Source organism: Heterodontus francisci, chromosome 6 (genome assembly GCF_036365525.1).
Source record: "Heterodontus francisci isolate sHetFra1 chromosome 6, sHetFra1.hap1, whole genome shotgun sequence".
Taxonomy (NCBI): Eukaryota; Metazoa; Chordata; class Chondrichthyes; order Heterodontiformes; family Heterodontidae; genus Heterodontus; species Heterodontus francisci.
Window position 1 is genome coordinate 19,427,708 of NC_090376.1, and position 122,180 is coordinate 19,549,887.

Below are 122,180 nucleotides of genomic sequence, written 5' to 3' on the forward strand. Positions count from 1 at the left end.
CAGTTTCTCTCCATCTACTCTGTCCGGACCCCTCATGATTTTGAATACCTCAAAATCAAATCACCGCTCAGCCTTCTCTTCTCCAAGGAAAACAGTCCTAACATCTCCAATCTATCTTCATAACTGAAGTTCCTCATCCCTGGAACCATTTTCATGAATCTTTTCTGCACTGTCACCAATGCCCCCATGTCTTTCCTATAGACTGGCACCCAGAACTGGACGCAGTACTCCAACTGAGGCTGAACTAGTGTCTTGTACAAGTTCAACACAACTTCCTTGCTCTTGTACTTTATGCCCCTATTAATAAAGCCCATGATACTGTATGCTTTATTACCCGCTCTCACAACCTGTCCTGCCATCTTCAATGACTTATGCACATCTCTGCTCCTTTAGAATTGTATTCTTTATTCTATATTGTCTCTCCATGTTTTCCTACCAAAATGAATCACTTCACATTTCTCTGCATTGAACTTCATCTGCCACCTATCTACCCATTTCACCAACTTGTCTATATCCTTTTGCAGTTCTACACTATCCTCCTCACAGTTCACAATGCTTCCAAGTTTTGTACCACCTGCAAACTTTGAAACTTGGAAGCATTTGAAGCAAAATGGTCCACAATTTCCAGGATTTCACCCTGGATCTTGATTGACCGGGGGCGGTGTTGTGCTGTGGGAGTCGGTTGGAAGAGGACCTTCAATCTCCAAGTGTTTAGTGAAAGACCCATTTTCTCATATGCTTCGGAGAAGGAGTCGACAATGAGCTGAGCTCAGTTTCAGAGTGAGCGCACACACAAGTGGCATCTGCATACTAAGCTCAACAACTGAGCTTGGTTTGATTTTGGTTTTGGATTGAAGGCGGCGTAGGTTGAACAGTTTCCCACCTGTTCTTTAGATTATCTCCACGCCCACAGGCAGTTTGCTGGAGGTGAGGTGTAGCAATGCAGTGAGGAAAATGGAGGAGGGTTGGTGCAATGACACATTTCTTGTGTTCATGTGTTCACACCCCCCCTGACTGAGATACAGTCTGTGATGGTTCCATTGTGAGGATTACAGCTTGCGTGTTATCGTGGAGTAGGTGGAGGATGGTGACAAATTTCTGAGGGCAGTAAATTAGAGCAGGATGTTCCATAAGCCTTCATGGTTGACAGAGTCAGAGGCTTTTGTGAGCTCAAAAAAGGCCATGTACAGCCTATGGCGATGTTCCTTGCAATTTCCTTGGATTTGCCGCACAGTGAAGATCATGTCTGTGATGCCTCTCGATGGGCTGAAGGAGCTCTTCAGCCAATGGGAGGAGGCCATTGAGGAGGATCCTTGCAATGACCTTCCCTGTGGCAGACTGCAGGGAGATTCCTCTGTAGTTTCTGCAATCGGTCTTGTCCCCCTTCTTGAATACAATCATGATCACAGAGTCCCTGAGGTCCCCTGGCTAGCACTCCTCATCCCTGATGAGGGATATGACGTTGTGAAGTTATGCCAGGAGTGTATCACTGCCATGCTTCACAATTTTGGCAGGGATTCCGTCTGGTCCAGAGGCCTTGGCCGGACTTTTACGACACCCCAACGAGCGGGATGGTGGCAGGGGGTGGCATAAAATGGAGCAGCAGGCAGCGGGAGACATTCCCAGCCCGCTCCTGCCTTCGTTGCCACTTTACGCAAGGCGGCGGCGACGAAAAATGGCCCACCCGGCCCAGGCCAATCAAGACCCTTAAGTGGCCACTTAATGGCAAGGCAACCAAAACATGCCTTCCCTCCCGGCTCCCAGGCATCTTGTCTTCATGCTGGACTGCAGTCCCAGCAGTGGCCACCGCTCCCGGTGGCCACTGCTGGGACTAAGAGCTGCCGGCCCGCTGATTGGCCGGCAGCTCTAGTAGGCGGGGCTTCCTACCTCAAGTAGGTGGAAGTCCCGCCTCACACCAATTGAAGCCCAGGGACCCGCAATATACGGGTCGGATCCCCAGGTGAGGCAGAAGCGGGTTCGCCACCGGCTCCCGTCCGCCTACTGTAAAATTCCGGCCCTTGTTGTTCTTCAGCTTTAATGGCTAATGGTTTACTAAGAAGAGTAAAGCAGCATTAAGTTTGACAGCAAGGTGCATTGGCACTCTGGGAGCAACTTTGAATCACCACATTTTCCAGCTTCCCTGGTCAGTTGAGTCAATGCATCCATAGTGGTGTGGGTACCTGCCATTGAAGTACCAAGTCCAGTGAGCTGAGTGCAGAGACTCCCAGTTGGCGCATCCCAAATATGCCCAGATGTCATATCTGTGAATTTTTGGCCCCTCGCATATATTCACTTTTCATCGACTCATGGAGTCATTAGCTGGACTTTCCTTCCTGGGGTAAGAAACAGAAGTCAGGACTGCTTCTGGGTCCTGAACCCACCCTCAGAGGGAAACAGTCACTCTTTGGGTTTTTCACAGAGGCACCCCTTAATCGACATAGAACTAGATTTCCTGTCCAATTATTTACAAAACAGATGCATCAGCCAAGCCACCACTGGTGAAAATCCCTCTACATGGCGGTCTTTGGCTGCACCCACACCCAGACAGGCAGGGAGGGCCTCTAGGCCTGCATGGAGCAATGGCCACCTAGCTTGTGGCAGGGTGCCCACCTCAAGGTAGTTAAACTGCCCGCCACCCCCCACTGATTCAGGAAACTCAAGGCAGTCTGGAAAATTCCAGTCATTCCTCAATTGCTGTTAACAAATCTCTTAACGAGCCTGATAGGCTACCCACCTCATGGAGGCGAATAGCCCTGGCAGCCCCAAACCGATGCCAGAAACGGCATCAGGAAACAGGCATGCCGGCCAGCACCGGTATTTTCCGGCCCCATCTGTCTCCATTCCCCTCCCCTGTGGGAACCCGTAAATTCAACCCATCGAGTCATTATGGCATAGAAGGAGGCCATTCAGCCCATCAAGTCCATGCTGGCTCTCTGTTGAGAAATCTAGTCAGTCCCATTCCCCTGCTCTATCCCCATAGCCCTGCAAGTTTATTTTCCTCAAAAGCCTATCTAATCTTCTTTCCCAAGTAATCAAATAAAAAATGCACATAAAGCAGTTTGTTAAATCCTTGAAATTTTTATTTTGCAATATAATGGATTGAAATCACACCTGCAATATATTAGGAACAAATGTGTTCCTATATTAGCTTTATTTAAATAAAGGTTTAAATTAGTCCAGGTTTTATGTTAATCAGTTTAATGCTTTTGTTAAGTTGGTGGACAGATACAAACACATCACCACTATATTCATTACTAATAGCCTTCCGTGCTTTTTGAGCACATGAAGTTCTAAAGCCTCCATTTCTGCTTAAGTGTTTGCAAATTCAAAAAATAATTGTCCCACATTCTGCTACACATGCCACAACATCTTGTAAATAGTTTATTAAAATTAAAAGGTTGTTGGACTACCTCCCCATCAAAAGCAGACAATTTATGTTTGAAACTGGTATCAATTTTAACCCACTTGTATGTATTTTAATGCCGGTATTAACTCACTTACTTGAAACAGGATGACACCTCCACTAAAACAAGGGAATGAGGAATGCTGTCTGAACATAGTCAGCAGTTGTCAGTTTGCTTCAGTGCGTAGCACTCTCACTTCTAAGGCAGAAAGTTGTGTTCAAACCCCATTCTAGGACTTGAGCAATTTGATATATTACTGAAGAACTACATTGTCAGAGCTGTGAACCGGCAGACAAAACATTAAACCAAGGCCCTGTCTACCTGGTCAAGTGGATGTAAAGGATCCCACCGCTTGACTGTATCAAGAGCGAAGGAGGTCTGCTGATGCTCCAGCCAGCATTGGTCCCTTTACCAACTGCAACAAAAATGGATTATCTGGTCATTTCTCTCACTGCTGTCTGTGGGATCTTGCTGTGCATAGATTGGCTGCCACCTTCATCTGCATCATGACACTGATTACACTTTGAAAATAACTATTTGGCTGCGAAGCGCTTGGACATATCCTGAGGCTGAGAAAGGTAGTATATAAATGCAAATTTCTTCCTGCTTCCTTCCTTCTTTGTTATTTAACATCACCAACATTGCAAGAATCTATAGTCAACATATAGGAGGGAAAACCCCCAATAAGATTATGGATCAACTATTTCTTCCACCTTTGCCATGACATATTTTTGTAGCTCTCTGATTTTTGAGAATTGCCCTAAATCCCTATTTGCAGAGTCCTGTAAACCTAGTATTTTTTTGTCTTTGCCAAGATCCAGCCACTCCTGGTCCTGCCACAGGTTAATATCAAGGTTTTCCTTGTCCTTTTTACAACCCTCAAGCGTCTTTCCCAATCTTACCTGAAAGGCTTTCTCCAACCTTGTGTTCTTCCATCTTTGGATTACTGCTCATCTGCCACCAGGTAAGGCTGGTCATTCAGCAACTGGTCTCCAGTTCTATGGAACTCTCTAGTCCCCCTTTCCTTTAATCTTTCCCAAGTCCAGTTGGGAAACCTCCTTGTCCCCCACTTGTACAATATTCCAGCACGTGAGGAGTGCTTTATAAATGTAAGTTGCTGTCTTTTTAGATTGTTCTTTCTGAAATGATCCCTCACTTGAATATTTTCTACACCATAAACTGTCAAAATCTATGAAATCTGGTAATTACACTGCAGAAACCACCCAATAAATAATGGAAGCCACAATCTTAGCAAATTCATACCTGCAAGGAAGTGATTGTCGAGTGAGGAAGAAAACTCTGGCACTGTGATCAACATTGCAAGATTCCGCTGCAACTCAGGAACTTAGTAACTTTATGGTTATTGGTGAGCAAGAAAGGTCAATTATGGCTTGATTACACTCGACTGATGGGCATGGAAAGGCATGATGATGCTTGTAGTTTTGTGCAAACTTATTTGCCATGTCAGTCATAGTGAAGAACTCATTCAGAGAGACTCAGAGCATTCCTTGTTCTGAGGCTGGTGATGGTATTTTTTTCACAGATTCAGAGGATAAGAAGAGACACATACAGTAATATCTGCAGCAGCGATATATGTGATCCAGACCCTGACTGATAAGGTTGGTGGAAGGGGCAGGTGGAGGAGTGCAGGTGAAAACTTCAAATTGCTATTTGCTCCTGACTTGAATCTTTTGAATCATTACTGCAAAGAATGTCTTTAAACCCTAATTTATACGCAGACAAGAATAATACAACCATTCTGAATCTGACTGAAGCATTTCAGGTCACAAGTGTTTTCTTTTGGGCCTCCTTATCTCGAGAGACAATGGATACGCGCCTGGAGGTGGTCAGTGGTTTGTGAAGCAGCGCCTGGAGTGGCTATAAAGGCCAATTCTGGAGTGACAGGTCACAAGTGTAGTGCTAGTATAACAAAAGAATGGTGTTAATATGTAGATAGCGTCTCCATCTAGTGGTCACTGATGTCTAGCCAGTATAATGCGAGCAGTAAATGTGTTTGTACAATGCTGTTTGCTTTGTTGCGAGATACATTTCATTGCCTTGTGTTGAAAGGCATGCTGTGAGGGGAAGTGTTATTATCTTTTTAATCAGTTTGTCATTTTCATTTTCATGTTTAGTTTTATGGCCTTGGTGTGTAAGACAATTATTTCAGTCATCTTTTAACCTACCAAGTGGTTACAGAGAAGACTGTGACATTGACATGGCTTTCTCTTTTTTTGTCACGTTGACTGTCCCAGTTACTCTGTACATATGAAGTCATTATGAGGTGTCAAATGCAGTCTTTAAAGGCTCATTGACTGTTTCTAACAACTCTGAAATTCTTTGAGGTCCCCTCCCTTGCTGGAAGTATGTTGGCATGGAATCACCGCCCATTCTAACCCCAGTTTGTTGACCCACCCACGATATGGGATGCCAGCACCTAAAGGGGCACATCAGCTTCACTTTATCCTTTAAGGCAGTGCAGCCAACAGCTATTCCAGTTGAAAGTCCCAAGAACGATGGGGGCTGGTAAAGATGTCTTCAGCTTCACAAGGAACTGTTGCACCTCTGGATAAAGTAATCTAAAGTAATCTGGGATTGGTTACCCAAGTCAGGCCAATTGTCAGCCTTTCAAAGGCGTAAGGACCAGAATTCCTGGGATAATACAGGCACTACCCCTATTGTAGCATCGTGGTATCAGGAGTGACAAATGGAAGATCCACCCACAGCCCAGTTGACTAGAATTTAAAGGGCTACAGGAAGTGGGCAAAATCCTAGCAGGATTGGGTTCCACCTACATTCTGGACCATAGGAATTTCACTTTCCGCTCTCTCTAGTCCTGGGAATTGTCAGGTTTTAGAGCTTATTTGTGCATGACATTGGTGGCACCATTTAATTTGTTTTGGTGTTATTATTGCACAGTTTGAGGAATTCAGTGCAACAATTTCTGTGTGGTGTTAGCAAGGGGCCCTCATGGTAACAATTTCTCCTGATGAAGGAGCTTCTTACGTGCCTGCAAAAATGAATACGAACATATTGGGCAAGACTTTCAAGTTGCTTCCTTTTCTCTTGAGCTTCACACTGTCAAATGTGATGCTGATTCATTACATGTCTTAAAGAGGGAGCTAGACCGGTTCTTGACTGGGGCAGAGGCCACATCAGATAAAAGTTGAGTAGTGACACAGGGGGTTGAATTTTGAGGACTGCGGGAACGGCAACCCTTCATTTATGGGTTGGGAATCTGAGTGGTGAGGAGTGGGCTTTGCCGAGGATCTTTCCCTGAGCCACAGCATTATCATCCTGCTTTCAGGTTCCCCAACCAATTAGGGAGGGAGGGAGGGATGGCACATCCATTCTGTCAAAGGAAGGATTTCTAATTAAAGGGACCATGGCATATTTCAGAGAAGCTCACCAGCATTTGGATTTTTTAGTCTGCAGCAACCACAGGAACGGAGAGGAGAACTGGAAGATTCTCACTGTTACCTGGAGGTCCTGCAGAATGACTTGGGGGACTGCAGTGAGTTGAGCTCTCCCAAGGATGGGAGGAAGAGGACAGCCTCTCCAATTAAGCAGGTGTAGATGGAAGTGACCTCAGAAGTCAGCAGCGGGAGTATGTTCTCTCCGACCTGGAAACTGTACCAAGAGGATCCTGGACCTAAAGAGATGTTAGGCGAGTGGCATTAACACTTTCAGTCTGACTTCCCCAGCATTCTCCTGCACAGCACTCCTCAGGACAATATACCTTGCAGCTTCATTCATTCCTCTCTCCCCAGACACCTCGCATACCAATCTGAGCAGCCAACACTCACATTCACCATCAGCCGATTGTCCTCTCACACCCATGCCTCACAGTGACCTCCACAAATGGCATCCTTCCCTCCTCACTGAATAAGTCATTACATACACACAGACCTTCCTGCTTTCTCTCCTTGCAAAAGAGAGCACACAACTGGGCGAGAGATAGAGACCCAGTTCGGGGAGGTGAAGCTAGTGGGGGGCTGGTGGCCTTTCAGTGGCAGGCACCTTATTGGACACTGACAATGAGTGTCCACCTACCTGCTCAACTGGGAAGGAGGTCTTGTTCCAGAAGGCTGCAGATGTCAGCAGCAACCTGATGTGAGAGGCTGATCCTCCTGAGGCACTGGTGTTCAGACAGCTGACCCTCTGCCTGTTGACCCTCTGTTGGGGGGGTCTTGCTTCCTTCCAGATGGATTGGTGTCCATCCCCTCTGCCCTGTGGAGGGGTATGCTGCTGAGGAGAAGGCAGCTGGTGCTGGTATTGCTCCTGCTGGTGCTGATGCTGTTGGTATTGGTGTTGCTTCTGCTCTTGCCCCTTATCACAGGAGGAAGGTAGTGCTGCATAAGCTGCTCCTGTGCCATGGTGAAGGCTGGCAGCAGGAAAGTGCAACAGAAAATGAGTGAAGTGCTAAACAGGTGAAATGTGTTCTATTCCAGAAAGCCAGGCTGTGAAGGATAGAACTGGAGCCAATCTTTACTCACCTATAAGCTTTTATTTACAGAGGTACACATTACAAACATGTACCTCCTCACCCAACAACCATGGTTTCTCTCTGTTCCTATTTATAGAAGCATGTGAATCACCAGTCGATGTCCATTAACTGCATACAATTTAATATAATAAATACACAATTAACAAAGTGCCTTCCAAGAAATTGGCAACCACTTGTCAAGCAGTGAAAACACTCTCTGAGAAGAAAAATTGCTTTGAACAGCAAGGTCTCAATAGCCATGGCTGGAGCTCTTCAGTTTCACTGATCAAAGCCTCCCCAGCTTGTCAGTTTCACTGAAGAAGCTCTTCCTGCTGTGCATTCGCCTCAGTGACGCTAGAGTGTTGTTGATAGATCGGGAAACAGGTGACCTGGCTGTTAAATCCAAAACTGAGGGTTAAAACATTTCTTAATTGGCTTTTTAAGTACCTTAATTACTTATTCGACAGATCCAAGGGGAGGGGTCCCAGCTCACCTTCAATCCCGTCCCAGTGAAAGCCGGAAGAGGGTAGGATTATGACGGGATCCCGATCCAATGTCACTTTTAGAAGATTTAGCTCCCCGCAGGCAAGTAAATCTGCCTTCCCTTGTCCAGGAAAATTTCCCACATGGTCCATATAATATCCTGGACTGGTTTTGAATACCAGAAGGGGGTCAAAGAGGAATTTTCCAGATCATTTTTTCCTTTACTGTTCCTTGAGATTTCCTCTGGATATTGACCTGTTTCAAGAAATTACATGGCTGCGGGGACGACAATGCAAAGTGTCTGTTCATAATGCTCCAGCAGTCGTGAACGTGGGGCAGGCTTGATGGACCAGCTGGCCTTTTCTTGCCTGTAATTTCTGTATGTTCGTATGAGAGAGGCTGCTGTAGTGCAACCTGGGGATGGAGTGACAATTCCATTATAGCGTACAGGCTGTGGTATGGGTCCCTCAGTCAAGCACAATCTAATGGTCACTCCAGAAAAGGAAGAGCAGGCCGAAGAATGATAAAGGGCATTGGGGATCTGCACCTTGTCTGTCATCCCTGGGTTCTGCTGAAGTGCTGCACCAAATAAGAAGAAAAATGGCCTGTATAAAAACCTGCAGGAAAAAAAAGTGAAGGACCCACTTAAATAAGCAGAGAAGCATTCAGAAAGATGCTAAAGGGGCAGTATAATGGAGAAAGGAGGAATCTGAATGAAAACAAAGCGCTGAAAATCCAAAAAATCTTTTTTGCAGATCTGGGGCACTACCAGGAGGGTTGGGGTAGATCTTGGATTGGAACCTGGTTGCATCAGGTCTCCACACCACTTGACAAATGACAAGACCCCTGGGGAAGGTTTCCACTTAGCTCATGGACTCCTGGAGTCTGGAAGGATCACCAAGCTTGGGTTCACAGTCTGCACAAGTCAGTTGAAAGTTTCACATGACAGCCTTCCACATAAAAGGGAGATAAATTGTTACTAATTTTGTGTCTGCTTTCCATATTCTCTCATGTCCAGTGGCTCCTGTATGTGGTCCCCATGTTCACATGTTCAGGAGTACGCCCAATATTACACCTTATTTCAATATTTCATCCTAGGCATAACCGGGGTAGAGGGAGGTGGCTAACAATATGATATGGAAAGGGAGCTTTAATATGTGCCTTCAATCTTTAATGAAAGATTACCTGAAAGTAGCTTTTGGAATTGGACCGGCAACCCAAAAGACATGAGTTCAAATCCCACCATGACAAATTGAGATGTGAGGATTCTTTAGGGCTGAGGTAAAGATGTGAATGAAGGAGTTAGAAAGGGCATCTGTGTGCCTCATGGACGCTAATGTGTTTTCAGTCAGTGTGAAGGGTTGAAAATTGTAAGTGCCAGGCTTGTGTGTACATTGTGTTAATTAAAGGAAATGGCTTCATACACCTTGGCTGGCTTTGTTGGGTCATCAAATCTTTTCTGGTACTGCTTCCATGTGTTGTTTTCTTGTGGGATTGCATTACTCTGAAGACGCCTTTATCCTCTGCTTCATTTTTTTAGGGAGGATTTCAAGACCTAATTCAAAAGCCAGGACCTGCTTTTATTGATAAATTTTAACGACAGATTTGTCTTCCAATCATTTCCCCACTGGGTTGAAAAATGTTTCATCTCTCTATAACGGTAAATGCTTCATGTTTCTGAGTTCACTTGTTGGCACATCACCACTTTGAACTCAACAAATGAATTTTTCCTGAATTCCTACTTAGCTCCAGTCAAAGCTCCCAACTTTGTTAACTCTACACCCTCCATGTCCTGCCTTTCCCGGCAGCAAGGAATTTAGAATGACAGTGTGATCCTTTACAAATTGAAATCTATAATTATTGTCTGTCCTACTATTAATATTCTAGCAATTTCTGAATATTGATTGTATTTTGGGCTTATCCGATAGTTCTTGAGACAACCCCTGTAATCTTTCACCAATTTCGCCCTGGTTCCTGACACAGATTTTAGCTTCCTGTTGGGTTGAGCAAACGTGAGTGTTTATTTTCAGTGCAACCTTGTTGACTTTTTCATGAAAAAGATAGCCCTTCATAACTGGCTTCCAAATAGCAGAGAGATACTTAATGAAGAGCAGCCTGGAAAGTTGGTTCAATATATAGAACTCTTCCCACTGAGTCAGAAGGCTTATGAGTTCAAATTATTATATAAACCAGGCTTACACTCCAGTTTCGTACTGAGGATGAGCTGTAGTTTGGATGAGTCATGAAATTGAGGTCCTGTCTACCTATTCTAGTGGATATTACAGATTTATATTTGATGCAGAATACTGAAGTATTGCCCTAATCAACATTGCTGCTTCAACCCACGCTTCTGATAGCCGAATGGGAGTTTGCTGTGTGCATAAAATAGTCACGCTTTCTCATATATTAGTCACTGCACTTCAAAGTAACTCAGTGTATGCATAGAGCTTTGATAATTGCTACATGGGAAATTTGTACATATTTTAATGAGCATTTAAACCTTACTGTTACTATGATGTTCTGTCTTCTCTAATTTCACATCCAACAGCTTTGTTACATTGTTACTTATAAGGTATTAATTCTAACATTCTTCTTTTGGGCCTCCTTATCTCGAGAGACAATGGATACGCGCCTGGAGGTGGTCAGTGGTTTGTGAAGCAGCGCCTGGAGTGGCTATAAAGGCCAATTCTGGAGTAACAGGCTCTTCCACAGGTGCTGCAGAGAAATTTGTTTGTTGGGGCTGTTGCACAGTTGGCTCTCCCCTTGCGCCTCTGTCTTTTTTCCTGCCAACTACTAAGTCTCTTCGACTCGCCACAATTTAGCCCTGTCTTTATGGCTGCCCGCCAGCTCTGGCGAATGCTGGCAACTGACTCCCACGACTTGTGATCAATGTCACACGATTTCATGTCGCGTTTGCAGACGTCTTTATAACGGAGACATGGACGGCCGGTGGGTCTGATACCAGTGGCGAGCTCGCTGTACAATGTGTCTTTGGGGATCCTGCCATCTTCCATGCGGCTCACATGGCCAAGCCATCTCAAGCGCCGCTGACTCAGTAGTGTGTATAAGCTGGGGATGTTGGCCGCTTCAAGGACTTCTGTGTTGGAGATATAGTCCTGCCACCTGATGCCAAGTATTCTCCGAAGGCAGCGAAGATGGAATGAATTGAGACGTCGCTCTTGGCTGGCATACGTTGTCCAGGCCTCGCTGCCGTAGAGCAAGGTGCTGAGGACACAGGCCTGATACACTCGGACTTTTGTGTTCCGTGTCAGTGCGCCATTTTCCCACACTCTCTTGGCCAGTCTGAACATAGCAGTGGAAGCCTTGCCCATGCGCTTGTTGATTTCTGCATCTAGAGACAGGTTACTTGTGATAGTTGAGCCTAGGTAGGTGAACTCTTGAACCACTTCCAGAGCGTGGTCGCCAATATTGATGGATGGAGCATTTCTGACATCCTGCCCCATGATGTTCGTTTTCTTGAGGCTGATGGTTAGGCCAAATTCATTGCAGGCAGACGCAAACCTGTCGATGAGACTCTGCAGGCATTCTTCAGTGTGAGATGTTAAAGCAGCATCGTCAGCAAAGAGGAGTTCTCTGATGAGGACTTTCCGTACTTTGGACTTCGCTCTTAGACGGGCAAGGTTGAACAACCTGCCCCCTGATCTTGTGTGGAGGAAAATTCCTTCTTCAGAGGATTTGAACGCATGTGAAAGCAGCAGGGAGAAGAAAATCCCAAAAAGTGTGGGTGCGAGAACACAGCCCTGTTTCACACCACTCAGGATAGGAAAGGGCTCTGATGAGGAGCCACCATGTTGAATTGTGCCTTTCATATTGTCATGGAATGAGGTGATGATACTTAGTAGCTTTGGTGGACATCCGATCTTTTCTAGTAGTCTGAAGAGACCACGTCTGCTGACGAGGTCAAAGGCTTTGGTGAGATCAATGAAAGCAATGTAGAGGGGCATCTGTTGTTCACGGCATTTCTCCTGTATCTGACGAAGGGAGAACAGCATGTCAATAGTCGATCTCTCTGCACGAAAGCCACACTGTGCCTCAGGGTAGACGCGCTCGGCCAGCTTCTGGAGCCTGTTCAGAGCGACTCGAGCAAAGACTTTCCCCACTATGCTGAGCAGGGAGATTCCACGGTAGTTGTTGCAGTCACCGCGGTCACCTTTGTTTTTATAGAGGGTGATGATGTTGGCATCGCGCATGTCCTGGGGTACTGCTCCCTCGTCCCAGCACAGGCATAGCAGTTCATGTAGTGCTGAGAGTATAGCAGGCTTGGCACTCTTGATTATTTCAGGGGTAATGCTGTCCTTCCCAGGGGCTTTTCCGCTGGCTAGGGAATCAATGGCATCACTGAGTTCCGATTTGGTTGGCTGTATGTCCAGCTCATCCATGACTGGTAGAGGCTGGGCTGCATTGAGGGCAGTCTCAGTGACAGCATTCTCCCTGGAGTACAGTTCTAGGTAGTGCTCAACCCAGCGGTCCATCTGTTTGCGTTGGTCAGTGATTATGTCCCCCGATTTAGATTTGAGGGGGGTGATCTTCTTGATGGTTGGCCCAAGAGCTCTCTTCATGCCATCATACATTCCTCTGATGTTTCCGGTGTCTGAGGCCAGCTGAATATGACTGCATAGGTGTTGCCAGTAGTCGTTTGCGCAACGCCTAGCTGTTCTTTGTGCAGTACTTCTGGCTGCTTTAAGTGCTGCGGATGTTAAATCGCTGGGGGCTTTCTTGTAGTTCAAAAGTGCAATGCGCTTAGCGGCTATGACAGGTTCCAGCTCTTCATTATGAGATTGAAACCAGTCTGCATTTCTCTTCGCACTTTTGCCGTAGGTGGTCAAAGCTGACTCATAGATGGCGTCTCTGATGTGGGCCCACTTGGTCTCAGCATCCCCTGTGGGAGTGTTTTGAAGGGCTGTTACAAGTGAATTTAGAAATTTTTGTAACAGCTGTGGGTGAGAAATTCTGTTCGTGTTGATGCGTGGGTGGCCCTTCTGCTTGGAATGATGCAACTTCTTTGTTCTGAGTCTAACCTTGCTGCACACCAGGGAGTGGTCGGTGTCGCAGTCCGCACTGTGGAAGCTGCGTGTGATTTGAACACTGTTTAAGGCGGCTCGCCTTGTGACAATGAGGTCTAGCTGGTGCCAACGACGTGATCTTGGGTGCCTCCATGAAACCTGGTGACAGGGTTTAGTGTGAAAGAACGAGTTGGTGATGCAGAGGTTATGATAGGTACACAACTCAAGCAGTCTCTGCCCGTTCTCATTCATCCTTCCAACGCCGTAGCGCCCAAGGCAGGAGGGCCATGAGTCATGGTCGGCCCCAACCCTGGCATTAAAGTCCCCCAGCAGGAATAGGTGTTCGGTGTTGGGGATGCTGCTAATGATGTTATGGAGTTGTTCATAGAACTGGTCTTTAGCTTCAGGTGCGGAACAGAGTGTTGGAGCATAGATGCTGAGTAGGTGTACTGGACCAGAGGTGGTGAGCAGTCGGATGGACAGTATGCGTTCCGAGCCATTTGAGGGAGGCTCTATCATGCTGAGCAAGGAGTTTCTGATGGCGAAGCCCACTCCATGCTGTCTTGGTTCTTCAGGATCCCTGCCCTGCCAGAAGAAGGTGTAGTCTTGCTCTGCTAGAGAGCCACTCGCGGGGAGGCGAGTCTCCTGAAGTGCTGCAATGTCCACATTGAGTCTACTGAGCTCGTTGTTAATGATGGCGGTCTTCCGAGAATCGTTGATTTGTGTAAGGTCTTCCGACAGGCCAGGACACATAGTTCTGACGTTCCAGCTTGCAAAGCGAAGGGCTGGTACCTTCTTTCCTTTTTTCATGTTGTTTGGTGCGGTGTATCAGTCCACCTTTCGGGCAATGACCCTGAGCTCCAAGCACCCATTGAAGCAGGCAGACTGTGGCGGGACAGAACCTTATTGACCGGGGGCTGCCCGGTTTGAGGCGGGCGGTAGCTGTCCAGTGAGGTGCAATGACCTCTCCCACCGACAAAGGCAACCCGTGGCGCCCAGTTTCTACGCCAATTTATCTGGACTTATAACCCGTAACTGCTGCCTTCCGTGTTGTTTCAGTCGCTGTGAGGCAACTATGGAGTGACCTCTCCATGGCGCATGCCTGGGCAAATTTATGGAGGTTGAGAGTTGCCCAGTCGTCAAAACCCCCCTCTCGGCCTTTCTGGTGGGGTCCAAAGGAGTGCAGGACACGACGTTTGGCACCAGTATGGCTGCAGGAACTGCCGGAAACATGCCAAAGGTGACACATGACCGCCTACGGGGTTCCGCTCCGGATTTTCTGTTAGGGTTTACTCCCTTAGCCTTGGTCTCTCCCGAGACGCCCACAAGGCAGTGGGGTTGTTGGGGCCCCTACACAGGTGTAGGATGGTGCCGGTGGGAGGAGGGGATGCAAGGGGGAGGGGTAGAGGGAGGGGGTGGGGTGCGGGGTGAAGATGGTGCGAGGGGGGGGCGGGCTGGGACGGGGTTGTGAGGGGGTGAGCTGAGAGGGTGGAGCAGGGAAGGGGACGGGGGTGGGGGGGGGGGGGTAAAGGGGGGGGGGAGGGGGGGTGGAATCTGGTGCAGGTAATAAGCCATTTCCTCAGTGCCCACCATCGACGTCCGGAAAGCTCATCCACGTCCTTCGGGAGGTGAAGCATCATTTGGCAGACTTAGAGGTGATTACATTTGCTAAGGGTTTTTTTTTTTGCAGTGGTTTAAATAAAGGCATGCAGCATTGCCGACAGTGCGCTGCAGATGCTCTCCGAGCCATCTCCCGCGGGCGCTTTGAAGTTGCGGCCGGGGGGGCCGTTCGTGGATGTTTTGGGTGTTCGGGGCACCTTTTCACAGGACTTCTCTCGGGTCCCGCAGCTCCTTCTTCACCTCAATGGACTTACCGCATGCCGTGGCTGCAGACACTCTGGGCAGTGAAGACAGCAGGATCGGAGATTAAAGTATCGGCAGCTGTTCTCGTCAGTTTCATCCGGATCAATTTCATTGAGAAAACAAAGAGCAGGTGTGGCTGGGGGAGGGCAGTGGGCCCAGGTAACATACACTAAACTAACTGTTAACTTTTAGATAGGGCTAAAATGAACTGATTTAAAGAGCCAGGGGAATTTAAACAGTTTAAGAGGGCAGATTGGGGGAGAAAACGTTAGGGATGGGAGCAGATGGCCATGGATAGAGTTGAACAGCAAGGGAGCTTCCTAGGGAGCTTCCAGCCCAGGAGCCATCTTGAAAGCATTCTAACATTAATTTATCTTTATCCTTTCAAAATATTTACAATACCAGTGAGTCACAGAGTTGGAGCTTTAATCTAGTCCCATGACCAGTTATGAAAATCCAAAGTGTTTAGAACAGTGGATACTGAAGAAGTGTCAGATGGAAAAGTAGTTCTACACACTGATTCTGAATAATTAATGTGAATTATTTCCATACTTTCAATACTCTACTGGACCCTAACAGGATAATTAACATGGCAGAATACAACAATAACAACAACTTGCATTTATATAGCATCTGTGATGTAGTAAAACATCCCAAATACTGCACAGGAGCGTTATTAGAAAAAAAGTGAAATAGAGCCAAAGAATGAGATATTAAGACAAGTGACCAAAAGCTTGGTCCAAGAGGTAGGTTTTAATGAGTGCCATTAAGGAGAGGAGCGAGGTAGAAAGGCAGACAGGTTTCGGAAGAGAATTCCAGAGCTTATGGCCTGGACAGTTGAAGGAACGGCCACCAATGGTGGGGTGAAGGAGTGGGCGATGGCTAGATTCGGAGGAATGCAGAGTTCTCAGGTTGGAGATGGTTACAAAACAGGGAGGGGTGAGACCATGAAGAAATTTTTGAACATTTAAATGAGAGTACTACAATGGAGACATTTTGGGACAGGGACACAGTGTAGATCAACGAGCACAGGGGTGATAGGTGAATGGGTCTGGATGCAAGTTAGGCTACAGACAGCAGAATTCTGCACAAGCTTAAGTATATGGAAGGTGGAAGATGAGAGGCCGGCCAGGAGAGTAAAAAAAAATGTGCTCCTTGAAAAAGATTAACCCTGTATATAGTTCTCATTTCATTCATAATTAATGATAAAGTGTTTCTCAATGAAACAACATATTATTTCTCTGCCCCCCTCACTCACTCTAACCTGCCCCCCTCTGAACTGGCTGCACTCTGTTCTCTCAGGTCTAACCCCAACATTGTCATCAAACCTGCAGATAAGGGTGGTGCTGTTGTTGTCTGGCGTACCGACCTCTACCATGCAGAGGCTCAGCGCCAACTCTCAGACACTTCTTCCTACTTCCCCCGGACTATGACCCCACCACCGAACATCAAGCAACTGTCCACAGGACTGTCACTGACCTCATCTCCTCTGGGGAGATCTTCCCTCTACAGCTTCCAACCTCATAGTCCCGCAACCCCAGACAGCCCACTTCTACCTCCTTCCCAAAATCCACAAACAGGACAGACCTAGCAGACCCATTGTTTCAGCCTGTTCCTGCTCCACTGAACTTACTTCTTCCTATCTTGACTGTCTTTTCTCCCCTGGTCCAGTCTCTTCCCATCTACATCCGTGACTCTTCTGACGCCCTACGTCATTTTGACAATTTCCAGTTTCCTGGCCCTAACCGCCTCCTCTTCACTATGGACTAATTTCTCTACACCTCCATCCAGGACTGTTTGAGGGCTCTCCGCTTCTTCCTTGAACAAAGGCCCAACCAGTCCCCATCCACCACCACTCTCCTCCGCCTGGCTGAACTGTTCTCACATTGAACAACTTCTCCTTCAACTCAAAGAACAAAGAACAAAGAAAATTACAGCACAGGAACAGGCCCTTCGGCCCTCCAAGCCTACGCCGATCCAAATCCTCTATCTAAACCTGTCGCCTATTTTCTAAGGGTCTGTATCTCTTTACTTCCTGCCCATTCATGTATCTGTCTAGATACATCTTAAAAGAAGCTATCGTGCCCGTGTCTACCACCTCCGCTGGCAACGCGTTCCATGCACCCACCACCCTCTGCGTAACTCCATTCACTTTTTTCAAGTAAAAGGTGTTGCTATGGGTACCCGCATGGGTCCTAGTTATGCTTGTCTTTTTGTGGGAAATGTCAAACATTCCTTATTCCACTCCTACTCAGGCCCCCTCCCCCAACTCTTTTTCCGGTACATTGCTGACTGTATCGGTGCCGTTTCCTGCTCCCGCCCCGAACTGGAAAAAGTTATCAACTTTGCTTCTAATTTCCACTCTTCTCTCACCTTTACATGGTCCATCTCCGACATTTCCCTTCCCTTCCTCGACTTCGCGGGCTCCATCTCTGGGGATAGGCTGTCTACTAATATCCATTATAAGCCCACCGACTCCCACAGCTACCTCGACAACACTTCTTCACACCCTGCCTCCTGTAAGGACTCCATTCCATTCTCCCAGTTTCTCCGTCTCCGATGCATCGGCTCTGATGTTGCAACCTTCCATGACAGCGCTTCTGATATGTCTTCTTTTTTCCTCAACCGAGGATTACCCCCCACTAAAGGCCTGCTACCCGACCTGAATCTGACGGGACCAGCCGACATGTGTCGGGTTCAGGTCGGGTTGGGCCACTCTTACTGGTCCGGCCTTCGGGCTCGTGTCGGGTCGGGCTGGGTCTGAGTCGGAGTCGGGCCAGGTCTGGGTCGGACACACATAGTAAGAATTGCAGGTAAGTGTTAAAAGTTAAAAACTTACCTGAGCTGCGAGTCCGGGACGTCAAGCAGGGAAACTCTGTGTCTGCGCAGTGAGCGTGTGAGCATCTCTATGATGTCATCACGCTCATGCTGCAGCTTCCTGAATATTGGGAGTCGGAAGGTAAGTAAAGGGGGCATTTCGGTGGTCGGGTCGGGCTCGGATCAGGTCAGGACGGGTCGAGCTTGGGACGGAAATGGAGGGACTCGGGCTGGGTCGGGCTCGGGTCCGATGTTCCATCGGGTTCAGGTCGGGGATTTTTTTGTGGCTTCAACAGGTCTTTACTTGTGATTGACAGGGCCCTCAACCGTGACCGGCCCATTTCCCGCACCTCTACCCTCACCCCTTACCCTCCCACCCAGAACCACGACAGGGTTCCCCTTGTCCTCACTTTCCATCCCACCAGCCTCCACATCCAAAGGATCATCCTCCATCACCTCCAGCGTGATGCCACTACCAAACGCATCTTCCCCTCCGCTCCCCTGTCAGCATTCCGAAGGGATCATTCCCTCCGCGACACCCTGGTCCACTCCTCCATTACCCCCACCACCTCATCCCCTTCCCAAGACACCTTCCCCTGCAATCGCAGGAGGTGTAATACCTGCCCATTTACCTCCTCTCGCCTCACTATCCAAGGCCCCAAACACTCCTTTCAGGTGAAGCAGCGATTTACTTGTACTTCTTTCAATTTAGCATACAGTATTCGCTGCTCACAATGTGGTGTCCTCGACGTTGGAGAGACCAAACGCAGACTGGGTGACCACTTTGCAGAACACCTCCGCTCAGTCTGAAAGCATGACCTCTAACTTCTGGTTGCTTGCCATTTCAATACTCCCCCCTGCTCTCATGCCCACATCTCTGTCCTGGGATTGCGGCAGTGTTCCAGTGAATATCAACGCAAGCTCAAGGATCAGCACCTCATTTACCGATTAGGCAGGCTACAGCCTGCCGGACTGAACATTGAATTCAATAATTTCAGTGCATGACGGGGCCCCCTTTTTATTTTTAGTTATTTTTTTATTTTTACTTTGTATGTGTTTATTTTATTTTAGTTTGTTTCTACTGTGCCTACCCACAGTTTTTTTCATGTTTGTGTTTGGGGCCAGGCTGTTCAGTTTTCTGTCAATTAACACCCTCTCTGTACAAGCGCTCTGTCTTTCAGCACACCATTAACATACCATTTGCCTTTGCTCCATGACCTTCTGGTCAGTTATTCTCTGTGACCTTGTCCTATCAACACCTTCTCTTTTGTTATCTCTTGCCCCACACCCACTTTACTTGCTTAAAACCTTTTACATTTCAGCTGACTGGTGAGTAAGTCCTGGTGGGTAATTTTCAAACTGGATTGAATTGTAAGTCATTGTTTTAGCAAGACTTAGTTGTTTTTTTTTTAATTATAATAGTCTTCTAAAGTTTTAAATTTAAAGTGTTTAGTCATGGCAGGAGAGCTCAAAGCCGTGGTTTGCTCCTCTTGCTGCATGTGGGAATCCGGGAACATTTCCAGTCCCCAGGACCAGCATGTGTGCAGGAAGTGTGTCAAGCTGCAGCTCCTGGAAGCTCGGGTTTCAGAGCTGGAACGGCGGCTGGAAACACTGTGGAGCATCCGCGAGTCTGAGAGCATCATGGATAGCACGTATAGAGAGGTGGTCATACCGCAGCTGAAGGGACTTGAGGAAGGAAGGGAATGGGTGACCACCAGGCAGTCCAAGAGAAACAGGCAGGTAGTTCAGGAGTCCCCTGGAGTCCCGCTTGCAAATCGGTATTCCATTTTGGATGATGAGGCTAGTTCCTCCAGGGAGTGCGGACAGAGCCAAGCTTCTGGCACCACAAGCAGCCTGTCTGTACAGGAAGGGGGAAAGAGAGGAAGAGCAATAGTAATAGGGGATTCTATAGTCAGGGGAACAGATAGGCGCTACTGTGGCCATCAACGTGACTCCAGGGTGGTGTGTTGCCTCCCTGGTGTCAGGGTCCGGGATGTCACTGAACGGCTGCAGGGCATCCTGAATGGGGAGGGTGATGAGTCAGAGGTCATGGTGTATGTTGGTACCAATGACATAGATAGAAAGAGGGATGAAGTCTTGCATCAAGAATTCAGGAAGTTAGGCAGTAGACTAAAAAGCAGGACCTCGCGGGTTGTAATCTCTGGATTACTCCCAGTGCCATGTGCTAACGAGTATAGAAATAGGAGAATAGCACAGATGAATGCGTGGCTTAAGAGTTGGTTCAGGAGGGATGGTTTCAATTCCTGGACCACTGAGACCGTTTCTGGGGAAGGTGGGACCTGTACAAGCAGGATGGTCTACATTTGAACCAGAACGAGACTAACATCCTTGCTGGCAGGTTTGCTAGTGCTGTTGGGAGGAGTTTAAACTAATCTGGCAGGGGGAGGGGATGCAGACTCCTAGCAGAATAGGGACACAGCTAAACACAGGAAAGCAAACAAGTCAGCGGAAGTAAGTTTCAAGGGAGTAAGACCAGGATGGAAGACCTCTACTTTAATGCCAGGAATATTGCAGGTAAAACAGATGAGTTAAGGGCAAGGATTGACATGTGGAATTGTGATATAGTAGCCATCACGGAGACATGGTTGAGGGAAGGGCAGGATTAGCAGCTCAATATCCCGGGATATAGAATCTTCAGGCGAGACAGAGGAGGGGGTAAAAGAGGAGGGGGCATTGCAATATTAGTTAAGGAGTCAGTTACTGCAGTAAGGAGAGATGATATCTTGGAGGAGACATCAAATGAAGCTTTATGGGTGGAGTTTAGGAATACGAAAGGGACAGCCACATTGCTAGGTGTTTGTTATAGACCTGCAGATAGTCAGTGGGAAATTGAGGAGCAAATATGTGCGCAATTTGCAGAGGTGTGTAAAAATAATAGGGTAATTATATTAGGTGATTTCAACTTTCCCAACATTAATCGTGTTAAGGGCTTAGATGGAGTGGAGTTCTTAAAATGTATACAGGAGAACTTTTTAGCTCAATATGTAGAGGATCCAACAAGGGAGGGTGCAGTGCTGGACCTAATTCTGGGCAATGAGGCTGGACAGGTGGTTGATGTGTTGGTGGGGGTGCTTTTTGGTGATAGCGACCACAACATGGTACAATTTAAGCTTGTTATGGAGAAAGAAATAGACAAGTTGCAAAAAAAGGTTTTGGATTGGGGGAGAGCGAATTTTAGTAAAATAAGGCAGGATCTGGCCAAGGTAGACTGGAAAGAGTTACTTGTCGGGAAATCTACAGAAGAGCAGTGGAGGGCATTCAAAAAGGAAATGGGGAGGGTACAGGCTCAACATGTTCCCTCTAGGGTAATAAGTAGGAACAACAAGCCCAGAGAACCATGGATGACCAGAAACATTCAGGGTACGATGAGAAGGAAAAAAGAGGCTTTTAGCAAATACAAGGAGAGCAAATCAATGGAAGCATTAGTGGAGTACAGAAAGTGTTGGATGGAGCTTAAGAAAGCAATTAGGAGAGCAAAGAAGGGATATGAGAAAACTCTGGCTGGTAAAAGTAGGGAAAATCCCAAGATATTCTATAAGTATATCAACGGGAAGAGGATGACCAGGGAAAGAGTAGGACCCATTTGGGACCAAGGGGGAAATTTGTGTGTGGAGCCAGAGGACATTGGTAGGGTGTTGAACGAATACTTCACATCTGTCTTCACCCAAGAGAATTTGGATGTAGATATGGAACTTAGAGAGAGAGACTGTGAGGTGCTTCAGCAAATTGTCATAGGGAGTGAAGGTATTGGAGGTTTTGGAAGGCTTAAAAAAGTAGACAGATCTCCAGGTCTGGATGATTTTTATCCCAGGATTCTTTGGGAGGCGAGGGTGGAGATTGCAGGGGCTCTGACCCTAATTTTTAACTCCTCTCTGGCCACGAGGGAGGTGCCAGAGGACTGGAGGACAGCTAATGTGGTCCCACTATTTAAGAAAGGTTGTAGAGATAAGCCAGGGCACTACAGACCAGTGAGTCTCGTGTCAGTGGTAGGGAAACTATTGGAGAAAATTCTGAAGGAGAGAATCTACCTCCACTTGGAGAGGCAAAATTTGATTAGGAATAGTCAGCATGGCTTTGTCAGAGGGAGGTCATGCCTAACAAATTTGAATGAATTTTTTGAGCATGTGACCAGGTGTGTAGATGAGGGTAGTGCAGTTGATGTAGTTTACATGGATTTCAGCAAAGCCTTTGACAAGGTCCCACATGGGAGACTTATCAAGAAAGCAAATGCACATGGGATACAGGGTAACTTGATAAGGTGGATTCAAAATTGGCTTAGTTGTAGGAGACAGAGAGTGATGACAGACGGCTGTTTTAGTGACTGGAAACCAGTGTCCAGTGGCGTACCACAGGGATCTGTGCTGGGTCCCCTATTGTTTGTCATTTATATAAACGACATAGATGACTATGTGGGGGGTAGGATCAGTAAGTTCGTGGATGACACAAAGATTGGCCGAGTGGTTAACAGTGAGGTGGAGTGTCTTAGGTTACAGGAAGATATAGACGGGATGGTCAAATGGGCAGAAAAGTGGCAGATGGAATTTAACTCTGAAAAGTGTGAGCTGATACACTTTGGAAGGAGTAATGTGACACGGAAGTATTCAAGGAATGGCCTGACACTGGGAAGTTCCAAGGACCAAAGGGACCTTGGCGTGTTTGTCCATCGATCTCTGAAGGCAGAAGGGCAGGTTAATAGGGTGGTGTAAAAGGCATATGGAACACTTACCTTTATCAATCGAGGTATAGATTACAAAAGCAGGGAGGTCCTGTTGGAGTTGTATAGAACTTTGGTAAGGCCACAGCTGGGGTACTGTGTGCAATTCTGGTCGCCACATTATAGGAAGGATGTGATTGCATTGGAAGGGGTGCACAGGTGATTCACCAGGATGTTGCCTGGGATGGAACATTTAAGCTATGAAGAGAGGTTAGATAGGCTTAGGTTGTTTTCGCTGGATCAGAGAAGCCTGAGGGGTGACCTGATCGAGGTGTACAAGATTCTGAGGGGCATGGACAGGGTGGATAGGGAGCAGCTGTTCCCCTTAGTTGAAGGGTCAGTTACGAGGGGTCACAAGTTTAAGGTGAGGGGCGAAAGGTTTAAGGGGGATTTGAGGAAGAACTTTTTTATCCAGAGGGTGGTGATGGTCTGGAATGCACTGCCTGGGAGGGTGGTAGAGACGGGTTGCCTCACATCCTTTAAAAAGTACCTGGATGAGCACTTGGCGCGTCATAACATTCAAGGCTATGAGCCAAGTGCTGGCAAATGGGATTAGGTAGACAGGTCAGGTGTCTTTACTGCATCGGTGCAGACTCGATGGGCCAAAGGGCCTCTTCTGCACTGTATTATTCTGTGATTCTGTGATTTCTAGCCTCTGCCAGTTCTGATGAAGGGTCACTGACCTGAAACGTTAACTCTACTTCTCTCTCCACAGATGCTGCCAGACCTGCTGAGTATTTCCAGCATTTCTTGTTTTTGTAACATATTATTTTGTTTGATTTGACAATCTGAAGTTTAAGAAATTCCACTTGGGCTTATGCTGCTGGCTCTTCACCCCTTCTTTTCACCCAGAAACATGCATTAATGGCACTTTTCAGCTTCCCAATATTTGCTGACTAAAGTTCATCTCCCACTCAAAGCTGTTCCTTTGAGAGTCCAGCTGCGAATGGAAGTGATCCCAGCTGCTGCATACTGTACACCAGAACTCTCATGAGAACCAAAGTTCCTGCCTGCAGTTTGCAGTGGCCAGAATCCTTTCCTTTAGCAGCGAGATTCAGAGAGCAGAAGTACTTAGAATGGGGGGGAAGGGCATGGGTAAGGGGGATGATGAATACTCAAAGCAGGAAAAAAGGAAGGATCAAATGGATGACAATGAAGAGAGTGAATGACAATGAAGAGGAGAGGAAATTGGATGGCAATGAAGAGATAGGAAAATGAGAAAAATGGATGGCCAGAAAGGGAAGGAGGGGTAGAAGATAATGAATGGAGAAGGAAATGCAGACAGTAATGAAGGGGTCAGGGAAGGGGCAATAAAGGGGACAGAAGCTGGAAGTGGTGCATTTAGGGGATGGGGGCAGTACTTTGGACTAGAAGAAGTGAATAAGAGGGAGACAGTGCCAGAGTGACTGAGAGAGTGGGGAGCGGGAGTTGGGGGTGATGGGGTGGTGGAGAGTGAAAGATTGAACTCAGCAGAAGAAAGTTGCTAAGTTGAACTGGGGTGTAACAAACGAAGAATGATAACTTGAATGGGGGTAGAATAGTGCCAGGCCTCGAGGGCAAGAAAATGATCTGCTGAATTAAAGCTAAGGGGACATAAAAGAGTCAGATTGATATGTAGAAAGATAGGGCGAAGAGAACAGTATGAACTAGGATTGTAAAAGAGAGGAAGAGATCTCTGTGGAAGAGTAGGGTACAATGTACAACTCAGGAATTGCAGGCCAGTCAGCCTAACATTGGTGGTTGGGAAACTTTTAGAGACAATAATCTGGGATAAAATTAATTGGCACTTGGAAAAAATATGGGTTAATAAATGAAAGTCAGCAAATTTGTTGAAGGTAGTCAGCTAATGTTGAGTATATGGACTTTCAAAAGGCATTTGATAAAGCACCACATAATAAAAAGGGTACAGGAACATAGGGACCTGGGCTGTACATGCACAAACCTTTGAAGGTGGCAGGACAAGTTGAGAAGACTGTGAAAAAGACATTCAGGATCCTGGTTTTATAAATAGAGGCATAGACTACAAAAGCAAGAAAGTTAGGCAAATCCTTTGTAAATCACTGGTTAGGACCCAGCTGGAATATTGTGACAATTTTGGGCATTGCACTTTAGGAAGGACGTCAAGCCCTTGGAGAGTGTGTGGAGGAGATTTACTTGAATAGTGCCAGGGATGAGGGATATCAGTTAAGTGAAGAGACTAGAGAAGCTGGGATTGTTCTCCGTAGAGCAGGGAATGTTAAGGGGAGATTTGATAGAGGTGTTCAAAATAGTAAAGGGTTCTGATAGAGTAGAAAAGAAGAAATTGTTTCCACTGGCCGAAGAGTCAGTAGCCAGAGGATCCAAATTTAAGGTAATTAGCAAAAGAACGAGAGATTATATATTTTTTTTTAATGAGTTGTACCTATAGTGCACTGCCTGAAGGGGTGGTGGACGCAGATTCAATACTCACTTTCAAAAGGGAATAGGATATATACTGAAGGAGAACATTTTGCACAGCTGTGTGGAGAGAGCTGAGGAGTCAAATTAATTAGATAGCAGTTTTAAAGAGTCAACAAAGACACAATGGGCTGAATGGCCTCGTTGTGTGTTCTGTAATTCTGTGGGCTGAATTTTCAGACCCCACTTAGGTCGAGAGCAGAGTAGGGGCAGGATGGAGGGGGTAGAAGACACTGGCACCAGCCAGTGTGTCATTTTCAGGATTGTGGATGCTGTTCACAATCTCGTCAATTTTGGCTGATGAGGATTCGGTGCCAAGGAAGGCCACCCACCCCCACAAGACAGGCAGGCAATTGGGCTTGTTAACAGCCTTGTTAAAGGTAAGTTAAGGTGGCCAACTGAGATTTTCCAATCAGCCTCTAGATTTCCAACGCAACAGGGAGCACATCAACTGCCTAGAGGCGGGCACCCAGCAGCAGACTGGGGTGCCAGCACCCCTGGAATGCCTACAGGCCCTTCCTACCTGCCTACATAAGCACATAACAAATAGAAACAGGAGTAGGCCATTTGGCCCCTCAAGCCTGCTCTGTCATTCAATAAGATTCTAGCTGATCTGATAATGGCCTCAACTCCACTTTCCCGCCTGCCCACCATAACCCGTGACTCCCTTGTAGGTGAAAAATCTGTCTAACTCAGCCTTGAATATATTCAATCACCGAGCCTTCACTGCTCTGGGGTAGAGAATTTCAGATTAATAGCCGTCTGAGAGAAGAAATTCCTCCTCATCTAGGAGGAGGAATTAACTAGGAGATCCCTTATTTGGAAACTGTGCCCCCATAGTCCGAGATTCCCCCGCAAACAGAAACACCCTCTCAGCATCTACTCTGTCAAGCCCCCTCAAAATCCTATCTGTCTCAATAAGATCACCTCTCATTCTTCTAAACTCCAATGAATATAAGCCTAGCCCATTCAACCTTCATTTATAAGACAACCCCTTCATCCCAGGAATCAACCTAGTGAACCTTCCCTGAACTGCGTCCAATGCAAGTATATCCCTCCTTAAGTAAGTAAACCAAAACTGGGCGGCACAGTGGCGCAATGGTTAGCACCGCAGCCTCACAGCTCCAGCAACCCGGGTTCAATTCTGGGTACTGCCTGTGTGGAGTTTGCAAGTTTTCCCTGTGTCTGCGTGGGTTTCCTCCGGCTGCTCCGGTTTCCTCCCACAGCCAAAAGACTTGCAGGTTGATAGGTGAATTGGACATTATAAATTGTCACTAGTATAGGTAGGTGGTAGGGGAATATAGGGACAGGTGAGGATATGGTAGGAATATGGGATTAGTGTAGGATTAGTATAAATGGGTGGTTAATGGTCGGCACAGACTCGGTGGGCCGAAGGGCCTGTTTCAGTGCTGTATCTCTAAAATCTACTCTAAGTGTGGTCTCATTAAAGCCCTGTACAGCTGTAGCAAGCCTTCACTACTTCTATACTCCATTCTTCTTGCAATAAATGCTAACGTTTCATTTGTCTTCCCAATTACTTGCTGTACCTGCACACTAACTTTTTTTGGGATTCAAGTACAAGGACACCCAGTTCCCGCTGTACTGCAGCATTCTGTGATCTCTCTCCAATTAAATAATATTCTGCTTTTCTATTCTTCCGACCAAAGTGGATAACCTCACATTTTCTCACTTTATACTCCATCTGCCAAATTTTTGCCCACTCACTTCACCTATCTATCCCTTTGCATAATCTTTGGGCTGAATTTTATGGGCTCCCTCGGGATGGAAACAGAGGTGAGGGACCCATAAAATTGCGTCAGAAGGCAGGAAGCAGAGTGCCTGTCACCTTCCCGACACCTTCCAATTTGGTCTGGGGAGGAGAAGGCCACAGACGGCCCTTAATTGGCCAAATAATGGCCTCTTTCCACCTCCACCTCAATTTAATAAAAGGTGGAGGGGCTCACCACCATGGGAAACAACGCCATGTAAAACCTGGTGGGATCGGGTCGGGGAGGATCCGTCCTTTGGGGACAGTCCAGGGCCCCCTTGGCGGCAGTTGCCATTCCACCTCCCCGAACCACCCCCCAACCCTGGGAATATCCCCGACTCTCACTATCCCCACCATATCACAACTTGCTTTCCCACCTATCTTTGTATCGTCAGCAACTTTAACTACAATACACTCTGTCCCTTCATCCAAGTCATTAATATAGATTGTAAATAGTTGAGACACCAGCAATAATCCCTGTGGCACTCCACTAGTTACAGTTTGTCAACCTGAAAATGACTCTTTTTTCTGCTAGCTAGCCAATCTTCTATCCATGCTAATATATTACTCCCAAAACTATGAACTCTCTTGTGTAGTAACCTTTTATGTGGCACTTTATCGAATGCCTTTTGAAAATCCAAATATTCTACATCTATTGGTTCCCCTTTACCAGCCCTATGTGTAACATCCTCAAAGAACATTAATAAAGGTTAGCACCGTAGCCTCACAGCTCCAGGGACCCGGGTTCGATTCTGGGTACTGCCTGCGCGGAGTTTGCAAGTTCTCCCTGTGACCGCGTGGGTTTTCGCCGGGTGCTCCGGTTTCCTCCCACAGCCAAAGACTTGCAGGTGATAGGTGAATTGGCCATTGTAAATTGCCCCTAGTGTAGGTAGGTGGCAGGGAATATGGGATTACTGTAGGGTTAGTATAAATGGGTGGTTGTTGGTTGGCACAGACTCGGTGGGCTGAAGGGCCTGTTTCAGTGCCATATCTCTAAATTAAAAAAAATAAATAAATTTGTCAAACACGATTTCCCTTTCATAAAACCATGTTGACTCCTCTTGATTTTATTATGATTTTCATTCTTTGCCCCTTAATTTTCTACTATTCTTGGCATGCTTTGTGGGTCTTCTACCATGAAGGCAGATAAAAAATACTTGTTCAAAGTCTCTGCAATTTCCTATTTTCACATTATTAATGCCCCAGTCTCATCTTCTAAGGGACCAATGTTTACTTTAGCTACTTTCTTCCTTTTTATTTTCCTTCAGAAGCTCTTGTTGTTTATTTTTATATTTCTAGCTAGTTTGCTTTCATATTCTAATTTCTCACTTTTTTTAGTCATCCTTTGCTGGTTTCTAAAAGTTTTCCTAATCTTCTGGCCTACCATTAATCTTTACAGCATTATATGCCTTTTCTTTCAATTTGATACCATCCTTAACTTCCTTAGTTAGCCACGGATGGTTCATCCTTCTTGCAAAGTCCTTCTTTCTCAATGAAATATATCTTTGTTGAGTTATGAAATATCTCCTTAAATGTCTGCCACTGCTTATCTATCATCTTACCTTTTCACCTATTTTCCAAGTCTACTTTAGTCAACTCTATCTTCATACCTTTGTAATTGCCTTCATTTAAGTTTAAGATCCTAGTTTCAGACCTAAGTTTTTCATTCTCAAGCTGATGTGAAATTCTATCATGTTATGATCAGTCTTCCCTAGAGGATTATTACTATGAGATCATTAATCAATCCTGTTTCACTCTTTGAACTCGGCCTCAAGGCTACCTTTGCCAATTTCATTTGCCAATCGATATGAAGATTAAAATCACCCACAATTATTACAGTACCTTTCTTACAAGCCCTTATTATTTCTTGATTTATACTCAGTCCTACCATATGGCTACTGTTAGGAGCCTGTAAACTATTTGCACCAGTGACTTCTTTCCTTTGCTATTTCTTATCTCCACCTAAACTGATTCTACATCTTGATCTTCCAAGCAAAGATCACTTCTCGCTACTGTACTGATCTCATACTTTATTAACAGAGCTACCCCACTTCCTTTTCTTTTCTTCCTATCCTTTCAAAATATCAAATAGTCTTGAATATTCAATTGGCAGCCTTGGTCACCTTGCAAACACACATCTCTCCAATGGCTATCATATACGCATTTATTTCTTTTGTGCCATTAATTCATGCATTCATGCTGCATGCATTCGGATAAAGAGCCTTTAAAACATGGCTGAGAGGGCACCTTCTTGTTGAAGCAACCTTCCAGTTACTTACCTTGTACTGCAGTCGGGTGCTGCTCTGAAGCTGGAAGGCCTCTGATTGCCCTGCAGTTTCGGAAGCCCACCCACCACCAATTAAGGGCTCACCCACATAAAAGTCTTAACTTTAATCAGTTTCCCACTGGAGGCGGGTTCCTGATACGAAAACAAACTTGCTCCTGTTTCCCGCCTTCGTGGCGAAAATTCAGCCCGATGGTGTTCTATGTCTCTGTAAACCGAGACAAGAGGGTTTGGATTTGGGAAAGTGAGAGTTATAACATGTGGGGAGCTGTCGATTCAACTCATCTGTCGAAAAATCTATTTGGCACTCTTTTTAGTTAAAAAAATGTATCAATTTTGATGTATAAATTTAACCAAATGGGCCATTTTCTAATGTGAAATTCAACGGGGGAACATGGCCTTGGAAACCCAGTTTTCTGACTTCAAAATTCTCTTCAAGACTTCATGGATTTATTGAAATAAATCTGGGGATATCTTCAGCTTCCATTACAAAGGTCACTTCTTCTCAACATCATTGGCTTTTCATCAAAGGTGTTCTTGAGTTGTTGGAATTTTGAGGGTGTGACAGCTTTTTTGAAGCTGTTGATCAACCTTTGCTAGTCTGCGGGTTGGCATGTGTACAGGCACCCATAGCTAAATTCACTCATTGCAGATAATCCATTTTAGTGATGTTGGTTGAGGGATAAATATTGGCCATTTCATCAGACAGTTGTTCTTTACATGGTGTCATGAGATAGTTTATGTTCACCTAAGGGGGCAGAAGGGGCCACTGGTTTAACTTTGCGTAAGAAAGACAGCTCCTCCAACAGTGCAGCACTCTCTCTGTTCTGCAATGGCATTGTCAGCCTAGAGTATGTCCTCAAGTTTCAGGAGAGGGACTTGAACCGACAACCTCTGACTCAAAAACAAGAGAGCCACCACCGTGCCAAGGCTGGAAACTATGTCAAAGCTGCTAAAAATATTACATGATGATAATTGGATAGTTCTCTTGCCATCCAGACATAAAACAGGCTTTGCAGATCAGCTGTCTTTATAGAAACCACCTGATATTACTTTGAAATCAAATGAAATGAAAATTGGGATGTTTCTTTAATAGGTGGCTAATCCACAATGTCAGTTTCATGCCCAGGTGGCAAGTTGAAAATCCACCCCTGATTATCTGTAGTGTTTTCAGATTTTGGTGATCTATACCAGTGGTTCTCAAATTGAGTTCCAAGGGCACCTGGGGGTCCACAACGCAGGGCCAGCCTCACAGGTGAGCGACCACCTCGGGCGCCATGGTCAAAAGTAAGCAAGAGAGCAGCAATCGCAGGCATGTTCTGTCCCACCTGTGCTTCTGCACTTCTCCTATTCTTTAGTGCTTTCTCTGTGATCTGCTTCCCTCATGCTCCTGCTCTCTCTGGGTTCCTGTTTTCTCTGTGCTCCTGACAAGGATAGACACGTTCTCCAGTGAGAAACAGACACACCCATCTCACTGATATCTCTAAGTAAATGCCTGCTTTCTTAAAACATTATTAAAACAATCCTTACATGCAGCACATCCATATTATGAGTATTATACATTATAATTTTGATGCGGGGGGGTGGGGGGTGCGGTTGGTCTGTGATTATAAATCCATTTGAAAAGGAAAAATGTTTGAGAATCACAGATCTACACAGAGAAATTGATTGCATGGGACATCACAACAGGAAGTACATAACTTTGTTTCCAAGGAAACCTATGGATGCAGAGACAGGTAAAACTAATTGCTGACAGACACATGGATCATAGTGTTTGCACCACCCAATCACAAAAATTGCATATTCCAAAACACACCATCAGTAAGTCAAAACGCCCATCATCATTATATGGCTGCACTTAAAACCTAATCACAAAGGAAATATTCAATCCCTAAGTCAAAGTATTGGAAATCCGATTAAATGGCTCATTGACTGATTGTAAACTTCAAAAGATCATTGTTTCAGATGTGTCATAATGGCATAGTTTCCATTCCTTGTATCACATTGCCTTGAATTGCATGATGTAAAACTGTGCACCTCCATAATTTTGTTTGCCGATGAGAAAGTATAACGTCAAATGGCATTTTTCCTGTATTTTGTCAAACAGAGGAATGTATAGCCCATTGAATGAACTACATAACAGCAATCACTGCATCTCAAAGTCATTCATTGCATGCAACGTGCACTCAGACAGTCCAGTCAAATGTGCTCGGAAGAAGTGAGCGAAGAGTGCTTTGGCTTCAAGAAGGACTGGGAGATCCAATCCATTGCAACTAGAAGGAGTTTGGGACTTTTAGCTGCAAGGATACCTTTTTGATGAGAATATTGAGTAAGGTATAAATACTTTTCTCTGTAATTTAGTTTATTCAATGCCTACTAAGTACTGTTTAGTTAATGTTGATTTTTAGTTTAATTGTTATAATAAATTTTAATACACGAAATCTTGTGTTTCTTTAAATGGTCAGTGGGTAGTTCATATGTCTTTTTTAAGTGAGTTCGTAATAAATTGGGGCTCGTCTGGGATTCAAATCATTCATGATTAGGCTGTAAAACAGGTTTGCTGGATTTTGCTAGATTTTAAACAAACAAGATTTCACAATTACTTTTGCTGTACTCATAAAGAAAAGTCAGCATGTTTACTTTCAATGTTCAAGCCTTTGCAGAGAGGGAAGATTTGACTGTCAGTGACTGAACACAGTTAATAGAGGATGTGTTAAAGCCTGCAGCAGAGCAAATGGGAGTTAGTTTAAAATCAAAAGCTAAAAAGGCAGAAATTGTTGAAGTGTTGGCTCGGCATTTTGACCTTGAGGAAGTAAAGAGTGATCTTGGTAGCTCTCAGAATGAGTTAGCTAGAATTCAACTACAAATAAAGCAACTGGAATATGAAAATGAGAAAGAGGTGAAATTCAAAAGAAAAAATTAAAGAGAAGAAAGGGAAAAAGACAGACAATTACAATTTGAAATGAGAAAACTTGAATTAGGATATCAAAGGGAAGAAAATGAAAAAGGAAATAGACTCAGAAAGAGAAAGAGAATCCAAGAAATTTGTACTAGACAAAGAAAAAAACGGTGTGCAGACTGCAAGCTGAGTGTGGATATTCGGGTTTGGTGAGTGGCGAGTTTAGTGAAGGGGGGAGGAGGTGCTCCATTTTTCTACTTATTTTCATACTTTTTTAACCCTCCAGTATTCACTTCCCGTTTTGGTGCAGTGGAAGGAGCTGTTTGGTGAGTAACTGGTAAGCTATTCTACTTATTATAAATAGTCTGTAAAGTTAAGGTATGGCAGGGCAGCTCTACCGAGTGGAATTTATATCCTGCGGTATGTGGGAAGTCATGGATGCACCATGTGTCCTGGACAAACACATCTGCAGGAAGTGTCACCAGCTGCAGAAGCTTGAGCTCCGGGTTTCAGAAATCAACCAGTAGCTGGAGTCACTGTTGTGCAGCCACGAGGCGGAGGACTATGTGGATAGCACATTTAGGGAGGTGGTCACACCGCAGGTTAGATGTATGCAGGCAGATAGGGAATGGGTGACCGCCAGGCAGTCTAAGAGAACCAGGCAGGTAGTGCAGGAGTCCCCTGACATGATCTCACTTGCTAATTGGTTTTCCATTTTGGATACTGGTGAGGGTGATGGTTCCTCAGAGGAGTGCAGTCGGAGCCAAGTTTGTGGCACCACAGGTGGCTCAGCTGCACAGGAGGGGAGGAAAAGGAGTGGAAGAGCAGGAGTGATGGGGATTTGTTAGTTAGGAGAACAGACAGGCATTCTGCGGCAGTAATTGTGACTCCAGGATGGTGTGTTGCCTCCCTGGTGCCAGGGTCAAGGATGTCATCGATCGGCTGCAGGACATTTTTCTGGGGGAGGATGAACAGCCAGAGGTCATCGTCCACATTGATACCAATGAGAAGGGGGATGAGGTCCTGAAAACAGATTTTCGGGAGCTAGGAAGGAGATTAAAAATCAGGACCTCAAAAACAGTAATCTCAGGATTACTCCCAGTCCCACGTGCAAGTGAGCATAAAAATAGGAGAATTGAGCGATTGAACACATGGCTGGAGAACTGGTGTTGAAGGGAGGCATCAGATTTCTGAGACACTGGGACCGGTTCTGGGGTAGGTGGGACCTGTACAAGATGGACGGGTTGCACCTTAGCAGGACTGGGATGAATATCCTTGCAGGGAGATTTGCAAGTGCTGTTGGGGAGGGTTTTAAATTGTCAGGGGGATGGGAACCTGCGAGGGAGCTCAGATTGCAGGGAAGCAAAACTGGTAACTTGTCAGGGGCAAATATTAGAGAGGAATACCAAGGTGCACAGAATACTGGGGGAGATGGATAGCACTAGAGTGGGGAATAGTATGTTATTAGGTGAGGTCAGAGTAAGGGAGAAAGTAATAAAGTCTGAATCAAGGTTAATGTGCATGTATGTGAATGCACAGAGTGTGGTTAATAAGACTGGTGAGGTACAGGCACCGACTGTCATGTGGAAATATGATGTTGTGGCTATAACAGACACCTGGCTCAAAGAAGGACAGGACTGGGTGTTAAATACTCCTGGATACAAGGTGTTTAGAAAAGGGGAGAAAGGGGGAGGGGTGGCGGTATTGATTAAGGAGAGCATTGCAGTGCTGGAGAAAAGGGATGTCCCAGAGGGGTTGAGGACAGAATCAATTTGGCCAGAGCTAAGGAACAGAAAAGATGCAGTTACATTGTTCGGTGTTGTCTGTAGGTCACCAGCTAGTGGGAAGGACATGGAGGAACAAATTTGCAAGGAAATTACAGACAGGTGCAAAAATTATAGGGTAGTTACAATGGGGGACTTTAATTATCCAAACATAGACTGGGATAATAGTAGTGTAAAAGGCAGTGACGGACAAGTGTTCCTAACGTGTGTTCAATCAGAAAAATTTCTACAACAGTATGTAGCTAGTCCAACGAGAAAGGAGGCACTGCTCGACCTGGTTCTTGGGAATGAGGTGGGCCAAGTGGATCAAGTATCAGTAGGAGACCATTTAGGGGATAGTGATCATTGTATCATAAGGTTTAGGCTGACTATGGAAAATGACAAAGAGCAATCCAGGGTAAGAATGATTAACTGGGGGAAGGCTAACTTCAATGGGGTAAGAATGGAGCTGGGGCAAATAAATTGGAGTCAAAAGCTGGCAGGAAAACCGGTAGATGAACAATGGGCTATCTTCAAAGAAGAGCTAGTTCGGGCACAGTCAAGCTATGTTCCCTCGTTGGGGAAAAGTAGAGCAAACAAATCCAGAGCTCCCTGGATGACAAAAGAAGCAGAGATTATGATAAAGAAGATAAAGTGTGCTTATGACAGATGCCAGGTAGAAAATACTATTGAGAACCAGGCTGAATGTAGAAGGTCCAAGGGGAAGTGAAAAAGCAAATAAGAGAAGCAAAGAGAGAGCATGGAAAGACACTGGCAGCTAGCATTAAAGGAAATGTCAAAGTTTGCAGATGATATGAAACTTGGAACTGTGAGGAGGATAGTGTAGAACTTCAAAAGGACATAGACAAGTTGGTAGAATGAGCAGACAGGTGGCATATGAAGTTCAATGCAGAGAAATGTGAAGTCATTCATTTTGGTAGGAAGAACATGGAGAGACAATATAGAATAAAGGATACAATTCTAAAGGTGCAGGAGCAGAGGGACCTAGGTGTATATGTGCATAAGTCATTGAAGGTGGCAGGACAGGTTGAGAAAGCAGTTAATAAAGCATACAGTATCCTGGGCTTTATTAATAGGGCAATAGGGTACAAGAGCACAGAAGTTGCGTTGAACTTGCATAAGACACTAGTTCGGCCTCAGTTGGAGTATTGCGTCCAATTCTGGGCGCCATACCTGAGGAAAGACATGAGGGCATTGGAGAGTGTACAAAAAAGATTCACGAGAATGGTTCCAGGGATGAGGAATTTCAGCTATGAAGATAGATTGGAGAAGTTAGGACTGTTTTCCTTGAAGAGAAAGCTGAGAGGTGATTTGATAGAGGTATTCAAAATTATGAGGGGTCTGGACAGAGTAGATGTAGAGAGAAACTATTCCCACTTGTGAAAGGATCGAGAATGAGAGGGCACAGATTTAAAGTATTTGGTAAAAGAAGCAAAAGTGACATGAGGAAAAACTTTTTCACGCAGCGAGTGGTTAAGGTCTAGAATGTGCTCTCTGAGAACGTGGTGGAGGCAGGTTCAATTGAAGCATTCAAGAGGGAATTGGACAGTTATATGAAAAGGAAGAATGTGCAGGGTTATGGGCAGAAGGCAGGAGAATGGAACTGAGGGAATTGCTCCTTCAGAGAGCCAGTGCAGACATGATGGGCTGAATGGCCTCCTTCTGCGCTGTAACAATTCTGTGATTCTGTGAAAAGCTTTGAATATGCGAACAGACGGTGGTAGAAAGGCTTGAGGATGACTCAGATGAAACACCTCATAGTTTTGATTTGGCAAGGAATATTCACTTAGTGCCTAAATTCAGTGAGGACAGAGTTGAAATATACTTTGTGTCCTTTGAAAAAAATCACTATGAGGTTGCAATGGCCAAAAGAAAGTTGGACAATTTTGATGTAAAGTGCGTTAGTGGGAAAAGTATTAGACACATATTCAACACTCTCTGAGGAATGGTCAAGTGACCTTGAAATGGCTAAAACCGCAGTTCTCAATGCATATGAATTGGTACCAGAGGCTTACAGACAGAAATTCAAGAATTTTTTTTAAAATAGGGCCAGACATATATGGAATTTGCTAGAGAGGAGGAAATGGTGTTTTATAGGTGGTATATTGAGCAAGACTTTGAGAACCTTAAGGAAGTAGTCCAAATGGAAGAATGTAAAAATAGTGCACATCCTGGAATAAGGTCCCACCTGGAAGACATAACATTGGTAACCTAAGGGATGCCACAGCAATGCCAGATAATCATGAATTGATCCACAAAAGCAGCAGTTACAAGCCCCAGTTTGGAAGCTTTCAGAGAAGTTAGAGACTTAGGGAGGTTGATAAGGAAAACACCTCTTGTTTTGGTGAAAGGTAAACAAGAGACTCCAGGCAATCCTCAGAGTAGGAAGAAAGATAACCAGGAGACTCAGGCTAAGTCAAAAAGACCAGTGTGTTATTTTTGTAATAAAAGAGAGCAAATAAATCAGAATGCAGCAAGTTAAAAGGCAAACCAGTAGTTGTGGTAGGTTACCAAAAGTCTGTCCTGAAAATGATGCCCCGATAAGAGACGCTGCTGACAAGCCAGTGGCCTTGGTGATTTTGAATAATGAGCAGAGATGTTCTTTCCTATGTGCCGATGAATTAAATCAGGTCCCTGAAGGATATAGAAGTTTTGTGTTCAAGGGTAGTGTGATGCCATATCTATCTGGTGAGGCAGACAAGTAGATTGTTCTGCTTAGAGATACGGGAGAAACCCAGTCACTAATGGTGGCAAAGAATATGAATTTTCCTCCAAATAGTTCAATGAATGTGAAAGTCCTAGTGCAGGGCACTGAGGGAGGTAATTTGCCTGTTCCACTGTGTAAGGTTAATCTATAATATAATTTAGTCAGGAGTCCTGTAACAATGGAATTAAAGGGGTGGATTTGTTGCTAGGAAATGGCTTAGCTGGGGATAAGATATTGGTGTTTCCAGTAGTTTCGGAAAAGTCAGTTAAGGTTGTTGAAATTGAAATTTTGCAGGAAGAATTCCCCAAAATATTTCCAGATTGTGTAGTGACTAGGTCCCAGGCTCATCGGGCTGTATAAGATAAGGCAGAGTCAGTGGTTATAAAGGGCAAGCCAGATGTCTGGCTGGCTGAAACCTTTTTAAGGAATTTGAGTGGTGAGGCTGAATTGTTTAGCATATTGTCTTCGATTGAGGCATAACTGGCGGAACCCAATTTAAGGAAAATATTTCAGATAGCGTGTTCTGAGACAGAGAAAATCCTTGAGTGCTATGATATTAAAAATGACATTCTAATGAGAAAGTGGAGACCTCTCCAGAGGCCCGCTGATCTGGTTGTAGCCCATCAAATTGTTGTTCCTCCTTGCTACCACAACGAAATATTAAGAATTGCCTTATTGAAGGTCATGTAGGTATTTGGAAGACACAGGCGAGGATAATAATGCATTTTTACTGGCCTAAGCTGCATGGGATGTGGTCGACTTCTGTAAGACATGAGACATGTATTAGATGATTGAGAAGCCACAGCTTTTGATTAAGCCAGCCCCATTAATACTGATACCGGCTTTTGACAAACCGTTTAGTAGAGTTCTTGTGGATTGTGACCATTACCCACAACTAAGTCAAGTCACAAGTTTCTACTAACCATCATGGATTTGTTCACTCGGTTTCCAAAGGCAACAGCCTTGAAAAAGATTACAGCGAAAGGGGTTGATGCAGTTTTTCACTTGATATGGGTTGCCAAAAGAAGTTCAATCAGACCAGGGGTCAAAATTTCATGTCGGGGTATTTCAAGCGGGCATGTGTAATTTGGGAGCAAAGCAGCTCAAATCGTCCACTGATCACCATTCTGTCTATTTTGCATTGTGCGTGTTGTTGTTTAACCTGTGACTGCTGTAATAACATCACCTTGAACCGAGTGACCATTTTTTATTTAGACAGAGTTCGCAGGTGGGAGGGGTAAGGGCGGTGGTGAAGTTGGGGGTGGGCGGGGGAGGAACATAGCTCAACATGAACCCGACCTTAAAATATATCAACACATAAGACTAGGAGCACAAACTGTGGTTGAGTTTTCACCCTCCCTTGCCTGAGAGGCACTGAAACCAATTGCAGTGAGTCTGTTGTTACTGACATTTATGCAACTTCCTCCAAATACGAACATACATACGTACATATGAATTAGAAGCAGAAGTAGGCCATTCGGCCCCTCGAGCCTGCACCACCATTCAATAAGATCATGGTTAATCTGTTTGTGTCTCGAATTCCACACTCCCATCTACCCCCGATGACCCTTGATTCCCTAAATACCATTACCAGCAATGGTAGCATAGTGTTTATGTTACAGGACTAGTAACTCAAAGGCCTGGACTAATGACCAGAGGTATGTGTTCAAAATCCCACCAAGGCTGCTAGGAAATTTAAATTCAGTTAATTAAATAAAGCCAGAATAAAGAAAACTGGTAACAGTGGCCATGAAACTATTGTATTGTTGTAAAAACTCATCTGGTTCATTAATGTCCTTTAGGGAAAGAAATCTGTCCTTACCTGGTCTGGCCTATATGTAACTCCAGACCCACAGCAATGTGCTTGACCCTGAACTGCCCTGTGTCATGGTCTAGCAAGCCATTCAGTTGTCAGGAAGTTGGTGTACCAGCAAGTGTGGTAAGTGATAAAGACCCATTTAACACTTATACAACTGCTCCTCAAACCTGCTGGATCCCTCTGGGTGCCCATCCTATTCATGCTGAGTGCTTTATCATTCACTCAAGACATTCACCATGAGCTCCACCTGTGATGAGTTTTCTGGGATCTGTTTGCTCCCTCAATTAGTGTTTCAATCAGCCCATACCAACGGGGGTATTTTATGCTCTCCCCCACGGCAGATTTGGAGGCAAGGAGAACATAAAGTCGGGTGGGATGATGGTGGGGCTGGGTTCCCGCAACATTCCTGTGACCGGCCTTCCCACCCCACTGGCAATTGAGGCCCTTATCTGAGCAATTAATCCCCAATTAAGGGCCTCATCCCACCATCACCGCAATTCGCTGTGCGGCGGGCGGCCCTGTTGCCACACAAAAAACCGTGCGAGCCGCTTCCTGGCTCCGGGGAGGGTCCCTCGTTAAAAGGCACTTAGTGCCTGAATAAGGGACCCAGCATTGGGAAGTGGGGGGCCAGCTGAGAGCCATCCTCCTGCCCTTTCTACCGATGCCCCTTCAACCCCCTCACCCACTTCCCCCACTCCAAAGGACCCCTCCTGCCCTGACCTGCCTGTGGCCTGGGTTCAGCGACCCTCCTCTGGCCTGGGTTCAGCGACCCTCCTCGGCCACCATTAGGTGCTTGTCCGGTCACAGCCGCCACCTCCATGGTGGCGATGCTGAGTGGAAGAGCTGCTGGGTTCTGATTGGTCGGCAGCTATCCAAGGGCAGGACTTCCAATGACAGGGTCCTTGATCCTGTGGAAAACCCACCGCTGTCCACTTAAGTGCCTGATTGGCAATAGAGTCAGTAGGCCTTCCATGGAACACGGGGTTCTTGGCGTTACTCTTCCTAGGCACCCCCATCGCCAGGATAAATTCCCGACCAATGTCACAAGAAACTGAATGATTTAATGCAGTTTACCAGGGTTTGTAGAGTTCTTGGAACTGTTTCATTTAAATTGTCATTTAAGATTTAAAAGGTTATGAAGCAAAGTTCTTGTTTGTAGGTGGATGGGGTGTTCAGGGTTAATTAGGTGACGCCAAGTGGTTGCAAAATTCAGTTATGTTTGGAGACAGGACTTATTAAGTTCTTGGAAAGATCTTTTAGCTGCACCCCTGCCATCCACTCCCTCCCACAGAGTGGAAGTGTGAAATTGTCTCCAAGCCACCCAAGCCAACAAAGAAGCAGAAAGTGATATTTATTTTGCATATCTATTTCGAGTAACATGGCTCATAATGCCCAGGAGTGATTATTGACCAGGTATGGTGTGGCCTTTCTGAAGGTTCTTAATGAACATGAAGAGAGGGCCAGGCAATGTATGTTAATTATTGACAGTTATATTTATAAATTACTATGAGTGCTCTGTTTGAGTCTCTTGTTGCATTCACACATCAGCCTGTAGTCATTCTAAAGTATTCAAAACAATTTTATTAATATGAACCATTTTAACATTTCAGCTCTTTACAAAGTTGGAAAATAGCTAATTAGCACAATTGGTATTCAAAGTCTTGCACTAACAACCTAAAGTTTACATTTTTCAGCAATAACTACCTCAAAGGTCTTGTAACGAGTCTTTGCTGCTAAAATAAAGTGTCACTTGTTTCACTTCCCATGTACACTGTTCTTTTGTCTAATGTCCTGGAGGAGGGAGAGGAATTTTGTCACTGTCAGTGTCCAAATGCATCAGCCACCAGCTGTTCCCTAGCACCCTGGCAGCTGCAGCCAATGCTTCCTCAGGTGGTCCACAATATGGCTCCAGTGACATCCATGTTGCGATCCTCCATTTCTGGCACAATCTTGTCTGCAGGGATCGGCAACGTGTCCGTACACGAACAACAGTGTCCCAGGTAAAGGATTTTGTGTTCCGTAACTGGCAATTTCAGGGATGAGAAATTTCCTGTTGACTTTTTCTTTCCAAAACAGTCTGACTTGAAAAATATTCACAGCTGACAGTTTCACAGCTGACAGGTGCTGGGAGCAGGAACAGCAGCTTCTGAACTCAGAAAAAGTTCGGGTTTTTCCAGCAGGTTCCGATTTTAGTTTTAAAAGCCCGTTGGGTGGGAGAGAGAGAGGGGGGAGAGAGACGGGGGGAGAGAGAGAAGGGGGGGAAGAGAGTGAAGGGGGGAGAGAGTGAAGGGGGGAGAGAGAGAGGGGGGAGAGAGAGAGGGGGAGAGAGAGGGGGGGAGAGAGAGAGAGGGGGGAAGAAAGAGAGGGGGAAGAAAGAGAGGGGGGAGAGAGAGAGGGGGAAGATAGAGGGGGGGAAGATAGAGGGGGAAGAGAGAGGTGGGGAAGAGGGGGGGGAAGAGAGAGGGGGAAGAGAGAGGGAAGGGGGTAAGAGAGGGGGGAAGAGAGAGGGGGGAAGAGAGGGCGGGTAAGAGAGGGGGAGAGAGGTGGGGGGGAAGAGAGAGGTGGGGGGGAAGAGAGAGGCGGGGGAAGAGAGAGAGGGGGTGGGGGAGAGAGAGAGGGGGTGGGGGAGAGAGAGGGGGGGAAGAGAGAGAGAGGGGGGAAGAGAGAGAGGGGGAGAGAGAGAGAGGGGGAAGAGAGAGGGGGGAAGAGAGGGGTGGGAAGTGAGAGCGAGGGGGGAAGAGGGAGAGGGGGGAAGAGAGGGGGGGAAGGGGGGGAAGAGATGGGAGAGGCAGAGAGAGAGGGAGAGAGAGAAGGACAGAGAGAGAGTGGGGCACAGAGAGAGAACGGGGAGCAGAGAGAGAGAAAGAAAGAGATGGGACAACACAGAGACGGGGTACACAGAGAGAGGGAACATAGATAGGGGGACACAGAGTGGGAGGAGGAGAGAGAGCAACAGAGAGAGAGACAGACAGACAGAGAGAGAAGTGGGAGAGAGAGAATGATCGAGATCATTCCTGACACTGGACATCTATCCAGAATATTCCGCATCACTACAAGAAGTGTGCAGGCAACCATTGACTATTTGTGCAAGCAGAAAACATGCCAGGTGTCTCACTAAATCAGTGTCCAATATAGTGACCAGAAAGTAAGTCAATAAATTAGTGCTCTCATTTAAAGCTTCTTGACAAAAATGCACCTTTGTTGTTTTAATAGCAAGATAAATTTTTAATGCCTTTATATTTTTGAAATTGTCTCATGTAAGATAAAAATTGTAATGTGTCCCCCCCCCCCATGTGAAAATGTTGGACACCCCTGCTCCAAGCCCTTAACCTTGTGTTTTAAAATAGCCTAGCAGTAAAAGTAATTGCAAAAGTAATTCCCATTGGCATTGCATACTATGTTGCTTGCTAGCTAGCTAATACAGTTGTGCTGCTCTCCATTGATGCTTAGCTATTTTATTTATGGGGAGAAATGTGTTTCAAAATGGATTGTGTTTCAGTAGCATTAGATTGGCTATAAACTTTATATACAGATTAATCACCCCCATGTCTGTGGCTGAGTCAACAAGTTTGTCAAATGTCCATGGTACAGCACGTCTGTGCCTATCCCTGCTTGTCTGCGAGGTGGAGGGTCAGTCCTTCCTGCAGTGCAAAGTTGTGCAATAGTGCCTCCTGATCAGCCTATGGGCATGGCCTGGCTCATTGTTCATCCCTGTATTGGGCTGTCATATAACAAAACTGGCTCACAGCGGAGGAAATGGTTTCTCCCTCACAGGCGTAATCTTTAAAGTATTGCAGTACCTTTAGAAAGATAGTCTCAGTTATATTAAAGTCATCTTATAATGTTATATGCATGTAAACAGGATTTTAAAACATCAGATAATTTTTTTGAAAGTCCCTTTAATCTTGTTAAAGAGTCTTTTATATTGAAACTTCAAGTAAGTCAAATAAATGTTGATAAAAAGTAATACACATTTAAAAATCTTTTAATAGTCACTTCAATCTTGTTAAAGAGACTTTTATATTGGAATATCAAAGTCAAATAAATGTTATTAAAAAGTTATATACATTTAAAGATCTTTTAAAAGTCACTTCAATCTTGTTTAAAAAAAACAGATGAATGAAATCAATTTAAGATGACTGACGAGCCATGCTAAAAAGTTATATTAACAATTAAATAAAATTCAACATTTAAAATGTCTGTACTTAGCTCTGAAAGTTCACATGTGTTGCTGCCAGTGCCTTCCTGTACAGAATTAACCCATCTGAGCAGGCTGTGCGCCTGATAATAGCAGTTCTAAACAAAACGATGTAAAAGAAACGCTGGCTGTGGGCAATTTGTTCAAATTGATCAACCTTGGGTCCCTGCCACTTTACAAAGCAGGTGTGCGAGACCATCAGCAGAGGCTTCCCCAGAATGTGTTCGTGCAAACCGCAACTTCTGGTTTTCGACGCATGTGTGCGCATGCTGGAAGTTGCAGTGTCGTTGCGACCCTCAATAGCACCAAACATCTCATTGTATTCAGACCACAAAATCCTGCCCATTATCTTTTGATATGGAAACACCGCGATGGCTTGATTGCTGATAATGATGAATGGGACGGCTTTTCAAATTGACATCACAACTTGGCACATCAGGCTTCCTGAACCTATGGGATGAATTTTAACTCCTAAAAACAGGTGGACTGGTGTCGTGTCATAGGTTTAAAAAGCCAGACATTTGAAACAGGAGCCCAGTTTTCTTTGCACTCACCCATTTTGGTTTTAACGGAGATGGGAGGAGAGGATGGAGACCAATCCATTCATAGATTAGAGAGATACAGCACTGAAACAGGTCCTTCGGCCTACCGAGTCTGTGCCGACCAACAACCACCCATTTATACTCATCCTACTTTAATCCCATATTCCCTACCACATCCCCACCATCTACCTACACTAGGGGCAGTTTATAATGGCCAATTTACCTATCAACCTGCAAGTCTTTGGCTGTGGGAGGAAACCGGAGCACCTGGCGGAAACCCACGTGATCACAGGGAGAACTTGCAAACTCCACACAGGTAGTACCCAGAACTGAACCCAGGTTGCTGGAGCTGTGAGGCTGCGGTGCTAACTACTGCACCATTGTGCTGCCCTTTAAAATATTATAATGAAGCCACATGCCTTCATTTTTAACGGTCTTTTTATTGTTAATCATGGTCAGCCGGCTTTCCCAGGCCTCAGGAAACTTGGCAGCTTAAAGAAGGCAGCTCACCATCACCTTCTCAAGTGCAGTAGGAATGGGCAATAAATGCTGACCTTGCCAGTGACACCCACATCACTTTACAGCACAGCTTGTGGGCCAGGAGGAACTGAGTGTTTCATCCAGGTCCAATAAACCACATATTAAACACCCACGTCATCCCGCACTTGCTGGCCATGATCTCCTCCACCCAACCATCATCACCACCCCCACCATTTCCTTTCCCTGACTACTAACGGACCCTCAACCCCCAACAGCTCCCCGCAAGACCACCAACTGCTCCCCATCCCAATCACCCCGGCACCCAGCTCCCAACCTGCCAGCGACTGGGACCATCCAGCCCACCATGGACCACCCCCACAATCAAGACTCCAGACCACCATGTGACCCCCACCCCTCCATAATTAAGACCCCCTAGGACCACCATCTGACTTCACCCCTGCAATCTAAAAACTTGCCCATTGCAATCTGGACACCCCCATGCTCCCAACTACCCTCCACCCCCCAACCCACAATCAGGACTCCCCCCGATCCCTCTCACCTACGATTGTGGGCTTCGGGCCTGTGTAGACTTTGCCTGTCAACCAGCCTGTTGGTGAGGTATCTCCACTTAAAGGAGCCCTTCAGCTAAATTTGGGAAATCCATTCTTCCAAGTTGCCCGACCTCACAACAGCCACTTACCCCCATGCCCCCACCCCACATCCCCTCATAGAACTCACTTCCAGGTTAAAATCCAGGTCAATGATTCCTTTCCCCCAAATAGAGAGCAAGGCAGTAAAAAATTAGTTCTTTATTCAAAGCTTACACAAACACAAGTTCCTCATTTACAGTTTCAAACTTCTGGGGGTAAAAAGTGCACTTTGGCTTCTATTTTAAGACGAAAACATGATGAATTATGTAGCCAGGGCCAGCCTGCTTTCCTAGAATAATTAGACAGCTCTTTAAAAGAGTTGGCACAGGCACAATGGGCCAAATGGCCTCCTTATGAGCTCTATCAATCTATAATTCTATGATCAGATGAGATGAGATTACATGAGATTGTTTCAAAATTAGAAATTTAAATTCTACAGCTTGGAAAGAACAAAGCATCCAAAATATTAAATGGGGTCAATCAGGCAATTTTCACAATTTTAGGGATGCAGAACATTTAAAGCAACAAAACACTGACTAAAAAACAATCAAATAAGATAAAAAAAAGCAACATTTAAGCAGATGAACATATTTCATTCCGAGATAATCCGTTCATGATCCAATAGTTGGAGACTCCTCTGTTATACTCTTGTTCCAGTCATATGCCAAGCATTTCCATATACTTACACTCATCTTGTGAATCTAGAGAAAAGGAAACCATTAGAATTGTACAATGGAATGGTTTAAAGAATTAAGTATAAATAGTTTTTGTAAAGTAAATAGGGAGAAAGTGCCTCCACTGGCAGGACAGTTGGTAGCCAGAGGACACAGATTTAAGACATTTAATTGACAAAATAACCAGAGGCGAGATGAGGCAATTTATTTTTAACGTAATGAGTTGTTGTGATCTGGAATGCACTTCCTGAAAGGGCGGTGGAAGAAGATTCAATAGTAAACTTGCAAAATGGAATTGAATATAAAAGTGCAAAGGAAAAATTTGCAGGGCTATGGGGAAAAAGCAAGGGTATTAAACTAATTGGATAGTGCTTGCAAAGAGCCAACACAAGCACCATGATCCAAATAGCTATTTCCTATGCTATAAGACACTACAGTTCTATGAAATATCACAACTCATTGAAGAAGAGGTGAGGTCTCCTCCTTTCACTACTTCTTGTGAAATTGTAAACCGATTCATTGAAACATTTTGCATCGAACAGTGAACAGAGGAAATCTCCCTGCAATGTTTACGATGCCACAATGATCTGTAGAGGAAGTGTGGTAGCTAAGATAAGATGAGGAGGCCTTAAAGGAGCAGTGAGTTGTCTGTGTCACATAATAATCAGTTGAGGAAAATACTTTAGTTTCATTGCTTCCATAACTTCCTCATTTTATCTTATTTCAGACCGTACGCTGGACAGTGGACAGAATGCAAATAAAAAATAAAACTCGTAAGGGGTGAGCAATTTGCTCCAACAGTTTAGCACCCATATGGTGAAGATGAAAATTATCCCCAATGTCTTTGCCTGAAAATCTATCCTTTGTGTGTAGTACATTTAAATGTGGTTAAGCCACCACTTTCTGAATGGAGGTTGTTAGAGCATGTACTCCAGTATGAGGAAAACTGTCACTGGTCTATTGACATCCCAGCAGAAATCTATTTGTATGCTCATTAATCACAAGGCTCAGTCTTGTGAAATGGCCTTTCTCACTACAATTTTCTCCAGCAGTGCCGTGTTCTGCCACCTTTTGAAGAAGTCTTTGCAGGCGGAATCGCAAAGAGAAAAAAATGCTGGCAATGTGCAACAAAGGATTCCACTAGCACCTTCCTAATCTGTGACCTCCGCCACCTAGAAAGATAAGAGCTATAGATGCAGGGAACACCATCACCTCCAAGATCCTCTCCAAGTCACACGCCATCCTAGTTTAGACATATATTACTATTCCTTCATCATCACTTGGTAAAATTCCTGTACCTCCCTACCTATCAGCACTATGGGAGTACCTAGACTAGGGGTTCAAGAAGGCAGCTCACACCACCTTCCCAAGGGCAACTAGGGATGGACAATAAATGCTGGCCTTGCTAGCAAAGCCCGTATCCGAAGAATGACTTTTTTTAAAACACTAGCCAATTTTCCTCTTTCTCCTCTTGTCTGACCTGCTGTGCATTTCTGTTCCTCTGTCAGCCCTTCCTGCATGAGGAGATAAACTGCAGAAAGCACAAAGAAAAAATAAGTAGGAAGGGGATTAGGAGAAGGAAGAATCACTCAGATCACTGCTCTCGCTACTGCTGGGAGTTCTCATACTGATGTAATTCATAATAGCAAATGAAAATCAATATAATAGAAAAATATTGACAAATTAAATTGATTTGACTGACACTGACTGCTGCAGAGTGTAGGCATCCTAACAGATATAAATGAAATGTAATCAAATTGACTCTCTGGATCAAAACATGAAATTTGTAAGTTACCTGACAATTATAAAAAACAAGGCAAGCAAAAAAGCACAACCACAAAATGTCTTGATATATGAACTTAAATAAAGGCTTAATTGAATGTATTTTTAAAGACCAGACCTTGAATGTTAGTGTAATAAAGAGAGCAGTGTCTGTGCTAAATGAATCAGATAAGTTGATAAGAGAAATTGGTTTGAGAAATGAATTGAAGGATTTTTCTGGAAAAGCCCAGATCAATCAGAAGACCAGTCTGCATCTGTTTGGTACAGACTCCAATGCATTCTGATTTACTGGTGATTTGAAAGAATGGAGCACCACACACCAGTCTATTCACACATCAGCATATGGAATGTAATTGCAATATGAACGAGTAAAATCACCTCACCCAGACAGAATAAAGCTGTGAGATGAAAGGAGCGTGATTTCACCAAGTTTGCACTCTACTAACAGAATTATCTAAGTGAACTTTTCAAGATGTCACCTTGCCTCAATTGGTAGTGCTCTTTTTGAAAATTGGAAAGGTATGTGTTTGAACCTCATGCCTTCACTTGGTGCATGTTGAAGATCCTCGAAAGAGTAGGGAACTCTCCCAGTGTCCTGGCCAACAACCAATACCACCCAAAATAGAACAACTGGCCATCCATCTTATTTCTGATTGTGGGGTTTAGTCCCATAAAGAATAGTCACCACACTAGATCAACAGTCACTGCACCCTGAAAAATAATTCAAGCTTCAATGCAAATTTAAAAATTGTTGCATGATTATGACTAAGACAAATTATTCAATGTGGTAAAGGATTCTAGTGCAACGAGAAACAAGCAAAATATTAGGAAATCTAAGAGAAAGAAGCGATGTCAAGTTGATTTTTTTATAGGGAGAATAATAAAGTTGGAGAATAAGCCATCAGAGAAAGAATTTGAAATTTGAGGGCAAAAATAAGTTCAAGAGTCAACTGGATGGGGAGAGAAAGGATTGAGACATGGTGAGAACACAAATAGATGGGATTTAATCAAAAATAGGTGAAATTGTTAAGTCTAAGTAGTCTTTTACTGTTCCTAAATATTCTGATGTTCTGACAGCTTGATCTTGCTCTTTGCATAGACTTGAGCACAACTAAAACTGAGCCAGCTCCTCCAATGAAACCTTTAGCCATCACCTCAGGTTTACATTTGAATCTTATTTCAACAACCAGTGCAATAAAGTGTATTAGTGAAAGCAAAATACTGCAGATGCTGAAAATCTGAAATAAAAACAGAATACACTGGAAATACTCAGCAATACGAGGTAAGTTCTTTACACAGAGGGTGGTGAGTGCCTGGAACTTGCTGCCAGGGGAGGTGGTGGAAGCAGATACGATAGCGACGTTTAAGAGACATCTTGACAAATACATGAATAGGATGGGAATAGAGGGATATGGGCCCCGGAAGTGCAGAAGGTTTTAGTTTAGGCAGGCATCAAGATCGGCGCAGGCTTGGAGGGCCGAATGGCCTGTTCCTGTGCTGTACTGTTCTTTGTTCTTTGTCTGGCAGCATTATATAAGGAAGAAACATCTAACCTTTCAGGTCGATGACCTTTCCTCAGACCTATCGATACTGTATAATGTTTATTGGTGCCTTTCTTTTAAAAAGATTTATGAATATGATACCAGAGCCAAGAGGATATAACTGTTAAAATAGCCGGAACAGGCTGGGGCTCTTTTCTAGAGAAGTCTGAGGGACGAGCTGATAAATTATGAAGGGGTTCAATAGGGTAGTTGTAGAGAAGGTGAGGGAGAGTCCAAAACTAGGGATTGTAAATATAAGTTAGACACTAATAAATTCAATAAGGTATGAGTAACTTCTTTATCTAGAGATTGGTTAGAATGTGAAAGAAGTTGAATGTGAAGTAGTTGAGGTAAATAGCGTAGATGGATTTAAGGGAAGCTAGATAAGTACATGACGGGAAAAGGAATAGGGTTGGATGAAGTAGGGTTGGAGAGGCTTGTGTAGAGCATTAACAACAGCATGGACCAGTCAGGCTGAATGACTTGTTTCTGTGCTGTAAATTTCATGTAATTTTACCACTGCTCACACAATTTATAGCAAAATCCCTTCAGGGAAAACTGCCTCTTTGTGGGAGCTAAGCAGTCGTGGTTTGGAAAGAAGTGAAAAAGAAAAACAAAGATGTTCTTGTGCCAAGCACATTTAAATTGCATTGCAATCCAAGCTACAGATTATCACCCTGGATATAAATCTTGCTGTGAGGAGCAAGTAGGCATTAAAAGAAAACTAATGAACAGGTACTTGCATAATGTTAAGTGAATTTGCTTCTAAAAGATGTTCAAAGGAATTTATTGATCTACTGCCGTCTTTACATCAGACCAATAGAACTAATAATCTGTTTTAGGGAGTTCTTGCAATTCCCTTCTTTCTCAGCTGCAGCCTAATGAAGTGCAAGAAAAGCCTCACCGCATTATATTCAAGTCCTGGATAAACGTGGGCTTAATAAAGAGTTAGGGGGGAGGTTTTTCAATGCAGACGTGGGAAACGGAAGTCGGGACTGTTTCCGGGTCCCAAACCAGGGGGTAAACAGTCATTGAACTGAGGTTTCACGGAGTGCTCCCTTAAATGGCATGGAGATGGGTTTGGCAGCCAATCAGCAGCCGCAGGGGCAGGAATGGATGCAGAACTGCTCAAGTGTAGGTCTGATTTAAACACTCTAATTTCAGCCAGGAAGAAATTATATTGTGAGGAACTTGGAATGTCTCAGGACAGCCAGAGGCCTAGCTGCCTTCCTTGTGCTCAGGTGGTCCCTCAATTGTTCTTGGCAGCTTTGCCCCATCCTCTTATGCTCTGGCAATGCCAGAAGGGTGATGACTCCCTGCACTGCCCAAGCGTATACTGCCCATTCTTTCTGCCACCAGTGCTCAGCCGCTGACAACTGTTGCCCAGTGGCCAAGTCCTCCTTTGCAGCTTTCATGGGGAACAACTAATTCCCTGAGGCATCCATGACTGGCCTCCCACTGTGAGTCCACCTCCATTGAGCTGGTCTGCTCCAGCCAGCGTGTGCAGCCTGTGTGCCCCCACGAAAATCACATGCTCCTTAATGAGCTCTTTAACTATGTTAATGGGCCTTCTTAATGAATCAGGTGGGAACTCGGGGCCACCCTCTCCGGGTGAAACTCACTGGTGCCAGGAACGGCATCAGGAAATCAGCACACTGGCAGGCACCGGTATTTCCGCACCTCACCCAGCTCCATTTCAGCCCCTGGCGGGACACGAAAATTCAACCCAGAGTTGTTGAAAGGAAAAGCAATGCCCTGTATGGAAAGGGAAATCAAGCTTCCTGAAGGCAGTTTTAGCAATGGAAGTAATGTGGGACTTTCATATCAGGCAGGGGATATAGCGGGTTCAAAAAGAAGTCAACCAAAATAACGAAGGGCAGTGGTAGCATCAAAATTAGTGACAGCCATTGGCAAACTTGGAAGAGATATGAAGAAATGGTGTCCTCTAAAAATTGAAAGAAACCAGATTTTCATTGCATGGAGATAGGGAATTAATGGTGAACCATTGCCATACGAAAAGACTGTGTGCACTGAGGTATGAGTTTGAAAGGAAGTTTATAAATGAAGAGATGTTTCATCAGCAAAGGAATGGTTTGGGTTGGAAGAAGAGTGCGGGAGGTCATTAATGTGGAGAAGGAACAGAGTGGAAGAGTTATGACGAGCTGCTGACTTGATTGTGAGCTACCGCTGCAACACAGAGTGACTTGAGAGGAAATCATAAGCTCAGATGAAGAAGTTTACATAGAGCTGTGCCGCTCCATAACCCCCGCGATAATACGCATGCAGCCGCATGCGAGTTTTTTTTTAGATTAGAGATACAGCACTGAAACAGGCCCTTCGGCCCACCGAGTCTGTGCCGACCATCAACCACCCATTTATACTAACCCTACACTAATCCCATATTCCTACCAAACATCCCCACCTGTCTCTATATTTCCCTACCACCTACCTATACTAGTGACAATTTATAATGGCCAATTTACCTATCAACCTGCAAGTCTTTTGGCTTGTGGGAGGAAACCGGAGCACCCGGAGAAAACCCACGCAGACACAGGGAGAACTTGCAAACTCCACACAGGCAGTACCCGGAATCGAACCCGGGTCGCTAGAGCTGTGAGGCTGCGGTGCTAACCACTGCGCCACTGTGCAGTCAATTGGCCGGAAAATTGGCGTGGGACAGCCGGCGGCAGCAGGTAAGTTGATTTGCATGTTAATTTATCTAATTTCAGTATTTTAATGAAGGGCCCGCTGCTTGGTGGGGGGGGCGGAGGGCCGCACCGAGGCCTCACCACCACCGCTGCTAATATCCGGCCGGGCCTTCTTGGCATTGTGGGTCATGGCGAGCCACTCTCGCTAGCATTTTCCAGGCCTCCCCGCCACGACCCACAGCATCGAGGGACTGGTACAATTCAGCCCATAAAGTTCATAGAAAATACAAAGATGATTAATAACTAACAGGTTGCTGATTTACAATCCTTACAGATGCCCACAGATGATAACAAATTAATCAATAAAGGATCCAAGAACAGTGCTGCATAAAATATGCAAGGCTATCTTGAGTGGAATGTCCATGCTAACTAGGATCAGCCTCAGCAAGGCAATTGATAGCCTCAGGGAGCATAATGGCAACGTTTGAGACAAAAGTTAGCAGCCTCTGAGAGGGTATTGCCAGCCTCTGGGAGGGTGATTGCCAGCCTCTGGGAGGGTAGAGTGCCCTCGAATCCCTTTGTTTTTTGTGGGGTTTTCTGCATATTGTTGTTTAATTATTATGGCCTCACTTTGTAATTTACCGCCCAAAGATTCGATATTCATCTGAAGAGAGAAATTTTGTATCAGTTAATTGTACTTGTCAACAATCTTTAAAATAAAACGATGTTCCTGTGCACGTGCTGAATATAAGCTGGGTTAAAATGTTTTTTTTCAAGTTTGCCATTTGTTTTTGCAATTGTTGCACTTTCATTTCCAATCACAAAGGATCTAAATACTTTCTATTTGTGGGTGGCCCAATTTCCAAGCCATTTATATCAGTGAGAGGTCATACATGACAGGTTTGTTGCTGCTATGTTCTCCATTTCTGCATGCTTTCGAGTTGAGAAAAGAAAACTCAGGACTGCCTATAATTGACTGTTAAAATCAAACCCAGTCCCAACACATACTTTTTGAAGATGGTGCACAATTAGCATCAACATGCTCTAGTGTTGTTTCCTGCAGAGATCTGCAACCTCCAAGTCACACAACAGCCTGACTTGGACATAATTGCCCATTCTTTCACTGTCACTAAGTAAAAATCCTGGAACTCTGCCTAACAGCATTGTGGAAGTGCCTTCACCACACCGACTGAAGCAGTTCAAGAAGGTAGCTCACCACCACCTTCTCAAGGGCAACTCTATTTGGGAATTAAATGCTGGCCTTCCTAGCGATGTTCATATCCCAAGAATGAATTAAGAAGAATCTTCCCTGTACTTCAAATACACAAGAACACAAGAAATAGGAGCAGATGTAGACCATATGGCCCATCGAGCCTGCTCCGCCATTCAATATAATCATGGCTGATCTTGGGCTTCAATTCAACTTTCCTGCCCGCTCCCCATATCCCTTGATTCCCTGTGAGACCAAAAATCTATCTATCCCAGCCTTAAATGTATTCAGTGATGGAGCATCCACAACCCTCTGGGGTAGAGAATTCCAAAGATTCACAATCCGGAGTGTAGTAATTTCTCCTCATCTCAGTCCTGAATGATCGGCCCCTTATCCTGAGACTGTGTCTCCGTGTTCTAAATTCCCCGACCAGCGGAAACAATCTCTCAGCTTCTACCCTATCAAACCCTTTCAGAATCTTGTACGTCTCAATGAGATCACCTCTCATTCTTCTAAACGCCAGAGAATATAGGCCAAATTTACTCAGCCATGGGATGTTTTACATGGTGCCCAAGCTGGCAAGACAGAGCCTTTGTTTAAATCTCTCATCTGAAAGATGGCACCTCTGACAGTGCAGCAGTACTGAAGTGTACTATATTGAAGTGTCATCTTCTGGATCATGAGCTCAAGTTCTGCAATTGAGCTTGAACCCATGACTTTCTAATTTAGCAGCAAGAGTCATACAACCAGCATACTAATTCAGCAAGTTCCTACAACTAGGGCGGTTTCCATCCAGTAGGACTTCCATCTACTATAATGAGATATTAAGGGGAAGTTGGTTTAAAGTTGGTCTATGAAATGCCGTTTTAACAGGACAGAAGGGGGAAAAACATTGGCCGGAATTTTACGGTGGGCAGACGGGAGCCAGCCTCCGACGTAAAAGTCGGTGGCAAACCCGCTTCTGCCTCACCTGGGGATCCGTTCCATATTTTACGGGTCCCCAGGCTTTATTTGTTCCGAGGCAGGACTTCCACCGGCAATCAGCGGGCTGGCAGCTCTTAGTCCCAGCAGCGCCACCTGGAGCAGTGCCCACTGCTGGGACTGCTGCCCAGCCGAAGGTAGAAGAAGATGTGGAGCCGGGAGGAAAGGTAAGTTTTGGCTGCTTCGCCGAGGGTAATCAGTTGGGCCCCAGCAAGGCAAGGGTAGTCGGTTGGGGAGAATGGGGACCGTATTGGGTTCTGGGGGTGGTTGGGGTAGCGGGGGCAGCCCTCCATTGGACACCCTGTGCCCGATGAGCAGGCCCCCCCACCCCACCCCGGGATGATCGGCAGCTGCCTGGATTTCCCAGGCAGCTTTTCCTGGCTCCAGGACGTCCGCTTGCCACACGTAAAATCGCGTGGAGGCGGGTGAAGGCCATTAAGCGGACACTTAAGGGCCTTGATTGGCCTGGGGCGGTTGGGCCATTTTTCCACCCCCTCCCATCCCCCCACCCCAGCCCTACGTAAAGCGCGGCGGAGGCGGGAGCGGATTGGGAATGCCTCCTGGAGCCTCTTGCTCCATTTTACACCACCACCTCCCCCCCCCACCCCGCCCCCCCCCCCCCCCACTGCCACCATCCTGCTCATTGGGGGGTGGGGGGCGTAAAATTCTGGCCATTGTCTTTATTCCTGCTTTTGTATTTTTCAACTATTGTTTTAATGTATAACGTTTACCCAACTTGATTCAGTTACATTTTTTTTAAATCTTTGTGTACTTTTCCAGTTCAGACAATAAGTAAATACGAAGAGCAGTGGAATAGTTCTTACCGATATTTGAATGTTAATTCCACCCAGACCGTGTAACAGCATCTAATTGTACCTTGATTCTTTGGAAGCATCTTTGCAATATAATTTTATGCTTGGAGTCGAACTAGATTTAAGAATGCAGCAGGACTGGGGAAACAACGTCCACCATGATGTCGTCAATCATATCTATAGGGCCTAATGGACCTGCTGCAAAGCCAATGATCACCATGAGGATGAAACTAACAGTCGTAGGCAAGGTTACAAGCACACTCAATTTGTTTTGTCCTCCCTGCTCTACCATCAGATGCAAAGGGCTGAATTTTATCAGCGCGCTGCACTCCAAGGCATCGTGCTTTGAAGTCAGCGGCCTTTCAACATGGAAGCGCTGCAGAGCCCCCGCGATATTATGCGCGGCGGCTCATTTAAATGGACGGGGCGGAACGGCCAACCCCAATGATGTAGAGGGGGCAGCCGCTGCGTCCCCGGCAACGGCGTCCAGCGCCACCGCACAGGCACGGCGCCATTTTAAAAGGCTGCAAGCCCTTAGAAGAAATTTACATGTTTAAAAGGTACCTCTTTGTTTCAGGAATGTAGTAATAATTCGTGCACACCTGAAATCGCCTCTCTCACCTCCCCAACGAATGAACATTTAACTTTATGCCCCATCCCCCCCAAAATAAATTCAGTTCTTACTCACGACCTTTCCCCCAAAAACTTTATTCCCTTTGACCCTAAACCCCTTCCCACCATCCCCACAGCCAATATGGATTGTTTTGCCCGCTTCCCCCCTCCCCGCCCTGATGATTTTACTCCTCCCGCCTCCCAACCAGTGTCTCGCTTCAGAACTCCATACAGAGTTCCAAAGGCGCATGAGTCGTGGCAGGCAGCCATACAATCGGCATGGGACAGCCGTCATGACCAAGTAAGTTAATTTCAACATTTCTTCAGCTCACTTTAGTATTGAGATGAAGGGGGGAGCTGCACCGCCGCCGGTAATATGCAGCGGGGCTTTCTCGGCATCGTGCATCGTGTCGGGCCTCTCCAGAAAGCATTTTATGGGCCTCCCCACCATGATGCACGACGTCGAGAAGCTGGTAAAATCCAGCCCAAAGTCTTCAGCTGTCTTGCTCCCATGCTCTGAAACTCCCTACCCAAGCCCCTTCATCTTGCTACATTTCTCCCCACATTCAAAATTGTCCTTAAAATGTTCAAACAGTATCTTGGATCACGCTCACTACTTCTACTCCTGCTCAGGTCTGACACCAATCTATGAAGCTCCTTGGAGCATTAAGGAAGTCATATTAAAGCTTCTTCACGAGCATCTTCCAAACCCATGACTTCACCACCTAGAAGTGTAAGGGCAGCTGGCGCACGGGAACACCATCACTTCCAAGTTCCTCACCAAGTCACACACCATCCTGAGTTGGACAATCGTCGCTGAGTCAAAAACCTGGAACTCACTTTCTAACAGCACTATGCAAGTACCTTCACCACAAATTCTGCAGCGACTCAAGAATAAGTCTCACCACCATCTTCCCAAGAGTAACTGGGGATGGGCAATAAATGTTAGCATTGCTCATGACCCTAGAATGATTTTTTAATATGTCTATATAAATGTAAAGTTGTTGCGGTGAAGGTTCACACATGAAAACTGGCCACTTTGCCATTCCTAGTCTGTACCCCAACATGAGCCAGCACCATCAAAGCAGGAGGTGAAGAAATTGGGAAGATACATAACATAGAGCCAAGAGATGGTAGTAGCAAGGGAAAACTTGGAGCCTGGAGAGAGGGACACCCAGAAAGCAGCATCGAAGGAGCTTGTTTCCAGCATAACAGAAGGCACGCATCGTGCTGTAGAATTCTACATCTACACCTATACAGCAGTGAATAGAAGTGATCCACTGACTTCAACTAAACTTTGAACCAAGAGAGAAACCTACAATCACCTCAGGCCTGCAACTAATAAGAACTTGACTTCCAGGAGAATTTAACAGGTTTACCGCGACTGACCCCAAAACCTACTTATAATCGCTTACCCTTTTTCCCTCTCTGTCTCTTCTTGTGTGTTTGTGTGCACAAGCGAACACATGAGCGGATGTGGTTGCAACAATTTCAAGATAAGGCGTATTGATCAATAAACAATTAATTTTCTGTTCTAAACCTACAAGAACACCTGTTTATTTGACAAAATAAAAAAAAAGGGTTAAACCCTAATAACAACTGCTACAGTCAGGTGGGAGTTGAACAGTGGAAACCACCCAAACCTTACCACGTGGCCATGGCAACCAAATTTGTTGCTACATTGACGTTAGAGGAATAGACTCAAGTACAAGATTAGAGTTGAAATCCCTGTATTGACTGATTTGCACTTGAACATCACAGAAGAAGCAACTTAGTCAATCTATCAGGGGTGAGATAGATAGCAAGGGAATCCTGCTTGGGTGCAGGGTCTCTCTTCCTGTACCACTCATGGATGCCTCTCCTTGAGGGTTGACTAAGGAACAGCACTGATAGCATCTAGAAGCTAGAGTCTCCTTCTGAGAAGTATAACAAATGAAAAAGGAAACAATTGGGAACACAGGGTAACAGGGTGGTGCAGTGGGCTAACATACCACAAGACCCCTAGTTCAAATCTAGCCTATGACAAGCCTGTACTAAGACAACTAAAGTCATCTTGCTCCGTTGCCTATAAGGGGCCAATGTGAAATCAGTTTGAGCAGTCTCATCCCAATACTTTGAGTCTGAATCCACCCACATCTCAGAAAGGTTGTCACTCTCACTCACTGGTGCCATGTACGGTGTTCTTCAGGGTGTAGCTGAGATACATTGTAGGCATAATGTAAAAGTAGCTTTAATCTGCTTTCAACCATGGGCCATGCTAAGGGTGCTTGATATCAAGGGATGAAATTACCTCTCTTGATAATTTTACTGAAAACATTGTACTCGGGCTGACTTTTTTTGAGTGGCAGAAGTCGAAATGTCTTTTATTTTTGGAAACTGGCATCCTTCACATCAAAACGTGTAAAATTTTACAAAGCATTTAATTTATTTACTTTTGGGAATTATGTGAATGTAACTGCTAAAGCAAATGGCGGACAGGAAATCCTTCATCACCTCATCAAAGTTTTTAAGTTACAATGAAACACACTCATCACCATCAGGCAGTAAATGGATGAAAGGTAATTTTATGTTGTTTTACTGTAATGGTATAATTGCATGATAATAAAACTGTGAATCATTTCTTAGGTCTGCATCACAACTATTTACCCTCTAGTGTTGCAGGTGTGGCTTACAACGGTGTCTTTTGGCCTCTGAAAGGTTTTTTAAAGTCACTTTGTGATTTGTGTTTTGTGAAGGTATTTATTCTTCCTGCCACAATGTTAAGCTTGGCTTTGACACATCACAGACTGTCCACAAGAAAGAATGTCATAGATCCTGCTATGATCAGGAGAATCTACGCCAGGGCACAATTCAAATTGAATGGGCAGCTACCATCTCAATCCTATACACAAAAATACAGGAAAGCTGGAAAAGCAACATCACAGAGAGAAAAGACAGATTAATTGGATGTAGGCTTCTATCAGAACTTGTTTCCACCCAAAACATTTCAAGGATTTTCTATTCTTGTTTCTGATTTCCAGCTTTTCTAATGCTTTCATGGAAAAAGAAGGGAGAAAAATCAGAATACGGAGTCCCCCAGGCCTTACCTGTTTAGAGAGGGACACTGTCTGGGATTGGCTGGCAGGCCAGTATCATGAATCCCAACTGGGAACCAACTGGCCTCCAAGAGTAGTGCAGGACTAGCCTAGGTCTCTGATGTTCCCTCCTTTTATTGGGGGGAAATGGGGGGAGTGCCTGCCCTCTATTCTATGCTTCCTTTCACTATCATATAACTTACATCAGGATTTTTCTGACTGGGGATATCAATGGGCAATGCCCATTTCCCAGCAAATAGCTTCAGATCTATCCTACTCCCTAAAAGGATATCCGACACCCAAAAATTGCTAAAATCATAACTTGGCTTACTGTATCCAAAAGTCACCTCTGGTGCAGATTCATTTGTACAGTGCTGTTGTTTACAACTTATGAGCTTATCAACTCCCAATGAGTCAAAAATTCAGAATGACTCATGTGAAAGGAAAATAACTGAGAGTGTTTCATTCTAGTTGGAGTGCAACTGGAGGGGGGTGTATTTTCAGCATAAAGTATTACTCTGTAAAGCCAGGTCATCAAAAGGTTGTTTACTATTTTGATCAGTTATGACAGAAAGTGGCAGTTTATTTCCAGTTGCAGTGCAGAATGTTCAAGATCCATGACTAGACCTTGGGGAGATGTATCATAGAATCATAGAATGATTACTGAACAGAAGAATGCCACTCAGCCCATTGAGGCTGTGCTGGCTCTATACATGAGCAATCCAGTTAGTCCCATTCCCCGCCCTTTCCCCATAGCCCTGCAAACTTTTTTTCCTTCCAGTACATATCTAATTTCCTTCTAACTACATGTAACTATATTTAAAGACTAAGGGAGTGAAATGGCTCTTGGGCATTAATGCAAATTGGGGGATACAGAATCAGTAGGCTGTATTAGAGCCCACAAAAATGATCTGTCGATTCACTATTGCCCAATTTGCATTACCGCCCAAGACCAATTTCATCCTCTTAGTCTTTAAATACAACTACATGCACTCCTTTGACCTAGTGGGTAATTGCACTACCTATGGGGTGCAAAGCCATATAGACCAGAAAAATCCCAGCTCTGGAGACTGATCTTTACTGAGGTACCTGATTTCACCAAATGCAGATGCTAGCTTTGGTCTCATGATGCAGTTGGGGAGAAAACAAATAAGCCAAAGTTCCCCATTCTTGACCATTGTCAAGTGATGATGATTGGAAAGTACATTGTGAAGATTAGGTGAGGACAGGATCAAGCTTGGGCCACCCAAAATTGAAAAAGTTACCAACCATCACTGCTCAAGTGAAGGGTAGATATTTGGACAAGATACTGTTGAGCTGGCAACATCTGAGGCACCGTAATCTAGCAAAGACTCATTGATTTCATTGAACAAGAGGAGAACATCTAAGGGCAATAAGAGATAGATACTTGGAGCTGCCGGTGAGGTCAAGAGATGGCCATTGATTTAAAATGTCAAGGACTTGTATTATTTTTTCTCCTCAGATTATAAAAACTGTGTGTGTGCCTTTAAGACTGTTTAAAAAAAAGTGCACCTTTAAGGGAGAGAGAATTCCACAAATCTAGGGACACCGCGTACCACAGCTGCATTTTCGGTTACCATGGGCATTCAGCAGTAGAAAGAGAGGTCACATGGGATGACGCGTCCATTTGACTGTGTGTGGAGCTGGCAGAAACTGGCTGAAAGCAGTTGGTTCTGAGATACTTTTCCAGTGAGGTACTCTGAAGAAAGGTGCTGTTTTATTCTCTCTCAAGAAAAATTCTACAATGCGACAAGCCAAGTTAATTCCCTGAGTAGGGAAGGAAAGCATTACTTTTTCAACAAATTATTTGTATTGCTATGCTCATTGTTGAAAGAACTGTTTAATGCTACTGCAGCCATACTGTTTAAATGCCTATCAAGAACAGAGTATTTTCATCAAATCCGGATGAAGACTTCGAGTGAACTTTGACTAAATTCACAGCAGAAGATTTCATTCACCAGGAATGTAAAATGCAAAGACTTTCTTGTTTTTATTTATTCTTAACAGACAGCTAATCTTAAAAACTACACTTTTAAAAACGAATTAGTTGTTAATTTTGAATGTATGTGTGTGAATACAGGAGTTAGATTAAATTATGAAGTCATAAGATCTTTAAACATAAATTTATCTTAATAGTGTTTAAGGTTTAGTTTTTTAAATTAATTGTTAATTTGTTGCAGTCTAAAAATACCTGGTTTGGTCTGCTTCATTCTGGGGATACTAGAGTGTTTAATTTGGCTGTTTCTTTTCTGATTTGCTGAAAGCTTAATAATATGCTGCGACCTGTGGAGTGATGGGACTGAATTAACAGTGTGTTGCTTCTGGCACAGACGTAACAAAATGCATTATTTTCCATTCCATTTACTGAGCAGTCACTTTACAGCAAATCCATGTACAGCACTTGATGCATCCACAGTTTTACTCAAACCCTTTTCTCTTATTGTTTATTTGCTCAGTTTAACCCTGTGAGAGAGTAAGCACACCATCAACGTGTAATCTGAAAACAACTTCAATTACAGTTTGATCAAGAGTGCTTGATGCCAATAAAAGGCCCAACATGTAAACACTCTAAATGATGTAAAGATTGCATGCTTACCAAAGCGTCATCGAAAATCTAGAAACCAAAAATGTCCAGAACAAAAGGGACAAAAACCCAACAGTGAGCACAAACTTCCTGTTATCAGATGCTATTATGATGATTAACATCAATAGCTGGACTGACGAGCTCAACAATATTGTCATTTAAGTTTGCAGATCTTTTATTAACAGGTGGGGAAAATTGCACAGTTCTGTTCTTTATATTCTTTTCTCTTTTTATCCTGAAGGCACTGATCCTGACTTGAATGTGATTCTATTGGCGCTTACTGGCTTCCAGGAAGTCATTCCAGTGCCTATTCTGTATATGTGAGCTCTGGAAGTGAGCATCAACTAGCTATTCAAATGTCTTCACCAAGCACCCGTATATGTACTCTTGTGTGTGACGTCGTTGCGACAGCAAAGACCTGTAGTTCTTCTGAATATTTTACTTCTCCACTCAAATAAGGATTTGCCAAAAGGTCTTTTTCATGAAGGCAGTGCCCCTTTAATTAAGAGATGGTCTCTGAATGTTACACAACAGCAATAACTTGGGGAGATCACACCACATAGAATATACAGCACAGAACAGCCCATTCAGCCCAACTATGTCACCGTTTATGTTCCATACGAGCCTCCTCTCACTCTATATCATCTAACCCTATCAGCAGACCCTTCTATTCTTTTCTCCCTCATGTCCTTACCTGTTCACCTCAACTACTCCATAGAGTCATAGAGTTATACAGCACAGAAACAGGCCCTTCAGCCCATCGTATAGGTGCCGGCCACCAAACACCTAACTATTCTAATCCCATTTTCCAGCACTTCGCCCATAGCCCTGTATGCTATGGTGTTTCAAGTGCTCATATAAACACTTCGTAAATGTTGTGAGGGTTCCGACATCTACCACCCCTTCAGGTAGTATGTTCCAGATTCCAACCACCCTCTGGGTGAAAAATGTTTTCCTCAAATCCCTCTAAACTTCCTGCCCCTTACCTTAAATCTGGTTATTGACACCTCCGCTAAGAGAAAATGTTTCTTCCTATCTATCCTATCAATGCCCCTCATAATTTTGTACACATCAATCAGGTCCCCCCTCAGCCTTCCCTGCTCTAAGGAAAATAACCCTGGCTTATCCAGTCTCTCTTCATAGCTGAAATGCTCCAGCCTAGGCAACATCCTGGTGAATCTTCTCTGCACCCTCTCCAGTGCAATCACATCCTTCCTATAGTGCAGTGACCAGAACTGTCCACAGTACTCCAGCTGTGGCCTAACTAACGTTTTATACAGCTCCAGCATAACCTCCCTGCTCTTATATTCTATGCCTCAGCTAATAAAGGCAAGTATCCCATATGCCTTCCTAACCACCTTATCTACCTGTGCTGCTGCCTTCAGTGATCTATGGACAAGTACACCAAGGTCCCTCCGACCCTCTGTACTTCCTAGGGTCCTACCATCCATTGTGTATTCCATTGCCTTGTTAGTCCTCCCAAAATGCATCACTCACACTTCTCAGGATTAAATTCCATTTGCCACAGCTCCGCCCATCTTACCAGCCCATCTACATCGTCCTGTAATCTAAGGCTTTCCTCCACACTATTTACGACACCACCAATTTTCGTGTTATCTGCGAACTTACTGATTATGCCTCCTATATTCACATATAAATCATTAATGTATATTACAAACAGCATGGGGTCCCAGCACCAATCCCTGCAGTATACCACTGATCACAGGCTTCCACTCGCAAAAACAACCCTCAACCATCACCCTCTGCCTCCTACCACTCAGCCAATTTTGGATCCAAATTGCCAAATTTCCCTGGATCCCATGGGCTCTTACCTTCTTAACAAATCTCCCATGTGGGATCTTATCAAAGCCTTACTGAAGTCCATGTGGACTACATCAACTGTCTTACCCTCATCTACACATCTAGTCACCTCCTCGAAAAATTCAATCAAGTTTGTTAGACACGATCTCCCCCTGACAAAATCATGTTGACTACCCCTGATTAATCCCTGCCTCTCCAAGTGGAAATTAATCCTGTCCCTCAGAACTTTTTCCAATAGTTTCCATACTACTGATGTTAGACTCACTGGCCTGTAATTACCTGGTTTATCTCTTCTTGAATAATGGTACCACATTCACTGTCCTCCAGTCCACTGGTACCTCTCCTGTGGCCAGAGAGGATTTGAAAATTTGTGTCAGAGCTCCTGCTATCTCCTCCCTTGCCTCACATAACAGCCTGGGATACGTCTCATCTGGGCCTGGGGATTTATCCACTTTTAAGCCTGCTAAAACAGCTAATATCTCCTCCCTTTCAATGCTAATTTGTTCAAGTATATCACACTCCCCCTCCCTGATCTCTACCCCTACATCGGTCCTTCTCCATAGTGAACACAGATGAAAAGTAATCGTTTAAAATCTCACCTATGTCCTCCGGCTCCACGCACAGATTGGCACTTTGGTCCCTAATGGGCCCTACTCTTACCCTGGTTATCCTCTTGCCCTTAATATACTTATAAAATGCCTTGGGATTTTCCTTTATCTTGCCCGCCAGTGTTTTTCATGTCCCCGCTTCACTCTCCTAATTGCTTTTTTAAGTAGCCCCCTACACTTTCTATACTCCTCTAGGGCCTCTGCTATTTTCAGCACTCTGAATCTGCCTCCTTTTTTTTCCTTATCCAATCCTCAATGTCCCTTGACATCCAGGGTTCCCTGGACTTGTTGGTCCTACCCTTCACCTTCACGGGAACATGTTGGCCCTGAACTCTCACTATTTCCTTTTTGAATGACTCCGACTGGTTCCTACAAGTAGCTGCTCCCAGTCCACTTTTGCCAGATCCTGTTTTATCATATTGAAATCGGCCTTCCCCCAATTCAGTACCTTTATTTCCAGTCCATCTTTGTCCTTTTCCATAACTACCTTAAATCTTACAGAGTTATGATCACTACCCCCGTAATGCTCGCCAATGACACTGCTACAACTTGTCCGGATTCATTCCCTAGGATTAGGTCCAGTGCCGTCCCTTCTCTTGTAGGACTTTCTACGTGCTGGCTCAAAAAGCTCTCCTGAATGCACTTTCAGAATTCCGCCCCCTTTAAGCCTTTTGCACTAAAACTATCCCAGTTGATATTGGGGAAGTTGAAATCCCCTACTATTTTTACCCTATTATTTTTACACCTCTCTGAGATTTGCCTGCATATCTGCTCCTCTATCTCTCCTTGACTGTTTGGAGGCCTGTGGTACACACCCAGCCAAGTGATTGCCCCCTTTTTGTTGATCAACAGTGAAATGCCACCTCCTCTTTTACACTCTCCCCTGTCTTGCCTGAAGATGGAATATGAGCTGCCATACCTGCAATTCCCTCAACCAGGTCTCTGTGATATTCCCATATGTTAATTAATGCCCTCAATTCATCTGCCTTACTACTAAGATTTCTTGCATTAAAATAGATGCAATCCAGCCTTGCATTGTTTGCTTGTGCCATAACAGGTCTATATTTGCTCTGCCTTCTAGACTGACTCGGTTTCTTTTCTATATTTGACTGTGCATCACCTCTTACTGTACCTCCACTCTGTATCCCATCCCCCTGCCAAATTAAACCCCCCCCCCCCCCCAACAGCACTAGCAAACCTCCCAGGAAGGATGTTGGTCCCATTCCGGTTCAGGTGCAACCGGTGCAACTTGTACAGGTCCCACCTTTGCCAGAAACAGTCCCAGTGATCCAGGAAACTAAAACCCTCCCTCCTGTACCATCTCTTCAGCCACACATTCATCTGCTCTATCCTCCTATTCCTATACTCACTAGCAGGTGGCACCAGGAGTAATCCAGAGATTACAACCTTTGAGGTCCAGCTCTTTAATCTGCTACCTAGCTCCCTAAATTCTTGTTGCAGGACCTCATCCCTCCTTTCTACCTATGTCATTGGTACCAATGTGTACCACGACCTCTGACTGTTTACCCTTCCCCTTCAAAATGTCCTGCAGCCGCTCCATGACATCCTTGACCCAAGCACCAGGGAGGCAACATACCATCCTGAAGTCACGATTGTGGCCACAAAACGCCTATCTTTACCCCTTACGATAGAATCCCCTATCACTATCGACCTGCCACTCTTCTTCCTCCCCTCCTGTACAGCTGAGCCACCCATGGTGCCATGAACTTGGCTCTTGCTGCTTTCCCCTGAGTCATCTCCCCCAACAATATCTGTGGTAGATAACTCTACTGCTTTTTAAAGAAGCAGCCAGCCACAATTTCTTGTTGTTATTTTTCTGAATGCCATTATACTACAGCTGCCAGTTCGAAGCCAGTAACTGCTGCCCACAATGTGCAGCTGGCAGACCGCTGTTAATCTGCAAACAGACCTCAGTTTAATCAGCCCTGAGATGGACTGTGACAGGGACCTGCGAATGTGTGCTTCCACCAAATTCCCCTTCTGCTCAATGTTGATGTTAAGAAGGGACAATGTTCTCTCATAGTATTAGAAAGATTCCGTGCCATGGTTTGAAAAGTTCCCTGGAAGTCCAGGGGACTCTTAAAATGAGGCTTCACACCAGGTCAGAGTTACACCGGTATTGCGAGTTGGTATTTTGGTGGCGGTCTCACACTAATATACTGGTATTTCAGTTTTTTTTATTAGTCGGTCATGGGATGTGAGGATTGCTGGCAAGGCAATCACGAATTGCCCTAGAGAAGTTGGTGAGGAGCCATCTTCTTGAACTGCTGGGGCCTAACAGCTGAGGTACACTGTTACATTTGCAGCAATGCATACTGTGAGCTCCTTCATACCAGTGCAAAACTGTGGTATTAGTGCAACATTAGATGCAAGGGGGACTTCATCATTGATTCCCAGAAGTGATTTTAATTACCCTTTTCCACCGAGCAGACACGGTTAAAATGGCCCCTGAAGTTTACCTTTTGTCAGCAATACGGCATTGATTATATTTGACCACAACCACCCAATCACCAACTTGAAACCTGATTCCCACCTGCACCCAGCATGTACTAACAGCATCATCTCCACCTTTCAATTTTATTTGTACCTAACATAGGTTCCTGGCAGGTTTAAGCAAACAGAGTTAATAGTGACACCGCTATGTCAGCCAATGAGTTGGAGATGGTGCAGGACTTATGGGGAGAGAGTTTTATGCTCTCCCCCGCGGTGAGTTTGGAGGCTGGGAGAGCATTTCATCAGCGGGATGGTGGCGGGGGACATCCTGCCACCATCCTACTCTGCCCCAATTAAGTTGGGTGCTTCCAATTTTAGGGTGGTGAATCTTTGGAATTCTCTGCGCCAGTGGGCTGTGGAGACTCAGTCGCTGAGTATGTTCAAGACTGAGATCGATAGATTTCTACATATTAAAAATATCAAGGGTTATGGGGATAGTGCAGGAAAATAGTGTTGAAGTAGAAGATCAGCCATGATCTCATTGAATGGCGGAGCAGGCTCAAAAGGCTGAATGGCCTACTCCTGCTCCCTGCTCCATTGTTCTACCCCATGACCCCCACCCCACAAAACCCCTCCCACCCTGACTTACCTGTGGCCTGGGTCCCTCACCTCCAGCGGATCTATTACCAGCAGCGGTCATGGCCTCCGCGGTGAAGCTGCTCAGTAAAAGAGCTGCCGGTCTCTGATTGGTTGGCAGCTCTCAGAGGCAGGACTTCCTTAATTGCGGGGAAGGCCCACCGCTGTCCACTTAAGTGCCTAATTGGCACCTAATGCAGCGGACCTTCCCAAGAGGAGGCAACACGGGGCTCTTTCCGGTGCTTTTGCTGGTGGTCAAGACCTCCGTTGCCCACATAAAATCCCTCCATGGAGTTCTGATGAAAGGTCATTGACCTGAAATGTTAACTCTGTTTCCCTCTCCACAGGTGTTGCCTGACCTGCTGAGTATTTCCAGCATTTTCTGTTTTATTGCAGTGAGTGTAGGATCATTACATAATACAAAAAGACGTTATATCTATCAGGAAAGATGGAACAGGCTGAGGCTCTTTTCTCCAGAAAGGAGAGGGTACAGAGGTGGCCTGATAGAGGTCTTTAAAATTAGGAAAGAGTATTGAATCTGCTTCCACCACTCTTTCAGGCAGTGCATTCCAGATCGTAAGAACTCACTGTGTAATAACATTTCTCCGCTTTGCCACCCTAGATTTTTTCCCAATTATTTTAAATCTCTATCCTTTGATTACCAACCCTCCTGCCAGTGGAAACAGTTTCTCCCTATCAGCTCTATCAAAATCCCTCATAATTTTGAACACCTCTATTAAATTTCTAAGGAGAACAACACCAGCTTCTCTAGTCTCTCCACATAATTGAAACCCTCATCCCTGGTACCACATTGGTAAATCTCCTCTGTGCCCTCTCCGGAGCCTCAACATCCTTTCTAAAGTTGGTGCCCATAATTGGGCACAATATTCTAGCTGAAGCCTAACCAGTGATTTATGAATGCTTGTCATAACTTCCTTGATTTTTTTGTTCTATGCCTTTATTTATCAAGCCCAGGATCTCGTATGCTTTTTTATAACAGCCTTATCAACTTCCTGTCACCTTCAAAGATTTGTGCATGTCTCTCTGTTCCTGCACCTACTTTTATTTCTGCAGTGGCCAAAAGTCACTGAAAGAAACTGTACAATTATATTAATGAGCATGTCGTAAAGGCATTGATTGTGTTCCAACTGATCCATCACAAGCATAACAGCTTCATTTGTGTCCTAAAGGCTTACATCAAATAAAAGAAAATTACAAAGTGTCATTACATAGTCTGACATTTGATTTCTTTTGTGGCCATTAGGTTTTTTTTGTTCTCTTTTGAACATTTTATTCTTGTGCTCATCAAAGCGTAAGATATCAGTGATCAGAATGAAGATCTTTTCTACTTCCAGCTCCAATATTATGTATAGCTAAACTCATCACCACCACGTTTTAAAAAGTATAGGAGAGATGAGGAGGTAAAGCAAGAAGTTCAGGTTGATGGCAACAAGCTTAGCTTTCAAAAGTCTGAAGACTTTGGAGAATGGAAAGTGCTGCAAGTCATTTGATACATAACTACCCCTCCACAGGTTCAGAAGCTGTACCAGCGAAGTCCCAATGTGGCATATAAGACATGTGTCCAAATTAGTTCTTCTTATGGTCTGTGTGCAACATCCAGGGCCTGACTGTGAGGTGGGTTTGTTTTTTTATTCATTTGGGGGATGCTGGCGTCATTGGCTAGGCCAGGATTTATTGCCCATCCCTGATTGCCCTTGAGAATGAGGTGGTGAGCTGCTTTCCTGAACCGCTGCAGTCCTTGGAGTGTAGGTACACCCACAGTGCTGTTAGGAAGGGAGTTCCAGGATTTTGACCCAGCGTCAGTGAAGCAACGGCGATATAATTCCAAGTCAGGATGGTATGTGGCTTGGAGGGGAATTTGCAAGTTCCTTCCAAGCTATACACCATCCTAACATGGAACTATATCAACATTCCTTCACTGTCGCTGGGTCAAAATCCTGGAATTCCCTTCCTAACAGCACTGTTGATGTACCTAAAGCCCAAGACTGCAGCGGTTCAAGAAGGCAGCTCACCACCACCTTCTCAAGGGCAATTAGGGATGGGCAATAAATGGCCTAGCCAGTGACGCCCACATCCCACGAATGAATAAAAAAACTGAAGAGTATAAGAGGTGATTTGATTGAAATTTTCAAGATATTAATGGGGATTAGATAGGTAGATAGAGAAAAACTATTTCCATTGGTTGAGGAGTCTACGACTAGGGGGCATAGTCTAAAAACTAGAGCCAAACTTTTCAGGTCATTAATATCTTGATCGTTTCTATGCAAAAACAGTCAAAACATTTCAGAAATGTGACAGTAGATATGTGGCATTCTTAAACATGGAAAGTCACCAGTTCGTCAAAACAAATACTGTACCTACCTGTGGATAATAGAGTAAATTTTATTAACATGAACACATACATATATCACTCTTACCTTCATTCTGGCTTTGGACTTTGTATGTTTTATATTCCACTGGATGCAGCAATGGTACAACAGTACCTTGGCCTGGTTTCTCATATGTTAAAACGAGTTTTTCTATGCTGCTGAAAAACCGAGGAAGAACTCCTTTCGATGTCTGTTGTGTGAAAGAATAAAATAAAAATAAATGAGATTATGATATTAGATACTGCGGTGTAGGCCAGCCAGAGAGCTCAAGCTCACCAGGTTGGCTGTTAAATAAATAGAGCTCAGCAGTCCCAAACCCATGACTTGCACCACCTAGAATGACAAGCACATGGGAACATCATCACCTCCAAGTTCCCTTCCAAGTCACACACCATCCTGACTTGGACATATATCAAATGTTCCTTCATGGCCTCTGAGTGAACTCCTGGAACTCTTTATCTAACAGCACGGTGGACGTATCTTCAACACATGTATTGCGGTGGTTCAAGATAAAGGCCGACCACCACGTTCTCAAGCACAACCAGTTACAGGCAACAAATGCCAGACTTGCTCATGAATTTTTATTAAATGTTAATAAGTCTGCCAAGAGTCCCATGCATGTAGTCTTCATTATGCAGTTAAAAATGAGTCTCTCTTAGAACATAAGAACATAAGAACTAGGAGCAGGAGTAGGCAATTCAGTCCCTCGAGCCTGCTCCGCCATTCAATACAATCATGGCTGATCTCATCTCGGCCTCAATTCCAATTTCCTGCCCATTCTCCATAACCCTTCAACTCTTTACTAATTAAAAATCTGTCTATCTCCTCCTTAAATTTACTCAATGTCCCGGCATCCACCGCACTCAGGGGTAGTGAATTCTACAGACTCACGACCCCTTGAGAGAAGTAATTTCTCCTCATCTCTGTTTTAAATCGGTTGCCCCTTATCCTAAAACTATGACCTCTCGTTTCTAGATTGCCCCACCAGAGGAAACGTCCTCTCTACGTCTACTTTGTCAATCCCCTTAATCATCTTATATACCTCAATTAGATCTCCTCTCATTCTTCTAAACTCTAGAGAGTAAAGGCCTAAACTGCTCAATCTCTCTTCATAAGACAAACCCCTCATCTCTGGAATCAATCTAGTGAACCTCCTCTCGACTGCCTCCAATGCAACTACATCCCTCCTCAAGTAAGGGGACCAAAACTGTGCGTAAGACTCCAGGTGCAGTCTCACTAATGCCTTGTACAGTTACAGCAACACTTCCCTACTTTTATACTCTATTCCTTTAGCAATAAATGCCAAAATTCCATTTGCCTTCCTTATTACCTGCTCTACCTGTATACTAGTTTTCTGCGATTCATGCAATGAGGACACCAATATCCCTCTGCACCGAAGCATTCTGAGGTTTCTCTCCATTTAGATAATAATTTGCCTTTCTATTCTTCCAACCAAAATGGATAACTTCGCATTTATCCAAGTTAAACTCCATCTGCCAAATTTTGGCCCATTCACCTGACATATCGGCATCCATTTTTAAATTTCTTATTTCTTTATTGCAATTTACTGTCCCACCTATTTAGTGTCATCTGCAAATGTGGCTATGGTACCTTCTATCCCTGCATCCAAGTCATTAATAGAGATTGTAAATAGTTGGGGCCCGAGGACCGAACTCTGTGACACCCCACTAGTTACATCTTGCCGACCAGAAAAAGACCCATTTATCCCGACTCTCTGTTTTCTGTTGGTTAGCCAATCCTCTATCCAAGCTAATAAATTGCGCCTAACCCCATGTGATCTTCCCTTGTGTATTAACCTTTTTGTGCGGCACCTTATCAAATGCCTTCTGGAAGTCTAGATACACTACACCCATTATCCACTTTGCTTGTTACAGCTTCGAAGAACTCCAGCAAATTAGTCAAACACGATTTACCCTTCATAAAACCATGCTGACTCTGATGGATTGCGTTTTGACTTTCTAAATGTCCTGTTATTACTTCCTTCATAATGGATTCTAACAATTTCCCAATGACAGATGTTAAACTAACTGGTCTGTAGTTTCCTACTTTCTGCCTCCCTCCCTTTTTGAATATTAGCTTTTTTCCAATCCACTGGAACCTTCCCCGCATCTAGGGAATTTTGGAATATTATAACCAATGGATCCACTATCTCCACTGCTACTTCCTTTAAGACCCTAGGATGTAGACCATCAGGCCCTGGGGACATGTCTGCCTTCAATTCCAATAGTTTGCTCAGTACTCTTTCTCTCGTGAGGATGATTGTTCTAAGTTCTTCCCTTTCTATAACCTCTGCATTACCTATTACTATTGGGATGATACTGGTGTCCTCCACTGTGAAAACTGAGGCAAAATACTGATTTAGTGTCTCCGCCATTTCTGTGTTCCCCTCTATTAACTCCCCAGTCTCATCCTCCAATGGACCAACATTCACTTTAGCTACTTTCTTCCCTTTTATATACTTTTAGAAGCTTTTGCCATCCGTTTTTATATTTTGCACTAGCTTTCTTTCATAATTTACCTTTGCTCTTTTCATTACTTTTTTAGTAACCTTTTCTTGATCTTTAAAAGTTTCCTAATCTTCCAGCCTGCCACTGGCCTTTGCAATATGGTATGCCTTAGTTTTTGTCTTTATGTTATCCTTAACTTCCTTGCTTAGATATGGATGTTTTTCCCCCTCTTACAATCTTTCTTCCTCTCTGGAAGCCCAATGTATTGCTATGTCGAAAATATTGTACTCTAAATATTATTGGGTAACTTGCCAATGCCTTACAGTCAGCAAGTTGCATAAATGTATCGCACCAGAACACTATCTGTCATATACTTTCAGATGATATTCCAGCCACTTTGGACTTAGAGCTGTTTTATCAGCTTGCTCTCTTTTAATTCAAGACAGGAAAATTGCAAAGATTTTACTGGGAGTACATACTTGGAAAGGTATTAACTCTACTGTGGAACCAGCTGCTCTAAAATTCACAATTTATTTGTTTATCTGAATCTGCCCTTCCATGCACTTAGAAGTCTCCAATTCAGGCTTGTTGTACATTCCTGATTTTCATCGCTCTACCTGTGGCGGCCGTGTCTAGGCCCTAAGCTCCGGAATTCCCTCCCTAACCCTCTTCACCTCTCTACTCTCTCTCCTCCCTTAAAATGCTCCTTAAAACCTACCTCTTTAACTAAGCTTTTGGTCCCTTGTCCTAATATCTCCTTATGTGGCCCATTGTCAAATTATAATTGATAACACTCCCTCCCGTGAAGCAACTTGGGGTGTTTTAGTACATTAAAAGTGCTATATAAATGTAAGAATTTGTTATGTTATTCAGAGCATCCTAACATTAAACAGTGCATCTGAAAAAAGCAGAAGGTCCATACAAGATTCCCAAGCTGGCAAATAACCTAATTACTCAGGTCTTCAGAAAACTGCTCCTAACCTAATTCATGAACCAAATTTCATCCTTTTAAGACATTGTAGGTTCAAGAGTGTGACTGAAATGTAGTATGTTTTATTAACATCATTACATCATGTTCAAAATTTAAGGCTAAAGTTTTTTTTTCTTTCATGATTTGATCTTTTTCTTCTATAATACAATGATCTGTTCCCTTCACCCATCCTTTAGATCATCTCCCTATCCTACATAGCAGTTCCCTAGCATCAGATTAGATATAAGATCTACTCCCAGTGACCAATGCCATTCTGTAACCAGCCACTAGGGAGTATCTAAGGATTATCCAGGAGCAAGACTGATTATCCTTCCTGTTGGAAAACACCTGGTACCCGCTCTGTACAAGGTTATGGGTTATTTGGGTTACAGGACATTGCTAATTCACAATCCATATTTAGAGGTTGTAATGCTATTTCGGTGAGGTGGTTCCAGCATTCATGTACTGCTGCATGTTCTAATGTTTGTGTTATTAAACTTTATGTGATTATGGCAAACAGAACAGTTTGAGTTGGATTAGAAGGTCCCTTGGTCGGAACCTGCAGTGCCCTTCCTGTGCTTCAACCAAGACCAAGCTATACCCAAGGCTCACATTGAAACCAGGTCCACTATCTGTGCTTTCTTGTAGTACACCATTGCCAGTTTGTCGAGAGTCCTTGCAGGAATGCCATATTTTGCCAAGTCCAGAAGCAGATAAGGGGACATAGAGATTATGAAGGTATATGTGGGCGGGGTCGCTGCTACAATAAAAGTTGTTAGTAAAATCAATCATTGAACTCACATATTCATTCACCTATCCTGCAGTTTTACTTGCAACAGCATCGCTCATTACCCCAAGCTAAATGCACAGTGCCCATACCATAGAAATGGCAGATGGAGTTTAATCCAGACAAATGTGAGGTAATGCATTTTGGAAGATCTAATACAGGTGGGAAGTATACAGTAAATGTCAGAACCCTTAGGAGTATTGACAGGCAGAGCGATCTGGGTATACAGGTCCACAGGTCACTGAAAGTGGCAACGCAGGTGGATAAGGTAGTTAAGAAGGCATACGGCATGCTTGCCTTCATTGGTCGGGGCATAGAGTATAAAAATTGGCAAGTCATGCTGCAGCTGTACAGAACCTTAGTTAGGCCACACTTAGAATATTGCGTGCAATTCTGGTCGCCACACTACGAGAGGGACGTGGAGGCTTTGGAGAGGGTACAGAAGAGGTTTACCAGGATGTTGCCTGGTCTGGAGGGCATTAGCTCTAAGGAGAGGTTGGATAAACTCGGATAGTTTTCTCTGGAACGACGGAGGTGGAGGGGCGACGTGATAAAGGTTTACAAAGTTATGAGTGTCCTGGACAGAGTGGATAGTCAGAAGCTTTTTCCCAGGGTGTAAGAGTCAGTTACTAAGGGACATAGGTTTAACGTGCGAAGGGCAAAGTTTAGAGGGGATGTGCGAGGCAAGTTCTTTACACAGAGGGTGATGAGTGCCTGGAACTTGCTGCCAGGGGAGGTGGTGGAAGCAGGTACGAAAACGATGTTTAAGAGGCATCTTGACAAATACATGAATAGGATAGCAATAGAGGGATACAGTCCCTGGAAGTGCAGAAGGTTTTAGTTTAGACAGGCATCAAGATCGGCGTAGGCTTGGAGAGCCGAATGGCCTGTTCCTGTGCTGTACTGTTCTTTGTTCTTTGTTCATACTTATAGCACCATGCACTATGATCAACAGCATATCCGATCATTCAGTGCCTTGTGAACTTTAGTGCCAGGGCACTGATTTGATATAAGCCAACCTATCAGTTTAAATTCTTGATACATAATTAAGTTTGAGCTACTTTATTCAACCAATTTGGCAGGAGGTGATTCACAGTCACTATTTTCTCCCTGCACTAAATTCAGAATTTTCATGACAACCAAATGTTAGAAGGAACAGCATGCGCATATTGTGTGTTGAGGGGTTTCGCTCAGATACTTTTTTCATCCTCTTTGAGAAAGACCACTCCTGTCAGTGAGCTGGAGGGTACCTTTATAGGAATTGAATAGAAATCCTTGTCCTTGTATGGTAGCACAGTAGTTATGGTAACACCACTAGTAATCCAGAGGCCTCGACTAATGATCTGGACACATGAGTTCAAATTCCCCCATGGCAGCTGGGAACTTAAATTCAACTAATTAGATAAATCTGGAATAGAAAGCTTCTTTCAGTAGTGGTGACCATGAGTATGCTAGATTGTTATAAAAAGCCGTTTAGTTCACTAATGGCCTTTAGGGAAGGAAATCTGCCATCCTTAACCAGTCTGGCCTATGTGTGACTCCACAGCAATATGGCTGACTCTTAACTCTCTGAAGTAGCCTAGTAAGCCACTCAGTTGTATTCAAGAAGGCAGCTCAGCATCACTTTCTCAAGGGCAAGTAGGGATAGAAAGTAAGTGCTGGACTTGCCAACGATACCCATTTCCTCTGAAAGAATTTTTAAAAATTCCTTCCCGAGTGTTTCAACTTTATGTTTTTTCTGGTTCCCAGATGTTAGAAAGAATTACACTTTAATCTTGGAAAAGGCTAGAGTCAGTCTTGTTTATTTCAACACCATGCTTGTGCTGTAGAACCTGGTTGAACTGTTTCTTGTGTTACATATAACATGACTCCCCAGTGCAGCCGTGAATGAGGCCCCCCACTGGAACACTTACACATAACAACTAATTCCTAGCTAATTAGTTCCTAACACTTTACAGATAGTATAGTAATATATACATATATAACACCGGGTATTTTTGTAATATTGGGCAGAATTTTATGGGCCCCCTTGGGACATGAACGGAGGCGGGAGGCCCATAAAATTTCATCAGAGGGCGGAGAGCCCAACGCCTAGCAATTTAGTCTGGGGCAGGGTCCTGTCCCAGGCTAATTGAGGCCCTTAAGTGGACAATTAATGGCGACATAAGGGCCTCTTTCCACCTCCACCTCAATTTATTTGAAGGCAGAGGGGCCCGCCACCATAGAGAGATACTGCCAGATAAAACCTGGCGGCCTCCTTGCGGTGTTGGGGGGGGTCACTCTTTTAGAGGCAATCCAGGGCCCCCCGAGGGCCCCCTTCCAGTAGCGATTGCCTCAATGGCCCCAATGAGTCTGACTCCCACTTAACTCTCCCGGATCCCAGATGCCTTCAATGCTGCAGGGCCTCCTGCAGTACTGACAGTTGCCTCTGCTCCCATTGGCGCTGCCAGTACTGCACAGCTGCCAGCCTTCTGATTGGCCAGCAGCTCTTGGAGGCGGGAGCTTGACCTTTAAAGGGACGGCATCCCAGATAGTGCACAGTTAAATGCCTGCCCGCCATTAAATGGCTTCGGGGGTCTGACGGTGCACTGAGGCAGGGTCTCCCCCAACATACTGGCCTGCAACCAGGACACTTGTCATCACCACAAAATTCAGCCCATAGTATCTGTTCTAAGATACCCTAGTCGTATATAAATACATAGTATTAGCATTTGGTTTATTCTCATATGATCAAAGTTTTTTGTTTCTATTTACTTAGCTTGTAGATAAGTATTATCACTAGAAATAATGAAATGGTAAAAAGTTGTTCATTCCAGGATGCTTTAATCTGTCAGGGTACAATTTAGCTCGCACCATTGTTTAATTTGCAGAAACTACAGGATGCATAAGATTCATGTCTCTTGACTTATTTTCATAGCCACCTTGTGAAACAAGATAGTCAAGACAGTCTTGAGATAAGAACTGAGACAATGGAGACAGGAGGGAAAACAAGTTGGAATCTGTTTTTTTGAAGGAAGTATTTTCTTCTGGGGTCTTGTTGACAATAACACTGGTCATGCCATCATGAATTAGCACTGACAGTATTCGTGAGAGTCCACCTATAAAGATCTTCAGATTGTCTTTCACAAGTTGGAGAGAGTCAGGAATCACAAGGAATGCTGAAGGGTACATTTCTACCCAGGGAAAAGAACGGCGTAATATTGTTTATTTCTCTGTCTGTCTACCGGTGCAAAACATTGTGTGTGTCTGAACTTGATCGTATAAACGGAGGCATCAGAATCAAACTGCTTACACGGGTTGAATAGCATTAATCCTGTTCAAAAATCAAGACTAAAGAAATTTTTCTTCACATTTTACTCGTTTTGAAAAAAATGATCTGGTCCTTTACCCATTCTTTAGCCCCTTGTGCCATTTAGCATTCCTCTAGCATCAGCATCAGAGATCTCCTAGAACTTCAGAAAGGGTAAAACAAACATTCTATCAGAATGTGGCCTAAGCTATAAACTACAGAGCAGAATTATTAATCATAATAAATAAACTGTAGCAAGGACACTACAGAAGATTTACTTTGTAGAGCATACAGAATATGTCAGATTAGATTTTCCGCTGCTGGTCATAAGAACATAAACTCATGAGAAATAGGAGCAAGAGTAGACCACACAGCCCCTCGAGCCTGCTCCACCATTCAGTATCATCATGGCTGAGCTTCTGCCTCAACCCCACTTTCCCACCCATTCCCCATATCTCTCGATTCCCTGAGAAACCGAAAATCTGTCTGCCTCAGCCGTAAATATACTCAAGGATGGAGCATCCCCAACCCTCTGCGGTAGACTATTCCAACCCTCAGTGACAAAATTTCTCCTCATCTCAGTCCTAAATGATCACCCCCTTATCTTGAGACTGTGCCCCCGTGTTCTAGATTAGCCACCCGGGGCAAACAACCTCCCAGTGTTTACCCTGTCAAGCTCCTTCAGAATCTTGTATGTTTCAATGAGATCACCTCTCATTCTTCTAAACTCCACAGAGTATAGGCCCATTTTACTCAGCCTGTCATAGGACAACCGTCTCATCCCAGGGACTAATCTCGTGAATCTTTGCTGTACTGCCTCCAAGGCAAATATACCCTTCTTTAAATATGGAGACCAAAACTACGCACAGTACTCCAGGTGTGGTCTCACCAAAACCCTATGCAAGTGTAGCAAGACTTCCTTATTCTAGTGGTCCAATCCCATTGTAATAAAGGCCAACATACCATTTGGCTTCCTAATTGCTTTCTGTACATGCATGCTAACATTGTGTTCCTTGTACAAGTGCAGCCAAGTTTCTTTGAACATCAATGTTTAGAAGTTTCACGCCTTTTGAAAAATATTCTGCTTTCCTATTCTTTCTACCATAGAATCATGGAATAGCTAGAGCACAGAAGGAGTCCATTCGACCCATCGTACCTGTGCCAGCTCTCACCTAGTCCCACTACCACACCTTTTTCCCGTAGGCCTGCAATTTTTTTCTATCATGATAATTATCAAATTCTCTTTTGAAAGCCTTGATTGAATCTGCAACTCTCAGGCAGTGCATTCCAGATCCTAACTACTGGTTGTGTAAAAACGTTTTTCCACATGATGCCGTTGTTTCTTTTGCCAATCATCTTAAATCGGTGTCCTCTGGCTCTCAACCCTCCATAATGAGAACAGTTTCTCTCTATCTACTCTGTCCGGACCCCTCATGATTTTGAGCCCCTCTGTCAAATCTCCTCTTAATCTTCTCTTCTGTAAAAAGAACAGCCCCAGCTTCTCCAATCTATCCACGTAACTGAAATTCCTCATCCCTAGAACTATTCTTGTAAATCCTGTAAATTCCAAATTGAATAATCTCACAGTTTCCCACATTATACTCCATCAACCACTATGTCACCCACTCACTTAACCTGTCTAGATCTCCTTGCAGCCTTCCTCACATTTTACATTCTCACCTAGCTTTGTATCATCAGCAAACTTGAATACATCACTCTTGGTCTCTTTATCTAAATCATTTATCTAAATATAGATTGTATAAGCCAAGGCCCCAGCACTGATCCCAGAGGTATTCCACAAGTTACAGCCTGTAATGGGTGTAAATCAGGAGGCCAGTAATGGGCAGATGATCTGTCTCACCTGAACTACACCAAATTTCAACTGCTGCATTATTTCCAGGGGTAGGGAACTTAACGGTTTACCAGCTACCACCTCAAACAGGTTGGTGCTATGTTGAACTATTTATCTGGGGGTAGGGAAGTCCTGTACACTATTTTCCCAATGATTTAGAGACAAGATCCTGCACTCTCAAAGACGCCCCTTTGAAATGGACATCCAAGAGTTGCTGGGGAATCAGATGTGGTATTGGCTGGTTTAAAGGGCACAGATAAATATTTCAAATCTACAATCAGTCAGTTGTTGCCCATTTCTTTTTCTCTCTGCTAAAAGTCTGAACCTTCCCAGGTTTTTTCTCCTCTTTATGCTGACAGTCACCTTTAATCTTCTCTTCCTGTTGAAATGTTATACACAATTTACCGATCTCGGCAATAGTGTGTTCTGTCTACTCATCCAAATCTGCACCTGGAGCTATGCAGGTGAGCTAACCTCAGGGAATTGGAACACACTTCAATTGGAGTCTGTCTAATCTACACCAATAGCAGGAAATCTATCCCTTCTTGAACATAGAAACTAATAAAACAGTCGCAATCCTACAGGAAAACTGTTAAAAAAGCTGAACTGTAGATACAGTTTCTTAGCAATAACTCTATATTGGTTCACTGCTTAATTGCTCATGAAGTCTCCTGCTTCCCTTTTGACGGTCTCAGAAGAACTGGTGAACTGGAATCTAACCCTGGCACCCTTTCAAGTTTACCAAGGAACAAAGATAATCAAATGAAATAAAGCCGCTAAGGTGTCAGCCTTGGCTCAGTAGTAGCACTGAGTCAGAGGGTTGTGAATTCAAACCTCAGTCTTGAGATTTGAGCACATAATCTAGGCTGACACTCCCGTACAGGACTGAGAGAGTGCTGCACTTTTAAGAGGTGCCATTTTTCAAATGAGATATTAAGCCAAGATCCCATCTGCCCTCTCAGCGAGACGTAAAATATTCCATGGCACTATTTGAAGAAGAGTAGGGGTATTGTCCCGGAGTCCTGGCCAACATTCATCCCTCTACCAACATCTAAAAATAGATGATCTGGTTATTTATCTCATTGCTGTTCATGGACATTTGCTGCACATAAATTGCTACATTTTGAACATTACAACTGTGACTATACTTCAAAAGTACTTACTTGACTATAAAATGCTTTGCAACATGCTGAGTTTGTGATAGGCGCCATATAAATGCAACTCTTTCTCTTTTCTTCCTACATATACAGAGTTCTGCAGTAACCATTTAATGGATGTTGGATACTGAATCCACTTGTCACCTAGTTCCACCTATTTTAAACTCTGAATAGACCACTCGGAAAGTATAACAAACAATTGTACCATTAGTTCTCAGCTGAAGAACGTCTAGTCATAAGGACATTTTACAAATGAAATGTTTTTTGCATGGCAGGAATGTCCTGCCTGTTCAATTGAATACAAGAACCCTGATGCAGCAGCTTGTGGGTTTTGGGCAGAATCTGAGATCAAAATTTAAAGCGGCTATCGCTTCCTGCACATTAATACCGAAAAATCTAAACTTACTTAGGAACAGAATCAAGACTGAAATTTCATGTGGTTCACAGGGCCCAATAATACTGAGAGGACTCTGAATGTTGAGTTCGCCAATATTCTGTGTAGTTTCCCCTCTCTTGTTGAAAATTGTCAGAACCACCCCTCCAGAGACTCTCAGCTAATTTGCTTTGTGCACAACATCATGTTACTGAATCAGACAGACTAGCAGGATCCTGACAGTCTTTAAAGAATCCTGGTGCCGGGCCCTTAAGTGCCGGAGCATCGTTTGATCATGCCGGGGGGCTCTGAAAGACCGAGGCGGGAACCCCCTGCCTTTTCGACTTGGCGCAGGGAGACGCATTGGTGCCACAAAACTCAGCCCACTATGGGCTGCATTTTACCAGGCCCCTGACATCAGGGGCGGGCTGCTACTGATGCCAATGGAATCGTATCAAGGCCGGAAAGATTCTCTTTTTAATACTAATGCAAAAGCCAGGTGCCTGACTCATATACTTTTCCGTACAAAAACATAAATCACTTCAATTGCCTTAAAATTAAACTCAACTGACAAAACAAAAACATTGCAAACCTATTGAGCACTGAGAAGGAAAAGAACAAAATGCCCTCAGCACATGCCTTTCCTGACCTCATCCAGTAAGGGTTAAGGAACGATGTCTGTGGTGGTATAAATAGAGACAATGCATTAGGCAGGGCCGGAACCACATCATATGCAAGAAAGTAACCCCGTGACATTAATAAATCTTTACAAGTGACCCATTACTCACCGTGTCACACCTGGGCTTTAAACCTGTGTTATGATTTGAGAAAACATCGGCTCTTTCTCATGCATGATAATCAAAGCCGTCATCTGTTCCATAATACAAGTGCATAGCTGATGGAAAACAGGTGCAATTCGGTTATTATGTGCCTTAAAGAGTGATAGCTCAGCTATCTGGGTCAAAGACTTTGATTCTCTCAAGCAGCTGCTCATAACATGTGCTCTGTCTGGAGGAATGGTGATGCCCACCCTCCCCCGCCCCTCGCCTTCATTGGCATGCAGATGTTTTAATGTCATCTCTGGCTCATTAAGGCAGGACCACTGGTCGTCCATCGATTCATTCCACCACTGTAAGAAAAATTGCTGGAAAATAAGGGATATTGCTGCATGTGAGTACCTCTGGGCTGCTTCTGATTGCTCATGATTATTAAAGGTTTTGACCTCAGTGCGGCATTGTTGCTAACAGCGTGGACGCTATGGGTAAATTCAGTTGGGGATGGAGTTGGGGTCAGCGCTCTTCGACAAGAGAAGACGGGGCTGGATGTGAAATGCAGCCGGGATTCCTGATCTAGTAATGACCCCTGCTAGACTCAGCTGTGATGCCCTTCCATAGTTAGAAAACCTGCTGACACTCAGGGCTGGACTTTTCCTGCAGGCTTCAGGACCCTGACATCGGGATTAAATGGGGGTCCCAATCCCACACTTTCCAGGAGCCAGAAAGAGGGAGCAGGTTTATTGCTCAGCAAGTGCCGCTTAACAGCTCTCCAAATTTGGTTAAACCCTGCCCACTCCCTCAAAAGGAGAGACCCCTGGTGCAGATGGGAATCCCCCAGATTTATTTATTTTTATTTATTTAGAGATACAGCACTGAAACAGGCCCTTCGGCCCACCGAGTCTGTGCCGACCAACAACCACCCATTTATACTAACCCTACACTAACCCCATATTCTCTACCACATCCCCACCATTCTCCTACCACCTACCTACACTAGGGGCAATTTACAACGGCCAATTTACCTATCAACCTGCAAGTCTTTTAGAGGTGGGAGGAAACTGGAGCACCCGGCGGAAACCCACGCCAAAGCTATTTAAATTAGCTGACCTGGGAAAATCCACTTGAATCAGTATCAGTAGATATGAGTGGGCATGAAGTGCTTCTGCTAGAATTACTGCCATTGAGGAAAAAAAATTGAACCAGGTTGTGTTATGCAAATATTTTTGTTATGAAATTTGAAGAATTGTGCCGTCTGTAGATTTTTTGTTGGAAAAATCTGATATATTTGTCATCAACATACTTTCTGACAGCAATAGAACACACATCTCTCATGAGCTTCGTTAAGCTGTCTCATCCCTCACTTGTATTAGCTTCCAGTTAGCAGTCCCAGCCCAGTCAGCTGGCAATTAACCACCTTGGCAACGATTGCGAGCAGCCGCCTAATTGACCACCTTTGAGCTCAACATCAAATTAAGGATGGTGGGCAGACTGCCGAATTACATGACCAGCAGCTGTAGAGCCGTGGCAGCCCCAATGGGAGAGGTTGCCACTGCTGAAACAAGTAGAAAACGTCAGTGGTGCCTCAAAATGGAGGCCAAAAAATAAATCATTATTTTAGAGGCGTTAGGAAGGTAGGCCCTTCGGAGCACAAGGCAACCCCCTCCGGAGGCAGCATTTGGACAATGGGAATGGCCTTTGCTGCCGGTGGCCCCCTCTTTGGGGCATGGAGCCTTTGTCACCTTCGGCCCCCAACTTGCCACATGGAGGCCGCCTTCACTGAGGTGGTGGCAATAGGGGCCACTCCACCACCGGTAAAATGCCAGCAGGCCTTCTAAAGTAACATTCGCACCACACAAGTGCCAGGCAATGACCATCTCCAATAAGAGAGAATCTAAACACCTCCCCTTGACATTCAATGGCATTATCATCGCTAAATCCCCCACTATCAACATCCTGGGAGTTACCATTGACCAGAAACATAAATACTGTGGCTACAAGAGCAGGTCAGAGGCTGGGAATTCTGCGGTGAGTAACTCACCTCCTGTCTCCCCAAAGCCTGTCCACCATCTACAAGGCACAAGTCAGGAGTGTGATGGAATACTCTGCACTTGCCTTAAAGGGTGCAGCTCCAACAACACTCAAGAAGCTCAGCACCATCCAGGACAAAGCAGCCCGCTTGATTGGCACCACATCCACCACCTTCAACATTCACTCCCTTCACCACCAACGCACAATGGCAGCAGTGTGCACCATCGACAAGATGCACTGCAGCAACGCACAAAGGTTCCTTCGACAGCACCTTCCAAACCCGCGACCTCAACCAACTAGAAGGACAAGGGCAGCAGTTGCATGCGAACACCACCACCTGCAAGTTCTCCTCCAAGCCACACACCATCCTGACTTGGAACTATATCATCGTTCCTTCACTGTCACTGGGTCAAAATCCTGGAACTCCCTTGCTAACAGCACTGTGGGTGTACCTACCCCACATGGACTGAAGTGGTTCAAGAATGCAGCTCACCACCACCTTCTCGAGGGCAATTAGGGATGGGCAGTAAATGCTGGCTGGCCAGCAACGCCCACATCGCAGAAATGAATAAAAAAGAATCCTCCTTAATTGGGGCCTTAATTATTTAAATTGGCTGCCCACCTCCATTCAGCGGTCAGCCGATCTGCAGCCAGCTCCACCTCTGAGAAACTTCCTTAGAGCTGGGAATGCATCAGGGAACCATCCCAACGCCGCTCCCTGCTATTTTTCCGTCACCAACCCCACCCCCATCCCCCTCCCCACCCCCACCACCCCCCCCCCCCCACCTCCACTGCCCTCAGTGTCCAGACTTTCACATGAAGAATGGCCACATGGACAAAGTGCCAGAGATGTTTGCGGAACCGTTTTCCAGCATGCATTAGAGGACAAGGGAAAAAGAACTGGAGGAGAAATAATAAATATGAGAAATTAGCCGGCCCCATGTTTTACGTGCTGAGGCAAGGAATTACTAGGAGTTGGATATTAGTGTGCACAGAATAGTCACAGAATCATAGATTTCTGATGAAGGGTAACAGACCTGAAACGTTAACTATGCTTCTCTCGCCACAGCTGCTGCCGGACCTGCTGAGTATTTCCAGCACTTTCTGTTTTTATTTTAGTTCCATTCCCTGTTCCTTCTCCATATCCCAGCAATTTTTTTCTCCTTCAAATATTTATCCAATTCCCTTTGAATGCTCCTATTGATTCTGTTTCCACTGCCCAATGAAGCAGTGCATTCCAAATCATAAACACTCGATGCATGAAAAGGTTTTTTCTCATGTTGCCTCTGGTTCTTTTGCCAATCGCCTTAAATTTGTGCCGTCTGGTTATTAACACTTCAGCCATCGGAAACAAAGGAAATAAAGAGAACCTATCTGGACCCTTCAGAATTTTAAACACGCTATCAAATCTTCTCTCGGCATTCTCTGCTCTAAGGAAAACAATGGCAGTTTCTCCCATCTCTCTAGGTAACTCTAATCCCTCATCACTGGAACCATTCTGGTAAATCACTTCTGTATCCTCCTGAAAGCCTTTGCAACCTTCCTGAGGTGTGATGCTCAGAATTGGACACAACACTCCAGCTGGAGACAAATTCATGTTTTATAGAGGTTTAGCAAAGCTACCTGGCTTTTTGTCACAATGAGGTCAGGTCCATAGTCTCTGACAGTTGTGATCATTACATGAAAGTTTGAGCTGCAGTACGGCAAGATCTGATCTCATCCAAGTTGCCATTCTTCATATGCCAGCCTAGATAGTAAGTGTCCACTGACTACTTAAGGAAATGTTAGGGGGTGATTTTTACCCTATTGGCCTGGCAAAAAACTAGGGAGTGGGGGGAGGTAGTGGGGGCATTGGGCATTTAAAGATCATACTAGCCTCGCAGAGGTGGCAGGTGGCGGGGGATATTTTGAACATGGCACACTTGATCAGCCAACCTGCGCCGGAGGCAGATTTGCAATGGAAGCAACTGCCAAGCTGGCGGGTAGCCAATTAGCGCAAGTAACTGGCCAGTTGGAGCCAGTTTGGGGATGCTGCTGAGATCGTACTGATGACGGACGGGCCTCACATTACGGGCAGAGCTCAGCAGGTCCCTGAAGGCAGCCTCCCACTGGCAAGCAGGGAAACCAGCGAAGCGTCCATTAGGGACAGGCGGACAGGCGGACTGGCGGACTAGTGGCAGATGAAGACATTCAATGCGGAAAAATGTGAAGTGATTCATTTTGGTAGGAAGAACATGGAAAGACATTTTAAAATAAAGGATACAATTCTAAAGGGGATGAAGAAGCAGAGGGACCTGGGTGTATATGTGCATAAGTCATTGAAGGTGACAGGTTGAAAATGTGGTTGATAAAGCATGCAGTATCCTGGGCTTTATTAATAGGGGCATATTCAGAGCTCGAGTCGCTCTGAACAGGCTCCAGAAGCTGGCCGAGCGCGTCTACCCTGAGGCACAGTGTGGCTTTCGTGCAGAGAGATCGACTATTGACATGCTGTTCTCCCTTCGTCAGATACAGGAGAAATGCCGTGAACAACAGATGCCCCTCTACATTGCTTTCATTGATCTCACCAAAGCCTTTGACCTCGTCAGCAGACGTGGTCTCTTCAGACTACTAGAAAAGATCGGATGTCCACCAAAGCTACTAAGTATCATCACCTCATTCCATGACAATATGAAAGGCACAATTCAACATGGTGGCTCCTCATCAGAGCCCTTTCCTATCCTGAGTGGTGTGAAACAGGGCTGTGTTCTCGCACCCACACTTTTTGGGATTTTCTTCTCCCTGCTGCTTTCACATGCGTTCAAATCCTCTGAAGAAGGAATTTTCCTCCACACAAGATCAGGGGGCAGGTTGTTCAACCTTGCCCGTCTAAGAGCGAAGTCCAAAGTACGGAAAGTCCTCATCAGAGAACTCCTCTTTGCTGACGATGCTGCTTTAACATCTCACACTGAAGAATGCCTGCAGAGTCTCATCGACAGGTTTGCGTCTGCCTGCAATGAATTTGGCCTAACCATCAGCCTCAAGAAAACGAACATCATGGGGCAGGATGTCAGAAATGCTCCATCCATCAATATTGGCGACCACGCTCTGGAAGTGGTTCAAGAGTTCACCTACCTAGGCTCAACTATCACCAGTAACCTGTCTCTAGATGCAGAAATCAACAAGCGCATGGGTAAGGCTTCCACTGCTATGTTCAGACTGGCCAAGAGAGTGTGGGAAAATGGCGCACTGACACGGAACACAAAAGTCCGAGTGTATCAGGCCTGTGTCCTCAGTACCTTGCTCTACGGCAGCGAGGCCTGGACAACGTATGCCAGCCAAGAGCGACGTCTCAATTCATTCCATCTTCGCTGCCTTCGGAGAATACTTGGCATCAGGTGGCAGGACTATATCTCCAACACAGAAGTCCTTGAAGCGGCCAACATCCCCAGCTTATACACACTACTGAGTCAGCGGCGCTTGAGATGGCTTGGCCATGTGAGCCGCATGGAAGATGGCAGGATCCCCAAAGACACATTGTACAGCGAGCTCGCCACTGGTATCAGACCCACCGGCCGTCCATGTCTCCGTTATAAAGACGTCTGCAAACGCGACATGAAATCGTGTGACATTGATCACAAGTCGTGGGAGTCAGTTGCCAGCATTCGCCAGAGCTGGCGGGCAGCCATAAAGACAGGGCTAAATTGTGGCGAGTCGAAGAGACTTAGTAGTTGGCAGGAAAAAAGACAGAGGCGCAAGGGGAGAGCCAACTGTGCAACAGCCCCAACAAACAAATTTCTCTGCAGCACCTGTGGAAGAGCCTGTCACTCCAGAATTGGCCTTTATAGCCACTCCAGGCGCTGCTTCACAAACCACTGACCACCTCCAGGCGCGTATCCATTGTCTCTCGAGATAAGGAGGCCCAAAAGAAAGAAAGAAAAGAATTAATAGGGGCATAAAGTACAAGAGCAAGGAGGCTATGTTGAACTTGTATAAGACACTAGTTCGGCCTCAGCTGGAGTACTGCGTCCAGTTCTGGACGCTGCGTTTTAGGAAAGATGTGAAGGCATTAGAGAGGGTGCAGAAAAGATTCACAAGAATAATTCCAGGGATGAGGAACATTGGTTATGAAGATAGATTGGAGAAGTTGGGACTGTTTTCCTTTAAGAGAAGGCTGAGAGGTGATTTGATAGAGGTATTCAAAATCATGAGGGGTCTGGACAGAGTACATAGGGAGAAACTGTTCCCACTCATGAAAGGATCAAGAACAAGAGGTCACAGATTTAAAGTAATTGGTAAAAGAAACAAAAGTGACACGATGAAAAACTTTTTCACGCAGCATGTGGTTATGATCTGGAATGCGCTGCCTGAGAGTGTGGTGGACGTAGGTTCAATCGAGGCATTCAAAAGGGAATTAGACTGTTATCTGAAAAGAAAGAATGTGCAGGGTTATGGGGAGAAGACAGGGGAGGACACTGGGTGAAATGCTCATTAGAAGAGCTGGTGCAGACGTGATGGGCTGATTGGCCTCCTCTGCGCTGTAACAATTCTGTGATTCTGTGATTATACCCCCAGCCCAAAGCTGCATCTGCCACAGGTCCACAGCTATAGCTGCAGGCCATCCTATGGAGGGAGATTCCCTCCACAATGATAGCCTGGCAGCTGTGGATGCAAATAATTTTTCAATTTTCCTACATCTTCAGAGGGCGCCTCCATCGTAAGGGGCCCTCACGTTCTCCTGCCTGCAGCTGCAGTGTCTACCTGTCCTGGTGGGGCTGGCGTGGCTACCTCTGGTAAGATTGGGCTGGCAGGAAGGCAGCTAGGCATCACCATGACCCGCTTTGGTCCCGACCTCAGAAAATCTTTACAGGCAGTAAGATTCTGTCCAAGATCTCCCAGGTTGCGTAGAAGCTCTGAAGCAGCCAGAAACTGACCGTTCACGCATTTAACCTGCTCAGCTGAGCAGGCAGCAGGCACGCCTGCCTAAAGAAGATGGGGACATTTTTTTCACATGTGCAAGTCGGGTCTCGATGATGTCATTAGGACCCAACTGCAATTTTAACTAGGTGAAATAGGTAGATGCAGTGACTTCCCCATCAGCTGATGACAGTGCAAAAGACAAACTGAGCTAGAATGGACCCACACAGGTAAGATTTTTTGCTTTTGTTTTCCTGGTGGGGCTGACTCAACAATGAAAATTTAGACCTTCCCTATCACGGACTTCCTGCTCACCCACCCCCTGCCATTCCTGATTAGAAGCCCCCAGGGGATAGCCCTAGAAGGCAATCCTGCCACCTATCTGCTGTCCTCAGGCAGGCTCCAGGCCACGCAATTCCCCACTGGCTTGTACCAACATCCCACCCAAGGATATAAATGAGGCTCAGGAGTTAAAATACCACCAGCTTCATTGCTGGAGCGGCAGATCTGGGTTTTTTTTCATTCTTTCTCAGGATGTGAGCATTGCTGGAAAGACCAGCATTTATCACACATACTTAATTGCCTTTGAGAAGGTGGTGGTGAGCCACCTTCTCCAACCACTGCAGTGCATATGGTGTAGCTACACCCACAGTGCTGTTAGGAAGGGAGTTCCAGGATTTTAACCCAGCAACAGTGAAGGAATGGCGATATAGTTCCAAGTCGGGATGGTGTGTAACTCGGTGGGGAATTTGCAGGTGGTGGTGTACTCATGCATCTGCTGCCCTTGTTTTTCTAGGTGGTAGAGGTCACAGGTTCGGAAGTGAGATTTGTCGAGTTGCTGCAGTGCATTTTGTAGTAAGTACACACTGCTATCACTGCATCGGTCATACAGGCAGTAAATGTTTAAGGTGATGGATTGGGTGCCAATCAAGCAGGCTGCTTTGTCCCGAATGGTGTCAAGCTTCTAGAGTGTTGTTGGAGCCACACTCATCCAGGCAAGTGGAGGATAGTCCATCACACTCCTGGCTTGTGCCTTATAGATGGTGAACAGGATCTGGGGAGTCAGGAGGTGAATTATTCGCTGCAGAATCCCCAGCCTCTGACCTGCTCTTGTAGTCACAGTATTTATATTTTTAAATTTTTTTTTTTATTTAGTGATATAACACTGAAACAGGCCCTTTGGCCCACCGAGTCTGTGCCGACCAACAACCACCTATTTATACTAATCCTACATTAACCCCATATTCCTACCACATCCCCACCATTCTCCTACCACCTACCTACACTAGGGGCAATTTATAATGGCCAATGTACCTATCAACCTGCAAGTCTTTGGCTGTGGGAGGAAACCGGAGCACCCGGCAGAAACCCACACGGTCACAGGGAGAACTTGCAAACTCCGCACAGGCAGTACCCAGAACTGAACCCAGGTCGCTGGAGCTGTGAGGCTGTGGTGCTAACCACTGCGCCACTGTGCCGTCCAACATCCCATCCCGTATGACTGGTCCAGTTAAGTTTCTGGTCAATGGAAACCCCCAGGATGTTGATAATGGGGTATCAGCTATGGTAATACTGTTGAATGTCCAGAAGAGATAGTTAGATTCTCTCGTGTTGGGGTTGGACATTGCCTGGCACTTGTGTGGCCTGAATGTTACTTTCCATTTATCAGCCAAGCCTGAATTTTGTCTAGGTCTTGCTGCATGCAGGCATGGTCTGCTTCTTAACTCACGCTGCTACTCACCCACCCCAAACCGGGCCAGAGTTAAAATTGGGCCTATGGTCATTCTCTTCATCAAGGACCATTTAAAATGACATAAACTTTATCCAAATGAACAGTGACAACCTCCTTCTTCAACTCCTCATGTCTCTCCAATTCACAGAAGCAATCTCACGACCATGGTGTGTTTCATACTGTTTTCCCTGACTGCAGCTCCTACCTGATGTTGCAGCTTTGGAATCAGATTCAATGCTGCCAGTTACCTGAAACAAGGCAGCATCATCGGTACTGAGCAGCAAGCTGGCAGATATCAACTTAACCATTAGCAAAAACTAAGCAACAGCCTCAGGAAAGATAACAACTTCAAAATTGAATATAGATCTATAATTTGTACATAGGAACATAGGAATGGGAGTAGGCCATTTAGCCCCTCAAGCCTGATCCACTATTCAATGAGATCATGGATAATCTGTGGCCAAACTCCATATACCCACCTTTGGCCCACATCACTTAACATATTTGATTAACAAAAATCTATCAGTCTAAGTTTTAGAATTAACATTGGATCTAGCATCAATTGCCATATTTACAGAAAAGAGTTCCAAGCTTCTATCACCCTTTTCATATAGAAATGTTTCCTAATTTCATTCCTGAAATGTCTGGCTCTAATTTTTAGACTATACCCCCTACTCTCAAACTGCCCAACTAGCAGAAATACTTTCCCCAATCTACCTTATCTGTTTCCCTGGGAATGATAGTGTTTCAGGTACAGTGACACTGGGACTTGTCCTTCAGGTACTGGATCTGCCTATAGCTCACTGAAATGCAAGCTCAGCTTATGAGTGTAAGAACACTGTGCCGCCCACTATATGAGTTCTCAAGGATCAGTGGCCGGATATTTAGGTGTGGCATCTCTTAATGGCACCTGGTCGCCTTGTAAATGTTCAGCTGTCAAAGCGGGAAAGAAATGGGTGCTGCAAGACAATGATGCAGAACTGCTTCATTCAATGAAGTGGCTTGAAGCATTTAAGAAGAAAAGCTTGTCCTTACATAATGCACCTTAAATTTTCATGGGGTAGATCTCAATCTCACGCAGTATCCTTAGCAGAAGATCAGCAGAAACCCAAGTGAAATGGAGCTTATGGCTGTTTTCAGTCAACATCTCTGAAGGTTCTGCACACTTCACACTGGGGAATCCTCACGGACATTGCAGGGGTACATGTGAAACCTACTCAGGATTTTATAACCAATGAAATGCAGTTACTGTTGGCATGCAGGCAAATGTAATAGCTGATTGGTGCCTCAGAGCTTCCACAAGCAACAGATGAATGAATGAATGACCAGACAGGTTTTTGTTAAGTAAGCTTACTGGGGTGTAGAGCAAATATAGTTCGGGCAGGAAGGCCTGTGAAAGCAATTAACCCCCAATTAAGGGCCTCATCCCACCGCCGCCACAATTTGTCGTGCAGTGGGCGGCCCTGCTGCAACACGGGAAGCACGGCACAAAATACTGTGTGGGCTGCTTCCTGGCTCCGGGAGGGCGGGGGTTAAGGTGGGGGGGTGGGGGTTAATCCCTCGTTCAAAGGCACTTAGTGCCTAAACGAGGGACCTGGCATCGGGAAGGGGGGCCCTGCATAGAACCACCCCATGCCCTTGAAAGTGACCCCCCTCCCCTGCAACCCCCACCCCGCCTGACCCCTCCCGCCCTGACCTACCTGTGGCCTAGGTGCAGTGCCACTCCTGGGCCTCCGATAGGTGTTCCTCTGGCAACAGCCACAGCCTCCCAGGTGGTGCTGCTCAGTGAAAGAGCTGCTGGCCTCTGATTGGCTGGCAACACTCCAAGGGCGGGACTCCCGGCGACGGGGTCCATGATCCTGTGGAAGGCCCACTGCTGTCCATTTAAGTGATTGGCACTAGATTTGGCGGGCCTTCCAAAAAAAGAGGCAACACGGGGTTCTCAGCATCGCTTTTTCTGCATGTCGAGGCAGCCATCACCAACATAAAATCCTGGCCAAAGGCTGAACTTATTTTGTAGAGTCCCCGCCGGGTAAAATTTATGTAACAGCCTCCCTTCAAGAGCTTGTGGGAAAGGGACGCTGAGTGGCTGGGATTCTTTACAGGTGCTCCAGCGACTATCTGGGGAGCTCCATCTATTTAGCTGAAATATTATCCTTGTTGAGCTTTATTCACAACAGTGCATAGGTTCACAATACTCCATATGCGTAATATGTTGTGTGTCTTTCCTCATCACCCAGTAGTGCATAGCTCCAGCATATAAGGCACCATTGGTTCCATATTGCTCCAATGGATAACAAAAAGTTTTTAAAATATGATTGGTTTAGTTGTCCTGGCATCCCTCACATCTGGATAAAAGAAAAATAATTAAACGTAACGATATCACTGACATCCAGTCTGATGTCTCCAGGTCCTTCGGGCACTCAGCAACATCCTGATTCAATTGTATTTTCTTGTTTGTGGCTACATTGTGCCCAGTTGTTATCCCACTATTACAAAAATCAATCCCAAACTGCATGTTGGCATCTAGCAAAAACTGAAGCATCCAACTCAGTTTTCTTGAGAACCACAAAAAGGAAAAAGGGCTTCAAAGTAACACTGCAGGAACAGCTTAGTAGTTTTACTTGAATCCTTGTTCATCTGCCTCTACAATTTTCCGTAAATGGTCATGTTTAATTCTTTCAAAAAGATTGAGCAATTAACGAGGACCACGCCAAAAAGATGACTCCTTTATTAAAGGACTTGCTTCTACATTTTAGTGCAACTGCCAACTGCCGACTCTGAGTCAACTGATTTATATGCTGTAAGGTTCACAACAAACAGCAAAGTAATTCATGGGTCATACTCTCATCATGCATTTGAATTACATAGAGTTTACTGCATAGAAAATAGTCTATGCCGGTGTTTATGCTCCACACGATACTCCTCCCATTCGATCTCATCTAACCCTATCAGCATATCCTTCTATTCCTTTCTCCCTCATGAATCTAGCTTCCCCTTAAATTGAAGGCGTACAGAAATAATATCTACCCTTTTTTAATACTAAATGGATTAGCTAAAGTGCAATGATCCAATGTGCAGTTAAGAGCATGGGCTGAAAAGGTGAGACACAAAAAAGGAGGCGAATAAATGTTCTTAGGCAGAAATAAGGTGTACAACAAGCCAGCAATAGAGGCAGGCAGCTGAGCTTGCACCATAATACAATGTCAGTTCATTTAATTCTTTGTGGCATTCCTAGTGCTTAGTATATGTTATGATATACTGGGGGCATCATGGGTTTGGGGAAATGAATTATTAGGCTCCATCAGTTCTTAAAATGCTGGTAGATACTTTTAAAGATATGTGTTTCTGGGTGTTGCAGTGGCATAGTGCATTGAAGATCTAATGTGATAGGACCTAGTACGTAAATGCCCTTTACCAATAGCCACATTATTGGTTAGGTGTTGAGTAACAACCAGATGCTGGGAAGGCAGGAAGCATTACCAAGATTAACCAAGAAATTCTTGCACAAATCCCTCTAGACTTCATAGAGCATCATTTACACAGATCTAGGAATAGGCCATTTGCCCACTGTTTCAGCCAGTGTCAATAGAGCAGAGAGATCTAGAAAAGGGAAATTTGAAGAAAACAAACATAATACTTTCAAAATAAAAAGGTAGAAAATAATGTAACTTTAGAAACACTAATTTTCTCTATTTTTTCTTCATACATTCATTCTCAGGTTGTGAGCAGCTCTGGCAAGGCTAATATTTATTACCCATCCCTAGTTGCTCTTGAGAAGAAGGTCGTAGGCCTAATAGTCACAACAGAATCTAATAGAATGTCAGATAAACAAAAGAGAATGCTAGAAATATTCAGCAGGTCTGACAGCATCTGTGGAGAGAGAAATGAAGTTAACTTTTCAGTTCGATGATCTGCCGTTGTTTATTTCAAGCAAGAATCACAAATATAAAATCTTCCATGAAGCAGTGCAATTGAACAGTGTTTTAGAATGTTATTTGTTTATTATTTCCTCTTGCATTAAAAAATGTTCCTTGATATATTTAAGAGAGGCAAACTGGTGCTGCTTTATTAATGCAGCTGAAGATGGGTTCATTACAAAAAAAATCATGTTTGGTAAGCGTGCCTAGTCCACCAACTGTGAGGAACTTGATTCTAAAACTGAAAAAAGACTTTAAAGAACTATACAGAAACATTTATATGTTTCGTTAGTGCATACTAGTCAGCTTCTGAGTAAATTAAGTATTTTAATAAAAAGAAAAAAGACTTGCATTTATATAGCATCTTTCACAACCACATCTTAAAGCACTTCACAGTCAATGAGGTACTTTTGAAGTGTGGTCACTGTTGTAATATAAGAAATGCAGCAGCCAATTTGCACAAGCAAGTTCCCACAAACAAATGTGATAATGACCAGGCAATCTGTTGTTGTGATATTGATTGAGAGATAAATATTGACCAGGACAAAGGGAATAATTCTCCTGCTCTTCTTTAAAATACTGTCACTTCCACCTAAGAGGGCAGGCAGAGTCTTAGTTTAACATCTCATCTGAAAGTCATCACTGGAATGTCAGCCTAGATTGTGCTCAAGTCCTGGAGTAGGACTTGAACTAACAACTGCCTGAATCAGAAATAAGAGTGCTACCAACTGAGCCACAGCTGACACATCGAATTGTGAAAACCTTTTAAAAGGAGCCTTAAAGTGCCCTTGCACCTAAAAAAAAAAGCTTAATTTTAAGAACCACTTTGACGGGGCACAAACAAGCACAATTAGTGAAAATTCACCATGCTGATCAATTCAATCTGACGGCATGATCCGTTGTGTGGGCGGTGCCAGCTTCTAGTGTGATATTTATTTTAAACCAGTGCAAAAGATTGTGAAAACTCAATATACACATGATGTAACTTAGTCTTGAAATTCCTTGATGTTTTGCACTGGTTTGGCTGATTTCAAGAGAACTGCTCTGGAAACTAGTGCCATCTAACCCAAAACCTACCCCAATGGGCCCAACTCACAATTTGGTCACAAGTGTGCAGTATGAGAGTAGTGTGGAATTTATCCTTGAAGAACAAATACTTGATTTATACGCTAAACATTGGAAAATTAACAATTGCCATAATTTCCTTTCAAAAAGTTGAATAAGAATTCAAATGTTGCTCCTAATATACACAATATGCACATTGTTGTTTTAAAGAGATGCAGGACAGAATGAGAGGTTAGATTGAATCAGCAAAATAGGATTCCCTTGTTCATTGCCTCTTCCAGTATGTATCTTACATCACTGTAGACATAATCATGTTTAATGAAGGTGTTACTAATGAAGGTGTTATCACTGTCTATTGGGCACAAGTCAGGAGCGTGATGGAATATTCTCCACTTGCCTGGATGGATGTCGCTCCAACAACACTCAAGATTATCCATACCATCCAAGACAAAGCAACCCGTTTCATCGGAACCACGTCCACCACCATAAACATTCACTCCCTCCACCACCAGTGCACAGTGGCAGCAGTGTGCACCATCTACAAGACGCACTGCAGCAACTCACCAAGGCTTCTTCAACAGCACTTTCCAAACCCATGACCTCTACCACCCAGAAGAATAAGGGCAGCAGACGCATGGGAAAACCACCACCTGCAAGTTCCCCTCCAAGTTACATATTATCTCAACTTGGCAGTATATCATTGCTCTTCCACTGTCTCTGGGTCAAAATCCTGGAGATCCCTCCCTAACAGCACTGTGGGTGTACCTACACCACATGTACTGCAGCAGTTCGAGGCGGTGACTCACCACCACCTTCTCAATGGCAATTAGGGATGGGCAATAAATGCTGATCTTGTCAGTGATGCTAAAATCCCATGAATGAATTTTAAAAATATATAATTTTTAAATGCACATACAAATTATGGACAGAATAATGAATCACTATATGTTACACTGCAAAAATTCAATCTGCTTTATAAAGCATGGTTGAAGATTGACTATTTGTTTCTCCTTTTTTATCCTTCTAATTGGAAGATGCTAATGGTTTTTGGTGTTTACTGTAGTGCTGCAAACATTTCACAGATTCTAAGTGTGAAATTTTGAGTTTTGAGCCATATGCCTCATGTGCAACCTTATGTAAAACCAAAAGAGATAGAACTAAAGAAAACAAGACTATTAAGAATTTCTGGTACAGATGTAACTGTGGAAGACTGCAATACGTTATAAAGAAATAGATTGCATTTATACAGCACCTTTCATGACCTCAGGACGTCCCAAAGTGCTTTACAGCCAATAAAGTGCAACCTCCACGATGCACTGCAGCAATTCATCAAGGTTGCTTCAACAGCACCTCCCTCCCCTGCAACATCTACCACTTTGTAGGACAAAAGCAGCAATGTTGTGGGAATTCCATCAACATCAGGTTTCCCTCCATACTGCATAGCATCCTAACGTGGGCATAAAACACCATCCTTGATTGTCACTGGGTCACTATCCTGGAATCCCCAACCTAACGCCATTGTGCACACATTGACTGCAGCAGTTCAAGGAGAAGGTCTGCCTCTACCTTCTCTGGACATCTAGAGATAGGCAATGTGGTCTTGCCAGCTTTGCACACATCCTGAGAGCAAATAAAAAGGTTTGTTTGACTGGAACAAATTAAAGTTACAATCGAAACAACTAGCCATTAATGCATTTATGTGTGAAATCATCTCAGAGATGTGTAAATGATGCAATTGTGAATCCAATGAAGAAACAAAATCTAGGAAAAAGGTTTTGATCAATCAAACCTGGTCCTCCAACGTGACAGGCTCATTCTATTCTATCATGAACTCTGCTACACTCATTTGATCTTCTGAGGAGAAAGTTGCACACAAATAATTCCTGATCCCCAATGGCAATCAAGTAAAACTCCAAAATATTTATCCGTCATCACATCTTCACGATTTGTCTCTAACCTATTATCCTCCATACAACAAATCCTCCAGTCTCAGCAGCGCAGGAACCATGGTGTTCCATTCAGTATTTGTTCATCTTAGTCTGCTGCAGCCATTAATTCTCATGCGGTTAGATTTTTTTTTTATTCATTCATGGGATGTAGGCGCCACTGGCCAGGCCAGCATTTATTGCCCATCCCTAATTGCCCTTGAGAAGGTGGTGGTGAGCTGCCTTCTTGAACCGCTGCAGTCCATTTGGGGTAGGTATACCCACAATGCTGTTAGGAAGGAAGTTCCAGGATTTTGACCCAGCGACAGTGAAGGAACGGCGATATAGTTCCAAGTCAGGATGGTGTGTGACTTGGAGGGGAACTTGCAGGTGGTGGTGTTCCCATGTATTTGCTGCCCTTGTCCTTCTAGTTGGTAGAGGTCATGAGTTTGGAAGGTGCTGTCTAAGGAGCCTTGATGCATTGCTGCAGTGCATCTTGTAGATGGTACACACTGCTGCCACTGTGCGTCAGTGGTGGAGGGAGTGAATGTTTGTAGATGGGGTGCCAATCAAGTGGGCTGCTTTGTCCTGGATGGTGTCGAGCTTCTTGAGTGTTGTTGGAGCTGCACCCATCCAGGCAAGTGGAGAGTATTCCATCACACTCCTGACTTGTGCCTTGTAGATGGTGGACAGGCTTTGGGGAGTCAGGAGGTGAGTTACTCGCCGCAGGATTCCTAGCCTCTGACCTGCTCTTGTAGCCACGGTATTTATATGGCTACACCAGTTCAGTTTCTGGTCAATGGTAGCCCCTAGGATGTTGATAGTGGGGGATTCAGCGATGGTAATGCCGTTGAATGCCAAGGGGAGATGGTTAGATTCTCTCTTGTTGGAGATGGTCGTTGCCCGGCACTTGTGTGGCGCGAATGTTACTTGCCACGTATCAGCCCAAGCCTGGATATTGTCCAGGACCTGCTGCATTTCTACACGGACTGCTTCAGTATCTGAGGAGTCACGAATGGTACTGAACATTGTGCAATCATCTGCGAACATCCCCACTTCTGACCTTATGATTGAAGGAAGGTCATTGATGGAGCAACTGAAGATGGTTGGGCCTAGGACACTACCCTGAGGGACTCCTGCAGTAATGTCCTGGCGCTCAGATGATTGACCTCCAACAACCACAACCATCTTCCTTTGCGCTAGGTATGACTCCAGCCAATGGAGGGTTTTCCCCCTGATTCCCATTGACCTCAATTTTGCTAGGGCTACTTGATGCCATACTCGGTCAAATGCTGCCTTGATGTCAAGGGCAGTCACTCTCACCTCACCTCTTGAGTTCAGCTCTTTTGTCCATGTTTGAACCAGGGCTGTAATGAGGTCAGGAGCTGAGTGACCCTGGCGGAACCCAAACTGAGCGTCACTGAGCAGGTTATTGCTAAGAAAGTGCTGCTTGATGGCACTGTTGATGACGCCTTCCATCACTTTACTGATGATAGAGAGTAGGCTGATGGGGCGGTAATTGGCCGGGTTGGATTTGTCCTGCTTTTTGTGTACAGGACATACCTGGGCAATTTTCCGCATTGCAGGGTAGATGCCAGCGTTGTAGCTATACTGGAACAGCTTGGCTAGGGGCGCGGCAAGTTCTGGAGCACAGGTCTTCAGTACTATTGCCGGAATATTGTCAGGGCCCATAGCTTTTGCAGTATCCAGTGCCCTCAGTCGTTTCTTGATATCACGCTGAGTGAATCGAATTGGCTGAAGTCTGGCATCTGTGATGCTGTGGACTTCAGGAGGAGGCCGAGATGGATCATCAACTCGGCATTTCTGGCTGAAGATTGTTGCAAATGCTTCGGCCTTATCTTTTGCACTGATGTGCTGAACTCCCCCATCATTGAGGATGGGGATATTTGTGGAGCCACCTCCTCCAGTTAGTTGTTTAATTGTCCACCACCATTCACGGCTGGATGTGGCAGGACTGCAGAGCTTAGATCTGATCCGTTGCTTATGGAATCGCTTAGCTCTGTCTATCGCATGCTGCTTACGCAGTTTGGCATGCAAGTAGTCCTGGGTTATAGCTTCACCAGGTTGACACCTCATTTTGAGGTATGCCTGGTGCTGCTCCTGGCATGCCCTCCTGCACTCTTCATTGAACCAGGGTTGGTCTCCTGGCTTGATGGCAATGGTAGAGTGGGGGATATGCCGGGCCATGAGGTTACAGATTGTGGTTGAGTACAATTCTGCTGCTGCTGATGGCCCACAGCGCCTCATGGATGCCCAGTTTTGCATTGCTAGATTCTGTTCGAAATCTAGCATGGTGATAGTGCCACACAACACGATGGATGGTCTCCTCAATGTGAAGGCGGGACTTCGTCTCCGCAAGGACTGTGCGGTGGTCACTCCTACCAATACTGTCATGGACAGAAGCATCTGCGGTAGGCAGATTGGTGAGGACGAGGTCAAGTATGTTTTTCCCTCATGTTGGTTCCCCCACCACCTGCCGCAGACCCAGTCTAGCAGCTATGTCCTTTCGGACTCGGCCAGCTCGGTCAGTAGTGGTGCTACCGAGCCACTCTTGATGGACATTGAATTCCCCACCCAGAGTACATTTTGTGCCCTTGCCACCCTCAGTGCTTCCTCCAAGTGGTGTTCAACATGGAGGAGTGCTGAGTCATCAGCTGAGGGAGGGTGGTAGGTGGTAATCAGTAGAAGGTTACCTTGCCCATGTTTGACCTGATGCCATGAGACTTCATGGGGTCCGGAGTCGATGTTGAGGACTCCCAGGGCAACTCCCTCCCTACTGTATACCACTGTGCCACCACCTCTGGTGGGTCTGTCCTGCCGGTGGGACAGGACATACCCGGGGATGGCGATGGCAGTGTCTGGGACATTGTCGGTAAGGTATGATTCCGTGAGTATGACTATGTCAGGCTGTTGCTTGACTAGTCTGTGGGACAGCTCTCCCAACTTTGGCACAAGCCCCCAGATGTTAGTAAGGAGGACTTTGCAGGGTTGACAGGGCTGGGTTTGCCGTTGTCGTTTCCGGTGCCCAGGTCGATGCCAGGTGGTCCGCCCGGTTTCATTCCTTTTTATTTTTCCATTTCTGTTTTAATTGTCTCAATTTCATCTGCTTTTGCTGGGATTCTGTTCAATATTTCTGCTAAGATGTAGAAAAACTGTTTCATCTAATCTTTATTCTTACTTGAAAGTGACTAATGTTAAACTTGTCCCTTCTAGTTATTTGTACATTAGTTCCCAGTCCAACAACGTCTCAGTTCTAAACATTGTTTTCAAATTCCTCCACGGTCTTGCCCACTCCCTGTCTCTGTAACCTCCTTCCAGCCCTACTACCCTTCAAGATATCTGCACTCCACCAAATCTGGCCTCTTGTGCATCCCTGATTTTAATTGCTTCAGCAATGTTGGCTGTGCTTTCAATTGTCCAAGGACCTAAGATCTGGAATTCCCTCCCTAAACCTCTCCGCCTCTCTACCTCTCTCTCCTACTTAAAGACACTCCTTTAAACTTACCTCTTTTATGAAGATTATCAACACCCTATCCTAATGTCTCCTCATGTGGCTCAGAGTCAAATTTTGTCTGATAATCCTCCTGTGAAGCATCTTAGAACATCTTACTACTTTAAAGGAGTTATATAAATACACTCTGTTGTTCATAATCTGAGTAAAGTTGCCTCTTGACAACTACATTATAGCAAACTAAATTACTAATTTGAGGCAACTAACGTCACATAGATAATACACCAAGTTAGCTTGTAAATGTGTATATGTAGCACCAATCATTTAGAGTGCTGTGGAGAACTGGCATTGGATTAAGTTTGATAGCCTCCAAAAATGGGTTCAGGGATTGCAATGTAGGATTAATCTGCACCCGTTGCTTCCGATGCAGGGGAGCATGCCAACTTCATGCTACTTGCTAATGAACATGATTGCAGTGTGCAGCCAGTGCTGACTGCACTTTTGAGTGGCTGCACACCTAAACAAAAGGTCCAAAATAATGAGAGGCTAACACCAGTTAAAGCTAGATTGCACTGCTTAAGGCCAGCCTGCACCTCTTAAAGGGGAGGTGCACTGGCACAGGAACAGGCACTGGAAGTCATTCTGCAACTGATTCTGACCTGGGAAAGACAGAAAAATGGCACAACATGGGAGAGAGCAGCCTCCAAGATTTTCTGTCACGGCACTAGAGGCCTTGGTCCAGGAGGGAAGAAGTCTTCTGTCCACAGAGAACCAGGAAGCCCTCCAGACAAACTCCCAGAAGGCAGTGAGGCCAGACATCTCTGCCAGTCGATGCTAGGACTCAAGCTTAGAGCGAGAACAACCAGAGTTGTTATCTCTGGGTTGTTGCCTGTGCCACGTGCTAGCGAAGAGAGGAATAGGGAGAGAGAGGAGTTGAACACGTGGCTGCAGGGATGGTGTAGGAGGGAGGGTTTTGGTTTCCTGGATAATTGGGGCTCTTTCTGGGGTAGGTGGGACCTCTACAAACAGGATGGTCTTCACCTGAACCAGAGGGGTACCAATATCCTGGGGGGGAGATTTGTTAGTGCTCTTCGGGGGGGTTTAAACTAAATCAGCAGGGGAATGGGAACCTAAATTGTAGTTCCAGTGTACAGGCTGTTGAGAGTAGTGAGGTAGGGGATAAGGTTACAGGGACGCAAGAGGGCACTGGCAAGCAAGAACTTGGTTTAAAGTGTGTCTACTTCAACGCCAGGAGCATCCGGAATAAGGTGGGTGAGCTTGCAGCATGGGTTGGTACCTGGGATCCTGATGTTGTGGCCATTTCGGAGCCATGGGTAGAGCAGGGGCAGGAATGGATGTTGCAGGTTCCGGGATTTAGATGTTTCAGAAAGAACAGAGAAGAGGGTAAAAGAGGGGGGGGGGGTGGCATTGTTAATCAAGGAAAGTATTACAGCGGCAGAAAGGACGTTTGAGGACTCGTCTACTGAGGTAGTATGGGCCGAGGTTAGAAACAGGAGAGGAGAGGTCACCCTGTTGGGAGTTTTCTATAGACCTCCGAATAGTTCCAGAGATGTAGAGGAAAGGATAGCGAAGATGATTCTCGACAGGAGCGAGAGTAACAGGGTAGTGGTTATGGGGGACTTTAACTTTCCAAATATTGACTGGAAATACTATAGTTCGAGTACTTTAGAGGGGTCAGTTTTTGTCCAGTGTGTGCAGGAGGGTTTTCTGACACAGTATGTGGACAGGCCAACCAGGGGCGATGCCACATTGGATTTGGTACTGGGTAATGAACCCGGCCAGGTGTTCGATTTAGATGTAGGTGAGCACTTTGGCGATAGTGATCACAATTCGGTTAGGTTTACCTTAGCGATGGGCAGGGACAGGTATATACCGCAGGGCAAGAATTATAGCTGGGGGAAAGGAAATTATGACGCGATTAGGCAAGATTTAGGATGTGTAGGATGGGGAAGGAAACTGCAGGGGATGGGCACAAACGAAATGTGGAGCTTATTCAAGGAGCAGCTAATGCGTGTCCTTGATAAGTATGTACCTGTCAGGCAGGGCGGAAGTTGTCGAGCGAGGGAGCCGTGGTTTACTCAAGAAGTTGAAGCGCTTGTCAAGAGGAAGAGGGCGGCTTATGTTAGGATGAGACGTGAAGGCTCAGTTAGGGCGCTTGAGAGTTACAAGCTAGCCAGGAAGGATCTAAAGGGAGGGCTAAGAAGAGCAAGGAGAGGACACGAGAAGTCATTGGCGGATAGGATCAAAGAAAACCCTAAGGCTTTCTATAGGTATATCAGGAATAAACGAATGATAAGAGTTAGAACAGGGCCAATCAAGGATAGTAGTGGGAAGTTGTGCGCGGAATCAGAGGAGATAGGGGAAGCGTTAAATGAATATTTTTCGTCAGTATTTACAGTAGAGAAAGAAAATGTTGTCGAGGAGAATACTGAGATACAGACTACTAGGCTAGATGGGATTGAGGTTCACAAGGAGGAGGTGTTAGCAATTTTGGAAAGAGTGAAAATAGATAAGTCCCCTGGGCCAGATGGGATTTATCCTAGGATTCTCTGGGAAGCCAGGGAGGAGATTGCAGAGCCGTTGTTGTTGATCTTTAAGTCGTCATTGTCGACAGGAGTAGTGCCGGAGGACTGGAGGATAGCAAATGTTGTCCCCTTGTTCAAGAAGGGGAGTAGAGACAGCCCTGGTAATTATAGACCTGTGAGCCTTACTTCGGTTGTGGGTAAAATGTTGGAAAAGGTTATAAGAGACAGGATTTATAATCATCTTGAAAAGAATAAGTTCATTTGCGATAGTCAGCACGGTTTTGTGAAAGGTAGGTCGTGCCTCACAAACCTTATTGAGTTTTTCGAGAAGGTGACCAAACAGGTGGATGAGGGTAAAGCCGTGGATGTGGTGTATATGGATTTCAGTAAGGCGTTTGATAAGGTTCCCCACGGTAGGCTATTGCAGAAAATACGGAAGTATGGGGTTGAAGGTGATTTAGAGCTTTGGATCAGAAATTGGCTAGCTGAAAGAAGACAGAGGGTGGTGGTTGATGGCAAATGTTCATCCTGGAGTTTAGTTACTAGTGGTGTACCGCAAGGTTCTGTTTTGGGGCCACTGCTGTTTGTCATTTTTATAAACGACCTGGATGAGGGTGTAGAAGGGTGGGTTAGTAAATTTGCGGATGACACGAAGGTCGGTGGAGTTGTGGATAGTGTCGAAGGGTGTTGTAGGGTACAGAGGGACATAGATAGGCTGCAGAGCTGGGCTGAGAGATGGCAAATGGAGTTTAATGCGGAGAAGTGTGAGGTGATTCACTTTGGAAGGAGTAACAGCAATGCAGAGTACTGGGCTAATGGGAAGATTCTTGGTAGTGTAGATGAGCAGAGAGATCTTGGTATCCAGGTACATAAATCCCTGACAGTTGCTACCCAGGTTAATAGGGCTGTTAAGAAGGCATATGGTGTGTTAGCCTTTATTAGTAGGGGGATCGAGTTTCAGAGCCACGGGGTCATGATGCAGCTGTACAAAACTCTGGTGAGGCCGCACCTGGAGTATTGCGTGCAGTTCTGGTCACCGCATTATAGGAAGGATGTCGAAGCTTTGGAAAGGGTGCAGAGGAGATTTACTAGGATGTTGCCTGGTATGGAAGGAAGGTCTTACGAGGAAAGGCTGAGGGACTTGGGGTTGTTTTCGTTAGAGAGAAGGAGGAGGAGAGGTGACTTAATAGAGACATACAAGATAATCAGAGGGTTAGATAGGGTGGATAGTGAGAGTCTTTTTCCTCGGATGAGGATGGCAAACACGAGGGGACATAGCTTTAAGTTGAGGGGTGAAAGATATAGGACAGATGTCAGAGGTAGTTTCTTTACGCAGAGAGTAGTCGGGGCGTGGAACGCCCTGCCTGCAACAGTAGTAGACTCGCCAACTTTAAGGGCATTTAAGTGGTCATTGGATAGACATATGGATGTAAATGGAATAGTGTAGGTCAGATGATCGGCGCAACATCGAGGGCCGAAGGGCCTGTACTGCGCTGTAATATTCTAATTCTAATTCTAAAAAAAAAAGTCCCCAGGACCTGCAGTGCCACAAAAAGTTCAAAGACCTCACACGAGTGGTCAAGGTCAGTGACGGCATCTTCAAATGCCATATCCCACTAACTGCACCACTAGCTTCACACACTGCTCAATGCAACACATCCCCATCACTCACCTGCTAACAATATCTAACAATTAGGACTCATACTTAGCATTCATACAGTCATAGCTTCACATCACGTACGCACACTTAGCACTGCTGCAAGCCTCACACCCACACCTCACAGCTTGCACACATTGCCAGCTATTCAACCATGACAGTGACATCACCCAAACACATTGCATCACACTCACTGATGCACTTTCCTCTCTCTCTTGCACGATGAGGCCATCAATAGCCAGAAGCAGCAGGATCTAACTGGCAGGGGACAAGTGCGTCTGCATGTCCATACCCTGATGGAGGAGATGGTAGGTGCCATTGTTGGAGTGGTCATCGCTGAGACCATGACTAAGGATGGGGCTGAAACCATCAATACGACAATATCCTGCTACCTAATCCTCCTGCTCACATCCCACAATCTCTTCTGATTTACAAGCTGCTGTCAAGAAAACCCTATATGGCAAATGAGAAATATTAATTTCTTCGATTGGAAACTTCATTAGACTTTGAATGGAAAAAATCCTACAAGTTAACTTTTTTAAAAAAGTAGCAGCCAAGATGGCCACTGCAATTTGCATCTGAAATACCAGGAAATTGAACTGGAGACAAAAAGACTAACAAGAAGCCCAAACAGAACAATGCTTTGGTTAACTGAGTAGATTAGCCAGATCACCCTCATTAGCGGGACATTCCAAATCATCTCGAGGCATTCATGAATGGAGACGTCCCTCCAGGGGGTAAACCCTGACAACCCTACCTGAGAAAATTTTTGAGTTTTAGACATTGGACTTATTAAAAACAAAGGGGATTGAGAGAACCATGTGAGCGTCTGTCCATCTGTGAATAAACAGAAGAGTTGTTACAAAGAGACAAGCACTAACTGAGTTTGCAACAGCAGATGAGGCTGCTGCTTCCCTTTCTTTCTCCCCAGAAAACATCAAGTTTTAAAACCATCTGCGACTGAGGGACCCTCCAAGCCTACAGACTGCTACAGCCAGCGACCAGGGGAAGTGAGCCAACTACAATTCTGCCTTCAGGAAAATTCTGAGCAAAGCAAGCCAGGCAAAGTGCACTTTCACCAGCGAGGACTTCAAGAATACAGCTTCAGCCAGAGGACTATTGGATCATCCATTTCACAGACTTTGTATTGAAATTCCATTTATTCTGGACTTTAATCCAACCACCAAATCGATTTTTCCCTTTGTACTCTATTTGTGTGTGTGTGTGTGATTCTCGTGTGAATGTGTGTGTGAACATGTAGCGTATTTTAAATCGGGTTTGAGTGTTAAGTATAATAAACTTATCTCTTTCTTGTTTAAACTCAAGAAAACCTGTCCAATTGGTTCTTTCACAATCACAGTAAAAGAAAAAAGTAAAACACTCACTGAAGTGGTAAGCACAAGGTTTAAAAGGAATAAAGCCTGTCACGGAGGAGCAAGAGGGGACGACTGTGACCCTCTCCTCACCTGGCAAATGATATAATCATTGCATATCTTATGTTCCCACCCACACCCCTCACCACAATCCTACCCTTGTGCCTCTTCTTTTCAGGTGGAAGAGCAGGAAGACAGTGATGATGAAGAAACAACCATCACTGATCTCACACTCGCAGCTACCAGCTCATATGCTGACACTGGGTGTAATTTTGGAGGCTCATTTAGAAGCGGGATCTGCACATGGTGAAATAACGGGCATGAGTGGCTGCTGTCAAGGCAAAGGAAAGGGGTAGCGCAGGTGCTAGCTCCCTGGAAGGCGAGGTCACACATGGGTTCTACTGCAGTTGACTCAGATGAGGACTTCGATGTGGCAGGCTACAGAAGACAACCGATGGCTATGCACACTGAAATGCTTGATGTATTGGCAGGTCTGCCAGAAAGCCTGCATGCAATCTCCAGGAGCATGGATTGATTCAGCACCAGCTTTGCACAAAGATTGGCTGATGTCTCAGCTTCTGTTGCAGCACATGCAGAAGTCATCCAATTTCTGGGTGATTCAGTGGAAACTCAGACTCTGTCATGCAAGGTCAGCTTGCTGCCATCTTGGCTGAGGATATCAGTGTTCAAAGGGGCTTACAGGGTGTCACAGCAGTACAGCAATCTGTCCTCCAGCAGATTGCCAAGATTGCAGAGGAGCTGGCAGTGGTTCCATGGAGGACAAACCTGCTGTCCTCTCTCAGGGTGAAGCATTTGAGCTCCCACCACTGCCACTCCACCAGTGTCCCTGCTGTTCCTGTCAGCCAGCCAGCCCAGACTACTGCTGCTCATGGTAAGATGGTATAGCCCAAATCCAGGTCTTCTAGGCCCAGAGCTGCTCAAGGTCATCCTCCAAAGCCATCTAAAATCTCCCCCAGTGAAAGACAACAGCCTTCTATCACCCATGCTGCAGCACTATGTAGGAGCACTAGGACAGGCAAAGGCACCCAGGCAAAGATGGGCACTAAGGGAATGCACAATGGTGATTAGTTGATGTTAGCATGCAATATCGTATGCTTTGATTAATTTTGGTTTCGAATGTTGATTTTGTGTTGCTGGTGTTTTTGTATTGTGGCCAAGTGGACGAGGTAATGGTGAATAACACAGGGAAGGTAAGGTGTGAGACTGTTGCGAATGGGGAATTGGAGTTGCATTTACTGGTACTGCCATCGGATGAGTTGCTCACAGACAGCCCAGCAGAAAAGGGCTGTCTAGGTTGCCTCCTCTCTACCTCTTCCTCTTCTTCCTCCTCCTCCTGTTCCTGCTCTTCAGCTGATTGCTGTATAAGCCACACACCATCCTGACTTGGAACTATATCACTGTTCCTGCAGTGTCGCTGGGTCAAAATCCTGGAACTCCCTTCCTAAGAACACTGAGGGTGCAGTGGTTCAAGAAGGCATCTCACCACCACCTTCTCAAGGGCAATTAGGGATGGGCAATAAATGCTGGCCTGGCCAGCGACGCCCACATCCCATGATGATAAGAAAAAAGCTGGTGGCAAGGTTGCACAGCATGCAGCAGAACACCACAAAACTTGACGCACTCTGCCAGTTTCTGCAGGGCTCCTCCAGTGCTGTCTGGGCAGCAGAAGCATTGTTTCAGTGCTCCAGTGATCTGCTCTATCACATTTCATGGGACAACATGGAACTCGCTGAATGCATGTGTGCATGGGCTGTGCACTGCAGCCATCAGCCATGTTGTCAGAGGATAGTCCTTGTCACCCAATAGCCACCCTCTGATTTGTTGCGTTGGTTCGAATGCAGTCTGCACAGCGGACTGACGCAGAATGAAAGCATCATGACTGCTGCCAGGATACCAGGCATTGACCTGCATGATACGCTGTGTGTATGGTCGCACACCAGCTGGACATTGAGGGAGTGAGATCTTTTTCCTTTGCATCTCAGAATTGACATAAGGTGCCCGTAAAGCAACCTGGGAGCAGTCAGTGGCACCCTGCACCATGGGGAAGACTGCAATCCTCACAAAGACGCATGCTTGCTCCACCTGCTTCTCGCTGGGAAGAGAGAATGAAGTGTATTTAGCTCTCTTGGAGCATAACCTTCCCAGTCTCGAGGGGGACAGGCTTGAAGGCAGGACCATTAGGAATATCAGAGAAATAAGCTTTGAGTCAATGGGCCGACATGTTCCCACCTCCGGGCAATCTTGCCAGAGGAGGATCATCAACTGCAGAGACTACCCACCCAGTAGCAGCGAGTCATCAATCAGTGTAATTGTACCCATCTGTGGGCTGATTGGGGCCACTGCCGGGATCTTCCCAGCAGCGGACAGGCCTCCCCATTGAGGGTTAAGCAGCTGGCCGGGGAAGTGCCCGCGAAGCCTCCTACACTCAAACCCCACCCCACCCCACCGGAGCAGCATTGATTGGTGGGCCATCCTGCGGAGGGGTTTATTTAAGTAAATACCTCTTCAGAGGGCATCTCAAGATGGAGGTGCCTTCACAGTCCCCGTCCTGCAGCGGCAGCACCCACACCTGCCAATAGGGCTGCTTCTGGTTGGGCCTGCAGCCTCAGAAACCCAGCCACCATCCTTAATTGACAGCAGATCCAGAAGTGGCCTCTTAATTGGCCACCTCTAGGAAGATCTCCCAGGCAGGTGCCCTGACAGCCAGAATGGGATCAGGACCCAGAAATGGTCTTGACTCACACTAATATCCTGAGAGCATAAAATTCCGCTCTGGGAATACAGAGTCCCTTATGCAACATTGGATGGAAAACTGGGGAATATTGTAAATATCACTTGCTCCAACCTATAAGGAACCAAATGCATAAAAGTTCATCACCACATTAACCTTCACAGCCACTGGCAATGTGGTCCTTGCCCTGCAGTAGGCGGCAGATTTCAGTGAGGACAGCCTAACTGAAGTGGAGATGTCTGGCACACTTTTCCTTGCTGAGGTTCAGATAGGAGAATTGTTCCCAGAACACCCTGGACAAATACAACTCTTATTGAGAGCCCTTCTCCCCTTCCTCCTCCTCTCTCTTTCAGCAGCTTGTCCTGCTTTGTTTCTCCTCTGCTCATCCTCCAAGTCATGCTGTATTCCAAGGGGAATTCAGGCTACTGCACCCATGTTTCCGAGCAGCTTGAAGTCAAGACAAAGTTGTTCAGCACCTGCCACACCACACCCTGTAGACTTTAAAAATTTTAAAGAACACTAGAAAGCACCAAATACTTGTACAATTAGAACATCAGTCAGTGAAAATAGTGTTAGCTGGACCATAGAGTTTCAAAACGGAAGCGCTGCCTACTCTATATACTTCCAGTGGACAATCACTGCAAGCGTGCTAACTCCTCACCAATATGGCATCCAGCGCAACTCACACCAGACGTGTGCATGAGCCTCGGACACCACTTTGGACCTCTAAGGCCTCTCGAAGCACCCAAAAAAGGCGCTAAACATCCACATTGTTCAGCGATTGAGTGTAAGGACAGAGACTGAATAAAAGCTCCAAACATAATTTGTTTTGGTCTAAAATAGGGCCTGGGTTCCCCAGAATAAATTAAAAGAAGCAGACTGGCAAAGTATAAATAATCTGTGTCCCTCCACATTTTAGAAATTGTTTCTGAGCAAAATGTTGAACCTGTTGGTTGTATGTGTGGTAAATTGAATTCCACGAAAGCATAAAATCGGCTTAAAATTGGGATATTTGCTACAACCTGGGAGGAGTGATTGTGAGAACAGTTGTGATTTGGAAAGGAACAAAATGCTGAAGTGTTTAGCACTGAGTTAATGCATTGGTCTCTATAAAAATGGAGGCAATTTCTTTGAAATAAGATTTATTTGAAGGATTTAATTTGGTTTGAATTCCAATTGAGCAACACTATGAAAAGAATTTAACATATCATTTTGAACACTTCAGGCCTTGAAACTAAGCTGTGGGGCAAGAATAATATTTAAAACACTCATTTCTGTTCACGGTTTAACAGAATCTTTAATCTGTCATTTAAAGACCCTTTCAGCATTAATAGGATCAGTTTCTGCTTATTAGAAGATGTTCACAGCTGAAGAGTCAGGTCTGTACAGATATAAATTGAAACAATATGTATTACTGAAGTATATCTTCAACCTATAAAATGCAATATCATTACTGAAACATTGTAAATTTATTTTTCAAAAAAAAATCAAGAAAAATGTGAAATCGAACAAGAAATTAATGTGTGATTTTATCAGTTTCCCACTAGAAGCGATAGGTATGAACTGAGAGCCTTTAAATTTCTGCTGCTTAGTGATTTATGGTTTGAATCAGCATGACTTTATGAGGTTGCACTGTGCCAGGCTCTCTGTATTCAGTCTGTGGTAATTAAGTATTTAATACCTTTCACCAAATTATAGCAAACCAAAGATTAAATATTACAATGAGATAGTAAATCATTATTAATCCAATTGGAAGTAGTCAAGTAATTTTTATTTATTATTTCCAGAATTAGATGCAAGGTTTGTGCATGTAACATGAAGCCATGCTGATGGGGTTGAGGGTAGCGGGTCACAGTGGACTGCTTATGATATTCAACCAGTTTTGTTAACAAGATATAAAGGGGACAAAATTTGTTAAATCCAAAAATGGACGTGGAGATCGTGATGCCATATTAACCTGCACCCGTTGCTTCGACGTTAATTTGCATCATTGCATTGTCACGCACACAAGAAGTTATGAACAACAATTATGAACAAAATTGGAAGAGTTATAAAAACTGACTTTGTCTTTTAAAAATAAACCTTTCTTTTAAAAAGAGAACAATACTCCAAAATGATTGCCGAAGAAAAAGGCTTGGCCTTTGTGTATTCAAACTGTCTGACAGGGACAATGGAAAATCTTCAAAGCTAAGAGGGGTCAATTGAACCCATCCTACACCCGTTCTAAAAGATTCCAGAATTGAATGTCTTCTTTTGAAACAAAGAAGGTGCGAAGTAGCCACGTCCTGGGCCATTGTGCGATCACCATGGGGAAGAGACCAGACAGTCTACTACAAGGAGGTGAGAAGTAACACAGCTTGACCTTAAAAAAAAAGCATAAAGTTGCAAGGGAAGGTGGCAGGTAGGGTGCCCGTTATCTTTCTGACACCATTCAGTTTAGTCAAAAGCAAGTTCGGTCAAGGACGGCCTTCCCACTCAGAGGCCAATTGAGGCCCTTAAGTGGCCAATTAAGAGGGGGGAGAGGCCCTCCTGCTTGGGAAATCCATGGCCCACAGAGGGCCCACAGTGCCAAAGGCTGCCCCGCTCCAGCAATCCTTCCCCTCCCCCCCACCCCTCCCATCCCGTGCTGTCCTTGGTGAAGGGCCAAGTTAATGAGGGAAGAATTTGAGCCATCAGAAGTGTGGTAAACACACATTAGATGCAAGGTTTTTATACACACCAGCTAATCTCCCGTGGCATTGCTCTGAGGTAATCAGAAGTTCAGTTCTGATATTTAGCTGCTAGGATAGCGCTGTGTTTAAATTGGCCTGTCCCTTTAAGGCCACTGCTCTTGTTTGGATGTAGCCTTGTGTATCTATTAGATCAATTAGAATGAGCTGTACTTGCCTGTAAATTTTTATCTTCTTGTCAGAAGAAGCCACCAAGAAATGAGTACTGTAGGTCTCCTCCAGAGCAGTCCAGACAGCAGAATGTTGGCCCAGGCGAGCCCGCCCCCCATTATCTTCTCTTCAAGGCTCCAGCACTGCTCCCAGTGCTCCTGGACCTACTGCAGTTCCAGCAATGGCCACTTCTGCTAGTGGCATTGCTGGGAACAAACAGCTGCCAGCTCTCTGATTGGCCAGCAGCTCCTGCAGGTGGGTACTCATCCCTTTAAGGAGGGGGACCCCGGTGCCAGGCAGTTAATTGCCCGAGCACCGTTAAGTACAGCCGGGAATCCCCAGAACGGCTGAGGTTGGGTTCCCAGCACCTTTCTGACCTGACATCAGGACCTCTGCCAGCTGCATAAAATTCATCCCAGAAACAGAGTTAACATTTTAGGCCAATGACCGTTCATCAGAACCGATGATGAGTTAACTCTGTTTCTCTCTCCACAGATGCTGCCTGAACTGCTGATTGTTTATTATTGGAGAGAAATGCAAATTATTTTAGCATTGGGACTTCTGGTAGTGGTGGTTACTTAAATCTCATTTCTTTCAAGAAGGTTGGTTGGTTAGCTCAGTTGGCTGGATGGCTCAGGTATGATGTAGTAAAGCTCCAACAGTGTGTGTTCAATCTCTGTACTGGTTGTGCTAGTTAACGGAGGCCTGCCTCCTTGCCTTGCCCCGTACTTGAGGAGTGGTGCCTCTCAAGCTATACATTACCAACTAGCTCTAATAGAGAGAGATTCTTTTGGGACTATGACTACAACAACTTAATTCCAACTCAATCTATTGGTTGACACACTGTCTATTAATAGACACACTATTTAAATACCTCTGAAAACACTCTGATTTGACAAGAAGTTGGCTGTGGTTTTCAGATGACCAGGCACAAATGCAAAGAGCTCTTGAATAATTATACCCACACTGAAAGCATTTACCAAAAAAAAAGACATTAACTGATCTGTTGCGGTAATCGTGGGTGGAGGAATGTCTGCTATCTGCAACACCTTACTGACGTTTAGCTCCTAAATTTGAGCTATGTTTAACCTGCTCCATCTTTTTAAGGTCACCATCAACTCATTTCTTTAAATGGGTAAGACCTGCAGTCAGTTCAAGGTTCACTGTTGAAGAAAATTTCTGGAGCTTGGCAGTTGCTTGTGAATCCTATCTCCTGTCCTTGACAAGGGGCCAGGATATTGAAGGAAGAATGTGACCCATCAGAAGTGTAATAAACACACACTGGATGCAAGGTTTTTATATACACCCTTGCTAATCTCCCATGGCATTGCTCTGAGGTAATCAAAAGTTCAGTTCTGATATTTAGCTGCTAAGATATCGCTGTTTTTAAATTGGCCTGTCCCTTTAAGGCCACTGCTCTTGTTTGGAAGGAACTTTGTGTATCCATGAGGTCAATTAGAAAGGAGCTATACTTACCTGTAAATTTTTAATTCCATGTCAGAAGAAGCCGGCAAGAAATGTTTGGTTTTCTCAGTTTATAACATGTTTTGTATCTATAACCAGCATGTCACTTTGAAGTTTGGAGTTGGAATATTATACACCTGCTATATCCAACTCTTTTCCATTGGTAGATTATGGTAAGGGTTCATGTGCGTTGTATTCAAATTTTACCACAACAGGACTGAAAGGGTCTGGAGTTTTTATTCTGAGTATAGGAAACAGGCGCAGGCCATTTAGCCCCTCAAGCCATTATTCAATGAGATCATGGCTGATCTGGGAATTAATTTCAGCTACCCACTTTTGCCCCTTATCCCTTAATATTTTTGTCCATAATATTAGTTTTACTGTCCATGTGTGGGCTTCCAAACATTATCTTTGTGATGACTATTTATCATAATTGGTGTCTGTGGGATCTTGCTGTTCCATATTGTCTGTCGCCTTGGCCTGCCAAACAATGATTACATTTAAAATCTACTAGTCCATGAAGGACTTTGGAATGTACAGGGAACGTGAAAGGATCTACACAAATGCAAGTGCTTTCTTCCTGTTACTAGTACACCATCAGCCGACCTCAGAGTCTAGTATAAACATCCTGCAACAAAGTTCAGATGCTGTCAAGTTTACTTGCGGCCAGCTTTCATTTTATCTTTAAACTAATCATAAAATCCCCCCGTGAGTGTAGTCACGTGTCAGTGCACAAAGCCCCAAGAAATAGGCAACTGCCTTGATTGTGGAGACAGAAAAAGCTTTCCACAGTCACCAACATGGAGAGGCTGGGGTAAGCATTCTCACAGAAGTCTAAACTTGTAAAACAGCAGGAATTAGTATATTAGGTAAAAGGGAACATAGAGTCAGACTGCTGTTAAATACAATCCTCTAGTATGGATAGGCACATGTTCTTTGTAGTTGTATTTTTTTTAAATTCTTTCATGGGATGTGGGCATCACTGGCAAGGACACAATTTATTACCCATCACAACTGAGTGACTCGCTAGGCCAGTTCAGAGGGCAGTTAAAAGTGAACCACATTGCTGTGGGTCTGGAGTCAATTGCAGGTCAGACCAGATAAGGACACCAGATTTCTTCCCTCAAGGACATTCATGAACCAGAGATGTTTTTACAACTATCAAGTGATGGTAGTTTCATGGCACCATTACTGAGACTAGCTTTCAATTCCATATTTTTAATTAATTAATTGTATTTATTAATTAAATTTCACCAGCTATCATGGTGGGAGTGAATCCATGCCCCAGGCCTATGGATTACTCAGTGACAATACCACTATGCCACCATCATCCTAAAGGATATAGACTATGGTTGTGCAGATTAAGTACAGTACTACAAGTCCATAATACAAATGATAACGGAACATAATGACTGGGTGCTTCGTGTCTTCGCTCAATTGTAAAATTGCACCAGATATGAGCATCATATTAACAACATCTTTAAACTATGAGCCAAATGTCAGGGTTAATTAATCCCACTGGTAACATCAATAGAGGCATAGAGTTATACAGCACAGAAACAGGCTCTTTGGCCCACCGTGTCTGTGCCGGCCATCAAGCCTATCTTTTCTAATCCCATTTTCCAGCACTTGTCCCGTAGCCTTGTATGCGTTTCAAGTGCTCATCTAAATAATTCTTAAATGTTGTGAGGATTCCTGCCTCTCCCACCCCTTCAGGCAGTGTGTTCCAGATTCCAACCACCCTCTGGGTGAAAAAACTTTTCTGCAAATCCCATCAAACTTCCTGCCCCTTAACTTAAATCTATGCCCCATGGCTATTGACACCTCCGCTAAGGGAAAAAGTTGCGTCCTATCTACTCTATCTATGCCCCTCATAATTTTGGATACTTCAATCAGGTCCCCCCTCAGCCTTCCCTGCTCTAAAGAAAACAACCCTAGCTTATCCAGTCTCTCTTCGTAGCTGAAATGCTCCAGCCCAGGCAACATCCTGGTGAATCTCCTCTGCACCCTCTCCAGTGCAATCACATCCTTCCTATAGTGTGGCGACCAGAACTGTACACAGTACTCCAGCTGTGGCCTAACTAGCATCTTATACAGCTCCATCATAACCTCCCTGCTCCTATATTCTATGCCTCAGCTAATAAAGGCAAGTATCCCATATGCCTTCCTAACCATCTTATCTACCTGTGCTGCTGCCTTCAGTGATCTATGGACAAGTACACCAAGGTCCCTCTGAACCTCTGTACTTCCTAGGGTCCTACCATCCATTGTATATTCCCTTGCCTTGTTAGTCCTCCCAAAATGCATCACCTCACACTTCTCAGGATTAAATTCCATTTGCCATTGCTCCACCCATTTTACCAGCCCATCTGTATTGTTCTGTAATCTAAGGCTTTCCTCCTCACTATTTATGACACCACCAATTTTCGTGTCATCTGCGAGCTTATTTGAACAGGTTGCATTCCTCTAGGTTTTCTACAAGTAACCTTCCCGCTTTTTTGTCAAGTGTTTTCACTTTTTCCGCATTTAGAAAATTGGGAATATTGTGTTCCTCTTTTGAAATGTGTCACTTCTTGTCACTATAATGCACTGGTACTATTGAGTTCGTTGATGTTTTCACAGGTTTAGAGTTTAGGTAGATTTACAAGTCGCGCTTTTCTGTCATTCCTCATTCAACCCGGGAGCTCACAGGGTGCCCACTCTCCCCTTCTGTTATTTGATTCTGAGCTACCTATCTTTCTCTGTAAATATCGTTCTATTTTACCGCTGGTCGGGCCAGTGGAATGGACAAACTCCCCTAGATCTGCAATTGAGTGTATTGCGAACGATTTAAACAGGTTGTATTCCTTACCTGAATAGACCAATTTCCAGAAGTTTCAGAAATCCGGTAAGTATGAACAAATGTTTGATTCCTGGAAATAAAACAAAAGTAAGGAACCAACAAGTAACATTTTAAAAACCGATGCCCATCCAAAATGGGGAATAGGACACTCCGTGGTGAGAGAAACGGGGTTGATCACAAACCTGAAACGTTAACTCTGTTTCTCTCTCCACAGATGCTGCCTGAGCTGCTGAGTATTTCCAGCACTTTCTGTTTTTATTTCGGATTTCCAGCATCCGCTGTATTTTGCTCCCATTTTGTATATGTTTCACAATTGCTGCATTTTGCCCCACAAGCTAATAAGGAATACTTCTTGGTGCTCTGTAATTTTTAGAAAAGGAGCTACATTGATCTGAAGTTGAAATTGTTTTTGCACCAGTTCCTGTGTACAACCTGCAAGAGCAACACCTCTCTTTAGCTGGCTCCATTTTCACTTCTTTTAAGCAACTCGCTCTTGTCTAGTTCAGCGGACGCTCGGAATAGCAGTGAGCACAAAACAATAAAGCACTCGCCACAACTATCTGTATGCACATTCAACCGAACCACATGAAAACAGAAACTTCGGAGCAGCGAGCGGAATTGGTGAACAAGTTTTGGAAAATGGTAAGCTGATGAGAGGCGTCAAAAGGTAAACCACGGCTCAGCATGCAGCTAAGCTCCTGACACTCAAATCTTCAAATAATTATGTGACCCTTTAAAAGGTCCACTGTTCGTATTAATACAAAGAACAGATTTTAAACCCTCGGAATGATTCTGAGATTGAAATATTTCAAGCTGATTTATAAATTGGCAGTATAAACCTTAAACTAAATCACGCGACGGTGGCACATTCTTGTACCTACTGTCTTTTTTTTAATGCCGTCCTATAATAATAATTTAAAATAATACATCTGCTGTTCTGGTTAACCTCAGTCCCAGCACAAAAACAGCAACATGCTGGAAACAACAGGGACATCAAACAGGTAAGGGGGCGATTCTGTGGATACTGGGTATGTTTGCTCAAGAGATGCGCCCAGATGGAGTGGTGCCCAGGGAAGCGCCCAGATGGAGTGATGCCCAAGAGAGTGGTGCCCAGAAGAAGTTATACCCCGGGGGAGTGATATCCCCTCTGAAAATTGCTCTCTGCAATCAAGTAAAGATATTTTGAAAATAACACACCAATTAATAAAAGAGAGGTCTCTTGTAAATGCCCCCAAACTAAGCCCCCACCTCCTGCCCTTCGTCTACCTCAACCCCCTAAATGAAGACAAGAGGAACTTTTTTAAGGAATGCGCAAGCCACGAGCTAAGATCGATTAAGCATTTTGAAAATATGATAGTTGTGTGCCCGTCCCTTTTAATAATGCCTGTGAACTATTGCTTCTCTGCTTCTGTGCTTTGTATCTCAACTCTCAGTTACAGGAAAATGAGTTAAAACGTCCTTAACATGTAAAATACTTCATGGGTCTAGATCAAAGGACGCCTTAAACGCCATCTCATTTTCTTACAAGGGTCTACGGAACATCAAAGAGTAAAATTCTCCACTAAAGTTAAGTCGCATTTTCGACAAATCGAATTCTCTCCTCGTTCTATTCTAACCGTTCTCTCCCTCTCTCAGACAGACTGGCAGAAAAGCAGAGTTCCGGAGCAACCAGTTTAATGCCTGCCCTCCGTGTATTGCTAGACACGTAGAACATTGGATCAAATGAGCTGGGGGGTTGTTTTTGCAGAGCATCCAATTACAACTCGAATGAAGGAAGGGGGTGGCGGGGGTTGTGAGTGGGTAGTTCCAGGCTCTAATCAGGAAGAATATTTCTTTACCCCTGTTCTTAACACTTGTCTAAAATCTCGTTTACAATAAACAAGCGTGAGTGTCGGAGAAGTTGGGGAAAATAGCAACATGCTTGAAAGTAGCTCCGCCTCCGTTCCTTTCAAAGGGTTTCTATGGCCCCCCCGACCCACCCACACTGCCCACCCTCCTCACACACACACACACAGATCCTGTCTTTACATGACCCAACAGAGAGTTAGGAAAAAAATAGCTTGCGAATCAAAACTAATCTGTCACCTTTCAAAAGTCAACCCTACAGTGTGTATAATTAAAATGCGGGTGGGAAAGTTTGATGCAAATATCCGTTCGCTGTTTAGCCTCTTCCTTTAAAGTAACTTGCTGGGGTTTTCAAGCTGGCTAATACAGTAGTTCTGATGAAAGGTCACTGACCTGAAACGTTAACTCTGCTTCTCTCTCCACAGATGCTGCCAGACCTGCTGAGTATTTCCAGCATTTCTTGTTTTTATTTAATACAGTAGTAAACTTGTTTTTTTTTAAAGTTAAAGCAATAGAGTGAATTAAACTTCAACAAGTTAAAACATAGAGACTGAGACTTGTTTACATCCCCTTCCCAAATTAAGCGTCAATTTTTAGTACGTCTGGTGTATTTCACAAAATGTTCAATCAAAGACGGAAGAAAAGGACCAAATAAAGAGAAACAGGTCCGATCAGATATGAAGAATTTCATTCGGAAAAATGTTGTACAATATTTGGCGGAATTTCTCCGCAGTTTTCCTGGTACTTTTGGCAAGTGTGTGTTTACGTCTCGAACTCGACCCCCGAACGAAGCATCATTGTTTTAATTTGCTGTGAAGATCTTTGGGATTTTGTTTTAGCTGCACCCAAAAGACCGCCCCTGCCCGCTGTTAAACGAGAAGGCGAGTTGTGAAAGTGAAGCTTTCTTATTTTCTTTTTTTTATCAAATTCTCCCTGGACCTTCTATTCCCTGTGGCCATTGAGGGTCCCAAAGAGAGGAGTGAAATATTGTTACTTTTGCTAACGCAATTTCCCTGCTTGCTTTCAGCGACCTCGTGGTTCAATTTCCACTTCATCCCCGGAGACACCGTATATTATATATAACCTATTATATAGCTGAAAGGCTAGCGTATTCATGTATTGCCGAGACAACTTGACTCGCACCAGAATATTCAAGGGGTTCTCTTGGTAGGCTGCAAAACAGCGTGATGGATGCGAGGCTAAATGTTTTGACTGGTGTACACCAAAATGGAGACGATTTAAATATTTATTGGAGAGGTTTTACTACCTGTTCCATCTTGTCCCTAATTCTCCTCTGACGAACTGCGGAATCGATTTACAAAAAGAAAATATGCGCACTATCCACGCGGTTTAACTCTACATTAAAATGGATTTTTAAAAAAATGATCCTTGCACATCAATTTCGTTAATGACTTTGAATATTGGAGGAAGGCTCGACCTTGGCATTAATTGTAATTTACATATTTTTTAACTAACTTTCCTGTGATGTCAGTTAGGGGTTTGTAAATTAATATGAAGGAAATAAAAATTGATCAGGACGGAAGACTGCGTGTGTTTTTTTTAAGTGAAACATTTAACAAATTTAGGAACGGTCAATGGGCTTAAAGCCTTACAAAAACCTGCAATGTTTAAGTGTTGGAGTTAATCCAAATCTCTGTCTCAAACCTAGAGTAATTGTGTAACCTCCTAATAACCCAATGACCAAAGAAGATGTCCACATATTTAGATTTATCGAGTTGGTGCAGGAATCATTGTACTTTACACAGGTATTAATAACTAATACAGTCAGCACTGCTGCTTTCTGAATTACATTTGATTTTTAAAAAAAGGAACGATTCACGAGAGTTCCTCTTTACGAGAAAATAATCAAAGTTTCGTCTGCAGTAGACAGGTAGTACTTGAACTTCGATTTAAAATATATATATTGTCAAGCGTCTAAAATTAGATCCTGTGAGATTGGACAACGAAACTGATTCCTTCATGCCTACAAGCTTGCGAATCCTTGTTCGCGACGGTGGATTTTGATCGGTTCATGGACCTGCTGCACACACCGGGATTAATTTAATGACTGGGATGTGACATCGTACGGCCAGTCAATAACACTTCTGAGATGGATTCTCCTGGGCACGCCTCAATGAGGTGCAATCAGCGGTCAGAGGCGCAACTGTTTACAAACAAGTCCCGCAGACTCCAAATGCACTTCTCCCATTCAATGTAGTCGGGCTGACCTCAGATGTCGACTACTCAAGAAAGCGGCAGTATAATAAATAAACTTCCCATAGAGTTTCCTACAATAGTGACTTACGCTTCAAATAAAAACAGAAAATACTGGAAATACTCAGCAGGTTTGGCAGTATCTGCAGAGAGAGAAAAACGGAGTTCACGTTTCAGATCTGTGACCTTTTTTTAGCAGATCTGCACATCACGCTTTGGGACGACCTGGGGTCGTGATTGGCGTTTTATCGATGCAAGTCTTTCTTTCAAGAGGGCCAGTTGTATTTTCCTGCGTCGTTTTCCATTCGTTCGATATTTCGTTCCCATACACGGAGTCAAAATTCAGTGCCAAACGCCGAGTTAGCACCACCCTCCTGATCCTCGCCACTTGCTTGTCTCGAAGTGGTTGGATTTTAACAGGCAATTAATAAACTTAAACTCACTCCCCTCTCCACCTTTATTTACCAACAAGTTCTTAAGTTTGTATACTCACAGCACACACAGGCAATAGCTCCCCGGTATGGTCTCGCTGTCTCGGATCAAGTAGCTGCCGTCTTTCCCTGACGATGCCAACAGATCTTCGGTCTCTGCCCGGCTGATTCTCCCGTGATAGACGGGCAATCTCATGATTTTATGAATAGCCTCAGAGCAGCAAGAGTGCTCTCTCGTCCTCGCATGCAGAGGGGCGGGAGAATTTGGCGTGTTTTCTGTTATGTGTTGTGCTTGCTAACCCGCCTGACTTCCTGAGTGAGAATAGTACCATGTACAAAAGAAATACAGAGACACTTCCCTATTCTGTGTCAGCCCACATTTCACCTTTTTATCTCCTCACAATCAATTTGAAACATCCGGCTGCTCTACTATTCGACAGGAAACACATAAATGTCGATAACTCATGCACGTCTTTCGAAAAGTTTTGTTTTATGCTTTGTGTGCTGCAGCCCTAACCAAAAAAAAATTGTGTTTGAGAGTTTGAAACTGTACTTATAGAGGTTACACGCGTTGGGATAATGGGAATCAGTGATGAATTCAGAAAATCATGGAGTGGGTGCAGCACAGAAGGAGGCCATTCGGCCCATCCTGCCTGTGCTGGCTCTTGGAAAGAGCGATCCAATCAGCCCCACTCCCCTCAAGTATGCCAACGATATTCAAATAGTTTGACCAGATTATTGTAGTGGGTCGTTATGTGAAGAAAGCCCCGAGCGGTTTCAGTGTGCCTGGGCTGTACTTGTGCCACAGCGTTTGGTAATAATGCTCAGCCGCACCGTTTCTGTATATGAGCCATCTCTCTCCTGAAGTGTGAACCGATTGCTTGAGCTGAGAGTTTGCATCCTTCGAGTTGACCGAGCCAATGTCGACATTAATAGAGTGCGACGACCTCTAGTGGCACACAGAGTTTTTTTAAAAAGCACATCAACTGAAGTGTAATTCATGTACTAAGTCATGCGTTTGCAGCAACTAATAGTTAATGTTTTGACAGTTAGTCCAATTGAAGGTTCCTTTAAATCACTGGAGCCACATGCCAATGACCTCTTGCGCTGTAATTTCTGTAATAGATGGAGGCGCAAATTAACATGGTTAATTAACAAGCCCCTGAGCTCGAAACCTCTGTAAAAGTAGTTAAGAAGCAAAGGTTGCCTTTCCTATAGTGATACTGAATACTAAAATGAGCCTTGAAGGGAACTTTGGAGGCTTAAAGCACTTCTTAATATTAAGCACCAACCGCAACATATTGCAAGTACAAACAGCTGCTGGATTAGCATAGAAAGGGTGAAAAATGCAGTTTACAAGGGTATAGAGCGCGAGGAAAAGAAATTGGTCTAGCCTTCTAATTTAGGGCTCCTGGCCCAGAGTTTTGTGCAATAAAAATTCATATCAGCAATTTAGGCTTGGAGCTCAGCACACCCAATTCGTGGCTTATCGGGATTTTCTATCTGGGAGCACAAACTCATTGAATTTATCACCAATCAGCGACTTCTGAGAAGATAAGTAGATTCTATGTAGGCAAAGAGATCAACCGAACAAATTACATTCTTTATGCAAAGATAGCAAACTCTATAACTCTAATACAGTACTACTATACTAGAGTTTGCAGTCTGAATAAGAAAAGATGCAATTTATGAAGAATAAGTGTTCAAACTTGGATTGCATTGATATAGTTATCATAAGTTGTTGCAACTGAAGATGTTGTCCCTTGAAATCTTAAAGCAGTGATTAAAGTTGTTAAATGATGACACCTGTGAAAAGTCTACTTTGTAGAAAAATATATAGTTTTGACTCTGTACATGCAGAATTTTCCTGAGAAGTAACCATTCTCTGAGATACAGGACAGTGTCCTCTTGGCCTCTTCAATGTAGAGGAGGGCCCATCCAGCCATGTAACCATGGACAAAGCTTATAATTACTAGTCAGCAGGCAGCATCCAAAAGGGCTTTTACAGGCAACAGAAAAAATCCCCACTGATGAAGTTATCTGCCCTTCTACAGATAGTGGGGGGAGCAATACTGAAACAAGCAACACTAATGAGAAAAGGGAAGCTATATAATATTCTGGATCCCAGATGCAACACCAAGAGGGTATTTTCCCAATAGGAAAAATACTTCACAGAAACAAAAATGGTTGATTGGGCCATAATGTGTTTGTACCTGTTGCTGTGTAGGGACTTTTAATTGGGGTCATCAGCAAAGCATAGCCCTGGTATTCCAAGAAACATCTGTTCATTCAGTCAAATATTGCAGGTGTGATAATGAAAGCATCAAAGCTGTGGTCTGAAACCGCCTGCACGTTTACATGGAATGATACATTTTTCTATTGATGTATGCATAAGGGTTGACATGTGAGTTCCCGATGGCCACATAGGTTCCACCAGTAATGCTCTGGACTCTTGGGAAACGTATCTGTTGATACAAGTTCTGTCCATTCTCCAGTTGGTGTCTCCCTTCCCTAGAAAAGTGCCAAATGTAGCATCAGTCTGTTCTTTACACAGTAATGAACTGCAGAGGGCTTGATTGGCAGATATCCTCCACTCTGGCCTTGGGGGTAGAAGTTAGACTTCAACATTCAATTAAAACAATAAATATTGCTATAAGAGCTTTGAGAGACACTCCAAAATAAGTCGGGTGCCTTTTAACATGAAATTCACCATAAAATAGAGATCAAACTCCCATTTTTCCAACTGGCCTGTGTCACCATTCAGGTTGCAGACTGTTAATGGAACCTCAGGAATGCATTGCTTCAGTGCGCATTATCATTGCTACAAGATAGTGGCAATATTTAACTACACATTGTAATCTTGTGGGTTGACCCTTACAAGAGGTGCTCACCTTAAGACCACAAGTACAGGTTTAAAGGAAGATGATGGATTAGACTACTTCAAAGATTCAGAAATTAAGTACATTTTACCTCTGTTCCTATGGAAGCGCTTTCAACCTGAGTTCCAAAATAGATTTTGTTTTTATAAAAGCAAAATACTGCAGATGCTGGAAATCTGAAATAAAAACAAGAAATGCTGGAACCAGTGACCCGAAACGTTAACTCTGCTTCTCTTTCCACAGATGCTGCCAGACCTGCTGAGTGGTTCCAGCATTTCTAGATTTTGTTTTTCCCTTGTCTAAATTTAAATCTTCCCAACATGTGCAACTATCTGCTGACATTGTTCAGCAGAAGTAGATA

At 44.6% G+C, this 122,180-nt stretch overlaps 1 protein-coding gene across 1 annotated transcript; it reads right to left on the bottom strand.

Moving 5' to 3' along the window:
• Window positions 1–44,525: 44,525 nt before the first annotated feature.
• On the bottom strand, window positions 44,526–119,271 carry LOC137371159 (SH2 domain-containing protein 1A-like). The gene is made up of 4 exons (XM_068033219.1): window positions 119,003–119,271; window positions 114,460–114,520; window positions 68,276–68,417; window positions 44,526–45,080 (listed from the first exon to the last, which is right to left on the bottom strand). Exons 1-4 carry the CDS (start codon window positions 119,134–119,136, stop codon window positions 45,037–45,039), a joined length of 381 nt encoding a protein of 126 aa, XP_067889320.1. The 5' UTR covers window positions 119,137–119,271; the 3' UTR covers window positions 44,526–45,036.
• Window positions 119,272–122,180: the final 2,909 nt, after the last annotated feature.

Coding starts and splice junctions, on each gene's coding strand:
- LOC137371159 (XM_068033219.1), bottom strand. CDS start 119,136: ATGAGATTGCCCGTCTATCACGGGAGAATCAGCCGGGCAGAGACCGAA. Junction 114,521..119,002: donor AGCTATTGCCTGTGTGTGCT/GTGAGTATACAA, acceptor TTTTATTTCCAG/GAATCAAACATTTGTTCATA. Junction 68,418..114,459: donor CTGGAAATTGGTCTATTCAG/GTAAGGAATACA, acceptor TTCACACAACAG/ACATCGAAAGGAGTTCTTCC.